This window comes from Salmo salar, chromosome ssa20, assembly GCF_905237065.1.
Source record: "Salmo salar chromosome ssa20, Ssal_v3.1, whole genome shotgun sequence".
Lineage (NCBI taxonomy): Eukaryota > Metazoa > Chordata > Actinopteri > Salmoniformes > Salmonidae > Salmo > Salmo salar.
The window spans coordinates 44,925,353-45,048,680 of record NC_059461.1 but is presented as its reverse complement, the minus strand read 5'-3'; the positions used below and the strand labels follow the sequence as shown (position 1 = coordinate 45,048,680).

At 41.5% G+C, this 123,328-nt stretch overlaps 3 protein-coding genes across 3 annotated transcripts; 2 read left to right on the top strand and 1 right to left on the bottom strand.

The window, feature by feature from the left end:
* Positions 1–2,974: 2,974 nt before the first annotated feature.
* spcs2 (signal peptidase complex subunit 2) lies at positions 2,975–8,723 on the top strand. The gene is made up of 5 exons (NM_001141370.1): positions 2,975–3,039; positions 7,357–7,440; positions 7,556–7,716; positions 8,080–8,214; positions 8,356–8,723. Exons 1-5 carry the CDS (start codon positions 3,001–3,003, stop codon positions 8,540–8,542), a joined length of 606 nt encoding a protein of 201 aa, NP_001134842.1. The 5' UTR covers positions 2,975–3,000; the 3' UTR covers positions 8,543–8,723.
* Positions 8,724–29,331: 20,608 nt separating this feature from the next.
* On the bottom strand, positions 29,332–30,606 carry defbl3 (defensin, beta-like 3). The gene is made up of 3 exons (XM_045704202.1): positions 30,509–30,606; positions 30,273–30,406; positions 29,332–29,998 (listed from the first exon to the last, which is right to left on the bottom strand). Exons 1-3 carry the CDS (start codon positions 30,560–30,562, stop codon positions 29,977–29,979), a joined length of 210 nt encoding a protein of 69 aa, XP_045560158.1. The 5' UTR covers positions 30,563–30,606; the 3' UTR covers positions 29,332–29,976.
* Positions 30,607–41,493: 10,887 nt separating this feature from the next.
* On the top strand, positions 41,494–75,026 carry abcg1 (ATP-binding cassette, sub-family G (WHITE), member 1). The gene is made up of 15 exons (XM_014161979.2): positions 41,494–42,263; positions 44,705–44,948; positions 59,109–59,226; positions 59,693–59,825; positions 61,002–61,052; positions 61,644–61,789; positions 65,846–65,969; positions 66,436–66,550; positions 66,846–66,991; positions 67,176–67,277; positions 67,703–67,871; positions 68,053–68,153; positions 68,900–69,058; positions 69,651–69,769; positions 72,358–75,026. Exons 1-15 carry the CDS (start codon positions 42,201–42,203, stop codon positions 72,584–72,586), a joined length of 2,019 nt encoding a protein of 672 aa, XP_014017454.1. The 5' UTR covers positions 41,494–42,200; the 3' UTR covers positions 72,587–75,026.
* The last annotated feature ends 48,302 nt before the right edge of the window (positions 75,027–123,328 follow it).

Genomic DNA, 123,328 nt, shown 5'->3' with positions numbered 1-123,328 from the left:
TATTTACATTTTGTAGTCAGTTTTGACACTAGAATGTATGTTTCTGACTCATATTGATGCCACATAGGCTGTTTAAAACCAGATAAGTTGGTTCTAAGGGGCAGTTGACCTTTACTCCATCCCAAACTACAGAGGTTTGGATAAGTCGAATGCACAATTAGAATGAACGTGGGTGCACAGGGCTTTAGAACAAAGATGGCGCCGACAGAGATGGTCGCCTCGCTTCCAGTCCTTAGGAAACTATACAGTATTTAGTTTTTTTATGTATTATTTCTTACATTGTTATCCCAGAAAATCTTAAGTGTTATTACATACAGCCGGGAAGAACTATTGGATATAAAATCGACGTCAACTTACCAACATTACGACCATAAGTGAGACTTTCCCAAAGTGGATCCTTTGTTTGGACCACCACCCAGGACATTGGATCTAATCCCAGAGCCCAAAACAACGTTGCCGCAGAAGAGGTATACAGAGTCCTCCTGGTCAGATTTCGAAGACGTGCACACCACCCGCTGCTTCCGAGTATATTACTCGCCAATGTCCAGTCTCTAGACAACAAGGTGGATGAAATTAGGGCAAGGGTTGCCTTCCAGAGAGACATCAGAGATTGTAACATTCTCTGTTTCACGGAAACATGGCTGTCTAAGGATATGTTGTCGGAGTCTGTTCAGCCACCGGGTTTCTTCATGCTTTGCGCCGACAGAAATAAACATCTCTCTGGGAAGAAGAAGGGCGGAGGTGTATGCTTCATGATTAACAATTCATGGTGTAATCATAACAACATACAGGAACTCAAGTTCTTCTGTTCACCTGACCTAGAATTCCTAACAACCAAATGCCGATCATGTTATCTCCCAAGAGAATTCAGCTGACTCTGTGATAGAGTTTATAAGGAAGTGCATTGGAGACGTTGTACCCACTGTGACTATTAAAACCTACCCTAACCAGAAACCGTGGATAGATGGCGGAATTTGTGCAAAACTGAAAGCACGAACCACCACATTTAACCATGGAAAGATTACAGGGAATATGGCCGAATATAAACAGTGTAGTTATTCCTTCCGCAAGGCAATCAAACAAGCGAAATATCGGTATAGGGAGTGGCAATTATGGACTACAAAACGACAACCAGCCACGTCACAGACACCGACGTCTTGCTTCCAGACAAACTAAATACCTTCTTTGCCCGCTTTGAGGATAATACAGTGCCACTGATGCGGCCTGCTACCAAGGACTGTGGGCCCCCCTCTCCTTCTCCGTGGCCGACGTGAGTAAGACATTTAAACGTGTTAACCCTTGCAGGGCTGCTGGCCCAGACGGCATCCCTAGCGGCATCCTCAGAGCATGCGCAGACCAGCTGGCTGGTGTGTTTACAGACATATTCAACCAATCCCTATCCCAGTCAGTCTGATTACTTGTTAGATATTACTGTACTGTCGGAACTAGAAGCACAAGCATTTCGTTACACTCGCATTAACATCTGCTAACCATGTGTATGTGACCTATAACATTTTATTTATGGCATATGGTTCATGGCCGGGAGGCAGCCTGGTTACAAAACAGATGCAATCACTTTTAAACCAGTGCAAACTCAGCCCACTCGGTACTGGTTCCCATTAGATGGGCAAGCGCCAAAGTCAAAACAAGGCAACAGTAAACATGACGTCCCCCACAAATGATGCAGCAGATATAACAATTATTTTCCGCCGCGCTGTGTGTAATGGGCCGAGCTTATAGGTCCTTATGGGAAACATGTTGCTCATGAGGAGATGCATATATGTAAAAACATATACGACTGTAGCTCAAACGGTACAGGAGATATGCTTGCTCAAAGTTTAGAATTTCAGTTGATTACTATAGCGCCCCCCTTGGGCCAACCATTCCACTCATCTGCTCCAGTCATGACCACAAGCCCGTTTTCCCCAATTAAGTTGCCACCAACCTCCTATGATACATACATGCATACATACCTACATACTAGGACAGAGAAAGATCCATAGTCCCCCCTCAATTACATCATGAAAACTAAAAATGAGCTTTTTGGTCTTAATTTAAGGTTAGGGTTAGGCATAAGTTTATCAGTGTGGTTAGGGTTAGGTTTCAAATCAGATATTAAGAAGATCAATTGTAGAAATGGGCGGGGTTTATGACTTTGCCGCTTGCCCTGTTAGTTGACGACCCTATGCGAGCTAAAATAAGGGGATTCGATTAGTCTGGCCCGGGCGCCTGGGTATGCGAGTTTTGCATTGGTTGACAGTGATTGTATTTGTTTGGCATCCGGGCTGCCTCCCGGGCGCGAGCCAGGCGCCCCGTTCAAAGCCCACGGCGAAGTAGGCTCAAACAAAAGTGACGTAATTAAGCACGTGGAGTTATGACGTGGATTCTGTGTTTTCCCATACAAAAGTGATTGCTTTTGATAAAAAATGTTGACATATATTTTATGGAAAGAGATATTGTATGTTTCTGGTTGATGCACCATGCTGCCTTGTTCACAACATGACCGAGCAGCGCGGGCCGTGTTCAGGTTCCCTGTAGTTCAGCATAATCGAATTCGCCCATTGAAACGTCATTCTTTGTTGTAACCGTTTGTTTTAAGCATCCATCAACTGCTAATAATATTAGGTACATTTCATATTCACAAATGCAAATGGTATAATTAAAAAACCTAACTTTTTCACTTTATAAATGAATTGAAACAATATGGCACTACTTTAACTAAAATGAAAAACAAAAAGGCGATTCAAACTTGTTGTATTATTAATGAATATTATTTGTTTGTTTAGGATTCCTGGCAATGTAAATAGTTTGTATGTATGCTTGTTTGCATATGACTATTCCTCTTTTTGTTTGTTGATAATTGTTAATAAAAAATAAATGAGAGTCCAGACGACTTCCGTATACGTACATCGTTCCCAGTTAATTTGGTTGGCTGCAAAAATTACGATTTTAGCCAATCATATTGTCCCAGGTCACACACCAAATGTACAGGAAGGAAAGATGGCAGCCAGAAATGGGAAAAATGGTCTACTTGAGAAAGTAAGAATTATTTTACACCGTCATTTATAAGACACAGGGATCGGTAATTAAACCTGTCGTGCTTGGGTCTTTTTCAATAGTTGGCCGCCTAGCCGATATTATATTACTCCACGGCAATGGAGTATCCATGGAGCATGTGTATCAGACAGACCCTTCATTTTGAGCTTAAGCTAACAGTAGTTTTTAGCAAGCTTCTGTAATTTTATACGGCTAGAATGAAATAAAGGAATTGGCTATGCAAATAACGTGGGCTTTAGTGGTAACGTTATTTGTATTTTGTAATTTCAAGAGGAACGCAGATCTTCTTTGAAGTGAGGGAAGCTGTTTGACCAGCTAGCTAACTTGGCTAAGTTATGGCTAGCCTAGCATGCTAGCTAATATTCTTCCTGGTTGTTGTTGGCTAGTCCGATGTTAACACTACGCGCTAGATACACTAACGTTATATATCCAAAAGTATGTAGACATCCCTTCAAATTAGTGGATTCGGCTATTTCAGCCACACCCGTTACTGACAGGTGTATAAAATCGAGCACACAGCCATGCAATCTCCATAGACAAAAATAGGCAGAAGCATGGCCCTACTGAAGAACTCCGTGACATTCAACGTGGCACCGTCACTTTTCCAACAAGTCAGTTCATAACATTTCTACCCTGCTAGAGTTGTCCCGAACAACTGTAAGTGCTGTTATTGTGAACTGGAAACGTCTAGGAGCAAAAACGGCTCAGCTGTGAAGTGGTAGGCCACACAAGCTCACAGAAATTGACTGCTGGGTGCTGTAGCGTGTAAAAGTATTCGGTTGCAACACTCACTACCGAGTTCCAAACTGCCTTTGGAAGCAATGTCAGCACAAGAACTGTTTATCGGGAGCTTCATGAAATTGGTTAACATGACTGAGCAGTCGCACACAAGCCTAAGATCACCATGCGCAATATCAAAAGACGGCTGGAGTGGCAAGAATCTTTGGAGTGATGAATCACACTTCACCATCTGGCAGTCCGACAGACAAGCTAAAATACTTTAAAGTACTACTTAAATATTTTTTGGGGGGTATCTGTACTTTTCTATTAATATTTTTGACAACTTTTACTTTTACTTCACTACATTCCTAAAGAAAATAATGTACTTTTTGCTACATACATTTTACCTGACACCCAAAAGTACTCGTTACATTTTGAATGCTTAGCAGGACAGGAAAATGCTCCAATTCACGCACTTATCAAGACATGGTCATCCCTTCTGCCTCTGATCTGACGGACTCACCAAAGACAAATCCATATTTTGTAAATGATGTCTGAGGGTTTATGTGTGCCCATGGCTATCCATACATTTTAAAAACAAGAAAATGGTGCCTTCTGCTTTCCTTAAAATAAGGAATTTTAAATGATTTATACTAGGGATGCATGATATATCGGTGAACATATCGGAATCGGTCGTTATTAGCTAAAAATGCCAACATCGGTATTGGCCCGATGTCTAGTTTAACACCGATGTTAAAAACCGATGTCAAAGCTACCGTGCATACCTATATTACGTAGGTACATGACGTAATAACGGCATGTAAAATTTTGCGCTACACTTTCAACAAAGCGTTCCTAACCTAGCCCGGTCGAGCAGTCATTTGAAAGAGTAAGACATTATAGTAAGACAAGTAAAAGGCGAAATCCATTAAAGCCAAGATAATGGAATTCATTGCCCTTGTCATTCAACCGTTCTCTGTCGTGGGTGATGTTGGCTTTCGCCGACTGGTCGAGCACCGGTACACACTACCAAGTGTGCTATTTTTCAGATGTTGCCCTACCGGAGTTACACAGTAATAGCATCACTGCTATTAGCTTCACGACATGCATACTATGGAATGCCGTTTGGGTCTTTGTGTGTCAAAAAAGATACAGTAACACTGCCAAAGCTGTACAAAAAAGTCTGCAAACAAACACCGGCCACAAATGATGTTTACAATACAGAGTTGGTAATAAAGAATAATTTGTTTGATCGCAACTTCTGCTGTAGCTAGCTTTAGCTTGGTACCTAGCTAGCACCAATACAACCAGCCTGAAAACAATGACCAGTAGAAACTGCAGTCATTTATATTATTGTTAGCAATGAGTTAGGAATCCTTGTAAGTATTAGCTAGGTTGCCACTTGTTGTTCGCTTCTGACCCACTGGGAATGTGATGAAAGAAATCAAAGCTGAAATAAATAATTCTCTCTACTATTATTCTGACTTTTCACATTCTTAAAATAAAGTGGTGATCCTAACTGACCTACGACAGGGAATTTTTATTAGGATTAAATGTCAGGAATTGTGAACAACTGAGTTTAAATGTATTTGGTTAAGGTGTACGTGAACTTCCGACTTCAACTGTATGTTTTATTTTTTTATATTTTTGATTTGTTTAATCTTAAAGCTTGGGGGGGCCAAAGAAAACAGTTGGGGAACCCTGCTGTACTGTCTTTAGTTATCCTATTTAGCTAGCCTGCCTAAGCATGCTGCAGAGTTGTCTGACAATCATGTGCTGAGTTCTTGAAAGTAGATAAGGCGTACTTTCACAAACTGTCTCATTCCTGCTCTCTCATAGCTGTGTACATTCCTCTCATGCGGTCTGTGTGTATCTAACCTAATATAGCAGGCATAAAAGTGTATCCATCTCAGTTCAAGCTGGGAATAAAGGCGCAATGGATTTTGGTCATTGTAGTTAATTCATTGAGTATTTGCTTCCTTCAGCCCAGCATCCCACACAGTTCTTGACTTGATTTCTCTCTAGAGAAATGACTGTTTGGCTCACAAAAAAAAGTACTAAATTGAGTTCAAGTAATTGAACAGATATTGGTCAATTACTTGTTTAATAACCGGAAACAACAGAATGTAGTTTAATCGCTCAGCACTACAGGAAAGTGTAATTACATCAACTTTTCCAAGCGCTGGTAGTGCCTTCTATCACCTGAAGCATGCTCACAAGATAAAAATACATGCACCAGATACTTGCTGAGCTCGTGCGTGTGTTTATATGGTTCTGCGCATGCTTCAGGTGATATAAGTCTGAACGTACTACCAGTGCTTTGAAAAGTTTATGTAATTATACTTTCCTGTGGATATATTGTCTCACATTTCTAAATATAAATTGTATTGAACATTCTGGCTTGTATAGGTCGTGAGAGAACTTTCCTGTTTTAAACGCTGATTTCTGCCCGACGTAGAATTCAATGCAATTTAACGTCGGGTTTGCAGGCAACTGCTTTTATAATGTATGACCAAAGATAAATTATCTAAATATTTTGTAATAATTCGTTTTGATTATCAAACTGCCATTTTAGGCCTGGATGAATTAATGTCGGTGTACAGAAATGCAGAAATCAGCATTTAAAACAGGAAAGTTCTCTCACGACCTATACAAGCCAGAATGTTCAATACAGTTTATATTTAGAAATGTGAGACAATATATCCACAGGAAAGTATAATTACATAAACTTTTCAAAGCACTGGTAGTGTGTTCAGATTTATATCACCTGAAGCCTAGCTACATTTAAAGTTTAAAGCAGTGTTCACATTGGCAGTGTGAAGTGACTTAAATTTTATTTATTTGCATATCCGATTCAAATCGGTTCTTTTTCCTGCATTCTGAACAGCCAAAAAGCACATGGAATCGGATATTTCAAGCCACCTTCGTAGGTGGTTTTAAAGTCTGATACAAATCTGATTCCTGGCCATGTGACTTGTCTGAATGGTCAAATCTGATTTCTTTGCTCAAGTGTTTTTTTTAGACTGTTATTGGCATATCTTGTTGTTGCTAGCTACTCTGTTGACAGTTTTTCAGGAATGTGTGGTAGCTAACTAGCTTGTTAATTGTTTACAAACAAATTAGTGAACGTGCTAGGAAGTTTTGCAAGTTGGATCATCTTATATCCTTTGTGGCTTTAAAAGTGTTCTTACCTTATGATTTTGAACATTCAAAGCAACTAAGAAACATCCATGGCAGGCATTGTCACCTTAGCTTAGCTACATAACTTCTGAGTGATAGAAAGCACGAGCACCACCAGAAATCAGTTTACACAACTGCACACACACACCCCTCGTTACTATGACAACTAGCATAGCCTCGTCAGCAAATGACTGCTGTCTGAACACACACACACACATCCGATATGGTCACTCGTAACTTGCTGTTTGGACAGTCAGTAGTCCAAAATGGATTTGAGCATTAAAGGCCTGCAATGTGAACAAGGCTTAATTGTAATCTGCAATAGGAGTTTGGTACAGGAGGAAACTCTGTCAAGAACTGTGTTACTCATTCTATTGACCATTTGTCATTTGCTTTCAGTGGAGGATTGATGAGAAACCTGTGAAGATTGACAAATGGGATGGTGCAGCTGTCAAGAATTCTCTTGATGATGCAGCGAAGAAGGTTTGCATACAGTACATTGAGGGGGAAAAAATGTTTCAACATTCTCTTGTATGTTAAAGTGTATGGTTTTGATATTTTACATATGTTTTGATCGTATTTTTCCAACATTCATCAGGTCCTCTTGGAGAAGTATGGTTATGCAGAGAACTTCAATCTCGTAGATGGACGTCTCCTTATTTGCACAATCTCCTGCCTCTTCGCCATCGTAGCTTTAATTTGGGACTTCCTTTATCCATTCCCTGAGTCCAAGCCAGTCCTGGCAATCTGTGTCATATCATATCCTTTTAATGGAAAAATAATGAAATTACTGCTTTGTCACAATAACAGACATGTATGAAGATGGCATGATTGCCTATAGTTTGAGGTAATTTAGTACTACAACCTAGCATGCCTTATTGCTTTTATAAAAATAATTCCAACTGTGGATATTGCTTTAAAGTCCTCTACAGTTGTATTTCTTTTTTAGATTAACAGACTGATGCTGATAACATGTTTTTGATAGGCTATTATTACTCACCCAAAATCTTGTATAGCCCAAATTGACATTCTCACGGCTTAGTAACTTAATTGTCCTTCCAAAAATGTTCATTATTGGATTCTGGCATTTATATATCCAAGTTTTCCCTAACTGATCCATACGTATTTCATAATGATGGGCATTCTAACCTTATACACCTCCTACCAAGAAAAGAACATCTTCCTTGTTTCTGTCCAGAAGGACCCCGCTGGCATGGACCCTGACCACACTTGGCAGCTTTCATCTAGTCTGAAAAGGTATTTTTTTTTCATGGTCTACTTTTTGTGCAGTTTTTTGGTAGTAAGACATTTTCTGAGAGATGAAGCCTGGTAATGTTTTTAATTTATCTTGACTTTGAAAAGTCCTGCCTAGCAAATTGTGACTTCTACTCTCTGCAGGTTTGATGACCAGTACACACTAAGAGTGTCCTTCACAGATGGGAAGTCCAAACACACGCGGGTGCAAGAGATCACGAAGTCTGTGGGGGCTTTCTTTGACGGGAACGGAACACTGGTCATGGACCAGTTTGAAAAGTGTGTGTCAAAACTCCATGATACCTTGGCCACTGAAAAGAAGACAAAATAATAATGATCAGACATAGCCTTCTTTACAATGCTGCACCACACTGGCAGAAACCGCAGTAGAGCACACTGGTATTGTATGGTCCTGGGTGCATTTGAATTAGTTATTGGTTGTTATAAAAGTCTGCACGCCAGCATTCGTTGTCCATTGTTTAATTTGTCCAATAAATGTTGACTTGTTGTGCATAATTTTTTTTTCTTCCTATGTTTACCTTGATACAAGTCTCATCTAGACATTGCTTTTAAGAACCCCTAAGACAACTCAAAACAAAGATGAATCAAATATTTCTTGCACCACTCAAGTTATCTTCACCATTGAATGGTCGTTCTAAATGAAGAGATCGGTCCTTTTTTTTTTTTTTTACTTCTCTTCCCCACATTTTATGCTGCCTTACATAATGCGTGCAGTGAATGACCAGATCATTTTTGTTGGAAATTATGTCAAATACGTATATTTTTTTTGCCCTGAAAGCCTTATTCAATGTAACTAGTGTATTTTAAAAGCTTTGCAATTCTACATGTATTTTTCTGTTTATGGATTTTGTTACTACAGTATGTAGTTACCATAAGGCTTTAAAGGGCAAATGAAACGATCTGAAAAGGGACTGTATCCACACATTTACTAGTGTCATCACCATTCCTCTCTTCAGTACATGGTTTGTTGGAAGTATTTCTTTAAAGTTGGAATCCGTTTTGGTGAAACTGCCACGTCCTTCTGCGATATTACAACAACAAATATGTTACTTAGAAAAATGTTTTTTTTCCACCTCCAGATATTGGAACATCATTGCAGGCAGTGAAGAACCGCAGAGTATGTACTGCGATTTTATTTGTATATAACAGCGCCACTGGTATATATGATCAGTGGCGCTGTTTCATCTTTTGCGGCTCTCAGCTTTAAAGCAGGGGTAATTGTTTTGATGTACATGTTTTGTCAACGATTTGGAAACAAAATAGTATTGATCAGTTATCCTCACTTAGGAGTGCATGACCATTGGTTTTCAATTTCCAGTCTCACAGAATATTGAATACACAAGCACATTTTTTTTGTTGACTTATATTGGTAAAGTTTCCTGGATGCAGTTTATTTCTCTGTAGTATGACTTTAAAAGTGAGTGGTACAGAGACATTGACGTTTTTGTCTGTAGATTTTTGGCTTTAGCAACCTTATTGTACGTGCCTGTTCTTCATATAAGTTTAAAATAAAGTTAGAAAGCATTTTTACACTGTCTACTTATTTGGTCTGTGTCTCAATGAATAGAAGTGCTGATCGGGGCCTGTATCCACACAGTGTCTCAGAGTAGAAAAGTGGTCCTAGGTGCTGGCAAGAGTGGGGGGGGAAAAGTATTTGATCCCTGCTCATTTTGTACGTTTGCCCACTGACAAAGAAATGATCAGTCTATAATTTTAATGGTAGGTTTATTTGAACAGTGAGAGACAGAATAACAACAAAAAAATCCAGAAAAACGCATGTCAAAAATGTTATAAATTGATTTGCATTTTAATGAGGGAAATACGTATTTGACCCCCCCTCAATCAGATTTCTGGTTCCCCGGTGTCTTTTATACAGGTAACGAGCTGAGATTTGGAGCACACTCTTAAAGGGAGTGCTCCTAATCTCAGCTTGTTACCTATATAAAAGACACCTGTCCACAGAAGCAATCAATCAATCAGATTCCAAACTCTCCACCATGGCCAAGACCAAAGAGCTCTCCAAGGATGTCAGGGACAAGATTGTAGACCTACACAAGGCTGGAATGGGCTACAAGACCATCGCCAAGCAGCTTGGTGAGAAGGTGACAACAGTTGGTGCGATTATTCACAAATGGAAGAAACACAAAAGAACTGTCAATCTCCCTTGGCCTGGGGCTCCTTGCAAGATCTCACCTCGTGGAGTTGCAACGATCATGAGAACGGTGAGGAATCAGACCAGAACTACACGGGAGGATCTTGTCAATGATCTCAAGGCAGCTGGGACCATAGTCACCAAGAAAACAATTGGTAACACACTACGCCGTGAAGGACTGAAATCCTGCAGCGCCCGCAAGGTCCCCCTGCTCAAGAAAGCACATATACATGCCCATCTGAAGTTTGCCAAAGAACATCTGAATGATTCAGAGGTCAACTGGGTGAAAGTGTTGAGACCAAAATGGAGCTCTTTGGCATCAACTCAACTCGCTGTGTTTGGAGGAGGAGGAATGCTGCCTATGACTCCAAGAACACCATCCCCACCGTCAAACATGGAGGTGGAAACATTATGCTTTGGGGGTGTTTTTCTGCTAAGGGGACAGGACAACTTCACCGCATCAAAGGGACGATGGACGGGGCCATGTACCGTCAAATCTTGGGTGAGAACCTCCTTCCCTCAGCCAGGGCATTGAAAATTGGTCGTGGATGGGTATTCCAGCATGACAATGACCCAAAACACACGGCCAAGGCAACAAAGGAGTGGCTCAAGAAGAAGCACATTAAGGTCCTGGAGTGGCCTAGCCAGTCTCCAGACCTTAATCCCATAAAATATCTGTGGAGGGAGCTGAAGGTTCGAGTTGCCAAATGTCAGCCTCGAAACCTTAATGACTTGGAGAAGATCTGCAAAGAGGAGTGGGACAAAATCCCTCCTGAGATGTGTGCAAACCTGGTGGCCAACTACAAGAAACGTCTGACCTCTGTGATTGCCAACAAGGGTTTTGCCACCAAGTACTAAGTCATGTTTTGCAGAGGGGGTCAAATACTCATTTCCTTCATTAAAATGCAAATCAATTTATAACATTTTTGACATGTTTTTCTGGATTTTTTTGTTGTTATGCTGTCTCTCACTGTTCAAATAAACCTACCATTAAAATTATAGACCGATCATTTCTCCGTCAGTGGGCAAATGTACAAAATCAGCAGGGGATCAAATACTTTTTTCCCACACTGAATGTGTATGCATGAAGCCTCATAAATCGAGTCCCACCTTGTCGACATATGAGACCTCATGAGCTGTCCTAAACAGTTAAGAGTTACCAGCAGGTGACTCGATATAGAAAAAGGCACAGACAGGCAATTGCTTTGGAGTTGTTGAAAGAATGTTTTGATATTTCTATATGATCAACCCATCTAGACCCACATGCAACAGTATCTCTTGTGCTTTTGACAATGATTTCACCTGAGGCCTAATTTAGGAGAGACCGGGACATGTTGTCACACTTTTCACTGAAGTGTAGATTTCTCAGCATTGGTATATCTATTAAGACCAATCTAAATATTGATGAATAGATCAAAGTCTTGCCAAAAAATGTGCACTTTCACTTTTCTCAAAACTTATTGCAAAATTAAGTTATTACTGATAAACACTGAGCAGTTTTGACAACTTGCCCCGTAGCGGGTATGGGGCAAGCTGTCACAATGTTATCTGTGTTGTTAGTGCCAACAGTTGAAGCATTATTCATCACTTGATGAATAAGTAAGACTATTCTCAAAAAAGCTAACTAAATGATTGCAAGTATATCTAATTTTACTGCTTATTGGTGATAATTACACTTTGTTGTGCTAAGTCCTTATAAATGAACTAAACATGATAATAAATAACGAATGTTCGCCTAAAAATACAAATCTAACTGCCTGTAGCTCAGGACCTGAAGCAAGGATATGCATATTCTTGATACCATTTGAAAGGAAACACTTTGAAGTTTGTGGAAATGTAAAATGAATGTAGGAGAATATAACACATTACATCTGGTAAAAGATAATACAAAGAAAAAAACATGATTTTCTTTGTACCATCATCTTAGAAATGCAAGAGAAAGGCCATAATGAATTATTCCAGTCCCGGTGCAATTTCTATTTTGGCCACTAGATGGCAGCAGTGTATGTGAAAAGTTTTAGACTGATCCAATGAACCATTACATATCTGTTCAAAATGTTGTATCAAGACTGGCCAAATGTGCCTAATTGGTTTATTAATACATTTTCAAGTTTATAATTGTGCACTCTCCTCAAACAATAGCATGGCATTCTTTCACTGTAATAGCTACTATAAATTGGACAGTGCAGTTAGATTAACAAGAATTTAAGCTTTCTGCCCATATCAGATATGTCTATGTCCTGGGAAATGTTTTTGTTACTTACAATCTCATGCGAATCACATTAGCCTACGTTAGTTTAACCGTCCCGCGGGAGGGACACTGCTTGGAGTAACCCAAAATTGTAAACTGTCATGGTCAAAACATATTGATGCAGTAGTAGCTAAGATAGGGAGAAGTCTGTCTATAAGAAAACGATGCTCTGCCTTCTTAACAACACTATCAACAAGGCAGGTCCTACAGGCCCTAGTTTTGTCGCACCTTGACTACTGTTCAGTCATGTGGTCAGGTGCCACAAAAAAGGACTTATTAATATTAGATCTCTGTGTACATCCAAGGGCCAGCCGTGCTGCCCTGTTCTGAGCCAATTGCAATTTTCCTAATATGCATGTCAATCTCTCCTGGCTGACAGTGGAGAGATTGACTTCATCACTACTTTTATTTATGAGAGATATTGACAAGTTGAATGCACCAAGCTGTCTGTCTAAACTACTAGCACACAGCTCGGACACCCATGCATACCCCACAAGACATGCCACAAGAGGTATCTTCACAGTCCCCAAGTCCAGAACAGACTATGGGAGGCACACAGTACCACGCCAGGACTGCGGAGTCAATCACCACCTTCCGTAGACACCTGAAACCCCACCTCTTTAAGGAATACCTGGGATAGGATATAGTAATCCTTCTAACCCCCCCCCCAAAAAAAGATATAGATGTACTATTGTAAAGTGGTTGTTCCACTGGATATCATAAGGTGAATGCACCAATTTGTAAGTCGCTCTGGATAAGAGCGTCTGCTAAATGACGTAACTGTAAATGTACATAGAGCCATGACTATGTCGTGTCTTTGGGGCACCATTAAACTGAAGACATGTTTATCAATTAACTCCCTGTAATTATTATCACGCGATTAAACTGATTAATCGTTTAATTGTAATTAACTAGGAGATCGGGGCACCAAGGAAAATATTCAGATTACAAAGTTATAATTTTCCTAATATTATAACATTATATATTATATTATATATTAGTATAGTATATTATATTATATTATAGTATAGGCCGATTATCTTCTGGTTTAAATGGTGTATTTTACCTCGTGTCCAGTCTCATTCCAAACGTCGTAAATTGTTCTATCTGCACGAATCCAGCCTTTACTAAAGTCATCCATACATCAATTGTCTTAAAATAATTTATTTACTAAACTAAGTAATTCACAGAAAGCATACAAACAGTAATTATCGTCACAAAGAATTGGTAGAGTAATGTGCCCTAGTGGGCTAAACAGGCATGGCTGGTGTCTTGTTAAACAAAGGGTCATAAAGGGCAGCTGAGGAGGCACACAGAGTTCATTAATATTAACAATTGATATGCTAAGCCTTTGCACATGAACGCTCACTCATTCGGGAACAATTGCAATCAATATATATTTACGCTCAGTGTGTCGTCGGGATCCTTGTTGGAGAGTCGTTCTGTTGGAGAGTTTTCTCTCTCTCTCTCTCTCTCTCTCTCTCTCTCTCTCTCTCTCTCTCTTTCACTCTCGGTTAGAATGGATCTTTCAAAGCAACATTCATTAATGTCGTTTTAGAATGGATGTTTCGTTGGTCTTCGCGTTCAATTATATAATTTACTTAGCTGCAGACTAATAATTAATATCAAAGACTTGTTCTTATTCTGTCGGTCTCGATAGTCTAAAAGTTTAACCACGTGGTATAGGTAACTTTCAGTAGAGGAATTGGGTGGTCAAACCTTGGCTCTCTCTTCTGAGGTAAGCTGGTCTGGAGAAAGTAAATCAGGGTGGGGTTTTATACGTGAACATAGAACAGGCTTGTCACATGATGCCTGGTCCTGTCTGTGTCCATGGGGGCGTGCCGATGCTTTGAACAGAAATACATTCTATCACATTAACATCAGTACATGGCATCTCAACGTATTCCAAATAGCTTTATCCTTATTAATACATTTTATACAACCATTTGGATGCAAGTCCCATAGCTGAGGCTATTATATAAACAGTTTTATGGTAATATGGCTATATTGTCTCTTCTGAGTATCCCAAAATTGTACCAAGCTGACCAGTTCGTAGCTGGATTCTTCACCAATCTTTTATACCTTCTCCAGAACATAAATGTCGTTCGGTTCCCCAATTCTGTGAGTTGGAAGAATTTCCTGTCTCTCTATGAAACCCCTCTATGAAACCCCTCTGTGTCTACCTCCCCCCAACCCCTCTGGGTGGGGGGAGGTAGGTTGGGGGATGGTGCAAGGGGGAGGGGGTCAACGGTCCTCCCTGTACTCAAAGAGGGCAACGTCATGACAACTACATGGAACTCTATTCCACATAGAGTAACTGATGCAAGCAGCAAAATTAGATTTAAAAAACAGATTAAAAAAACACGTTATGGAACAGCGGGGACTGTGAAGCAACACAAACATTGGCGCACACACACACACACACACACACACACACACACACACACACACACACACACACACACACACACACACTCACACGATAACACACATACTGCTGCTTTGGCAGCAGCTAATGTGGATCCATAATAAATACAAAATACAAATACAAAACAAACATAAAGATACCAATAACCAAATACAATTTAGTCCAATCAATGTAGCTAAATATCATGTGGCTGTCCATGGTACTTATTTCTGTCTTTGTGTGTGTGCGCAAGTTTAAAAAAAAGTTGACTCAACCTACTTTTAGACTAGTTGAATGCCATCCTCATCTTTTTCATGTTGGCAAAATGGTCTATTGCTCTGTCATACAGTACGCATTTAGTTTGTGTTGTCATAATCTACCTAGCTAAAATGCTTGCTAGCTAGAAAAACATCCGTGCTTGGGCAACAATGGACCAGCTAAGTTTGCTAGCTACACTGAACCAAAATATAAACACAACATGTAAAGTGCTGGTCCAATGTTTCATGAGCTGAAATAAAAGATCCCAGAAATGTTCCATATGCACAAAAACGTATTTCTCTAAAATGTTGTGCACAAATTTGTTTACATCCCTGTTAGTGAGAATTGTATCCTTTGTCAAGATAATCCATCCGCCTGATAGGTGTGGCATATCAAGAAGCTGATTAAACAGCATGATCATTACACAGGTGCATCTTGTGCTGGGTACAATAAAAGGCCACTCTAAAATGTGCAGTTTTGTCACACAACACAATGCCACAAATGTCTCAAGTTTTGAGGGAGCGTGCAAATGGCATGCTGATTGCAGGAATGTCCACCAGAGCTGTTTCCAGAAAACGTAATGTCATTTTAGAGAATTTGTCAGTATGTCCAACAGGCCTCACAACCGCAGACCATGTGTAAACACGCCAGCCAGGACCTCCACATCTGGCTTCTTCACCTTTGGGATTGTCAGAGGAGTATTTATCGTCAGAGGAGTATTTATGTCTGTAATAAATGTGAAATACATAGATTAGGGCCTAATTAATTTTTTTCAATTGACTGATTTCCTTATATGAACTGTAACTCAGTAAAATCTTTGAAATTGTTGCATGTGGCATTTATATATATATTTTCAGCCTACTAGACTACATCTAGGCTACATATTGAACTTATGAGCTACAGATACTGAGACAGAGGGGCGCTGTTTCCCTCGCTCTGATGATTTCTCCGGTGAGATTCAGCCACTTGCAAATTGAAGGAAAATTATGAAAACCCAAAGAGATGAAAGAGAAATGATTTTATAATAAAAAAAAAAATGTATTGGTCAAATATTTGGGGAAGCCTTTTTTCCCTTGGCATCCATGAATACATGCCACTGGAGCAAAGTCATTGTAGCCTATTATTTTACTTCCCCTAGCTGTGAGAACCATAGCATGAGCATGGGCTGACCTTGTATTGCTGTAGCACAGCCGCATAGCCTTACAGCAGCCTATCAAATGTTGCACCGTGTCCATTACAATGTAGAGAAATGTGTCTCTAGTCCAAACCATTCAATAGTTACAGTAGGCTATTCATATAACCAGAGCTTCATCTTACTCTTTCTATTTCTATGGTGGATTCGCGGCTGCAATTTATGGAACATGCAAAAACTTTGGAGATAACAATAGATGGCAAAGTCAAAGATGCTGGTTTTCCCCTATCAATCCGTGGTGAAGTTGTCCATAAATGCTTATGGAAAATCCAGCTCCAGAACCAGTCATAGCCTAGCCAGCTGGCTAATCTTTTGAATACGGTGTAGCAACAACAGATAACATTAGCTAGCTATGCAGATAAGATTAGCATGCTTGATAGCTACAATGACATCTGTCAGTACTCTACTTGTTGTTATTTCTCCACTCCCCGTAGAAATCGCCACAACGTTCCCAACCCCAATTTCTGAATAGGTATTAGCAGCCTGCGTCATTCTTTGGAAGTGGAACCTAAATGAGAATTTCCACTATAGGACAGGAATTATTTTGAAATAGGGGCGGCATTGCCCTCTGGGGGTGGCATTTAAAGATAAAATCCTACAATTCTACACATTTTGCAATGACTTATGCCATGTTAATTTGATATCTGAGTGAGAATGACAAAATCAATTGGGGCCCCCTAGAGGTCAAGGCCCATGACTGACATAACAAGAGAAAAACTACTGATGCACAACCACATTTTGAAATTGCACCTGGTGTATTTTATGAATCGTGCTCTCAATAGTTGAGACACCGACTGAATTCCTAAAAATAAAATATATACAGTACCAGTCAAAAGTTTGGACACACCTACTCATTGAAGGGTTTTTCTTTTTTTAAAGTATTTTCTACATTGTACAATAATAGTGAAGACATCAAAACTATGAAATAACACATATGGAATCATGTAGTAGCCCAAAAAGTGTTAAAACTTCTTTCAGGCTAGGGTCTATTTTTCTCCACTTCCTGTCTGACTGACGTGCCCAAAGTAAACTGCCTGTTACTCAGGCCCAGAAGCCTGGATATGCATATAATCGGTACCAATGGATAGAAAACACTTTGAATTTTATAGAAATGTTAAAATAATGTATGAGACTTTAACACAATAGATATGGTAGGGTAAAATCCAAAGAAAAACTAACCAGAATTTTTTTTTTGAGAGCCCATGCTCTTCCAATGGAATGTATAGGGTCATATCCAAATCCAGCTCCCAGATTGCAATTCCTATGGCTTCCACTAGATGTCAACAGTCTTTGTTCAAGGTTTCAGGCTTGTTTCTTCCCAAATGAGGAAGAATTTAGAGTTTTAGTACTGGGAGTCAGAGTTGGAAATCAGTCTGAGTGCACTTGAAGAAAAGGACGCGCACAATTCTGCATGTTGTAGCTGGGACCCTTTGGATTGCAAATCAGAGGAAGATTTTCAAAAATTAAGTTAATATTTAATCGCTATTTGTGATTTTATGAAGCTTTTACTGGTTGAAAAATATTTCGATGTGGGACGCCGTCCTCGAACAATCACATGACATGCTTTCACTGTAAAGCCTATTGTAAATCGGACAACACAGTTAGATGAACAAGACTTTAAGCTTTTAACCGATATAAGACACTTGTATATACCTAAATGTTTAATGTACATCATTTTTATGATTATTTATTTTAATTGCGCGCCCTCCAATTTCACCAGAAGTTGTCGACAGGTGTCCCGATGGCGGGACGCCTAGGCCTAAGAAGATTTAAACAAATCAAAATATATTTTAGATAATTCAAAGTAGTCATCCTTTGCCTTGATGACAGCTTTGCACACTCTTGGCATTCTCTCAACCAGTTTCATGAGGAATGCTTTTCCAACAGTTTTGAAGTAGTTCCCACATATGCTGAGCACTTGTTGGCTGCTTTTCCTTCACTCTGTGGTCCAACTCATCCCAAACCATCTCAATTGGGTTGAGGTCAGGTGATTGTGGAACCCAGGTCATCTGATGCAGCACTCCATCACTCTCTTTCCTGGTCAAATAGCCCTTACACAGCCTGAAGGTGTGTTTTGGGTCATTGTCCTGTTGAAAAACAAATGATAGTCCCATTAAACGCAAACCAGATTGGATGGTGTATCGCTGCAGAATACTGTGGTAGCCATAATATATAATGTATATTGCTTGTGTTTCTTGGCCCAAGCAAGTCTCTTCTTCTTACTAGTGTCCTTTAGTAGTGGTTTCTTTGCAGCAATTTGACCATGAAGGGCTGATTCACACAGTCTCCTCTGAAAAGTTGATGTTGAGATGTGTCCGTTACTTGAACTCTGTGAAGCATTTATTTGGGCTACAATCTGATGCTGGTAACTCTAATGAACTTATCCTCTGCAGCAGAGGTAACTCTGGCTTTTCCTAAACTGTGGTGGTCCTCATGAGAGCCAGTTTCATCACAGCGCTTGATGGTTTTTGCGACTGCAATTGAAGAAACTTTCAAAGTTCTTGAAATTTTCCGGATTGACTGACCTTCATGTCTTAAAGTAGTGATGGACTGTCTTTTCTCTTTGCTTATTTGAGCTGTTCTTGCCATAATATGGACTTGGTCTTTTACCAAATAGGGCTATCTTCTGTATACCACCCCTACCTTGTCACAACACAAGTGATTGGCTCAAATGCATTAAGAGGGAAAGAAATTCCACAAATTAACTTTTAACAAGGCACACCTGTTAATTGAAATGCATTCCAGGTGACTATCTCATAAAACTGTTTGAGAGAATGCCAAGAGCACGCAAAGCTGTCATCAAGGCAAAGGGTGGCTCCTTTCAAGAATCTAAAATATATTTTCATTTGTTTAGCACTTTTTTGGTTGCTATCATGATTCCCTATGTGTTATTTCATAGTTTTGATGTCTTCACTATTATTCTACAATGTAGAAAATAGTAAAAATGCTTATATCAATTATGCCTGGAGCCGGCCATGCGTTGAATTGATGTCTGTGCCCAGTAGGTCTTTCCTTAAGTAGGCTATACAGGACAGTTGTATTTTTTATTTGTTATCCATTTGTTGCTGATTAGTATGCTGTTGTATCAAAAATGTATTTTGCAATCTGCAATGTTTGAATTTCCAACTTTAATTACTGAACAAGTTATTACATTATTGCCACCAGCCAGCAGTGTAATTGGCAGCCTTGCAACACATAGCTTCATGAAATGTTAGGCTTAACATGAAAAAAGGACGACCAAATAAGCCTACCAATAAACTTTTATGCATTAGCTAAAGCAAAGTTATAGGCTACATGCCCTGGCACCACAGGAAAGCGAATGATTGATTCGATAGGCAGCCGCATTGACGCATCGCAATTTCAGCACCATGGACTGCGATCGGTAGTCTATGTAAGGGATAATCAACGAGGGCCTATGCGCTTCTTGTGTTGGAAGAACAAGACTTTGTTCTTTATCAATGACACGAGTATATTCGCTATCACTCTAACATGCTGACTACACTGGTCGCGTCATAATATCATACAGTGGGGAGAACAAGTATTTGATACACTGCTGATTTTGCAGGTTTTTCTACTTACAAAGCTTGTAGAGGTCTGTAATTGTTATCATAGGTACACTTCAACTGTGAGAGACGGAATCTAAAACAAAAATCCAGAAAATCACATTGTATGATTTTTAAGTAATTAATTTGCATTTTATTGCATGACATAAGTATTTGATACATCAGATAAGCAGAACTTAATATTTGGTACAGAAACCTTTGTTTGCAATTACAGAGATCATACGTTTCCTGTAGTTCTTGACCAGGTTTGCACACACTGCAGCAGGGATTTTTGCACACTCCTCCATACAGACCTTCAGGTTTCGGGGCTGTCGCTGGGCAATACGGACTTTCAGCTCCCTCCAAAGATTTTCTATTGGGTTCAGGTCTGGAGACTGGTTAGGCCACTCCAGGACCTTGAGATGCTTCTTACGGAGCCACTCCTTAGTTGCCCTGGCTGTGTGTTTTGGGTCGTTGTCATGCTGGAAGACCCAGCCAAGACCCATCTTCAATGCTCTTACTGAGGGAAGGAAGTTGTTGGCCAAGATCTCGCGATACATGGCCCCATCCATCCTCCCCTCAATACGGTGCAGTCGTCCTGTCCCCTTTGCAGAAAGGCATCCCCAAAGAATGATGTTTCCACCTCCATGCTTCACGGTTGGGATTGTGTTCTTGGGGTTGTACTCATCCTTCTTCTTTCTCCAAACACAGCGAGTGGAGTTTAGACCAAAAAGCTCTATTTTTGTCTCATCAGACCACATGACCTTCTCCCATTCCTTCTCTGGATCATCCAGATGGTCATTGGCAAACTTCAGACGGGCCTGGACATGCGTGGCTTGAGCAGGGGGACCTTGCGTGCGCTGCAGGATTTTAATCCATGACGGCGTAGTGTGTTACTAATGGTTTTCTTTGAGACTGTGGTCCCAGCTCTCTTCAGGTCATTGACCAAGTCCTGCCGTGTAGTTCTGGGCTGATCTCTCACCTTCCTCATGATCATTGATGCCCCACGAGGTGAGATCTTGCATGGAGCCCCAGACTGAGGGTGATTGACTGTCATCTTGAACTTCTTCCGTTTTCTAATAATTGCGCCAACAGTTGTTGCCTTCTCACCAAGCAGCTTGCCTATTGTCCTGTAGCCCATCCCAGCCTTGTGCAGGTCTACAATTTTATCCCTGATGTCCTTTCACAGCTCTCTGGTCTTGGCCATTGTGGAGAGGTTGGAGTCTGTTTGATTGAGTGTGTGGACAGGTGTCTTTTATACAGGTAACGAGTTCAAACAGGTGCAGTTATTACAGGTAATGAGTGGAGAACAGGAGGGCTCCTTAAAGAAAAACTAACAGGTCTGTGAGAGCCAGAATTCTTACTGGTTGGTAGGTGATCAAATACTTATGTCATGCAATAAAATGCAAATTAATTACTTAAAAATCATACAATGTGATTTTCTGGATTTTTGTTTTAGATTCCATCTCTCACAGTTGAAGTGTTCCTATGATAAAAATTACAGACCTCTACATGCTTTGTAAGTAGGAAAACCTGCAAAATCGGCAGTGTATCAAATACTTGTTCTCCCCACTGTACATGCTATTCAATCATTGCACCCACACTGGTCGCGCACACCAACAAACGTCTGCGTTGCCAGGCGCTAAAATAGAAGTTGGTTCCATTTGTGACGCAGAACGGGCTGCAAGTCCTGCCTCTCCCATCTCCTCATTGGTTTTTAGAAGCATATACGAACGTGCCATCTTCTCATTGTTTTTTAGGAACATATACCCACGTGGATGTTTAAAAGATGAACTGAGGTCGGTTGTGGTAATGCACCTTATTATGAAAGTTAGTTGCCAATCGGCATATAAAGTCCAAAGAAGAAAGAGAAGCCTGGAAGGAGGAGAGATGACTAGAAACGATTTGGTTGTCCGTTTTATGTGTGGATTAATTGTCGGTAGTAGAGGACCTTGTGCATTTCAGGTAAAATAACAACTCAATGATTATATCCTAGGACAAATTAGCTAGCAACAGCAAGCTAGCTAGCTAGATTGCCATAAATGTTTAATGCTTTTCGACCTGTCCCCAAAATTAATATAATTAGTTCAGAGTTTGCTTTGATATTTCAACCTGCGTGTCGTGATCACATATGGTGTGGGGGGACAAAATCAATTTGCGCACGATGGCGCATGCGGACGTCCGGTTTGGGCATGGTGTAACATTCCCACTTTCCTGAGCTCGGATAAGTACGGTGGCCCTTCAGGAGCACAATATAGTAAGTCAAAAGACCCACACAACAAACTCATAGGAGCTAAATAACAAACATAACCCCCACCCCCAAAGTCTATGTATGAAAAATACTATAACAGTCTTGAAAACACCCAGGGTGTGCATGAGCCCTGACAGGTCTGGGCTCAGGGGTAGCCAGAGCTGACTGTTGTTCAGGAGGCTGGGCAGGTGGCATAGCAACAGAAAAGTCCTGCCTGACCACTGGAGCAGTGGCCACGTTTGGTATGTTCACAGGAGCAGAAAACCTGTGTAGACAGCTGGGGTGCCAACGAGATCCATCTGCCAGATGAAATGTCACTGGAACCAGTTGAACACTGACCTGACTTGGAGAGAACCAGTTTGTTGGCCCGATGAGGTCGACGGGCTCTAACCCAGTCAGACACATCGATGATTGATGGCTGAGCTCTGTGCTTCTTGTCGAACCTCTGCTTCATTTCATGCTGATGCTTCCGCACTGAAGACCCAGCTGGTGAGCGAGGTAGCAGTGCCCTTGGTGGGTGAAGCAGTGCCCTTGGTGAAGGGCAGCACAAGCTCACGCCCCAACATGAGTGAGGTGGGGGAGACTCCTGTAGTGGAGTGACAAACTGCGTGGTAGTGGAGAAGGTGCTGGGAGAGTGCAGTCCCCAGAGAGCAACCTTCGGCCATGTGCGCGCAGTCATTTTTTAAGGACTGATTCAATCTTTCCTACCCCCCATGTTAGCCAGCGGGTGATAGAAAGCAGTACGGATGTGGGTAACACCTTTGGCTGCGAGGAAAGAGGTGAAGTGGTTTGACAGAAACTGGGGTCCATTGTCCATGTTAACGGCCGAGGCAGGCCCCAGTGAGCGAAGACCTGATCCAGAAAATTGACTATGGTTTCCGCTGTGCCTGTGCCCATTGAAATGGCTTTGGGCCATTTCGAGTGAAGATCATACAGCACAATGAGGAACCTTTGATAGTGTGGAACGTTGTGTAGCTCCCCACAGACGTCGAGCTGTAGGTGCACTCAAGGTCCAAATGGCCAGTCCAGGGAATGTAGAGGGGGAGGAGCAGGTGAGCCAGTCTTTCCAATGATGAGGCATGACGTGCGGGACCTGACGAGATCTTCAAGGTTACGATCTATGCCAGGCCACCACACCATGTCACGATACCTCTGTTTCAGTTTGATGATGCTGAGATGACCTTTAATGGGACATGGGGAGGCCATCCTTTCCTGAAGTACTCAATGAGTGTGCCAAATGATGATTCTGCAATCAATGTGTCCTCGAGTTCGTGCAGGGACACAGTGTTCTGTAGAGGAGAGTAGACAAGATGCACCAACTCCTCTTCATCATCTGTCACCATCTGAGTAGATGAGCTTTGTGTGTTGACGGAGCGGGACAGGAAGTCTGCTACAACATTGTCAGTTCTGGAGGGAGCTGTACTTGGAAATCGTACTGTTGTAAGCAATCTGACCACCTATGGAGACGGAGAGACCTGTGTCTCCTGTCAGTGGTGGACATCAGAGCTATCAGGGCTTGATGGTCTGTTCTGAGGGTGAAGAAGCGACCATAAAGGTAGAGATGCAAGCCCAGATAAACGCCCAGATGCAAGCGAGAGCCTCACGTTCCCCTACTGAGTACTTTTGCTCTGTCGGACTGATAGCGCGAGAGGCCATCATGCAGCTGAGACAGGACTGGCCCCATAACCACTGCTGAGGCGTCGCAAGTCATCAGCGTGGGGCAGTTCAAGTGGAAATGAGCCAGGGTTGGAGACGTGGTGAACAGACGTTTTAGCTCCTCGATCGCTGCCTGAGTCCAATTTCAAGGAGCATCCTGCTGTAGAAGCTGTCACAGCAGCGACATGATGAACAAGTATTCTGGTAGAAATCACATGTAGTAGGCGGTCATACCTAGGAATGATGCCAACCGTGAAGCTGATGTAGGGGCGGCACTTTGAGGATGGCATCCACATTTAACTGCAGCGGAGAGATGCCCTGGGATGACACCCAGGACCCCTCAAAGTCTATGGCTGATGGTGGTTAAGGAGATGGCGGTTGAGGCTGGTGAACACCTGTCGTAGACGCTCATCATGAGCGGCAACGTCTGACCCATGCACCACAAACAATACAGTCCAGTGTGAGTGATGAAGGCCGTTAAGTTCCTGCTCTCCGGATGAGGTCGAGCTTGGAGAAGATATGGGAGCCATGGAAGTGTGTTGTGAGCTCCTCCATTGTGGGTAGTGGATATTTGTCAGGCAACACTGCTTTGTTGGCTGCTCACATGTCAACGCAGGTTCTGATGCCCCCTGATTTCTTCTGAACGATCACCAAGTTCGACACCCAGGGAGGCATCGATGGGTTCGATTAGATCCTTAGCCACGAGACGTTGGAGATCCCCCTCGACGCCTTTGCGGAGGGCCAGGAAAATCCGACGCGGCGGTTGAATTACAGGAGGAACCTTGGGGTCAAAGAGTGGTTTGTGTGTGAATGCAGTCAGACATCCCAAACCACTGAACAGCTCTGGATACTGTTGATACAATGGAGAAGACACATGAAGTATCTTGGCCCCACTGTTGTGCTGTAGAGAGAATCCATGACTGACAAAAAGGTCCAGGCCCATGATGTTTGTACCCTGGCATGTGACGTGAAACGGGAAAGAGTCTAAGGCCTTGGAACCATAACGTACTGGGAGTTGGAGAAGGCCAAGGCTATCTACCTCGCTCTGACCGTAGCCACAGAGTGTGGTGGACGGAGGCTGCAGCGGTACGTGCAGGAAGAACTGGTTGTATGTTGTGGCATTTAGCAAAGACACCTTGGCACTGATGTCAAGGAGAGTGGGAATGCAGCTCTCTTCCAGGTGGAGGGCACATAGTAAAGTTCACTGATTGGGGCCCCACTGTATGGATCACTGCCTGTGTGTTGTGGCTGTCGTAGGCACGTGGTTACACTGATGCGTTGGCGGATGTGGAACGGCACCACTTTGCAAAATGGTTCAACTTTTGACAACGTCTGCATGTCTTGTCCTTGGCTGGGTAATCTGGAGCCCTTGAAGCATGATGGGTAGATCCACCATTTCCACAGCGCTTCTGCTGGAACCCTTGGTGAGGCCGTGCTAGCTGTATTGCGATGGTTGAGTCTGTGTCACACACTTCATAGCTAGTATGTAGCTACTGCACTGACTGCTCCCTAATGCTAGCACTTGTTGTGGGTTAAGCTTGTATTTCACCTATTTTAGCAGCACATTCAGTGGCCGATTCAATTTGTAGAGCAAACGTGAGTGAAGTAGCAAGGGTTAAATTAGCATCTTCAATTTAACAGTCTTTCTTGTACCCGGGGGTTGGACATTTTTTCAATCAGCTGATCTCTTATCAGTTCGTCTTGTATTGCTACAAAATTACATGACCGTGCTAGAGCTTTCAAATCAGCTATAAACTGGCTAGCTGACTCATCAGCTCGCTGACATAGTTGTTTGAACAGAAGCTGTCTCAGTAGAACGTTTTCAGATTTAAAAAACATTCTGTTAAGAGCTGCTATTGTTTCTTTGTATGCTGCGCCCCTCCTCTCCGAGGCAGTGTAGGAATATAGCATGTTTCCTGGTGTCGGCAACAGTATCCAGTCCTATAGCTAGCAGGTACGTTTCAAACAAGCCTTTCCATTGCTCCTAGGGAATGACAGGATCCCAAATGAATTTTGTGGGTTCTGCTGTTCTCTTCCAATTCTGGAAAAACAAACTACAACAAAACAAATCATTTGTCCCAAAGACAATTCAGATAAATCACATTAAAGAAATATCAGGCAGCAGCATCAATTGAAAACAATGCTAATCTTGTGTAGCTCCCTCCAGTAACCACGAGCACAACCGTTCCTTGATGTTTAACTGGCGCCTTTATTCTGTAGTTTTAGTCAGAATTATCACCTTCCGTGAGAACTATAAAGTAAATGAAAATACAGTTAAGCACACTCTTACAACTTGTCTTACAAGTGACTTATTAGCTTGATATAACTCTGAAATGCTTCATACAGAAAACAGTTTAGCCGGAGCTATAACAGTATCAGATTAAACACATGATTAAAGGAAAAATACCTCATTGGCTGCTTATTACAGATGGGAGGAAATCAAAAACTTCACATTTATTATTCCTGGCATGAATTCACCCTTCATCCTTAATTATTATAATGTTACCATCCTAACATACACACTGCAACCTTTACGAACTACACCCTAAAACATGAAAATTTAGCTAACACAGCGCGGGATTGCCTTCACTCCAAAGGTGTGTTGCTACGATAATAATCCCCGTTACAACAGTTCTTAGCCACGTAGTTCCGCTTGTTTTATCATTTCCCCTGCATAGCGAACACGTAAACAATTCATACAAAAAACAACGACATAGACTTACGGGTTAATTGTCAGTTATATCTTGTGTGGACTTCCAATACAAGTGGCTCCTGCTTATATAGACCTTAAATAATCTAAGGATAATAATTACATTATCTATCTAAATTGGTACAGTATTAAGAATTCTGTAGGGTCATGCCTCTCTCCACACCCCCTAAAAACCATCACAGGGTTTGGACCTCATGGGCCTCTGTGTGGGGATCTTCCAGAGATGTTATTGTGGGCTGTGTTTGAAAGCTTTACTAGCTGTCAAATCCTTGCTTCCTCCATACTCATCTCCTCAATTCCACTCACAGTGCATTGGCGGACAGGAACCGATGTTCCTCCCTCGGAACGCTTCCTCCAATGAGCTTTGAGAGGAATTGAGAAAATAAGGACGGAGGAAGCAAGGATTTGACCGCTAGTAATGTTTTCAGACACAGCTGTGATGTCAGAGGCAAAACCCATGCAAACAGATTTGTGAGGGTTTACTCCATTGTAGTAGTGTCACGCTGTGCTGACTGAATAGCAGAGGTATGGCGAGATAACCTAGACAATGCAGCAGGCAGCTATATTTACGAATGGCAATCCACGAATGGCTTTACATTTACATTTACATTTAAGTCATTTAGCAGACGCTCCCTCTCCCATACCAGAATGCATTGTGTTTTTCATTCAGGCCATGTAGAACAGGAGCAAATTATGTTCACCAGACCTGGGTTCAAATACTATTCAAAATATTTCAAATACTTTGAGTGTTTGCTTTAACCTGCACTTTTGGGAGATCTCCATTGGGTCCATTGCAACAGACAAGCTTAATGAAGCACATCTAAAGTAAAGTACCAGTCAAAAGTTTGGACACACCTACTCATTGAAGGGTTTTTCTTCATTTTTACTATTTTCTACATTGTAGAATAATAGTGAAGACATCACAACTATGAAATAACACATAGGGAATCATGTAGTAACCAAAATATATTTTCTATTTCAGATTCTTCAAAGTAGCCACCCTTTGCCTTGATGACAGCTTTTCACACTCTTGTCATTCGCACAACCAGCTTTATGAGGTAGTCACCTGGAATGCATTTCAATTAACAGGTGTGCCTTGTTAAAAGTTCATTTGTGGAATTTCTTTCCTTCTTAATGCATTTGAGCCAATCACTTGTGCTGTGACAAGGTAGGGGTGCTATTTGATGAAACTGGCTCTCATCAAGACCGCAATAGGAAAGGAAAAGCCAGAGTTACCTCTACTGCAGATGATAAGTTCATTAGTTAACTGGACCTCACATTGTAGCCCAAATAAATGCTTCCCAGAGTTCAAGTAACAGACACATCTCAACATCAACTTTTCAGAGGAGACTGCAGGAATCAGGCCTTCATGGTCGAATTGCTGCAAAGAAACCACTACTTAAGACACCAATAAGAAGAAGAGACTTGCTTGGGCCAAGAAACACGATCAATGGACATTAGACCGGTGGAAATCTGTCCTTTGGCCTGATGAGTCCAAATTTGAGATTTTTGGTTCCAACCGCCGTGTCTTTGTGAGACGCAGAGTAGGTGAACGGATGATCTCCTTATGTGTGTTTCCCACCGTGAAGCATGGAGGAGCAGGTGTGATCCCTCCGTGAAGCATGGTGGAGGAGATGGGATGATGTGGAGGTGCTTTTCTGGTGACACTGTCACTGATTTATTTAGAATTCAAGACACACTTAACCAGCATGGCTTCCACAGCATTCTGCATCGATATGACATCCCATCTGGATTGCTCTTAGTGGGACTATCATTTGTTTTTCAACAGGACAATGACCCAAAACATACCTTCAGGCTGTGTAAGACTATTTGACCAAGGAGTGCAATGGAGTGCTGCATCAGATGACCTGGCCTCCACAATCACCCAACCTCAACCCACTTGAGATGGTTTGGGATGAGTTGGAGCGCAGAGTGAAATAAAAGCAGCCAACAAGTGCTCAGCATATGTGGGAACTCCTTCAAAACTGTTGGAAAAGCAGTTGGCTGGTTGAGAGAATGCCAAGAGTGTACAAAACTGTCATCAAAGCAAAGGGTGGCTACTTTGAAGAATCTCAAATCTAAAATATATTTTGATTTGTTTAACACTTTTTTGGTTACTACATGATTCCATATGTGTTATTTCATAGTTTTGATGTCTTCACTATTATTCTACAATGAAGAAAATAGTCCAAATAAAGACAAACCCATGAATGAGTAGGTGTGTCCATACTTTTGAAGGGTACTGTATGTGAAATTATTTCAAATAGTATTTGAACCCGTCTGACCAGACCCTCTATTTTTCTGATTCAAAACTGCCTGGCTTTGCTGCAAGTGCAGGAATAGCTGTCTTATCCTCAGCATAACCCCCAGCTGCATATTTTTTGCACTGAAGATAGAAAAACCAATATATTCTGTGTTTATATTTATATGAGGAAAGCTACTTAATGTACAGTAGTGCTCATCCTTTTTACTAAAGTAATCCTGTGTTACTGTACTGTTACACTACCAAGTTGAAAAGAATATAGAGCCCAACAATTGTTGCATCAGTGTTTTCATTTGTCCTTATGACAATTCTTGCTCAGCAGCTGCATCATGTATTTGTATTTCCACAACACAACAACCTGAAGTTTTCTGTTACAATGAAATTATATTACAATCACACTATGAAACAAACTGTATGAACAGTAAAAAATATTTTATTGTATTTGAACTAATACAGTTAGATAATGAATGGAATACAATTAATCAGATGTATTGTCACAAATATAAGAGTTCACAAGGAAAAAGCTTCCAACATTTTCTTCACACCAGTAATATCTATGAACAACAACTTTTATTTTAATCGTATGCATAGTGCTAACAGACAGAACTTGGGTAAGTGAATTGTCATTGTCCTGGAACTTCACAATGCCGGGCATGGCGTGACAACCATAAAACTAGGGGGGCCAGTACAAAAACAAACAAACAAAAAAATGCATGAAATGAAATGTATGCATTCACTACTGTAAGCCGCTCTGGATAAGAGCGTCTGCTAAATGACTAAAATGTAAAATGTAGAGCTGCTTTGACTTCTCTAATCCAATTAAAGCCAATACTAAGCAGAGACGCATTACATGTTCATACTGAATGCGTGCTTGCCTCAACAGAGACTAGTCCCTTGTTAGGAAGCACTAATGCACTATTTTGATATGAAACGGGATCCTCATAGCAGTTAAAGTATAGGTTAATATTCCTAGTTCCCAAATGCATTCTGATAAAAAAAAGGTCACAGAATTTGGCTCCAGATTGTTTATGTTGATCTCCTGCAGTCATGTATCATGTCAGGTTAGAAACGCAAAGCACAGCATCTGCATAGGAATAATGAGTGGTTCGAGTCACATGTTATACATTAATTTTCAATCCTTTAATATGATGCTTTATCCATTTTATGGTATTATTCCAGACCTGGGTTAAATATATTTATGAAATACTTGAGGTGTGCTTGATTTGGCTCAACTGGTACTATGGAACCAATGGAGTAGTCCCAAAGGTGCAAACTCCTAAATCAAACACACCAAGTTTTTGAAAATATTTTTGAAATATGCTTGATATAGGTCTGCATCATGACACACACTATAGTACCTTAATCTGCGTGGGCAGCCATGGTAGCCAACCATGTACTCCTGGGCATAGCAGTACTTGCGGCAAGCCCCTCTGTAGCCACAGGTCCAGCCCTGAACCTTTGTGTCATCAGCTGTAAGAAAAATAGAACAAAACTTGACTGGGATGAATGAATGAAAGTACCCCTTTATGACCAACATATTGAGTTCTTGTCTTGTGAGTAATGCCACTCTGTTAATCTTGAAGTATACAATAACTTGCACTGCTGTCAGCAGCAGCAGAACTACCATGACCAAACCCAGTCTCCTCATTTTGTTTCTTCAATAAACTCCTGACTCCTCAGGCACTGTGCCTGCCTCTGTTGTGGCTGTTATATACAGAATTTCACCCCCCAAGGGGGAGGAGTTGTGGGAGTTTACGGAATCAACAATAATCACCAATAACACTCAGCGAGAGAGAGCCGGGCCCACTGACATCTGGGGGGAGGGGGGGTGAAGTACGTGACCTGGCCTAACCCTTCCACTGTTGCATGTACTCTGAGCAGTGGAGCTGGGACAAATAGTGTCAAGGGCATCCAGTAACCATTTCCTGCAGTCAAATGACCTAGTGGCCTCATGGGTGGAATGTTATTAATAAAAATGTTTTCTTTATTTTACACTGAAAATCCGGTGTTTCAATACTGAACAAAAATATAAACGCAACATGCAACAATTTCAACCATTTTACTGAGTTACAGTTCATAGGAAACCAGTCAATTGAAATAAATAAATTAGTCCCTAATCTATGGATTTCACATGGTTGGGCAGGGGCCCAGCCATGGGTGGGCCTGGAAGGGCATAGGCCCACCCACTGGGAAGCCAGGCCCTGCCAATCAGAATGAGTTTTTCCCCCAAAAAGGCTTTATTACAGACAGAAATACTCCTCGGTTTTATCAGCTGTCTGGGTGGCTGGTCTCAGACGATCCCGACAGGTGAAGAAGCCAGATGTGGAGGTCCTGGGCTTGCATGGCTACACGTGGTCTGCAGTTTTGAGACTGGTTGGACGAAATGCTCACCAACAGGGATGTAAATAAATGTGTGCGCAACATTTCTGGGTTATTTGATTTCAGCTCATGAAACATGGGACCAGCACCTTACATGTTGCGTTTATATTTTTGTTCAGCAGGAAGGATCAACACTGCAAATATTGACTCTTTGCATCAACTTCATGTAATTGTCAATAAAAGCCTTTGACACTTGAAATGCTGAAATGCTTGTAATTATACTTCAGTATTCCATAGTAACATCTGACAAAAATATCTGAAGACACTGAAGCAGCAAACGTTGTGAAAATTAATATTTGTGTCGTTCTCAAAACTTTTGGCCACGACTGTACTTGTGTTGTTGTTCTCCGGTGGCTAGCTAGCTAGCTAAAACGGTCCCTTTTCTAAAATTAGCCACGGATGGAGATAGGGATTTGGACTTGTGGTTTTACTTAATTCTCTGTACTTGCCAATGATTATAATGGGGATTCTGATCCAACCATTAATTCATACATTGTTGTGCCCCTAGCCTGAGAGGATGCTCAATATGTACAGTAGCTAGATGTAGAAGGCGTGCACTGTATGAAAAATACAAGCGTGTACTGTATGACAGAATGATAGACCGTTACTGGTATCTGGTGCTGTGAATCATTATGTTAGTGCAAACATTAAATTAAAGAAATACACACAATTTTTATTATCTGTCTAGGGCCTGAATTCAATCAGAACAAGTGTTAACCGGTGATAGCAGACACACGCATAGTGGATGTTTTGGCGGTGTCGGAGGTGGAACTGTGTTGGAGTGGTGAAATCAGTGAGCAGCTGCTCTTGTGATCAATATCAGAAAGCCATCCTCTTTTTCATTCTTAATTTTCTTCATCATCTTGAATGAGAGTGAGACTTGAGACCTGACAAAAGACACAGGCTACAATGGCTGTGAAGAGGAGGACCTAAAGACTGTGTTATCAATTTGATCAAGACTGCTGTGATCAATCTAACTTGTACTGTAGGCTATTTTGTGATCAAGGATTTTTGTTTTCCCTGATAAAATTAAATCACTATACCAAATAGGGAAAAATTATACAGGGTTAGTTTTGTCTTTTGTAGATCCTGTGTTTGCTGATGATTACTCCACCTCTTTTTCTGTTGTTAAACATTTGAGCCAAAATACCTGATTAGCTTTAATTTGCTTTCATTAGCTTCATGTCGACTAGCTTGCAAAACCCATATTTGGATATGGCGCGTAAGTGAAAAAGATAGAATTGGGACTATTAATATTTAGTATAAATCCTGGTGGTCCTTCATTCTATCACCAGTTCTTAAATGATGGTTTCACGTTCATATCTGAGAGTCACTGCAGATTTCAACATTACGATAAACATATCTGTGGAGAACTATACACAGCCTTGTCAGCAGAAATGTAGTATTCACGACCCATCCCAGGCAGCAGTAGCAACAGCATCAGCAGCAGAGGCACATGACTGGCTCCCTCTGCCACATGCACAGCACCCCAGTGAGGGGTAGAGCACTGCTACAAAATAGGCTACTGCATTGCCTTTTACAACTATATTAGCAGCCTACACATCCCTGACATTGTGGTTTCTCCTAATATTTGACTTAGATTTTTCATTTAGAATTCAAATCTACATACAGGGGGTACCGGTACTGAGTCAACGTGTGGGGGTACAGGTTAGTCGAGGTAATTTGTACATGTAGGTGGGGTAAAGTGACAATGCATAGATAATAAACAGCGAGTAGCAGAGGTGTAAAAAGAAAATGGGGGGGGGTGTCAATGTATTAATCAATGTGGCATGTGGCCATTTGATTAATTGTTCAATAGTCTTATGGCTTGGGGGTAGAAGCTGTTAAGGAGCCTTTTGGACCTAGACTTGGCGCTCCGTTACTGCTTGAGAGAACAAGCAGAGAGAACAATCTACGACTTGGGTGACTGGAGTCTTTTATCATTTTTTGGGCCTTCCATTTTTTGTGTTAGCAAAACGGTCCTGTAGTGTGGCATCCACGTCATCTGACCACTTCCGTATTGAGCGAGGCACTGGTACTTCCTGCTTTAGTTTTTGCTTGTAAACAGGAATCAGGAGGTTGGAATTATGGTCAGATTTGCCAAATGGAGGGCGAGGGAGAGCCTTGTATGCATCTTTGTGTGTGGAGTAAAGGTGGTATAGAGTTTTTTTCCTGTTGTTGCACTTGTTACATGCTGGTAGAAATGAGTTAAAACAGATTTAAGTTTGTGTGCGTTAAAGTCCCCGGTCACTAGGAGCGCCGCTTCTGGATGAGCATTTTCTTGCTTGCTTATGGCCTTATACAGCACGTTGAGTGTGGTCTTAGTGCCAGCATCGGTTTGTGGTGGTAAATAAACAGCTATGAAAATATAGATGAAAGCTCTTGGTAGATAGTGTGGTCTACAGCTTATCATGAGGTACTCTACCTCAAGGAAGTCTAGAGGTATTGCTCGCCTAATATTAGACATAGCACACCAGCTGTTATTGACAAATAGACACACACAACACCACCCCTCGTCTTACCAGACGTAGCTCTTCAGTCCTGCCGATGCACGGAAAACCCAGCCAACTGTATATTATCCGTGTTGTCGTTCAGCCACGACTCGTGAAACATAAGATATTACAGTTTTTAATGTCCCGTTGGTGGGATAGTCTCTAATGGAGATCCTCCAGTTTATTCTCCAGTGATTGCACATTAGCCAATAGAACGGATGGTAGAGACAGGTTACCCACTTGCCGACCAATTCTCACAAGGCACCTCGATCTCCGCCCCCTGTTTTTCCGTCTTTTCTTCATGTGAATGACGTTACATTACACAGGTGCACCTTGTGCTGGGAACAATAAAAGACCACTCTAAAATGTGCAGTTGTGTCGCATAACACAATGCCACAGTTTTTTCAAGTTGAGGGAGCTTGCAATTGACATGCTTACAGCAGGAATGTCCACCAGAGCTGATGCCAGAGAATTGAATGTTAATTTCTCTACCATAAGCCGCCTCCAACATCGTTTTAGAGAATTTGGCAGTAAGTCCAACCGCAGACCACGTGTAACCACACCAGCCCAGGACCTCCATATCCGGCTTCTTCACCTGTGGGATCATCTGAGACCAGCCACCCGGACAGCTGATGGAACTAAGGACTATTTCCGTCTGTAATATAGCCCTTTTGTTGGGGAAAAACTTATTCTGACTGGCAAGGCCTTGCTCCCCAGTGGGTGGGCCAGTCTCCCAAGTGGGTGGGCATATGCCCTCACAGGCCCACCCACGGCTGTGCCCCTGCCCAGTCATGGGAAATCCAAAGATTAAGGCCTATTTCATTTATTTCAATTTACTGTTTTCCTTATATTTATGTTTTATTTTTATGAACCTTTATTTAACTAGGCAAGTTAGTTAAGAACAAATTCTTATTTACAATGACGGCCTACCAAAAGGCAAAAGGCCTCTTGCGGGGACGGGTGCATGGGATTTACAATAAAGAATTAATACAATATAAATATAGGACAAAACACACATCACAACAAGAGTCAACACTACATAAAGAGAGACATAAGACAACAACATAGCAAGGCAGCAACACATGACAACACAGCATGGCAGCAACACAACATAACAACAACATGGTAGCAGCACAACATGGTAGCAGCACAAAACATGGTACAAACATTATTGGGCACAGATAACAGCACAAAAGGGCAAAAAGGTAGAGACAGCAATACATCAGACAAAGCAGCCACAACTGTTAGTAAGAGTGTCCATGATTGAGTCTTTGAATGAAGAGATTGAGATAAAACTGTCCAGTTTGAGTGTTTGTTGCAGCTTGTTCCAGTTGCTAGCTACAGCGAACTGAAAAGAGGAGCGACCCAGGGATGTGTGTGCTTTGGGGACCTTTAACAGAATGTGACTGGCAGCACGGGTGTTGTATGTGGAGGATGAGGGCTGCAGTAGATATCTCAGATAGGGGGGAGTAAGGCCTAAGAGGGTTTTACAAATAAGCATCAACCAGTGGGTCTTGCGACCGGGTATACAGAGATGACCAGTTTACAGAGGAGTATAGAGTGCAGTGATGTGTCCTATAAGGAGCCTTGGTGGCGAATCTGATGGCCGAATGGTAAAGAACATCTAGCTGAACTGTAACTAGTTTAAATTGTTGCATGTTGTGTTTAGATTTTTGTTTAGTATAGTTGCAGTCCCTGGTATAAATATTCATGAACACTAGGCAAACATGACTGATGCGATGGTTGTTTGCACAACTATCCACAAGAGGGAGTGTTAAGATTACTGTCCTCAAATCTAAACCTGTTGACTGACCTGGGAGCCCTGTTCCCCATAATAACAAATAACATTTTTGTCCATGAAAAATATATTCTATAGCCTACAACAAGAGAACACAAGATGAATGTTGCCTATAATTTTAGGGTTATCCTTTCCTATGTGATATTTCATGGGAATATCATCAAAACTATAATTGATATGTTTTTAGAACAATTTCCCTTCCCCATCTTATGCAGTTATCACATTTTCCTTAGTAGCTGAGGAATGTTCAACTCTGTTCTTTTGAGACAGAGTTTAGTAGGCCTGTTGATTGGTTGAGGGATTTGATAGCAACAACATTGAGTGGCCATCTGTTGATTGGCCTACCCCACTGTGCAGTTTGTTCCACTTTGGTTCAAAGTAATTTCATTCAAATGACGTGGTAACAACGTTTATTCAACCAGTGTGCGCCCAGTGGGTAGACCTACTTGTAAAAATGGCAATTCTGAAAACGCTTACCTGTAGCCTAACTATGTATTTCCTGTAGGGTACCAGGGGGTAACTAGCCCCCTGGGGTAATTTTAATTCCAGGTTGTAAGGCAACAAAATAGGAAAAATGCCAAGAGAGGTGAATGCTTTCGCAAGCCACTGTATCTATAATTAAATATACAAGCAGAAAAGCCTTAAGATAAGTAATCCACTTGTTTAGAGAGAAAAATGTAGATAATTTTTGAGTAAAGTAGTAATATGTTGAATGAGTATGTTGGGGGCAACTCGCCCCCCTACTAATGGGTAACTGGCCCCTGGGGGATAGTTACCCCTTTATGGTTATGAATGTGTTTCTACCTGTCACTTAGACACTGACTAGCTCAGTTAGCGCTAGTTTATGCTGACTTGCTAGCTAGCAACTTCACTAGCAGTAAATGCTAGCCAGTTAGCTAGTTAGCATAAGCTGCTAGGAGTGCTAGCTAGCAACCTTACTACCAGATCGTCTGAGGTAAAATATACAAAAATATAACGTAACTTAATTGCAGTTGTAAATGATTCCACTAGTGACTGATTGCTTTACAGTTAATGTGACTTTATAGCCTTTTAAATATTTTACACAGCATTTTATGTCATATAGCTAGATAGCTAGGTTTTTAAGAGAGCTTTTCAATTGGCATCTCTCCCCCTGTTTTCAGTCACAGGTGGTGACTGGATTAGGTGTGAGCAATGCATGAGGTGGGCTCATGGGTTGTGCTCCAATTTTACTGGGGATAGATTTATCTGTGACCTATGTACAAATTAGAGTTGTGCAATAGCAGAGCATAAGAGAGTTGCCACATCAATGTTACATTGAGTTAATTATTTAGTTATTGTTATGAAATGTTATATTCCAATGTTATTTAATGTTATTTGTTATATTCCATTCCAATATTATATTCCAATGAATATGTTTTTTTTTTTAATTAAAAACAACTATTGAAAATCTTTTGCTCCTGAATGTAATTTTAAAGACTGCTGGGACTTAAATTTTTGCTGAGATTTAAAATTGGCTACCATCCGGTTACTCAACCCTGCAACTTAGAGGCTGCTGCCCTATATACATAGACATCTGATCACTGGTCGCTTTAATAATGGAACACTAGTCACTTTAATAATGTTTAAATACTGCTTTTCTCATTTTATATGTATATACTGTATTCTATTCTACTGTATTTTAGTCAATGCCACTTCGACATTGCTCGTCCTAATATTTATATATTTCTTCATTATTTTATTTTACTTTTAGATTTGTGCGTATTGTTAGATATTACTGCACTGTTGGAGCTAGGAACACAAGCATTTCGCTACACCCGCAATAACATCTGCTAAATATGTGTATGTGACCAATACAATTTGATTTGGATTTGATTTAGTCAAATAATATTTAGTGCAATTGTAAATAATGGATTGTATGGAAAAGGAACAACAAAGAAAGAACAAAGAAAATTAATGTTCAGGTGAGCTAAACAGAGGTACTGAATGATTAGTGGAATCTGTGTGGCTAGCTGGACAGGTAGGATGACTGACAGTGAAGGTGAACAGGTGGTCACAGGTCAGGTGACAGAGGAAGGGATGAAACTGAGGCAGGAATTCCTTTAACCATAAAGTGGTATATTTACTGCTTTGTCTGTGCTGCGTAACAAAGGAAACTGGATACATGTTATTCTATCAAATTCAGAATCACAAAGATCAAATCATAACAATCATTCATTATTAACATAATTAGGTAATTCAGCAATTCAGTTCAATAAGAAGTCAATAGGAATCATCCTTGAGTCATTTAGGCTCGTAACTATTCATCATAATCAAGAGAAGAATAATACAAATAATTGTCACGCCCTGACCATAGAGAGCCTTTTATTCTCTATGTTGGTTAGGTCGGGGTGTGACTAGGGTGGGTAATCTAGGTTGTTTTATTTCTATGTTGGCCTGGTATGGTTCCCAATCAGAGGCATCCGTTTATCGTTGTCTCTGATTGGGGATCATATTTAGGCAGCCATTTCCCCACTCTGTTTTGTGGGATCTTGTTTTGTATAGTTGCCTGTGAGCACTCCAGAATGTCACGTTTCGTTTGTTCTTTATTGTTTTGTTTGTGCAGAAGTTTCACTTTATAATAAAGATGTGGAACGCTTCTTACGATGACCGTGACAGAAGTTCCCACCACAACAGGACCAAGCAGCGTGCCCAGGAGGAAAGAGTATCCTGGACTTGGGAGGAGATTTTGGATGGGAAGGGATCCTGGACTTGGGAGGAAATCCTGGCAGGACAGGATCGCCTTCCTTGGCGGCAGACGCAAGGAGAGAAGGGAGGACAGCGACGACGCTGGGGTTCGCGACCACAAGGAAAGCCCAAAGGACAGCCCCCCCAAAAAATGTTGGGGGGGGGCACACGGGGTGGTCGGCGGAGCCAAGGAGCGAACCAGAGCCAATCTGGGTGAAGAGGAAGAAATTGGAGGAGAGTGAACTGAGAGAGTCAGAGACCGTCAGTGAGTTGATAGAGAAATTGGAGGAGAGAGAAATGAGAGAGTTGTTTTATTGGTGTATGATGCACGACATTCGCCCTAAGGAGCGTGTTATCTGTTTGATGCCACCTGAGTCAGCTCTCCGTACTCGTCCTGAGAAGAGTGCTAGCAGTCTGGTAAAAACTGTGCCAGCTCCACGCACCAGGTCTCCAGTACGCCTTCACAGCCCAGTACGTCCTGTGCCAGCTCCCCGCACTCGCCGTGCGAAATGTGTCATCGTTCCGGTACCATTTGTGCCGGCTCTACGCACCAAGTCTCCAGTATGCCTCCACAGCCCAGTACGTCCTGTGCCAGCTCCTCGCACTTGCCCTGAAGAGCGTGTCACCAGTCTGGTGCAACCTGTACCGGTCCCACGCATCAGGCCTCCAGTGTGCCCCCCCCAGTCAGGCATGTCCTGTGCCTGCTCCTCGCACTCGCCCTGAAAAGCGTGTCACCAGTCCAGTGCAACCTGTGCCGGTCCCACGCATCAGGCCTCCAGTGCGCCTCCCCAGTCCGGCATGTCCTGTGCCTGCTCCCCGCACTCGCCCTGAAGTGCGTGTCACCAGTCCGGTGCCACCTGTACCGGCTCCACGCACTAGGCCTCCAGTGCGCATCAACAGTCCAGAGCTTCCGGCGACGGTCCCCAGTCCGGAGCTTCCGGCCACGGTCCACAATCCGGAACCTCCTGCGACGGTCCACAGTCCGAAACCTCCTGCAACGGTCCACAGTCCGAAACCTCCTGCGAAGGTCCACAGTCCGAAACCTCCTGCGACGGTCCACAGTCCGAAACCTCCTGCGACGGTCCACAGTCCGGAATCTCCTGCGACGGTCCACAGTCCGGAATCTCCTACGACAGTCCACAGGCCGGAGCCCTCCTTTGCGCCGATGCCCAGTCCAGGCACGGCGTCCAGTCCAGCTCCAAGGCCGGAGCCTTCCTCTGCGCCGGTGCCCAGTCCAGGCATGGCATCCAGTCCAGCTCCAAGGCCGGAGCCTTCCTCTGTGCCGGTGCCCAGTCCGGGCACGGCTTCCAGTCCAGCTCCAAGGGCGGAGCCTTCCTCTGCACTGGTGCCCAGTCCAGGCACGGCGTCCAGTCCCGCTCCAAGGCCGGAGCCTTCCTCTGCGCCGATGTCCAGGCACGGCGTCCAGTCCCGCTCCAGGGCCTTCCTTTGTGCCGGTGCCCAGTCCAGGCACGGCGGCCAACTCAGCTCCATGGCCGGAGCCTTCTGCGGCGCCGGTGCCCAGTCCAGGAACGACGTTCAGCCCGGCGCCATGGCTGGATCCGGGGTCTGGACGGGGGTTACGACCTGCACCGGAGCCGCCACCAACGCTAGATGCCTACCCGGACCCTCCCCTATTGAGTCAGGTTTTGCGGCCGGAGTCCGCACCTTTGGGGGGGGCCATAGAGAGCCTTTTATTCTCTATGTTGGCCTGGTATGGTTCCCAATCAGAGGCAGCCATTTATCGTTGTATCTGATTGGGGATCATATTTAGGCAGCCATTTCCCCACTGTGTTTTGCGGGATCTTGTTTTGTTTTTGTGTAGTTGCCTGTGAGCACTCCAGAATGTCACATTTCGTTTGTTCTTTATTGTTTTGTTTGTGCAGAAGTTTCACTTTATAATAAAGATGTGGAACGCTACGTACGCTGCGCCTTGGTCCAGTTCTTACGACAACCGTGACAATAATTCAATCAGTGATCGATCATTCAATCTATAATCCCCATCAGTTTGATATCAGAATTGATCAGTTCAGCAAACAATTACGTTAAATATTTCAACCTTTCAAGTTTGTCTTCATATGTACATGTAATTTCATTACATATTAACCATATATCAATAGCATAATTGGCCTGTGATGATCTGTAGGGCTGTGATCATTGACCATTTACATTACACAATAAATTTGAAGTGTGCACTCCAAGCCGCGCTTCGCGGTAATAACTATAAACAATATAACTGATGGCCCGCTCTCCCGATCGTAACAGATAGTTCAGATGAAAAGGTAACAGGTTTGGTGGACTTTTGTGGATTCATGGACGCACAGAACTTCTGGATTAGACGGAGTTAAGGAAGAGAAAGCAGTGAGATCGGGCGATGGCGATTTCCTCCTTTTAATGAGTTGAGATCTGTCGGACATTTCCACCTGACCTAATTAAAGCGCCCCTGGCCCAGCTGAGCAAGTGGCCATGAATTAAAGAATTATTCCACCAACTCCATGGGCCTTTTCTACAGGTACTTTACATCAAATCTACTCATAGTGCGGATATTAATGGTGACATATGCAACACCATTTCCCCCCAATATTTTATATAAATAATTAAAATAAGACAGCTTTTAAGTATTACTTACTAAATAATTTCTAAATAAAACTGATGAAATGGATTTGAACACACTTGTGTGAAACCCTATGCCATAATCTTCTACCAGGGTAACTGGCACCCCCGTTTTTAGAAACAACATTTCATGAAATAACAAAAAAAGTGAAAACTGTGGCCATTTATTTCCCTTAGTAGTTTATGCCTAAGCATGACCTTCATCCACATACCAATGTTTTTCTCCAAATGTAGCTTTTTTTGTGTCAGCAATTAGACACTGTTCTTAGGGGGGACTAGTTACCCCCTAGTACCCTACAACTGCCGTCCTTCTACTGGGTGCTAAAATTCATACTTTTAATAAAAACGTGTGTGTAATACAACCACCGAGTTTTTTACATGTTGTGTTGCTCCACTGGAGACACAGCAGCCTTGACATAGCCTACAACATAAACTGAGATTAATGGTGCTTTCCAGATAACTAGGAACTCGGATATAACCGGGGTCATGTCATGACATCGGTGATCTTCAGGTCGGAAAGTCTGAGCTAGGAAGATTCCCGAGTTTCCGACTTTGAATGACTGTTTTAAACGATTTTTTCCCAGTCTGAGCTAGTTTTTCCCCCAGAGTTGTCTTGAACGCAATGAAGTCGGAGATTTATCCAGTTACAAGTTGTTTTGAACAGAGCATCAATTGGCACAAACCTATTTGCGCTGAGTTGAGAAACACAAATGAGGGAAAAGTCGGTGGTTGTACTCGATACAAGTTTTAAAAAAATGTTTAAAGTTAGAATTTCATCACCCCGCGGAAGGACCGCAGGCTGCCGCAGTTGTACAGGACAAACATAGGTACAGGTAAAGCGTTTTCAGAATTGAAATGTTTACAAGTATCGACTGATGGTGACTCAGTGTTGTTGCTATCAATTCTCAACTCCGCCTCCGTATAAAATAACGGAATTGAGTTTGGTAGCTTATAATACGTTTTGTATTGTAGACCTACACCGTGACCGGCAAGCTGTAGATGACATGCGTATTGTGCAATTCCACAAACATTAACCTGGAGAGAGGCGATCATTTTTGTGCTGGTCCGGTGTGTGACGTCACATTTTAAACACGGTGGCTGGTTGTGCGCTTGTAAACAATAGGCTACTGATTTCGTTCTGGGCACAGCGCAGGCAAGACACGCGGGAGAGAACATAACTAGGAAGAGTGAAAACCTTTTTTTAGGTGCTCAGCGCATTCCAAGCGGCGAATGAACAGATTTGTGCAGGTTTTTAAGTGGAATATTTTTGTCCATTTATTGGATCCATTTTTGGAGGGGAAATGGCATGCCTTATGGCAGCATTTTCTGTGAATAACGCCACTGTCACTAACTCCATCCTAATGGTAAGAAAACGCTCTTATTCATTAAAAATGAAAATGTGATTGTGTCAATGTATTGTGATAATATTGATGGTATTTTCTTTAATTACATCTTTTTTTATCATTTTATTTAACCTTTATTTAACCAGGCAAGTTGTTAAGAAAAAATGCATATTTACAATGACGGCCTGGCAAGTTGTGCATTTCTTTAAATTAACATGTCTGATCAGCATTTTGCTATCAGTTCTTCTTGTTCATCATAATGTCCAACACTGTTCATCATAATAGGCAGCCTAGATGAGAATATGAACTGTAATATCCCCTCTCCAAATGATTGAAATGCATTATGATCAGCGGTGTAAAGTACTTAAGTAAAAATACTTTAAAGTGTTACTTCAGTAGTTTTTGCTGTATCTGTACTTTACTATTTCGATTTTTTGACAACTTTTACTTTTACTACCTTCCTAAAGAAAGTTATGTACTTCTTACTCCATACATTTTCACTGACACCCAAAAGTACTCGTTACATTTTGAATGCTTAGCAGGACAGAAATGAACCATTTCACGCACTTATCAAGAGAACATCCCTGGTCATCTCTACCCGCATCTGATCTGGCGACTCACTAAACACAATGCTTTGTTTTCTAAGTGATGTCTGAGTGTTGGAGAGTGCCCCTGCCTATCCGTAAATAAATAAAAAACACGAACAATTGTGCCATCTGGTTTGCTTAATATAAGGAATTTGAAATGATTTATACTTTTACATTTGATACATTTTTGCAATTACATTTAGTTTTGATACTTAAGTATATTTAAAACCAAATACTTTTAGACTTTTACTTAAGTAGTATGTTACTGGGTGACTTTCACTTTATTTATTGAGTCATTTCCTATTTACTTTTACTCAAGTATGACAATTGGGTACTTTTCCCACCACTGATTATGATTGTATTAATACTATGTGGGAAATACTTTAATAGATGTTTTGCGTTTTCAAATCATGATAATTACAATAACGATAACAATATTTGCTAATTATTAGGCAACATGACTATATCAATCTGCAAGTTTTTCATTTAGTCAGTTTTGCTTAACCTGATGGCCATAAATGTTGTTAAAAACAACCCAATTTGGGTCATTTGGTAACCCATCACTGGGTAAATATTGGATAAAACACATGCTGGGTTATTTTGACCCAGCCAGTTGGGTATCTTTCACTTTCATGCTGGGTTGACGTAGCATCTGTGTATTTTTTTATGTAATCCCTAAGTTATTTTCAGGAGGTGTGGCTTTCAGATAGAACTTATTAATGGCAACCCGTGAGAGTAAATGTCATTCCTGTTCACCATGTTAAGCTTAAATAAAATGTTTTCTTAAAATATTTATCATTTTACAAATTATTTTAGAATTTAGGATTATTTATTACATATTATAATAAAGTGGTATCTATCCCAACTGTGATTTGTATAGGCTTTTAGGGAACTCATACACTTCTGTAAGCCTCATGGAATACCAAAAACCCCTACTAAACTATGTATAGGACATATTTTAATAACCCAGCACCAATAACCCAGCATCAACAACCTAACTGTGCTCTTTTTAAAGAAAACAATCCAACTATGTGACCCAACGCCTGCAACCTGGCAGTTGGGTCAACCAAACAACCCAGCATTTTTTTGTGAATGAACCATAGATTCAAATGACTGCCATCTTTCTTCAATAATCAATTTTTTATTACTCAAATGTGTATATGTAGTTAACACATACCGTGTAGTTCATCAGTATTATTGCATGGCTGTTGTTTTTCTTTGTGCTCAGAGTAAGCTTTGTCCGATAGTAACCTCGGCACTCTGCCTATAGATAGAAACAGATTAGGCGACTCTGCAGTAGCCTACAGTAGACTATGCCAATATGCACTTTGCCTAAATCATATTCTGAAAGGGAAATTATCAGAAATGTACATGCATATGTACATCCCATATCAAGGAATTGTGTTATAAGATATCTTTATTGTATTCAAGTTTGACTGTTGTCTACAATCTGGGATATTTTCAGTGGTCAAATTACAATTATTGACCTTGATTCTTGAAGAATAGAAATGCCTCTCAGGCTCAGCACAACTGTCTTGGTCTATCATAAGCCAAAATATTTTTTTTTTTACTCCATTGTTTAAGAATATCAAGATTGGAAATGAACAATGTATAGCATCATGTTTCAAACATATCATTTGGATGTCATGGATTGACATTCCTTGCATCACAAGCATTGTCTATGAATTTTAGAAGGGTTACATTTTCTTAGTCTCATCTCTCAACTTTTTATATCAAAACAAGTGGCGAGGCTGCCGTTTTTCAATTCCCAGTTTTAATGGTGTAACCTACCCCACTTTGTTTGCAAATTTTTTGATAATTCAATCATTTTATACTCCAAACCACCTGTTGTACCTCTCTCTCCATCACCACCAGAACACCAATGGGCCTCCTGATCTGATGCTGGACCCCAGGACTGTATGTGTATCTCTTGATGAAGTGGTATCCAATCATGTGAGCAGTCAACATACTCCATTATTAAATGGGCATCTCAAGAAAGTGGAGAACAGTCTAACTGAAGCCCAACGTTTTTCCTACCTGCCACATCGACCAGCAGTAAACATTGAATTCAAAGATGTCAGCTACTCAGTTCCAGAGGGACCATGGTGGAGAAAGAAAGGTGGGTGCATTATAGGCCTTTCTCAGGAATCTTATTTTTCAAATCAAATCACATTTTATTTGTCACATGTTTTGTAAACAACAGGTGTAGACTAACAGTAAAATGCTTATGGGCCCTTCCCAACAATGCAGAGAGAAAAATAGATAGAAAGTAACACGAGGTATAACTACAGTTTCCCACAATAAGTTGGGTGAATTTTGGCCCATTCCTCCTGACAGAGCTGGTGCAACTGAGTCAGGTTAGTTGGCCTCCTTGGTCGCACATGCTTTTTCAGTTCTGCCCACACATTTTCTATGGGATTGAGGTCAGGGCTTTGTGATGGCCACTCCAATACCTTGACTTTGTTGTCCTTTTTGCCACAACTTTGCCACAACTTTGGAAGTACGCTTGGAGTCATTGTCCATTTGGAAGACCCATTTGCGACCAAGCTTGTAATCCGTGATAGTTTGCAAACCCTGCCATATTCGACGAACTTCAGAGCCAGCGTAGTATGATTCGATCTTAGTCCTGTATTGATGTCTTGCCTGTTTGATGGCTCGCCCGAGATTGTAGCAGTATTTTCTATAAGCGTCCGGATTAGTGTCCTGCTCCTTGAAAACGGCAGCTCTAGCTTTTAGCTCAGTGTGGATGTTGCTTGTGTTTGGGATATGTACGTACGGTCACTGTGGGGATGATGACATCGATGCACTTAATGAAGCGTGTGACTGATGTGGTAATGTTATCGGATGATTCACAGAACATATTCCAGTCTGTGCTAGCGAAACAGTCCTGTAGCTTAGCAGCCGTTTCATCTGACCACTTGCGCTCAATATGGATCACTGGTACTTCCTGTTTGAGTTTTTGCTTGTAAGCAGGAAGAAGGAGGATAGCGTTATGGTCAGATTTTCCAAAGGGAGGGCGAGGGAGAGCCTTGTATGCTTTTCTGTGTGTGGAGTAAAGGTGATCAAGAGTTTATCACCTCTAGTTTCAAAGTTGACATGCTGGTAAAAATTTGGTCAAATGGATTTCAGTTTCCCTACATTCCCTGCACCAGTTTATTTGAATATTAAGTCAATCAAAAGTAGGTCAATTGTTACAATTCTGTACTTACATTTGGGGAGGCAGGTAGCCTAGTGCTTAGAGTGTTGGGCCAGTAACCGAAAGGTTGCTGGATCGAATCCCCAAGCTGACAAGGTAGAAATCTGTCATTCTGCAAGCCAGTTAACCCATGGTGTTATGGGTTGGGTTAAATGCAGAAGACACATTTCAGTTGAATACAGTACATTCAGTTGGACAACTGACTAGGTATCCCCTTTCCAACAGAAAGTGTAATTATTTTCCTCTGCATGTAGGGTACTACAGAAAACTGCAGCCTAGTGAAATTCTACATACCGCTTGCTCTTCAAATTTTGCTGGCAAAAATGTTTATTAAATTAGACATAATGATTGCTTTGTCTGGTGGATTATCATAAATAAATGCAGATTTGCATATTTGTAGGCAAAAATAGCTGCTAGTTAGTTTTTATTTAGCATGGATCTTATTTTGCGGTTCAGTGAAGCTTGTACTAGTGTTCAGATAACACATACTGTAAGCTCCAGTTAGGGACCTCAAATCACCTTTTAGAGAAATCAGCTGCCTGACAACACTCCGATCCCACTGAGTATTTTAAGAATCACCTACCATCATAAAAGTCTGATTTGATGTTGAGAGTGATGGAAGGCTATTGCTTCAAAGATGTGCCATCAAACACATTACTGTAAACAAAGTAAGATATTACTTGTTAGCCTTTTGAATAGGCACATCATTACTCCCTCTGGGTAAGTGATTGCTCTCCCACAAGACCAGAGCGAGAGAGTTGTTAGCGAGGTTGCTTTACGTTTGGGATTGGGTGCTGGTGGTAGTGTTTCTGTGAATCTGTATTGACGGAACTGCACAGCTGGCTAGTTACTCTGGCATGTCTTCACTGGAGGGGCCCTCCTCCCATCACAGCAAAGCACTGTTGTCTTCATTAGCACTCTCCATCTGGATGTTCATTGCCATGCAGACCTGCGCCTTCTGTCTGGCTGTTCATCTGTCTCCTTCTCAAAGCGTAGACTAGATCAGAGAAACATACAGACAACATTAAGATATAGAAGTGCAGAGAATACAAACATGTGATCTAATCATTAAAAGGCAGCCTACAGTTAGACGCACATGTATTACATTTCTTTTTTTTATAAACACATCAACAATGAGCATGGAGGAAAGGTAGGTCATCTAAATTGAATGGATGTTTGATTTAGATAATGGGAACTTCTGTCTGACCTTGTGGACTTGACCGGATGCTGTTGTCCCAGCCAGGCTTTAGGTCTGGGCAACATTACAGCCTGTATTGTTCCTGGTTGACTGAAATGGAAACCGGGCCGTCGAGCTGTCCTACAAATCTTGGTAATACATACAATAAGGAAACTGAGAAAACTCTGTAGCAAGTCATCTGCAGCCGCAACTAAGAGAGTCTGAGCTGCTCTCAGCCGGTTACTATCGGTCAGCAAACTACAGTAACCCAGATGCAGTGGGGGTGGGGCTGATGATAACACAGCAGGATGCCATGGGCTTTGCACTCACAAAGATACAAACTAAAAAGGATGCCGCTTGAGCTGCCTTTCATCTCTTAAAAGAGCAACGATTAGTGGGTTTTTTGCATTAACACATATGTCTAATGCTTCAATTCTTAATTGACCGATGGAGCTGGTTGCATCATAAAATTCACTAATAATAATAAACCTATAACGTTAATTTTAGATGTCAAATCGACCTCAACCACATTTCAATTCATTACGCCACTTTATTTACTGTAGAACACACATTTATTTGCATAGCTAGTTGTGATGATGGCTTAAAGGGACATTACACATTTTCAACCTTTAATATTCATGATCTCCAGCACTACTCCAACGTCAACAATGTTGATCAACCAGTGGGCCTCCCTGTGGCTCAGTTGGTAGAGCATGGTGTTTGCAACGCCAACATGGTGTGTGCAATGCCAGGGTTGTGGGTTCGATTCCCACGGGGGGCCAGTACAAAAAAAAAATGCATGAAATGAAATGTATGTATTCACTACTGTAAGTCGCTCTGGATAAGAGCGTTTACTAAAATGTAAATGTACAGTATGGGATTTTAACCAATTAGTAGCCAATGACTACTCACAATTGGTTAAAATCACATGATTCACACCAGATGGTGCCATTGGAAAAAATGATCTTGCTCTGTCTTTTTTACTACAAAACATAGACCTTTAAATATCCCTTTAACTAGACTCAGACCTACAGTTTAGTGCATTGATGTGACCTGACCTTGTCTTTTCTGACTGACCATCTGTCTGACTGAGAGGATGACGAGGCATGGGTATCACCCTGGAAATCCATTAGATGACGTGTCAGTTAGTGCTTTAAAGACCTGATGCATTTCACCTAGGCTGAACCCTCCAGACATACAGACATTCGGTTACTCTGCCGTTTACACCAAATAGTATTGGTGGTGACGAAAGTGTGTGTGCTTGCTTACATGCATGTCTGTGAGCGAGCGAGCGAGCATGACTAAATGTTTTGCTCCCCGTTTTTAAAGCGCATCAGAGGACTAATATTCAAGGGATTAGGCCACTGTAAGCTTTTGTTTGTTGGCATGGCTCTATATAGCTTTTTTAGAAATGTTTGTGTAAGGAGTCTGCTCTCTCGTGTTTAATAGACTTCACACAACTGAGTCACATACTCTTTTAATGTCAGCTTTGGTTGAAAAGAAAAACAGCTCTGCCCTGGTTATAATCTCGATCTTTCAGGACGATCTTTCAAGATCCGTCAGGATCATGGGAAAGATTTATAACAGGGTAGTACAACTGAGTCACTGTCACGAAGGGATGTCAGCATCTACAATATGTCTGTCAGAGCATGGGCACCTGCGCAGGGAACCCTGGGAGTTGAATTACTCTCAGATTTGTGCCACTGAGGATCCCTGTGATATCCTGGTGACTTTAGCAAGGTGTTCAGATCTACATTTAGATGTATTTATTTTATTTAACCTTTATTTAACTAGGCAAGTCAGTTAAGAACAAATTCTTATTTACAATGACGGCCTACCAAAAGGCAAAAGGCCTTCTGCGGGCACGGGGGCCTGGGATTAAAAATAAATAATAAATACAATATATATATATATATATAGGACAAAACACACATCACGACAAGAGAGAGAACACAACACTACATAAAAAGAGACCTAAGACAACAACATAGCAAGGCAGCAACACATGACACAGCATGGTAGCAACACAACAAAACAACAACATGGTAGCAACACATTTACATTTACATTTAAGTCATTTAGCAGACGCTCTTATCCAGAACACAACATGGTACTGTACAGTAGCAGTACAAAACATGGTACAAATATTATTGGGCACAGACAACAGCACAAAGGGCAATAAGGTAGAGACAACAATACATCACACAAAGCAGCCACAACTGTCAGTAAGAGTGTCCATGATTGAGTCTTTGAATGAAGAGATTGAGATAAAACTGTCCAGTTGAGTGTTTGTTGCATCTCTTTCCAGTCGCTAGCTGCAGCGAACTGAAAAGAGGAGCGACCCAGGGATGTGTGTGCTTTGGGGACCTTTAACAGAATGTGACTGGCAGAACGGGTGTTGTATGTGGAGGATGAAGGCTGCAGTAGACATCTCAGATAGGGGGGAGTGAGGCCTAAGAGGGTTTTATAAATAAGCATCAACCAGTGGGTCTTGCGACGTATAGAGTGTAGTGATGTGTCCTATAAGGAGCATTGGTGGCAAATCTGATGGCCGAATGGTAAAGAACATCTAGCTGCTCGAGAGCACCCTTACCTTCCCATATATAAATTATGTTTCCATAATCTAGCATGGGTAGGATGGTCATCTGAATCAGGGTTAGTTTGGCAGCTGGGGTGAAAGAGGAGCAATTACGATAGAAGAAACCAAGTCTAGATTTATCTATAGCCTGCAGCTTTGATATGTGCTGAGAGAAGGACAGTGCACCATCTAGCCATACTCCCAAGTACTTGTATGAGGTGACTACCTCAAGCTCTAAACCCTCAGAGGTAGTAATAACACCTGTGGGAGGAGGGACATTCCTCTTACCAAACTACCTTTGTTTTGGAGATGTTCAGAACAAGGTTAAGGGTAGAGAAAGCTTGTTGGACACTAAGAAAGTTTTATTGTAGAGCATTTAACACAAACTCCGGGGAGGGGCCAGCTGAGTATAAGACTGTATCATCTGCCTATAAATGGATGAGAGAGCGCCCTACTGCCTGAGCTATGTTGTTGATGTAAATTGAGAAGAGCGTGGGGCCTAGGATCGAGCCTTGGGGTACTCCCTTGGTGACAGTCAGTGGCTGAGACAGCAGATTTTCTGACTTTATAGACGGCACTCTTTGAGAGAGGTTGTTAGCAAACCAGGCCAAAGACCCCTCAGAGACACCAATACTCCTTAGCCGGCCCACAAGAATGGAATGGTCTACCGTAGCAAAAGCTTTGGCCAAGTCAATAAAAATAGCAGCACAATATTGCTTAGAATCAAGGGCAATGGTGACATCATTGAGGACCCTTAAGGTTGCAGTGACACATCCATAACCTGAGCGGAAACCAGATTGCATACCCGAGAGAATACTATATCAAGAAAGCCAGTCAGTTGATTATTGACACGTTTTTCCAACACTTTAGATAAACAGGGCAAAATAGAAATAGGCCTATAACATTTAGGATCAGCTTGATCTCCCCCTTTAAATAATGGACGAACCGTGGCTGCCTTCCAAGCAATGGGAACCTCCCCGGAAAGGAGAGACAGGTAAAACATGTTGGAGATAGGCTTGGCGATGATAGGGGCAGCAACCTTAAAGATGAATGTAAAATGAATACCTTCTTATAGCACTCGGGCAGTGAGAGAAAGAGAGATGGTGTCTTTAAACTCGCACTTGTCTTTTCTAACTAGCACTGATTTTGTAGATTTTCTGGAGAAGGTTTTTGGCTGTTGTGCTGAGCTGCTCTTCTTCCAGTGTATTCTATCATCCATGACTGGAGACCCAGTTGAGTAGACACATCACACAATGATGTCCTGTGACTTAAGCAGTGCAGCAGTCTCCCCTTGATGGCCCATATTCTCAAAGTCTCTCAGAGTATGAGTAGACTACCGATCTAGAATCAGTTTTGCCTTTCAGATCACAATGAATAGGACAGGGGGGACATGATCCAACTACCCCATTCGGGAAGTATTCACACCCCTTGACCTTTTCCACATTGTGTTATGTTACGGCCTAAAATGGATTAAATAGTCCCCCCCCCCATCAATCTACACACAATACCCTATAATGACAAAGCAAAAACCGTTTTTTTGATTTTTTTGCAAATTTATAAAGAATAAAAGCTGAAATCACATGTACATAATTGTTCAGACCCCATCGGGTTCAAGTCCGGGCTCTGGCTGGGCCACTGAAGGGCATTCAGAGATTTGTCCTGAAGCCACTCCTGCTCTGTCTTGGCTAAATGCTTAGGGTCATTGTCCTGTTGGAAGGTGAACTTTCGCTCCAGTCTGAGGTTCTGAGCTCTTTGGAGCAGGTTTTCATCAAGGATCTGTCTGTACTTTGCTCCGTTCATCTTTTCCTTGATCCTGACAAGTCTCCCAGTCCCTGTTGCTAAAAAACATCCCCACAGCATGATGCTGCCACCACCATGCTTCACCGTAGGGATGGTGCCGGGTTTCCTTCCGATGTGACGCTTGGCATTCAGGCCAAACAGTTCAATCTTGGTTTCATCAGACCAGAGAATCTAGTTTGTCATGGTCTGAGAGTCCTTTCGGTGCCTTTTGGCAAACTCCAAGCAGGCTGTCATGTGCTTTTTACTGATTAGTGGCTTCCGTCTGGCCACTCTACCATAAAGGCCTGATTGGTGGAGTGCTGAAGAGAGTGTTGGGCTTCTGGAAGGTTCTCTCATCTCCAAAGTGGAGCTCTGTCAGAGTGACCTTCTGGTTCTTGGTCACCTCCCTGACCAAGGCCCTTCTCCACCGATTGCTCAGTTTGGCCGAGCGGCCAGCTCTAGAAAGAGTCTTGGTGGTTCCAAAGTTCTTCCATTTAAGAATGATGGAGGCCACTGTGTTCTAGGGGACCTTCAATGCTGGAGAAATGTTTTGGTACCGTTCCCCAGATCTGTGCCTTGACAGGGTTGTGTCTTGGAGTTCTACGGACAATTCCTTTGACCTCATGGCTTGGTTTTTGCTCTGACATGCACTGTCAACTGTGGGACCTTATATAGACAGGTGTGTGCCTTTCCAAATCATGTCCAATCAATTTAATTTAGCACAAGTGGACTCCAATCAAGTTGTAGAATCATCTCAAGGATGATCGATGGAAACAGGATGCATCTGAGATCAATTTCGAGTCTCATAGCAAAGGGTCTGAATACTTATGTAGATAAGCTATTTCTGTTTTTTATTTTTAATGCATTTGCAAAAATGTCTAAACCTGTTTTTGCTTTGTCATTATGGGGTATTTTGTTTAGATTGCTGAGTATTTTTATTTTTTAAATCCATATTAGAGTATGGCTGTAACGTAACAAAATGTGGAAAAAGTCGAGGGGTCTGAATTTCCGAAGGCACTGCATAATAGAAATCAAGCAATATCTACAGGTGAAAATGTAACATGATGCATTTTTTATTTTTTTATTTTTTTATTTTTTGTGGACTGCTCTTTTAAGAGTGTACTAAAATTAAGGAATGTGGCTTTAAGTGCATTATTCATTTATGTTTGGCTTGGAGCAGTGGTGCTTTGCAGCAGATCTAAAACATTTAATTACAGTCTATAGTTTTGACAGACTGTTACCCTGCGATAGGCATGTTCTTGGGTGGGAGCCTGCACGAGAGGTATCAGACGTTGTTACACATAGCTGAGGCGTGTGCTAGATATAGCTGAGGTGATCTACTAGAGGGCTACATAAAACAAAAACACATGCAAAAAGACTCTTTCAACAGCCACAGTGGGAGTCTAACTGACAGTATGTAACAGTCTGGCCGGATGATATATGGGAAAACTCTGTTTACTTTTTTGCTGTATTGGAACTGTTTCGTTGCTGTCAGGCAATGCATTGGAGAAAATGCATGCCACTATAGTGGCATTTCTATTTTAAATCCTGAAATATAACATATTTAATCGTGGAATGTTTTCATTTATGTTTTCAATTAGGTAGATTTGACAGAACAGAAAAAGAAACACGCATCTATTGATGGAAAACGGCAGTGATGTTTTTTAGGCGTGTGTTCATTAGGAACCAAACGGATTGAAAAACATTTAGCTATGGTGTGCACTAATGAGTACACCCCAAGATATAATCATTCATCAGACGAAACATGGAACAGATCAGATTAAAGTAAAATATGAAGAGAACCATGACTGGTCTGGCATCAAAATAACTCACTCAGCACCAACATGTACTGTGGGCCTGCATTTGCAGTGGTCCAGCCCCTGAAGTGACTATTTACACTGTATGCAAGGATTTCCTTTGTGTTGTCTTAGGCATGCTGCATTATCTCTCCAACTTCCATTGTCTCACACCTTTGGGTACATTTACATTACATTTAAGTCATTTAGCAGATGCTCTTATCCAGAGCGACTTACAAATTGGTGCATTCACCTTATGATATCCAGTGGAACAACCACTTTACAATAGTGCATCTAAATGTTTTAGGGGGGGGGGGGTAGAAGGATTACTTTATCCTATCCTAGGTATTCCTTAAAGAGGGTAGCAGAGGTTCTGTTGTGATAACATCCTGTAGGTCTGATATCTGATTGGTGGTTAACTTTACTGTAATACGATTGGTCAACAACTCAGATTTTCAATCAATCAATCAAATGTATTTATAAAGCCCTTCTTACATCAGCTGATATATCAAAGTGCTGTACAGAAACCCAGCCTAAAACCCCAAACAGCAAGCAATGCAGGTGTAGAAGCACGGTGGCTAGGTAAAACTCCCTAGATAGGACAGAACCTAGGAAGAAACCTAGAGAGGAACCAGGCTATGAGGGGTGGCCAGTCCTCTTCTGACTGTGCCGGGTGGAGATTATAACAGAACATGGCCAAGATGTTCAAATGTTCATAGATGACCAGCAGGGTCAAATAATAATAATAATCTTTAATGCAACAATTGTCACGGCTGTCGTAGGAATGAGCGGACCAAAGTGCAGCGTGTGTGTCGTTCCACATTTTTATTTATATTGTGAAATTATGCAATTCATAAATACACTGAATAGAAAAAACAACAAACCGTGATGCAGAGATGAACACAGACACAACTAAAAAATATTCACCCACAAAACCCAGGTGGAAAAACCCCTACTTAAGTATGATCTCCAATTAGAGACAACAAGGACCAGCTGCCTCTAATTGGAGATCATCCCAAACAAAACCAACAGAAATACAAAACTAGAACATAGAAATACAAAACATAGAAAAACACCCCCTGTCACGCCCTGACCTACTCTACCATAGAAAATAACATCTTACTATGGTCAGGACGTGACAGTACCCCCCCCCCCAAAGGTGCGGACTCCGACCACACCTAGACAAAACAACAACAACCCCCCCCCCCCCCAAAAAAAACAAAGAGAAAATAAAAAAGGGAGGGCTGGGTGGGTGGGTGGGTAACTTGTCTATGGCAGCTCTGGTGCAGTACCCAGAACCTTATCATCCAGCGGATCCTCCCACAGAGGAGGCGGCTCCGGTTCGGGGCGTAACCCCCGCTCCGCCCGCTGATCCCTCTGCTTCAGTACCACCGGACTGTGGATCGTCATCGGAGGAACCGGACTGTAGATCATCGCTGGAGGTTCCGGGCTGCAGGCCGTCTCAGGGGGTTCCGGGCTGCAGGCCGGCTCAGGAGGTTCCGGGCTGCAGGCCGGCTCAGGAGGTTCTGGGCTGCAGGCCGGCTCAGGAGGTTCCGGGCTGGGAACTGTCGCCGGAAGCTCTGGACTGGGAACTGTCGCCGGAAGATCTGGACTGGGAATGCGCACTGGAGGCCTGATGCATGGAGCCGGTACAGGTGGCACCAAACTGGTGACACGCATTTCAGGGCGAACGCGAGGAGCAGGCACAGGACGTACCGGGCTGTTGAGACATACTGGAGACCTGGTGTGTATAGCCGGTATCAATTGTTCTGAAACTTCCACACACTTCTCAGGACGAGTACGGGGAGCTGACTCAGGTGGCACCAAACTGACAACATGTTCCTTTGGGAAAAACTCGCGCATCCTCCACCAACTCAACAACTCTCCCGTTTCTCTCAACTCCAAATTCTCCCTCTTCTCCCGGATTGGCTCTGGTTCACTCCTCGGCTCCGCCGACTGCTCCATGTGCCCCCCCCCCATTTTTTTTTATTGGGGTTTCTGTAGCCTTCCTTCCCGAGTTTGTAGCTGTCCCTCCTTCACTGCTTCCTCCTGCTTCCCTGGCAGGCTCTTTTCTCCTGCCACTATTTTATCCCAAGCCCTGGATATACTCCTCCTGATCTCCTCATAAGACCAGGATGCCATTACCTCCTGGGTACACTGCTTGGTCCTGTGTTGGTGGGTGATTCTGTCACGGCTGTCGTAGGAATGAGCGGACCAAAGTGCAGCGTGTGTGTCGTTCCACATTTTTATTTATACTGTGAAACTATGCAATACATAAATACACTGAATAGAAAAAAAACAACAAACCGTGACGCAGAGATGAACACAGACACAACTCAAAAATAATCACCCACAAAACACAGGTGGAGAAACCCCTACTTAAGTATGATCTCCAATTAGAGACAACGAGGACCAGCTGCCTCTAATTGGAGATCATCCCAAACAAAACCAACATAGAAATACAAAACTAGAACATGAACATAGAAATACAAAACATAGAAAAACACCCCCTGTCACGCCCTGACCTACTCTACCATATAAAATAACATCTTACTATGGTCAGGACGTGACAAGAATAGTCTTGCTGTAATATTGCTCAATTATCTTCATTGACATATAATATGCATATAATAAATACTACCCCACTACACAGGAACATCCACGCTAAACTAGAATCGGTTCAGTTAATTTGCCACATTGTTTAGGAACACTTGTTGACCCACTTCTACATCCTACTGTCACTTTGACTTTTGTCCTAACTATCTTGATCTGCTACTACATGTATGCATTTAATGTTTTGTTATGACTAACACATACCTTTGGTAACAAACAACATTTTCTACATTATCGAAGGTAAAGACCACTTCGGAGTGCTGTGGAAAAGCAAAGAACTAAAAAGGAACTGTAGATTGTGTTTATTGAGTAGGCCTAACTTAGCAATTGCTGTACGGTCAATTAAAAGAAATCCAAAAGTTTAATTGACTTTTAATCAAATCCTGGCTGACCGTTTCTTGCTCTTGAAATATCATGGCTCTAAGTTAGTGGAATGACTCTTTTGGCATTAAGTCTCGGGCTAGTCCAATTTCGACAATCACGGAGTGAACATTGGGTGTTTGTGCCTTATAAGTTGAACAGCGGAGGGAGACACTCGGGTGCTCATCCTCCTTGGCTGCTCTAGATCTCCGCCCAGGCATTAGTGTCTTTTGCAGGAATAGAAGGGGAGGGGAGGCCCTCCTCTGTCATCCTTCAGCATCCCAAACACATACAAATACTGGTAGTACAGCCACAGCAGGTGTCACTATGCCCACCACATGGTTTCTCTTTTAAGCCCCTTCTCAATCCTCCCTCCCTCCCTCTCGTTCCCTCCCTCTCGATCACCTCTCTTGCTCCCTCACTACCTCCTCTCTTCTTGCAGCTGCTCACTGATACAGATGGACATGCATTTTAGACCATCTTTCATTTCCCCCACACACATCTGAAATATATTTTTCGACCATACAGGTCAGTTGGAAAGCACTCAATGCAACTTTATTGCATTTATATGATCATTTACTTATCTGAACATAAAGGGTATTAAGATAAGTGCAATCCACTTATTTAGCTGCCAACTCATTCCAACCCTAAAATCCATTTACCCAAATTGTTCAACTCGTATTAAATGGATAATAAATACTTGTTATCCTCTTCCAAAGCTCAGATTTTATGCAGAGTGTGATTTTGACTTTTCTGTGTAGCCTACTTTGTCATTATTTTGCCAAAGGGCAAGTACATTGGTCTTTCAGTGAATGCACCCAATCCAATGAACTGTGATTAATCCTATTGTTTACATGTGCTGATTGGGTGTAATACAAGTCTTTGCCAAATTTGGTTACCTGCCTTATTTTTACCAGGTTTGTTTGATTCTGAGTGTCACGGCTGTGATAAGGAGCAGACCGAGATGCAGCGTTTTCGTTCCACATATTTATTATAACCGTGAAACGGGATGCAATACAAAAATACTTAAACTAACCAGAAAACAAACCGTGACGCAGAGAGGGAAAAAACACACTACTCAAAATATAGTCACCCACAAACAATATGCAGAAACACCCCTACTAAATATGACCTCCAATTAGAGGCAACGAGGACCAGCTCCCTCCAATTGAATGTCAACCCAATCTACCATAGAAAATAACAACTTATACTGTATATGTCAGGGCGTGACACTGAGGGACTTACATAAGCATACAATTTCTGTCCAATACAATGCATATATGGACACCGACAACTATGACGTTCCATGTTGTCATGCTTTGGACTCAAATAATTGAATGGAATTGATTTTGTAAATACATGATGATTTGTTTACCTCCAGCTCAGGTTTTTCTCCCTTTCAGACTAGGATAAATTGATGGAACTTGAATTTCTTTCTCACGTTTGTTCAGTTTTCTTGCTGTAACATGCTGACAATTGTCACAACTCATTCAATGTTAGCCTCCTGAGCTAAAGACTAGGCATTAGCTTTAGTCTCAGACAAAAGGTTACTCATCACATGAGTATAGTGTCACAAGGTTTGCATAACGTTTCACTTGTCTGTTGAAGGATGTAGTTACCATTTATAGTGGGATTCAACACCAACTAGACATATAACATACTTCAAGCTCAAAGATGTGTTTTTTGTTTAGCAATTTATTTTCCTTCTTCCCGATCCACATCCTAGTGCATTTCTTTCATCACTCAATGCTTCACCCCCCTCACCAAAAACAAATCCGTGAAATGAACAAGTTATGAACATGCCCTTCCTGAACCAGTCAATTACTGTCTGTGCATGGCTTACACACTGTGTCCTCACAAGGGAGAGGTTACTAAAGTGCATCCTCTCCTAGCAGGGAACTACGTTCCATTAAAAGAGGACAGAAAAGGTTGGAGGTATTTGTGTATCGCTCTGAAGGATTATACCAGAAAATCCAATTAAACTGGCAGCCACTGCAATCAACTGGATTAGTGTTCAGATGGCCGTGTCCATTAGATAAATAGCAGGTTACTATAGGCCATTTCACTGGCTTTCTGCATGCTTATGGCTAGGCAATTATTTAATTTCCATTTTATTTACAGTGTTATCACATACGATAGATTAAGAGTGAGACAGTGAGACACTCTAGTACTGAGACCTTGGACCCTGGGTTGCACATTTCTGTTCTAGCCCAGCTCTAACACACCGGATCCAAATCATCAAGGTCATGAATCGGGTGTGCTAGTTCTGAGCTAGAACAACAGTGTGTTCACCGTTTACACGAATGTGCTGTTCAAACAGAATAGATAAACGGCTCATTTTAAAATGTGAACGAATTCTACAATGTACAACAATAACTTTATTTATAAAGCATATTTTAATGAATGCAGCTCAAAGTGCTTCACAATAAGCACCCCAAAAAACAGGGTGTGTTGATTTGAATCACACCATGGGCATGTTTGGGTGGGAACCCGGCTAATACAAGCTTGTTCTGGGGTCTGAAAGGTGAGCATGAGGAGATTTTAAATGTAATAGACACCCAACCAGATGGGTGCATTCACTCAGAAAACACAATAAAATCCAAATATCCCCTTTTAACCCGAAACACAAAGAGGGTTTTATCCGAGGAGGAGAGAATGCATGGTTTGGACATTTAAGCAGGTTTAAGCAGATACTGTGTGAAGCTTAAAGCCTGAAGTGCCATTGTGAGGCTGATGGAGGGTTTTATATGGTTCTGCTTTCTTTTGTACCCGGCTCTTAGGTTACAAGACCCTGCTGAAAGGGATCTCTGGGAAATTCACCAGCTGCGGCCTGGTGGCCATCATGGGTCCCTCAGGAGCTGGGAAATCTACCCTGATGAATATTCTGGCCGGCTACAGGTGAGCCACAGGCCCGACACTTAACAACCAAGAGGTGTACAAGGAAACTGATAGACGATTAACTTCTACTAACAAGAATCACGCCACACCTACAGTTCTGGGCATTAAAAAGTTGTCATTACATAAAGCCTTGCTGCAGCTTGCTGTTACCTTGCTGTGACTCTCGCAGGGTGACGCCAAGCGCCAAGTTAATTCGCAATCATTTAACAATGACCCAAGTCATGAAATACATTTTTGAGAATGATTACTGTATGTATTTTTGTATATATTCCATTTGTATTGTATGTGTATGTTTTCATGCTTTAAACTGTTTTAAACTTTGGAAATATGTGTTGTTCATGTTTACATGAATGTCTTAGCTCTTTTCTATTGTTTCAATTGTTCATTTCTCTTTTAAACCCAGAAATAAATCAATTCTATCATATGAATCAAATGCGTAACCCAGGTATGGCTTTGCCCTCTGTAGAGAGACAGGGATGAAGGGGGAGATCTTGATCAATGGGCAGCCTCGTGACCTGCGCTCTTTCAGGAAGGTCTCGTGCTACATCATGCAGGACGACATGCTTCTGCCTCACCTCACAGTACAGGAAGCCATGATGGTAATTAAAAAAATTATATATTTAACCTTTATTTATCCAGGAAGTCCCATTGAGGTCAGAAGACCTCTTTTACAAAGGAGACCTGGCCAGAGGGCAGGTCAATAGATCAAACACATTGCAGTGCATACACAATGGAAATGATTGCTTCTGGAAGTAAACCATAGGTTCATTTAAAAAAAATTATTTCACCTTTATTTAACCAGGTGGGCCAGTTGAGAACAAGTTCTCATTTACAACTGCGACCTGGCCAAGATAAAGCAAAGCAGTGCGACACAAACAACAACACAGAGTTACTCATGGGATAAACAATCGTACAGTCAATAACACAATAGAAAACTCTGTATACAGTGTGTGCAAATGAAGTAAGGAGGTAAGGCAATAAAGAGGCCAATTGTGGCGAAGTAATTACAATTTAGCAATTTACACTGGGGTGATATGTGCAGATGAGGATGTGCAAGTAGAAATACTGGTGTGCAAAAGAGCAGAAAAACATATGGGGATGAGTTGTTGCTGTGGGGGGTGCAGAGCTGTTGGCCGGGGTTGGAGTAGCCAGGTGGAAAGCATGGCCAGCCGCAGAGAAATGCTTATTGAAATTCTCAATTATCGTGGATTTATCAGTGGTGACAGTGTTTCCTAGTCTCAGTGCAGTGGGCAGCTGGGAGGAGGTACTCTTATTCTCCATGGACTTTACAGTGTCCCAAAACATTTTGGAATTAGTGCTGCAGGATGCAAATTTCTGTTTGAAAAAGCTAGCCTTTGCTTTCCTAACTGACTGTGTGCGTTGGTTCCTGACTTCCCTGAAAAGTTGCATATCGCAGGGACTATTCGAAGCTAGTGCAGTACGCCACAGGGTGTTTTTGTGCTGGTCAAGGGCAGTCAAGTCTGGAGTGGAGTTAAACTGGTGAAACGTTTATAAAGCTCCAAATACAATGTATTAGAGCAGTCAGAATTCATTATTCCACATGATGTCTGTTCTACATAATGCATTTATATGTGACATGGTGCCCTTCTAAACTGGGGCTTTCTTCACATTGATAAGATACATATTCTTCTCTCTACATGGTTGCTTCTGAGACATGAAAGATTCTATGCACGTAGGTGTCGTTTCTCTTCTTTGGGACGCAGCCTTTGGGACGCAGCCGTAGTGTGAACTAAATCTTACTCTCTCTCTGCTAGGTGTCTGCTAATCTGAAGCTCCAGGAAAAGGATGAGGGCAAGAGAGACATGGTGAGAGAGTTGCATGGGAACGGCTTCAGAATCTTCCCTCACCTTAATCTCCTACATGTTCCCTGACCCTCGAACTGGAAATTAGGACCAGTTACTATTTCAGCCCTGGAGTGTTGCCACTAGTGCAGTCAGTACTGGCTTTAAACAGGCTGGAATGGATGTAAAGTGATATCATGAGGGTGGCTGGGAAGGAGTGTGTGTAGATGTTGCTACTAACCACTGATGCAGGGTCAGATATGATTTCCTCCCCATTATGCTTAAAAGGATACTTCGGGATTTTGCCAATGAAGCCCTTTATCTACATCCCCAGAGGTAGATGAACTAGTGGATACTATTTGTATGTCTCTGTGTCCAGTATGAAGGAAGTTAGAGGTAGTTTCACTAGCCAATGCTAACTCGCGTTAGCACAATGACTAGCAGTCTCTGGGTATCTGCTAGCATGCTAGTAGTTACCTATAGACTCCCAGTCATTGCGCTAACTTTAGTTAGCATTGACCCTAGATCTGTGATTAATGTAGACTTATACGTCACGTTGCCGAGAGGGAGGGATGTGGTTATAGGTGTTTGTAATCCTCCTGTGTTTGTTTTTAGGTGAGGGAGATCCTGACGGCCCTGGGCCTGCTTGAATGTGCGAAAACCCGAACGTCACATCTATCAGGGGGGCAGAGGAAAAGGCTGGCCATCGCCCTGGAGCTTGTCAACAACCCTCCCGTCATGTTTTTTGACGAACCCACCAGGTCAGAAGCTCCCATTGCACATCGTATAGAACACATGCATGTGTGTCAGTGGCAAGTCCTGACGTGACAATGGATTATAACGTGCCACTGTCTAAGCACACTGTATAGTGTGTAGTAACCTATATATCATCTCTCCCAGTTGGCTTCTGGTTAGGAAAGACTTGAGTCTCACCAGGGGACACAAATGAGTCCCAAAGTCCTTAATGACCAAAAAAGCAGCCATTTGTCTCCCTTTGGTTTACATTTGTACCATCTGTAGGGATTAGCCTACTCCTGAAGCTCACACACACAATTTTGTCATTGCTCTACACAAAATATTCCATAATGTCAAAGTGAAAAGAAAATTCTGCATTTTTTAAATTGATAAAAATTCAATAACAATTCCATAACAAAAAAATGTCCTAAATTAGTTTAGAAGTAAAAAATTATTCTGACTACCCCTTTGTCTGTCCCCCATACATACAACATCTGTAAGGTCTGGCGCCGACAGAGATGGCTGCCTCGCTTTGCGTTCTCATATTCTTATTCATTCCTTTACACTTGTTTGTATAAGGTAGTTGTTGTGAAATTGTTAGATTACTTGTTAGATATTACTGCATGGTCAGAACTAGAAGCACAAGCATTTCACTACACTCGCATTAACATCTGCTAACCATGTGTAGGTGACCAATAACATTTGATTTGAGGTCCCTCAGTCAAGTATTGCATTTCAAGCACAGATTCATCTACAAAGACCAGGGAGCTTTTCGAAAGCCTCATAAAGAAGGGCTGTGATTGGTAGATGGGTGTAACGCTTGGACGTCGTGGGTGTGGAGTCAGGCGCAGAGGCAGAAAAATGTTTGGTACAATATATATATTTAATAAGTACCACAAAAGAGGAAAAAATGCCCAAACACAACAGGGCGTAACAAATCCAAAGTCCAACACAAAACACAACACGAACACAGTGAAAACACGTAACAAACCCGCACACAGAACAGGTGGAGAGGCGGGCTTAAATAATATCACTAATTAACTAACAGAACACAGGTGCAACTAATAAAGACATGACTAACAGAAAAACTAAAATGGGGATCGATGGCAGCTAGTAGGCCTGTGACGACGACCGCCGAGCGCCACCCGAACAGGGAGAGGAACTACCCTCGGCAGTAGTCGTGACAATGGGTAACAATAACAAATCAGACATTGAATATACTGTATCTTTAAGCATGGTCAAGTTAATAATTATGTTGTGGTTGGTGTTAAACCACCCAGACACATCATAGATGCAGTTATCCTTCTGAACTGAGCTGCAGGACAGGAAGGAAACTGCTTAGGGATGTCACCATGAGGCCATTGGTGATTTTAAAACAGCTACAGAGTTCAATGGCTGTGATAGAAGAAAACTGAGGATGGATCGGCAGGTAGCCTAGTGGTTAGAGTGTTGGGCCAGTAACCGAACAGTTGCTAGCTCGAATCCCCGAGCTGACAAGGTAAACATCTGTTGTTCTGTCCCTGAACAAGGCAGTTAACCCACTGTTCCTAGGCCGTCATTGTAAATAAGAATGTGTTCTTAACTGACTTGCCTAGTGAAATAAAGGTTAAATAATTTAAAAAACAACAACATTGTACTGATTCTACAATAATGACATAAATGACAGAGTGAAAAGAAGAATACAAATATACAGAATAAAAATATTCCAAAACATGCATATGTATGCAAAAAGGCACTAAAGTATTATTTCCAAGGAATACATTTGTTGGTCTAAATGCAAAGCCTTATGTTTGGGGCCATCACAACACATCACTGAGTAGCTGCCTCTTTATTTTCCAGCATGGTGGTGGCTGCAACATGGTGTGGGTATGCTTGACATTGGCAAAGACTGGGGGAGTTTCTCAGGAGGAAAATAAACTGGATGGAGCTAAGCACAGGCAAAATCCTAGAGGAAAACCTGCTTCAGTCTGCTTTACACCAGACACTGAGAGAGGATTTCACCTTTCAGCAGGACAATAACCTACAACACAAAGCAAAATCTACACTGGAGTTGCTTACCAGGAAGATGATGAATGTTCCTGAGTGGCCAAGTTACAGTTTTTACTTAAATATGCTTAGAAATCTATGGCAAGACTTGAAAATTGCTGTCTAGCCATGATCCCCAACACACTGACAAAGCTTGAAGAATTTTGAAAAGTGTAATGGGCAAATATTGCACAATACAGGTGTGTAAAGCTCTTATGAGACTTACCCAAGAAGACATTAGAGTATTTTGTGTAGATCGTTGATAAAAAAGAAAAGACAATGCACCCATTCTAAGCCTTGTCTAAGCCGGGGGATGGGGGAAGGGTTCTACTAAACTATATGGAATTGTTTTAAGAAGGTCATACCAAGGATACTTTCGCTATTTCATTTGGAATTTTAAGACCCCTTGAGGTATGATGGAGGCCACTATGTTCTTGGGGACCTACAATGCTGCAGAATTATTTTGGTAACCTTCCCCAGATCTGTGCTTCGACACAATCCTGTCTCAGAACTCTATGGACAATTCCTTCAACCTCATGGCTTGGTTTTTGCTCTGACATGCACTATCAACTGTGGGATCTTATATAGACAGGTGTGTGCCTTTCCAAATCATGTCCAATCAATTGAATCAAGTTGTAGAAACATCTCAAGGATGATCAATGGAAACAGGATGCACCTGAGCTCAATTTCGAGTCTCATAACAAAGGGTCTGAATACTTATGTAAATGAGGTATTTCAATTTTTTTATTTAATCCATTTTAGAATAAGGCTGTAACGTAACAAAATGTGGAAAAAGTCAAGGGGTCTGAATACTTTCCGAATGCACTGTACTTCCAATACATTTTTTCAACGTCCTAGAGCAACAACCATCATGTGCGTGTTCGTGAGAGTCTCATCTTTCCAAAGAGGCGTCATAATACTTAAGATTTTGTGAGAAGACCGATTTTCGGGATGTCTCATGGTCTGACAAACACTGCTCTAGCTCTGTCACCTTTAACCGCAAGTGCGACATTACGGTGGATTGAGACACATCGAATGCAGCAAAAAAAAGATAACTCTAGCTTAATCTGATGGATTTTTATCGACTCTAGGGGGTTGAATCCATTTTAATCCCACTTTGTAACACAACAAAATGTAAAGAAATCCAAAGGGGGTTGTAGATTTTCTATAGGCACTGTAAATATTCCAAGCATCTGAAAGGGTATCTTCTAAAGTCAAACTGACAACATATGGGACTGAGATAGGGCAGATGGAAATTCCCTGACAAATACAATCAATAAACAGTAGAGTACTGTAGAGCTACCACATTTGCTAACCTTACCATAAACGTTCTCAAGTGCTCTTGTTATTTAAGGCTCAATGTCGTTTTTAGGGTCCATTGTCCACTGTTATTAGAGATAGAGATGTGTCTGAAACAGGATTTGGGTTCATTTGAATTGCCAGCCAATTCATGTAGTAAACTGAAATTCCAATTCAATGTTTGAGAAAATATTTTATTTTCAATGACTTCTCAATAAATCAAAAAGAAGAAACTATTTATTTCAAAATGTTCACATTCCTGCCTGAATTGACTGACTTCAATTTGAATTGACCCTGGTCTAAAACTGGAATGATGTCATAGTTTTTGAGAGCAGCAGCGTGTAGCATCTCTTAAGGGGATTTACTCCTGATGCCCAATTCTGTCTCTCAGTCACCTCTGACTGCTTAACTGCACTGTGATACACACTCAATCCAAAGAGTCTTCTCACCTGGTCAAAATCACTGACATGATTCATATCAGTGTCCAGTGATAGGCCATTAGATCAGATACAACAACATGTGTGCAGAAAAAACACATCATGTTAACTTCAGTAGCTAACGTTAGTGTTTGTTTCTTTGTCATATAGTGCAAGTTTAAGCAATGTGCTGGAGTCCTTCTACCAGTTCACATCACTAGTTTGCTTCTCCTCTGTGCTGATGATCTAAGATGTTACTTTAGGTGTGCAAAAGCAAATCTATTCTTTGCTTTGACATTGTCCCCTATATGCGAACCCTGGCCGCTATACCCTGTTTTGCAGTGGCCTGGACAGTTCCTCCTGCTTCCAGGTGTTGTCTCTGCTGAAGGCCCTAGCCCAAGGTGGCCGCACCGTCATCTGCACCATCCACCAGCCCAGCGCCAAGCTCTTTGAGCTCTTCAACAAGGTCAGCCTCCAACCTGGCCTTCTGTTAGCCTGAGTTCCAGATCTGTTTGAGTTGACTTACCAACTCCTACGTCATTGGCGTGACAGGATAAAGAGATCTGGGACTCAGGCTAGCCTAATGCATGGGAATCTATGAAAGGCACAATTATACCAAAGGATCACAGTTGGAAATGAGATATGTAGCTAGCTAGACATGTGGCACAATACTTATGCATGGTCCCCATACAAATAAACAAATCAACAGGCTAATGTAGTTGTTTAACAAAGTAAAAACAAACTGTGTGTGCTTGGTATATACAGTACCTAGTGTGACTAACCTAAAAGAGAGGAACTACAGGGTCGTCTTTACTTGTTGCTTTGCCCCTAATGTCAATGATTCCAATGCTACTTTGATAACTAAATGAATGGTCTGCTAAATTAATGTACTGTATCCTGATTGCTTCGTGCCCCTGTGTTTCCCTCCCTAGCTGTATGTCCTTAGTCAGGGCCAGTGTATCTACAGAGGGAATGTACCTAACCTGGTCCCCTATCTTAGAGAGCTGGGGCTCAACTGCCCAACGTACCACAACCCTGCAGACTTTGGTGAGAAACTCTTACCAGTTTAATGAGAAACAAGTAAAATGTGTTGTCATCATTGTTATAATAACCTTATTTACACATGCATATCAGTGTATTCAGGAATCTGCCTTATTTTCTTAGAATAACTGTCCCAGGAAGTTATTTTAGTATACTTTGGTATAAAGCGTTCTAGAAACTATTCTTTCTATTAGTTCAACTGAAAATACATTTTCTCAGAATAGCTTTTACAGATGGTTCCTCATGCAATAATCCCTGGGCTTTTTGTGACATTCGTACCTCTCTCTCCATTTGATCCCAGTGATGGAGGTGGCGTCTGGGGAGTACGGAGATCAGACGGCTCGTCTGGTGAAGGCCGTGCAGGAGGGGAAATGTGAGCAGGTCTACAAGACAGACATGAACGATGGACCCCTCAACCCCTTCCTGTGGCACAAATCTTCTGAGGAGGTAAAGGGGGGATTAGTGTATTACTACAGCTCTCAATGGGTTGAAATGAAGAATCTCACGGAAGTTCTCTTTTCAGAGTCAAAGTATTTCATTTCAATGTTTCAGGATTTATGTTGAGAAGTCTTAGCACTTCAGGTTGTTCAGTCTCTGTTTTTCTCTCTCTGTCGCTCTCCAATCCTTTCAGGACTCCTCTTCCAGTGAGGGCTGCCACAGTTTCTCAGCCAGTTGTCTGACTCAGTTCTGCATCCTGTTCAAAAGGACGTTTCAAAGCATTATTAGAGATACGGTAAGACAGACTGCCACCTACTGTTTCATTTTTATACTGCAACAGCTTCCTTTTTAAAATAGCCAAATGTCATGTAATGAACCCAAAACACTTTAATAAGATTCAAAAGCATATGAAAAGGATAAGAGGAAAAAACTGAGTTCAACAAATTGGGATGTCATAACACAAACAAAAAATAGATCTATTCATACCATACTTTGCATAACCATTCCATTTTCCCTCCTCCTCTCTGCCCTCCTTCCTCTTCCTCTGAAACAAATGTATTTTATAAAGCCAAATGTATTTTTACATCAGCAGTTGTCACAATGTGCTTTACATATACCCAGCATAAAACCCCAAAGAGCAAGCAATGCAGATGCAGAAGCACAATGGATAGGAAAATATAAACACTACATTTTTTCTCTTCTCCTGTTCTGGTCCTACAGGTGCTGACTCACCTAAGAATCTCCTCTCACATTGGAATTGGGATTCTGATTGGCCTGCTCTACCTGGGCATCGGCAACGACGCCAAGAAAGTGCTCAGCAACTCTGGCTTCCTCTTCTTCTCCATGCTCTTCCTCATGTTTGCTGCTCTAATGCCTACTGTTCTTACCTGTGAGAATTCTCTGCTCTTCTTACTGACAGGCATCTGCGTGCATTGATTTAGTGCATGAATTTACAATAGTCGTAAGCCATTGCATACAGTATGTTAGGAGTAGACTGTGCTGAGATTTACCTTGGCTCTGATTACCTAAATGAGATTACTATGGCGCTGTTTTCTCTGTCTCTAATGCAGTCCCTTTAGAGATGGGAGTTTTCCTAAGAGAGCACTTGAACTACTGGTACAGTCTGAAGGCTTACTATCTGGCCAAGACTATGGCAGACCTCCCCTTCCAGGTAATTACAAATATCACATAGAACTCTGGAGGGTCATTTTTAGTAGTTTTGTGTCCCAAAAAATGTGTAAGATGGTATTTCATCAAAACGTAAAAAACAAGAGAAAAAAACAAAAAAACATTATGATTCTATTATTCACTGAAAAGAGAAAAGGTATTGATTGTAACCGAAGAAACCTGTTATGGGAGCTCAAAGTGGCTTTAGCATCAAAGCAATTCTGTCCGTCAGATTTGGACAAATCCCACAATAACATTACATAAGGAGGCTTTACGCGTCACCAGACATCGCCCTGTGCTCTAAATTAAAAGTGACAAAGGTTTACTGCATGTTTTCATTTATTGTATTGAATTTGTATTGTATTGCATCTAATTTGGCTTTTTTCAACAATTCAAAATGATTATTTCAAAGAACAAATAGCTTGGCCTTCATTCTCCACATGAAGAAAAGTGTTTTAGTTTGATGTTTTATTGATACTCAATGTGTTTTCCATGGTGAGATATTGTTGGCTGAACATGTGGAACGTAAGGTGGCCGTATCACAATCTTAGATAACAACAGCCCTTCAGCAAGGCACTTAACCACCTACACGACCCTGGGGTGCTGCACTGACACTATCCTTACAATCTGTCAATGTGTGATTGGGCTTGTGTGGAACCGTACGTGCGTGTGCATGCAAGAAAAGCTGACAGGACAAATGTATGTGTCCACAAACGGACAATCAAGTATTTGTCTTATTTTGCTTCACAGATAGTGTTCCCAGTCGCCTACTGCAGCATCGTCTACTGGATGACGTCCCAGCCGCCTGACGCTGTGCGTTTCATACTTTTCTTGGCCCTGGGAGTCCTCACCTCTCTTGTGGCTCAGTCTCTGGGCCTGCTGATAGGAGCGGCTTCCACCTCGCTACAGGTACGTCCTCCATTCACTCAATACTAACACGCAATAATAACTGCTACACCTATTGTTTGCCGCTTAAGATTTGCAAATAAACTCTATTGTGACCATTCCGGCTGAGTATTGATATTATTAGCTAATTACAGCTGAGTATTGATATTATTAGCGAATTACGACTGAGTATTGATATTATTTGCTCATAAAAATAAAAAATAAATGGTGCTTGGGGCTGGTCCAAGGGTAGTGCCGCCCCGTACCACATATGCCCCTAGAGGCAGCGATTCAATCCCCTGTTCCACCTTTCACTCTCTCTGCTGTATTCCTCTCTTCTGTCCCCCATCTAAATGTATAACTTGTATCTGTAAATACAACTTTTTAAAATTAAACAAATATTTATACATATTTTTAACTGTATTTCCTGGCACAATCACACCAACCACATTGTATTTACACGGTACCCACCTGTAGTATATGAATATAATTATATGTTTCTCAGAGTGGTACCCAATTGTATTCTAAGCAGACAGTATAAACTGCAGTATGTATATGTAACATGGTTACAGTCAGTCACGTCCTGCCTCTGATGTTGCACTTGTCCATGTCTCAGGTTGCCACGTTTGTAGGTCCGGTGACTGCCATACCCGTACTGCTTTTCTCTGGCTTCTTCGTCAGTTTCGACACAATTCCGTGGTATCTTCAGTGGATGTCATACATTTCATATGTCAGGTAAATCGTTTTTCAGATACTTTTTCCAGAGCATGTGACCTGCCCCTAATACTGAGAAAGTGGCATGTATTCAGCACTTGAACAGTAGGGGAAAGTGGGGTATGTTGAGCCAAAGGGTTAATTGAGCCACCCCTTGTTTCTAGGAAACCATACACAAAATGAATCATGTGACCAAATATTTAAGAAGTGGTAATTATTTCATGAAGTCTGTGACAGAAGAAACCATATGGAAAAAGTGATAAGCAAGTTATGTCCAAAAAAACAGATTTTCACAAAGTCAAATGAATTTGTGTTATAGATTTCATGATGCTTGTATCTAAACCAAAGTACATTGTTTTATACATCAGTTGAGGTCTCTAAGCTACAATATGAGGTCCTAAACCTAGCATGAAAGTGCATCCTTGTAACTGTGTGGGCTAATATAGTCAAAATGTCAGTTTAACGCATAATATGCATAGTGTGTCATGCATATGAATTCAAGAGTGCATTTTTATTGTTACAGAGCAGACATCATCATGCGCCGTGTATACAAATGTAAAACAAGCCGGGGTCTAGTCCCCATTGAGGTTCTTGACAGAGCAGCCAAGGAAGTGAGAAAAGTGAAGTCCGCTCAAGCAGCAGCAAGGGATGAAAAAAAAATAGACTTAATGACACTGAAGCGATACATTGAAAAGAAACCACAAAAAAACGGACATGCATCTGTGCGAAAGAGAAGCTATGATAGAGGAGCAGAGGCACACAAGGTCTTATCGGATGACATGGAGTCTGAGCTTGCTAAACATATCAAGAATCTCGTGAACCAGTTTCATGGGCTTAGTAGCCTTAGTAGCCTCAGACAACTTGCCTACAAAATTGGCACATAGAAGCAACATCCCTTTCTCAGACAACTGGTCAAGAAATGGAAGGGAACAGAGAAATCCACTGTATATCTGAATGTAGGCATACATTTAAGATATACAGTATACCACACCCCCATTCCATGAATTCAACTTTGACCTACCAGCACCCTCACCCATAGGACACCATCACCCACTTACCACAAGGCGGCTCAACTTACCCTGACCCTATGCACAACTTAAAAACGTTTTAGCCCCTTTCTCCCCAATTTTGTGATATCCAAATTGGTAGTTATATACTTGTCCCATCGCTGCAACTCTCATACGGACTCGGGAGAGGCAAGGTCGAGAGCCATGCGTCCTCCAAAACACGACCCCGCCAAAAGGCACTGCTTCTTGACATACTGCTCGCTTAACCCGAAAGCCAGCCGCCCCAATGTGTCAGAGGAAACACCGTACAGCTGGCGACCGGAGTCAGCTTGCATGCGCCCGGCCGCCACAAGGAGTCGCTAGAGCGCAATGGGACAAGGACATCCCAGCTGGCTAAACCCTAACCTAACGCGGACGGCACTGGGCCAATTGTGCGCTTCCTCATGGGTCTCCCGGTCGCGGATGGCTACAACACAGCCCGGGATCGAACCTGAATCGGTAGCTTGCATGCGATGCAGTGCCTTAGACCGCTGCGACACTCGGGAGGCCCACCCTATGCTTAACTTACCCCATACCAGGGGTAAGTTGTGCCAAGTGACCACCTTTTTTGGACAAGCTATGTTTTCAAAACTGTTATGTTTACATGAATTCTGATATTTCCAGGGATACACAACATCCTGAAATATATGTAGATATCTTTCTTAGAAAGAGTTATATATATACTGAACAAAAAATATAAACACGCAACATGCAACAATTTCAAAGATTTTACTGAGTTACAGTTCATATGAGGAAATCAGTCAATTAAAATGTATTCATTAGGTCCTAATCTATGGATTTCACGTGACTGTTGGTCACAGATACCTTTAAAAAAAAAATGGGCCTCACAATGGGCCTCAGGATCACGTCACGGTATTTCTGTGCATTCAAATTGCCATTGTGTTTGTTGTCCGTAGCTTATGTCTGCCCATACAGTACCATAACCCCACTGCCACCATGGGGCACTCTGTTCACAACGTTGGCATCAGCAAACCGCTCGGCCCACACAACGCCGTACACATGGTCTGCTGTTGTGAGGCCAGTTGGACATACTGTCAAATTCTCTAAAATGAAATTGGAGGCAACTTATGGTACAGAAATGTATTTTAAATTATCTAGCAACAGCTCTGGTGGACATTTCCGCAGTCAGCATGCCAATTGCACGCTCCCTCAACTTGAGACATATGTGGCATTGTTGTGTGACAAAACCGCACATTTTAGAGTGGTCTTTTATAGTCCCAGGCACAAAGTGCACCTGTGTAATGATCATGCTGTTTAAATCAGCTTCTTGATATGCCACACCATTCAGGTTGATGGATTATCTTAATACATTTGTGCACAACATTTTAGAGAAATGAGATTTTTGTGCATAGGGAACATTTCTGGGATCTTTTATTTAAAGCTCATGAAACATGGGACCAACACTTTACACGTTGCATTTATATTTTTGTTCAGTGTATTTCCATTGACGTAATGATGCTGAATGTAAAAAATGGCTCAACTTACCCCACTACTCTTCATCCTCTTTAATAGCACCATAAAGCAGTTCCTATTATTTTGTAGGTATGGCTTTGAAGGTGTCATCCTCTCCATCTATGGCCTGGACCGGGAGGACCTCCACTGCAACAAGGATGAAACATGCCACTTCCAGAAGTCGGAGGCCATCTTGAAAGAGCTTGATGTGGAAGATGCCAAACTGTACCTTGACTTCATAGTGCTCGGCATGTTCTTTGTGAGCCTCCGCCTCCTCGCATACTTTGTGCTGCGCTATAAGATCAGTGCAGAGAGGTAGACTGGAGAGTGGGGGTAGGAAGAAGAAGGCCCAGATCGCATGAACGCTGGAATACCGCTTCTGGAGACCTCCAGGCAGTGGCCAGAAACACTCCATGCACACCAAACTCTTGGCCAAAGACTACAGAATATAGACACCAGTTGTGTGAGAGTGTGCATGCTGTATGAATCTACTTTGCTTAGACAAACAAAGATGGCAGAGAGGAGCTCAGTGCCTCAGCCCGTGGCTGATTCCCAATATTACAAGACCATTCTTGTTTAAAAACCAAAAAGATTGGCTTTTTGAAGGCAAGGCTCCTGGCACAGTAGGAATCTAGATGTAATCGCCTTGTGCAGTATTTCTTTGTCCAAGAGAACCAACTAAGTAATGTAGGAATTTGTTGTTGATAGGCTCTTGTCTAGTCTGTAGTTTCCAGACTGGTTTGTATGACCACTGTGTGAAACCAATTAAATGAAATAGCTTGGTGGAAGGACAATGAGAAGACAAGGCCACACTTAAACTGGAGCTGGTTTCCTCCAATGTGTGTTTATTATATAGGACTGCCAGTCAAATGGGGCTCTAATCCAGGACCCTCAGTAAATAAAGGGACATGTACAACATTGCTTGTTGCTAATATGGGATAAAGCAATCACATACATACATTCTGACCATGTGAGAGACTGTACAGTACCAGTATATAGTTTATCTGGGGGTGAGTATCCTGGAAGCAAACTTGGCATGTAAACGCTCGACAACCCAGCCTCTCAGGCACAAGTGAGTAACATCTGTGCTCTAACAAACTAATTAATCAAATGAAGCACGTGCTATGAGTTGCGTGGGCGTGCTTCCGGGTTTTTGAGAGAAACAAAGTATCACGTTAGCACCCCAGGTCAGGGGTCTGTGGTTGGGATTATAGGGCTCGAGTCGTTGCAGGAAGATATGGGGGATTTTAATTCGGATGTGACTGTGGTAGGCTTAACATGACAGGCCAGAATCCTAACCTGAGATCTGAGGACGTAACGTGAACGCCAAGTTAAGCATTACATTATCTCAATCATTACCAACACAGCTTAGTTTTAAATGGCATGGAGGATAGTCACACAGTCAGTCATGTAAAAGAGAATTGAGAGTGAAGAGGATTTTTCACTAGTTAATCCTCTGTCACAAAATAAAATCATAACGAGACATTTTCACTGCAGGAATTATGGGTACAGTAGCTGGTGGTGGCACAAAAGGGCTGGATTTTGGCACCTGTCTGGCCAATCAGAACATGCTCCATGGCTAAATATGTGGTTGCTTTACAGTCTTTTATGTTTTGCGTTGTCATCAACACCAATTTGAATGTTAGTCCGCTATAGCCTAGTTTGTTAAATAGCCTACAGAAACAAAATAACTAAAATGTAGGCCTACCCATCTTTGCTAAATATACTGAACATGTTGGCAGTCCACATTGCTCTATGTAATTGCATTTGTTCAATATGGAAATATTATTAAACATAGCATTCACACTGATATAGGGGCTAGGCCTACTGTAAATGTCATTATGGCTGCGCCATGGACATGCCAAACGTTGTCAATAAGCAAGATATAATTCACTATTGATGAGGCCTAAAAAGAGGGAATCATTCTAATCAAATTCTAATCTGAAGAAAAAGTTGTTTGAAGTAGGCTATGTCTAAATACAGTTAGGCACCATAATTACTCCCTGTGGGCATATAATATTACAGCATAGACGCTGGACAAAGATCCAATATAAAGAGAATGTCCACTCACCATTATACTACTCCCAAATATGTTTTCTAAACATAATGGAACCATCTTACAGATCGCATTCACAAGTCTCCAGAAATAGCAGACGCTCCTAAATTCCATTGCATGCGAGATGAACGTTCTCATCGTAAAGCGTGGTGAAACATTTTAAAATGTTTTATTTTTATTAAATGAAACGTTAAAACAAGCAATCAGGTTTTTTTTTTTTAACAACTTTAGTTCTAAATAGCTTGGGGTCAGAAGCATGATATCATAAAAAAAAACGGACAGGAACCAGCCTTCGTTATAGCGACAGTATATAGGCCTAGGTTAAAGGAACACTTATCTTCCTCTATCGTTTTTTTACAACAAAACATAGGAACTCACCATTTTCACATGTTGATGTTGGGGTGATGATGAATATGAAGTTGGAAAAAATGTGGTGTTTCCCTTTAAGGGTAGCCTACAGGATGGCTTGGTTTGTAATCATATGAAACGGAAAACAGGCAATTGTTACAGGAAAATAACTTCTAAAGGGTCACAAGCATCATCTCATCTCTCGTTTCATGATGGGCATATGGACACAAGTAGCATGCGTGGAGGGGTTTTTACACACATACATACACATATATATATGTGTGTATTGTGTAGGCCTAAGTTATTTTAGCCAGCTCCCGTTTTGGACGTGCGTAAATATATATATATATATATATATATATATATATATATATATATATATATATATATACACATACATACATACATACATACATACATACATACATAAAAAGGGGAAGTCCACTTACTCTTTTTCTGCTCCCAAACTTACATTTTTTATTAAGCTTTGTTGGTTAAGATTTATTTCAAAGCGGTCTCACTAGCCAAACCCTTTATTGTTAGGCTTGGCTACTTGGTGAACGCATTTGGCAGGAGAAAACAACTGCCTTCATTGAGAGGAAGGGAGGATTATGCACAGTTTTTAATCAAATGAAACCAAAAGAGAAAACATATCCTCTCTTCTTCCATGAGTATAAGGGTCACAGGTTGCGCTTCCGCTCACAAAATCCTTGCCATTACCAACCGCGTTACCGCAAAGACCGGCTTTTCATTGGTCTTAAATCTCCCGATATGTGCTGCATGAAATTGTCACTTTTGAGCTTGTTTTCAAGGGCACGCCTAAAATATTGACACAGCGCAAGCGAGCTGATATTACACTGATGCGTTGCTGAACCTGGCACATGGGGTGGAAAACGCCAAAGCGACCGTTTTTACATGCTGACTTTGTGCGTTTGGCACTTGTGCCGCCGTAGCTCCAGCCGAAAATAGAGCCCTGAGCTTCTTCTCTTTTGATAGGTTTGCTCCCTGTGAAAAGGAAATGATATGACCTCATGGCATCTTGTCAATATACATGGCTTTCATTTGTTTACCATAGTGAGAGGAACATGCACTGGCCACATGTGTAAACTTCAAGAGTATTGGAATGAATATCAAAGTGAATGCATTAAAGGGATAGTTCACCCAAATTACAAAATTACACTGATTTTCTTACCCTGTAAGTTAAGACAGCAATCCATACTTTGGTTTTGTTTATCTGGCCACTGTCTCCAAATGCTAATTTTTTAGCATTCGTGTCATAATTACGATATGTCGTTAGGGGGAACTATCCCTTTAAGTTGTGAAATAGGAATTAAAATGATGTACAGGTTGCATAACATGACAGCAGAACTGCATGAAACAAATTAAACTGCTTAATCTCTTTAGTGGTTTACTTATATGGCCTGAAAAATATCCTTTTCTATTTTTTTTATTAAATATCAGACTATTTCATACTGCCTTTGACGACCTAATATTATATTCTTATCATCTGTAAGGTTCTACAGACAACAGGGTTGGGGTCAATTTATTATTGAATTGGAATTTGAGTTAACTTCCCGAATTGACCGACTTCAATTCGAATTGACCGACTTCAGTTCGAATTGACCCCAACCCTGACAGACAAACACTCCGCTGGACATAGTCATGGTTACAACACACCATCCATATGCATTAAAGCAAATGGAACCAGCTGCACATTGGAACTAATGCTGTTGATTCAATTGCACTTCAATATTGATTATCAAGCCATTATTCAATTCCATAATTACTTCACATCAAGAATCATGTACCTTTTCTGAAAAGTGTTGGCCTAGAAAGTATGATGAAGTTCTCAACTTTAAAACAATTTTACACACTTTACATAATGTGATACTGCAAATATCAATGCAAAACCTTTGTAAAACATGATAATATGCTCTTGTAGACTGGTAGGTTTTTGTCATTACTTTATGTTGCAATATTTCACACACAGAGGTTGAAACTATAATAAAACACTGCAGAGGAAATGTTGCATGTTACATTATTTCAAAGCTATGTTTTAATGGCAGTGTTATGAACATGTTTTCAGTACATAGGATATTATTATTAAATATGTTAATTCGGCTTGCTGGGGATGAGGAGGCTTTAAAAGACAAACCTTACTGACGTTCTGATGTCATTGGAACAGCGTTTTATCAAGAATGTGGGGCATTACCAAATAATTTTTTGTACATTGGTTTGTTTTTCCAATTGTTTAGCTTTTCCTCCTTTGAATCCTCTTTATATCTACACAATACACTGAAGATGCAGAACATTAAGAATACCTACCTAATATTGAGTTGCACCTCCTCCCTTTCTTCCTCAGAACAGCCTCAATTTGTCGGGCCATGGACCAGGTGTCGAAAGTGTTCCGCAGGGATGCTGACCCATGTTGACTCTAATGCTTCCCACAGTTGTCAAGTTGTCTGGATGTCCTTTGGGTGGTGGAGCATTCTTGACACACTCAGGAAATTGTTCAGCGTTAAAAACAGTTCTTGACACAAACCAGTGTGCCTGGCACCTTCTACCATATCAAGTTCAAAGGCACTTAAGTATTTGGTCTTGCCAATTCACCCTCTGAATGGCACACATACACAATCCAAGTCTCAAATGTATCAAAGCTTAAAATTCCTTCTTTAACCTGTCTCCTCCCCTTCATCTACATTGATAGAAGTGGATTGAACAAGTGACATCAATAAGGGATCATAGCTTTCACCTGGTCAGTCTGTGTCATGGAAAGAGCAGGTGTCCTTAATGTTTTGTATACTCAGTGTAGATTACCTCATGGTAAACTGCAGACCCTTTTATCTACCAAAATAATCTACATCCCGCTCCATAATGTTTTGTAGGTCGATTCTTGCATCAAACTAAAGCTGTATTTGAATAATGTTTTATTTTCAAGTGTTGAGATATTCAGTTTATAGCTCATATTTTCTGTAACGTGAAAACTGTTACATACTGACATTGTAGATGAATGAAATTAATAAAGTTGCAATATTTTTCACATGGCCTGTCTTGATTAGTCTATTTTTATCCCCACATAATTGTATTGGGTACTAGGGGTGGGTTATAGGTTTCACACACTCAAACACAAACATGACTGATCAACATGCCAGACAAAAAACATCCAGGACAAATGTAACCTGATAGGCACACATTTCTCTGTTGATGACATCTAAACAATGATAAAGTAACCTTTCTCATGCTTTTATTATTTTGAAGTTCATTGAATGCCAACCATTTCAATTCATGACATTTTTTTTCAGCACCCTTTAAGCATGCTTGCACTTATCTTTCTCTGAGAACTTAAAATTCTCATTGATGTGAGCAGGCGGTTTCTCCAACAGGAAGATGATGTCTACCTACCTCGCTCATTAGTAGTAATTCAAAGGGTAAACAATCCAAAGACAGTATTTTTACATTTCTGAACAATATTTCAGTTTTTTATGCCCCATGGGATCCTTCTTATTCATCAGTAAATATAATCCAACCACTGTCTAAACAGGGCACTTCCTCTTTTGTCAAGAGGAAGAGAACTATAACAGAAAAGTACATTTCAAACATATGATTGCTTGTAGATTGAGTACACTTTGTTTGGGATCTTTTGATAGGTGATTGTATGGTTTCAAAGTAGCATGGTATAGATAACAGTACACATGATAAAGTCTATATGGCAGGGAATAGAAAACAAAGGTTGTTGATGTGTATGGCTGCATTTCAGATACATTTTTAACATTTGAATGTTGCAGTAGTAGGACCTACAGTAGAAGGAAATGTTTTCTGTCTGGTGCTTTAGAGTTTGAGCAAGAGAGAGAGAGAGAAGAACTCTGGGTTTTCAGTGAATTTATGTAAATCACGAGGCTCATTTGAATTTCCTGCAGCACAGGAATATTCTCTGCAACAACAGTGATCAAATTAGGATAGGATCTGTACTTGGTCCCACTTTGTACAATCATCAAACTCAAGGATCGCTCAGTGATGTGTAGGACACCCATTGATGTACCACAACATATCACCAGATGGCAGAGTTATCAAACTAATCAGTTTGCCCACAATACGGACCCCAAACTGGCCACCAGACGCAACCATTTTTCTATGTAGTTTGGCTTCGTGGAGTTTGCAATTTAAACCAAAGCATCAAACATCTGCTCAGCAACGCAGATGCTCGCGAGCAGTGTGGTTAAAATGACTTATTAACATATACTGGTTAAATTATTTTGCAATGCTATCACAACCAACGTTGCCGGTTTGGGGTCCGTGTAGGATATCATGTGAACCAAAAGGCATGTAAACTATGATTTCTGTATGCTCTTGATAGCTGTTATAGTTGCTCTTCCAGGTGAAGTACAGTTGGACTATGTGTGCCCATGCTCCCTTATCAGAGCTCCTTAGCCTGTTGTATGAATTACTCGTTATTTTTGTCAATGTAGAAACTGTCAACCATACATGCAGCACTTTATTACATGGAACCCTCCTAGTCAGTATATGAAGTGTTGTGTACATTTCATTTCAAGTTACTATATCCAAGAGTGAGATTAAAATCTCTCTTGGGGTCCAAGATATATGGAGGACAAAACCTGCCATAATTAGAAATAAATTCATAAATAAATGCACACATAAATAGATAAATACATGAATAAATAAACGCGCATATAAATATGTACATAAAAAAAATACACACATAACTTTATTTCATTTTATATATTTTTTCTTCATTTATTTATTTCTGTATTCTTCCTCCAATATGATAATGAGGGGGTGTCAAGCAAACGTATGTTGGTGGTATCTAACACAAAAGTGGTTAATCAATGCAGCAGTGTGTTGCTCGATTGCATGTGCTGAGGGTGCGTTCAGTGCGACATAAGTGTTCAAGTGTTTCACATTAGCACCTCCCAAACAATAATGTATACTGCTCAAAAAAATAAAGGGAACACTTAAACAACACATCCTAGATCTGAATGAAAGAAATAATCTTATTAAATACTTTTTTCTTTACATAGTTGAATGTGCTGACAACAAAATCACACAAAAAGAATCAATGGAAATCCAATTTATCAACCCATGGAGGTCTGGATTTGGAGTCACACTCAAAATTAAAGTGGAAAACCACACTACAGGCTGATCCAACTTTGATGTAATGTCCTTAAAACAAGTCAAAATGAGGCTCAGTAGTGTGTGTGGCCTCCACGTGCCTGTATGACCTCCCTACAACGCCTGGGCATGCTCCTGATGAGGTGGCGGATGGTCTCCTGAGGGATCTCCTCCCAGACCTGGACTAAAGCATCCGCCAACTCCTGGACAGTCTGTGGTGCAACGTGGCGTTGGTGGATGGAGCGAGACATGATGTCCCAGATGTGCTCAATTGGATTCAGGTCTGGGGAACGGGCGGGCCAGTCCATAGCATCAATGCCTTCCTCTTGCAGGAACTGCTGACACACTCCAGCCACATGAGGTCTAGCATTGTCTTGCATTAGGAGGAACCCAGGGCCAACCGCACCAGCATATGGTCTCACAAGGGGTCTGAGGATCTCATCTCGGTACCTAATGGCAGTCAGGCTACCTCTGGCTAGCACATGGAGGGCTGTGCGGACCCCCGAAGAAATGCCACCCCACACCATGACTGACCCACCGCCAAACCGGTCATGCTGGAGGATGTTGCAGGCAGCAGAACGTTCTCCACGGCATCTCCAGACTCTGTCACGTGCTCAGTGTGAACCTGCTTTCATCTGTGAAGAGCACAGGGCGCCAGTGGCGAATTTGCCAATCTTGGTGTTCTCTGGCAAATGCCAAACGTCCTGCACGGTGTTGGGCTGTAAGCACAACCCCCACCTGTGGACGTCGGGCCCTCATACCACCCTCATGGAGTCTGTTTCTGACCGTTTGAGCAGACACATGCACATTTGTGGCCTGCTGGAGGTCATTATGCAGGGCTCTGGCAGTGCTTCTCCTGCTCCTCCTTGCACAAAGGCGGAGGTAGCGGTCCTGCTGCTGGGTTGTTGCCCTCCTACGGCCTTCTCCACATCTCCTGATGTACTGGCCTGTCTCCTGGTAGCGCCTCCATGCTCTGGACACTACGCTGACAGACACAGCAAACCTTCTTGCCACAGCTCGTATTGATGTGTCATCCTGGATGAGCTGCACTACCTGAGCCACTTGTGTGGGTTGTAGACTCCGTCTCATGCTACCATTAGAGTGAAAGCACCGCCAGCATTCAAAAGTGACCAAAACATCAGCCAGGAATCATAGGAACTGAGAAGTGGTCTGTGGTCCCACCTGCAGAACCATTCCTTTATTGGGGGTGTCTTGCTAATTGCCTATAATGTCCACCTGTTGTCTAGTCCATTTGCACAACAGCATGTGAAATTTATTGTCAATCAGTGTTGCTTCCTAAGTGGACAGTTTGATTTCACAGAAGTGTGATTGACTTGGAGTTACATTGTGTTGTTTAAGTGTTCCCTTTATTTTTTTGAGCAGTGTATCAATATCATATATGTCACTTTTTTTTAATTCAACATTGGAAATTGGAGATAAAATTGATTATGTGCTGCTGTGCTGCACACGCACCATAAAAACACACAAAAATATAAAATAGAACATTACAATAAGGCACCGGACTACAGCTGTATAGTTTTGCACCTTAAAGAAGAAGGAGTCGACCGGGATTGGTGAGAAGAATGTCGAGTTGGCCAGAAAAGCATGGTAAGCTAACATTACTGAGGGAGTGTCACACTAGCTAGCTTGGCTACATCTGATGAAGTTGAGTTGGCTAGCTAGCTGGCTGCATTTTACAGACAGAATCTGTTTTACACAGAATCTGTCAGATGTAAAGCAAGTAGGATCGTGGCATGTGTCAGAAGCAATGCATGTTAACGAGATAAGTTAGTTAGAGCACATTAGCTAGCTAGCTAACTTTTTGACATATATTCACATTTTGACATGACCCAGACTTGGTATCATATTGACAGACATTCCTCACTTTTGATTAGAGCAATTAATTTAAAGTCATTGTTGCAGTGGTTGTCCAGTTCCAGTGGCTGTCCAGTTCCAGTGGCTGTCCAGTCCTAGCACTCCAGTAGTCCCATACCCCTTCAAATATTCAACCTCCAGCTGGATACCCCCTCTAGCACCAGGGTCAGTACACTCTCAAATTTTGTTTTTTGCCATCATTGTAAGCCTGCCACACACACACTATACGATACATTTATTAAACATAAGAATGAGTGTGAGTTTTTGTCACAACGCGGCTCGTGGGAAGTGACAAAGTGCTCTTATAGGACCAGGGCACAAATAATAATAGTCAAAAATGTTGCTCTTTATTTAGCCGTCTTACATATAAAACCTTATTTGTTCATCAAAAATTGTGAATAACTCACCACAGGTTAATGAGAAGGGTGTGCATGAATGGCTGCACATAACTCTGCAATGTTGGGTTATATTGGAGAGAGTCTCAGTCTTAAATCCTTTTCCACACACAGTCTGTGCCTGTATTTAGTTTTCATGACAGTGAGGGCCGAGAATCCTCTCTCACATTGTTACGTGGTTGCAAAGGGCATCAGTGTCTTAACAACGCGATTTGCCAAGGCAAGAAACTCAGCGGAACCGTATCCAGAAATCTGGCAGTGGCTTCTGATTAAATTACATTTTCACAAATCTGCTTGTTGCAATTTTGATGAGGCTCTCTTGTTCAGAATGGACTGGAGGCAGGGCATGAAAGAGATAACGGATCCAGTTGTTTGTGTCGTCCGTTTCGGGAAAGTACCTGCCTAATTGCGCACCCAGCTCACTCAGGTGCTTCGCTATATCACATTTGACATTGTCCGTAAGCTTGAGTTCATTTGTACACAAAAAATCATGCAGTGATGGAAAGACCTATGTGTTGTCCTTGTTAAAGCAGACAGAAAAGAGCTCCAACTTCTTAATCATAGCCTCAATTTCGTCCCGCACATTGAATATAGTTGTGGACAGTCCCTGTAAATCAAATCAAATTTATTTGTCACATACACATGGTTAGCAGATGTTAATGCGAGTGTAGTGAAATGCTTGTGCTTCTACATTTATATTTAAGTCATTTAGCAGATGCTCTTATCCAGAGCGACTTATAGTAGTGAATGCATACATTTCATACATTTTTTATTTATTTATTTTTCGTAATGGCCCCCCGTGGGAATCGAACCCACAACCCTGGCGTTGCAAACACCATGCTCTACCAACTGAGCCACATGCAGTAAGTTCCGACCATGCAGTAATATCTAACAAGTAATCTACCAATTCCACAACAACTACCTTGTACACACAAGTGTAAAGGAAGGAATACGAATATGTACATAAAAATATATAAATGAGTGATGGCCGAACGGCGTAGGCAAGATGTAATAGATGGTATGGAGTACAGTATATACATATGAGATGAGTATTGTAGGGTATGAAAACATATAAAGCGGCATTGTTTAAGGTGGCTAGTGATACATTACATCAGGATGGCATAGAGTACAGTATGTACATATGAGATGAGTAATGTAGGTTATGAAAACATTATATAAAGTGGCATTGTTTAAAGTGGCTAGTGATACATCTAATACATCAAGAAGGAAAGATGCAGTAGATGGTATAGCGTACAGTATATACATATGAGATGAATAATGTAGGTTATGAAAACATTATATAAAGTGGCATTGTCTTACATCTAGATGTTCCGCTAGCGGAACGCCTCACCAATATCCAATGGTAGAGCGTGGCGCGAATTACAAATACCTCAAAAATGCAAAAACTTCAATTTTTCAAACATATGACTATTTTACACCATTTTAAAGACAAGACTCTCCTTTATCTAACCACATTGTCTGATTTCAAAAAGGCTTTACAATGAAAGCAAAACATTAGATTATGTCAGGAGAGTACCCAGCCAGAAATAATCACGCAACCATTTTTCAAGCTAGCATATAATGTCACAAAAAACAAAACCACAGCTAAATGCAGCACTAACCTTTGATGATCTTCATCAGTCAACCAGCGTTTTTGTTCTCAGCTCCTGCTTTTTCCAGTCTTTGCTTTTTCGCGCCCTCCTAGTTTTGACCCTTGCCTGTCCTGACTCTGAGCCCGCCTGCCTGCCCACTCTGCCTGCCCCTGACCCTGCCTGCCGTCTGGTACCGTGGCCCCACCTCTGGTTTACTGACCCCTGCCTGCCTTGACCTGTCTATTGCCTGCCCCTGTTGGAATATTTAACCATTGTCTATTCGATGTGTCTGCATCTGGGTCTTACCTTGATTTCTGATAGATTTCAATCAACAAAGAGGTAAGAATATGTATGCTATAAGAATATGTTAAAGGCTACTTGTATTGGGTGCAGATGACTGAACTGCTCACTTTTGTGTCTGTGTCTGCAGGTATACTGACGAGGAGGCATACAAAGGTATGTTATGCAGATCTCATGTACAGTGGGGGAAAAAAGTATTTGATCACCTGCTGATTTTGTACGTTTGCCCACTTACAAAGAAATGATCAGTCTATAATTTTAATGGTAGGTTTATTTGAACAGTGAGAGACAGAATAACAACAAAAACATCCAGAAAAACGCATGTCAAAAATGTTATAAAATTATTTGCATTTTAATGAGGGAAATAAGTATTTGACCCCTCTGCAAAACATGACTTAGTACTTGGTGGCAAAACCCTTGTTGGCAATCACAGAGGTCAGACGTTTCTTGTAGTTGGCCACCAGGTTTGCACACATCTCAGGAGGGATTTTGTCCCACTCCTCTTTGCAGATCTTCTCCAAGTCATTAAGGTTTCGAGGCTGAGGTTTGGCATCTCGAACCTTCAGCTCCCTCCACAGATTTTCTATGGGATTAAGATCTGGAGACTGGCTAGGCCACTCCAGGACCTTAATGTGCTTCTTCTTGAGCCACTCCTTTGTTGCCTTGGCCGTGCGTTTTGGGTCATTGTCATGCTGGAATACCCATCCACGACCCATTTTCAATGCCCTGGCTGAGGAAAGGAGGTTCTCACCCAAGATTTGACGGTACATGGCCCTGTCCATTGTCCCTTTGATGCGGTGAAGTTGTCCTGTCCCCTTAGGAGAAAAACACCCCCAAAGCATAATGTTTCCACCTCCATGTTTGACGGTGGAGATGGGGTTCTTGGGGTCATAGGCAGCATTCCTCCTCCTCCAAACACGGCGAGTTGAGTTGATGTCAAAGAGCTCCATTTTGGTCTCATCTGACCACAACACTTTCACCAGTTGTCCTCTGAGTCATTCAGATGTTCATTGGCAAACTTCAGACGGGCATGTATATGTGCTTTCTTGAGCAGGGGGACCTTGCGGGCGCTGCAGGATTTCAGTCCTTCATGGCGTAGTGTGCGCACCAAATGTTGTCACCTTCTCACCAAGCTGCTTGGCGATGGTCTTTTAGCCCATTCCAGCCTTGTGTAGGTCTACAATCTTGTCCCTGACATCCTTGGAGAGCTCTTTGGTCTTGGCCATGGTGGAGAGTTTGGAATCTGATTGATTGATTGCTTCTGTGGACAGCTGTTTTTTTTACAGGTAACCAGCTGCTCCCTTTAAGAGTGTGCTCCTAATCTCAGCTTGTTACCTGTATAAAAGACACCTGGGAGCCAGAAATCTTTCTGATTGAGAGGGGGTCAAATACTTATTTCCCTCATTAAAATGCAAATCAATTTATAACATTTCTGACATGCGTTTTTCTGGATATTTTTGTTGTTATTCTGTATCTCACTGTTCAAATAAACCTACCATTAAAATTATAGACTGATCCTTTCTTTGTCAGTGGGCAAACGTACAACATCAGCAGGGGATCAAATACTTTTTCCCCCCACTGTACCATCCTCCTCCTGTACCTCTTCAAAGATAATCCCATAGGCCTCTACATTATGAACAAGGTATGTGTATGAAAACCATTATCAAAACAGTTGTTTTCATTCACGTTTACCATAAAAACAAAGGTATGAGTACTGTTGTGTGTATGTTTTTTGCTAAATATCTGTATAATGAAAATATTTTGGTTTCACAGACTTCACCCTCCCTACACCTCTGAATATAAAAGGAAGCCTTTTTGATTACCAAAATCATGCTTGCTATGGATACAGAGTACATCAATACATTAGCATCAACATGCCAGAGGATATACCCATTGAACTTGGGGCTCTAGATTTTTTTTGTCTGTTTTGCCACTGAAATCATAATAAACACTGACAACTAAAATATTGTGTTATTGTTATTACAAATAATAATGGGGGGGGGGTAGTTAAAATGTTTACCCCAAAAGGTTATTCAAACGGTTCCTAAGACGTTATAGGGGTTCAGTTTCAATTTGAAGAACCCCTAAAGGCTACTCCTGAAACTTTTCTTTTTAGAGTGCATTACAACTGCAGTTACTGCACTTTTACTACAGTTTCAAAACTGCATATTTTTTTGTAATGATTGAAGTGCAAAGACACACTCAAGAAACACCCACATCAAACCACACCCCCAAGACAACTCTCATTTGCCAGTCATGGCCACGAGAATTTCTTAATGAGCATTGATGGAAAAACAATGTACAATCATGAAGTGCAGTCACCCTTTAAGGCTAGGGCTGAAATCAAGGTTTTACTGTTAACCTACAAAGCATTGCATGAACTTGCTCCTACTTATCACTCTGATTTGGTCCTGCCGTACATACCTACACGTACGCTACGGTCACAAGATGCAGGCCTCCTTATTGTTCCTAGAATTTCTAAGCAAACAGCTGGAGGCAGGGCTTTCTCCGATAGAGCTTATTTTTCTGGAAAGGTCTACCGATCCATGTGAGAGATGCATACTCGGTCTCATCCTACACATTTTGCCATTACTTACAGTTGAAGTCAATCCTTATCCCAGTCTGTTGTCCCCACATGCTTCAAGAGGGCCACCATTGTTCCTGTTCCCAAGAAAGCTAAGGTAACTGAGCTAAATGACTACCGCCCTGTAGCACTCACTTCTGTCATCATGAAGTGCTTTGAGAGACAAGTCAAGGATCATATCACCTCCACCCTACCTGACACCCTAGACCCACTCCAATTTGCTTACCGACCCAATAGGTCCACAGACGATGCAATCGCCATCACACTGCACACTGCCCTAACCCATCTGGACAAGAGGAATACCTATGTAAGAATGCTGTTCATCGATTACAGCTCAGCATTTAACACCATAGTACCCTCCAAACTCGTCATTAAGCTCGAGACCCTGGCTCTCGACCCCGCCCTGTGCAACTGGGTCCTGGACTTCCTGACGGGCCGCCCCCAGGTGGTGAGGGTAGGTAACAACATCTCCACCCCGCTGATCCTCAACACTGGGTCCCCACAAGGGTGCGTTCTCAGCCCTCTTCTGTACTCCCTGTTCACCCACGACTGCCTGGCCATGCACGCATCCAACTCAATCATCAAGTTTGCAGACGACACTACAGTGGTAGGCTTGATTACCAACAACGACGAGGAGGTGAGGGCCCTCGGAGTGTGGTGTCAGGAAAATAACCTCGCACTCAATGTCAACAAAACAAAAGAGATGATCGTGGACTTCAGGAAACAGCAGAGGGAGCAGCCCCCTATCTACATTGACGGGACAGTAGTGGAGAGGGTGGAGAGTTTTAAGTTCCTCGGCGTACACATCACGGACAAACTGAAATGGTCCACCCACACAGACAGCGTGGTGAAGAAGGCGCAGCAGCGCCTTTTCAACCTCAGGAGGCTGAAGAAATTCGGCTTGTCACCAAAAACACTCACAAACTTTTACAGATGCACAATCGAGAGCATCCTGTCGGGCTGTATCACCACCTGGTACGGCAGCTGCTCCGCCCATAACTGGAAGGCTCTCCAGAGGGTAGTGAGGTCTGCACAACGCATCACCGGGTGCAAACTACCTGCCCTCCAGGACACCTACACCACCTGATGTCACAGGAAGGCCAAAAAGATCATCAAGGACAGCAACCACCCGAGCCACTGCCTGTTCACCCCGCTAACATCTAGAAGGTGAGGTCAGTACAGGTGCATCAAAGCTGGAACCGAGAGACTGAAAAACAGCTTCTATCTCAAGGCCATCAGACTGTTAAACAGCCATCACTAACATTGAGTGGCTGCTGCCAACATCCTGACTCAACTCAAGCCACTTTAATAATGGGAAAATTGATGTAATCAATTTATCACTTGCCACTTTATATTATTTATATTAGATAATGTTTACAGTATATGTATATACTGTACGCTATAAGATCTACTGCATCTTGCCATCTTGATGTATTAGATGTATCACTAGCCACTTTAAACAATGCCACTTTATATAATGTTTTCATAACCTACATTACTCATCTCATATGTACATACTGTACTCTATGCCATCCTGATGTAATGTATCACTAGCCACCTTAAACAATGCCGCTTTATATGTTTTCATACCCTACAATACTCATCTCATATGTATATACTGTACTCCATACCATCTATTACATCTTGCCTACGCCGTTCGGCCATCACTCATTTATATATTTTTATGTACATATTCGTATTCATTCCTTTACACTTGTGTGTACAAGGTAGTTGTTGTGGAATTGGTAGATTACTTGTTAGATATTATTGCATGGTCGGAACTAGAAGCACAAGCATTTCACTACACTTGCATTAACACCTGCTAACCATGTGTATGTGACAAATAAATTTGATTTGATTTGAAGTCGGAAGTTTACATACACTTAGGTTGGAGTCATTAAAACTAGTTTTTCAACCACTCCACAAATTTCTTGTTAACAAACTATAGTTTTGGCAAGTCGGTTAGGACATCTACTTAGTGCATGACACAAGTAATTCTTTCAACAATTGTTTACAGACAGATTATTTCACTTCCAATTCACTGTATCACAACTCCAGTGGGTCAGAAGTTTACATACACTAAGTTGACTGTGCCTTTAAACAGCTTGGAAAATTCCAGAAAACGATGTCATGGCTTTAGAAGCTTCTGATAGGCTAATTGACATCATTTGAGTCAATTGGAGGTGTACCTGTGGATGTATTGCAAGGCCTACCTTCAAACTCAATTCCTCTTTGCTTGACATCATGGGAAAAACGAAAGAAATCAGCCAAGACCTCAGAAATCAGCCAAGACCTCAGTCTGGTTCATCCTTGGGAGCAATTTCTAAACGCCTGAAGGTACCACGTTCATCTGTACAAATGATAGTACGCAAGTATAAACACCATGGGACCACGCAGCCGTCATACCGCTCAGGAAGGAGACGCGTTCTGTCTCCTAGAGATGAACGTGCTTTGGTCCGAAAGGAGGAAAAAGGGGGAGACTTGCAAGCCGAAGAACATCATCCCAACCGTGAAGCACGGGGGTGGCAGCATCATGTTGTGGTGGTGCTTTGCTGCAGGAGGGACTGGTGCACTTCACAAAATAGATGGCATCATGAGGCAGGAAAATTATGTGGATATATTGAAGCAACATCTCAAGACATCAGTCAGGAAGTTACAGCTTGGTCACAAATGTGTCTTCCAAATGGACAATGACCCCAAGCACACTTCCAAAGTTGTGGTACAATCAGAGGTATATTTCTTGGGGTCATCTCTGATATTAGTGTATTTTTCACTGAGCCCTTGGTAAAGTGTGTGAAGGAACACACCCTGTACCAGCTTCTTGTCATAGTCAAACTCATCACCACTCTGCTGTGATGTGAACTGTACACGCTGTTTAAGCCCCATTAACCTGTATGCAAACTGCTGAGGCATTTCCCTGTCCTGCTCTATAGTGTTACTCAGCTCCTGAAAGAGCTCTGTGCTACTTTTATCTCTGAGAGGAGACCTAAAGAAGCGTTTCAGCTCCGCTACAGTAAGACCCTCTTTGTTCGTCAACATGTCCCTCAAAGTACCTGGCTTGATTACTCTTAGAACATTTCTGACTACCTCTTACTCAGGATATTCATCTCGGAGACCCTCATCAATTTGTTTGCATATACGACTGTGAGTAAAATCAGAAACATAATCAGAGATTTGTCCACCATGTATCTTAAATGATCTACGGGGAAACAGTGCTGCTACATCAGTAACCCAGATGCCTGTTCTGAAACCAGGGGTGCTGCATGTGCTGACCCATTGCTCACAGTGTCTTTGGTTGTTGATATGTTGTTGGTCTTGGTCGGTGTAGTGTCATTGTCTGTGACTGATAATAGTTCAAGTTGATCACACAGGTGAAGTAGGCAGGACAAGCCCCCATCCTCCATCTTCAGTATCTCCTCACCCTTGATGTAGTCAATGATGTAATCAAAAGTTCTGGTTCATTGGACTCAGACGCCTCTGGAATGTCTCTTTCACTCTCGGGGTCTAGTGCCACTGCTAGTGTGTGCAGCTGGCTTCCATTCGTTGATGATAACTGTTTATGAAGATCCCAAATAATCTTGCGACACTTATATTAATTTATAATATAAATTATAATTAATTATTATATAATTCATTTTATATTAATTAAGAGAAATACATAAACAAATTGGTTAAAAAATAATAATAAAGGGGTGTCTGTTTTTTGTGACTGTTTTCAACCCATTACACTATTATAGCTATAAACACAATGTTTGATAAGGTAATTGTGAGGATAATATTTACTGAGTGACATTACCCTTACAAAAGTGTACTATGGTACAACAATGGTACTTTCATTCATGGTACTACTATGGTACTTCACTTATACCATAGTATAGTCTGAATCATGAAATGTACCAGGGTTTTAGCTTTGAAGTATGATGGACTGCCATTGTACCTAAATATTACAATGGTATTGCATCATTTATACCATGGTAGATGTAGATCATGGAAATACCATGGTTTTAACCTACATTCTACCACAGTAATGTACAATTATGATAAACGGTACCAATATGGATCACATAATTATGCGTTACCACTGCGCAATGGCAGTATAATGGATTACATAAATAAACCCCCCAAGGTCAGAAGAGGTTGGTTGGTATTATATTGACGAATTTATATACCAGTATGGGCAAGTTTCTGATAAAGTCAGAGGCAGGCTACAATTGTTGGGCCTATTTTGTCTGTAACAGCAAAGAAAAAGAGAAACAGCTGCTGTGAAAAAGGGGTAATACTTTCTGTATTAATAATACAGTTTTTTGCTTATGTTTGGATTCCATGTGTGGCCAACCTGAAATGTGGGAGAATGTAAGATATATGGTAGCCTAATCTTTAGTATTTTGTAATCATTTACAGTATTTATAGCAGGGGCGAAAATCTGATATCAACTTTCGAGGGGACAATTACATTAAATTTTCTCAAGAGCAATTCCTGAGGGGGACACCAAAAGTAGTGCTGTAACACAGCCTACATTGTAATATGGTAAATGGATATTGAGGAACCAAAGAAATAAGGTGTTTGCCGTACTCCTAACTACCGGTACCCAAAACTACACAACTAATCACAACAGCAATACCATTGCCTTTAACAAATCTTAGTTCAGTCACCAGTTTAAGTTGAGAGTGGGGGTATCCATGGCATTTTCCAATTATGTTCCTATTTTACAAGTCAAAAAAATTGAGAACCTTTCATAATGTTGCCAAAGACTCAACAAACTTACCTGAGACTCCCTGTCTCTGCCAGTCTGTCCCTGCATATCTGTCCCCAACTCTGCTGTCTGTGTGCCATCTGTTGCCTGCTCTGCCTAATGACATCATTGTGAAACATTTCCAATAGAATTTCATTTCTTTCTTATGAACATTTTATCAACTAGTCTTTGAGATATTAGGCTACTAGGGTTCTTACTTTGCGTTTTGGTGTACTGAAAAATACTCTGATATCCGTCTTTTATTTTTCTGCCATTTTTCTACCTGGCTGGCTGGCTACACACACACACAGGTTATTTACAGTAGGAGATGGGCTTCTATCATCTTATCTTTTATCATTCCATTTGGGCTTCGATCTAAAAGGTAGCTAGCAAATGTGAAACGGATTAAAATGACAAGAGTTGACAGCTGTATGAGTTCACCATTTACACAACATATGCTGCAACCTTTTGTAACTTTAATAGTTTGTTTCATATTGGCTGGCTTCCAACAATAGCTGAATTTGCAAAGCTAGCGAGCACCAATTCCGTTTCAGTGGTGTTTGCTATAATCTTTGCTACCCGGGTTAAATAAAGGTGAAATAAAATAAATAAATAAAAGTTCCCTTGTGACAATTTAGCTTTTGTAACGCGACCATTAAATATATTTAAGACAATGGTAGAAGAGAGTGTAGTTCTGTTCCGTTTGGACTTCAGTTTATCGCTAACCTTATCACAGGGACTTTGAAGCACTAATTTACATCATCTGCATGCTGATCTTGGAATAAATTGACGATAGCAAAGATTCCATCTTTGACGAGGCCACATAAATGGAATAGGTACTAGCTAGCTTAATAGTTAATATTTGCACGCTAGCTCTGCATATTCAGCTAGTGTGTGTGCGCGATTGACTGGATTAACCTCACGTCAGTTACGTTCATTGAGTGCCTTTCAGACAGTAGATACGACCCCTCTGTTACCTTGCCAACTAAGGAACTGGCAGTGGATCAAACCATTGTGAGGCAAAGGGTGGGGGGGGTCGCAATCTTTTGAAACTTAAAAACGCGCTATTAAGTCTCTATAATCAGCACAATTGCTTTCATTGCGTATTATTAATATTATTTAAATTACATAGTTATGTTTCAGTGATATATTGGGGGGGACAAATCATATTTTCCCCAGGATGGGGGGGTCGTGTCCCCCCCGTCCCCCCCGGGATTTCCGCCGCTGATTTATAGTCAAGTGGTGTTACGCTTGTTTCGGCCCACAGAGGAAGCCGCTCGCTCTGGTAGTTGCTTCACGCTCTCTCACTCTCGTGCTAACCTGCCTATTTAAAAATATATATATATTTAACTAGGCAAGTCAGTTAAGAACAAATTCTTATTTACAATGAAGGCCTACACCGGCCAAACCCTGGGCCAATTGTGTGCCGCCCGATGAGACTCCCAATCACGGCCAGTTGTGATGCTGCCTGGATTCATACCAGGGTGTCTGTAGTGACGCCTCTAGCACAGAGATGCAGTGCATTAGACCGCAGCACCACTCGGGAGCCAGGCAGTGAGTCAGTTGAACTAGAGAGCCAACAGGAAAGAGAAGCACCAGATAAACTAAATATTTTAAACTTTATCATTGTGAGAGTTATAAAGCATAGGATATGAAACACCAAGTTAAGCGGAGTGTGATGTTTTTATAGTTTAATTAAGGAATAAAAGTATTTTAGCATAATGTCGGCTAAAATTAGCTCCCGTCAAGCTACCTTATCGTAGTCATGGCGACAGAACCAATGAACACACAGAGTGTAAACAAAGGGAAACATTGTAACTTACTGTTTTTAGGGATACAGTGGTTTCTGATGTATTCAGACCCCTTCACCTTTTCCACATTTTGATATGTTATAGCCTTATTCTAAAATTGATTAAATTAACAGTTTTCAACATTAATCTACACACAATACTCCATAATGACAAAGCAAAAACTGTTTTTTAGAATGTTTGCAAAACAATTAAATAAATAAATGAAATATTACATTTACATAAGTATTCATCATGCTCTGGGGATGTTTTTCAGAGGCAGGGACTGGGAGACTAGTCAGGATCGAGGGAAAGATGAACGGGGCAAAATACAGAGAGATCCTTTACAAAACCCTGCTCCAGAACGCTCAGGACCTCAGACTGGGGCAAAGATTCACCTTCCAACAGGACAATGACCCTAAGCGCACAGCCAAGACAACGCAGGAGTGGCTTCGGGACAAGTCTCTGAATGTCAGCCAGAGCCCAGACTTGAACCCAATCGAACATGTCTGGGGAGACCTGAAAATAGCTGTGCAGCAACGCTCCCCATCTAACCTGACAGAGCTTGAGAGGATCTGCAGAGACGAATGGGATTACTCCCCATACACAGGTGTGCCAAGCTTGTAGCGTCATACCCATGAAGACACAAGGCTGTAATCACTGGCAAAGGTGCTTCAACAAGGGGGGCAGGTAGCCTAGTGGTGAGAGCGTTGGGCCAGAAACCAAAAGGTTGGTGGATCGAATCACGCTGACAAGGTAAAAAAATCTGTCATTCTGCCCCTGAACAAGGCAGGTAACCTGCTGTTCCTAGGCCGTCATTGTAAATAACAATTTGTTCTTAACTGACTTGCCTAGGTAAATAAAGGTAAAAGCAAAGGGTAATTATGTAAATGAGATGTCAGTTGTTTCTTTTATATACATTTGCAAAATTGTCTAAAAACCTGTTTTTACTTTGTCATTATGGGGTATTGTGTGTAGATTGATGAGTAAAAACATGATTTAATCAATTTTAGAACAACAGGGTACGCTACACTACTAAACCATGTGTGTTGTTTTTTTCACTATGAGCTAAAGGGCTCAAGAGGGTACTAGGCCTACTCTTTGCCATTGCAGAGCGAGTAGTCAATGTTGCATTATGTGAGTACCATAAATTACTACGTTTTTGGTTACTTTACCTGAACAACGGTGGGACACAGATCATCATAATACATTATTAACAACTACCATGCTTTCATGTTTGCCTACATGCTGCTAGTACAAAACCACTATATTAAAAAAATTATTCTACCATGGTTAATTTTTGGACCATGGTAGTTTGTACAATGAAAAAAAGATAATGTTTTTCTGGTTACTACCATGGTAGTAATAGTAATTCAAATGCAGTCAATAAGGCAACATAGCAGGTGGCATGACTAGGGCAGCGCTAGCTAACTATCTAGAATCCACGTGGATGTGACAGACCTAATGTGATTCCAAGGCAGCCTGGATATTACTAGCTTGATTTATAACTATGCTGTTTTGTCTAACGCTAGTTTAGTTTTAGCAAAGATTTTTATAAGTTAACCAAGATAGACCACAGCCTGTCCTTGAGGAGTCATATATTCCAATTAGGAATGAGAGGAATGATTAGGTGCCCATGATGGAATGAGGCCAGGTTGGGAATTTAGCCATGATACCAAGGTGAACACCCCTACTCTTACAATATGCGCCGTGGAATTTTGATTGACCACAGAGAGTCAGGACACCCATTTTAACGGATAAAAAAAAAAAAAAAAATTGGCCCGCAGCTGAATCTAGTTGATGATCCCTGGCCTGTACAGTAGTTTACATCAGGATGCACTACCCTTCACTTCTGTAAGGGGTTCTTTATCTTGTCATTCTTACTCTGATACAGCACTTGTTGATTGTTTTTTAAAAGCAGGACAGAAATTAAGCAAATTCTTATTTACAATTGATGGCCTGGCAAGAGGCAAAAGGCCTCCTGTGGGGACGGTGGCTGGGATAAGAAAATCAAAAAAACTATGTAAGACAAAACGGACAACACAGAAAGAAGACAGTGGCAACAGCAAAAATACAACATTAAACAAACAGTGGATGTGTTTGCGTGCACGCATGTCTGGTGTGTGTGAAGTAAAACAACATGCTTCCTTACGTAAGGCAATGCAAACTAGTGACAGGACAGGTCAAAGAGAGCTCTTGGCAGAAGTTACAGTCACAGCAAACAGTATATCTGACATCACTCCTAATATTGGTTTGACATAACTCACAATGTTAGTGGCTCTGTAAATAGTGTACATGATGTTGTGAGCATCTTATAGAATTCTGGAGTTGGTATATTATACTACATGTACATAAAGCTTTTATAAAACACTGTCTAATTTAGAATGTTGGTCAATTTTGTCAGACAAGGCAGCTTTACTGAGTAATAGGCTAATCATAACTGTATAACGTTTGCAGAAACTTTTTTCACTAACATTTCATTTTGTAACAAGTCGTATGTATAGTTGTGATTGAATAGAAAATATCATACAACTGCTAGGTCTCCTGAAGTGCACATGTAGAGCTAGCTAGAGCACATATTATTTAGTCCTCAGTAAGTTACATCCATTAGCTGCATACACAAAATGACCTTTCATGCTTTGTGGTCACTGTGGTGCATGCAGATTTCCCCCTCCCCCATTAGTGGTGGTGCAAAAGCAGATTTTCCCCACCCCAACTAGTCGCAGCAATGCAGATCCTCAGAATATTCAAAAGCTTCTCAGGCTCATGCTTGTGATGACGTCGCTGCTTGCGCTCATGCTCGCACTGCTCTGTTACTAGTGCCTAGGTGGGGTAGTCTCAATAAAACTGGAACTAGCAAGATGGATGCAACCACAAAACAGCATGTGCAAACTTGAGTAGATTACGTTGAAAACAACGGTCAGACGTCTTGGATGCTGTCTCCAGTTCTTTATACCTCAGTGGGTGTATGTGACAATATGTAGGTGAATTTGTATGCCAGTCATATCAGTGCACTGTCACAACTGTTGGCTGTTTTCAAGATGTTTATCCAGAATGGGCCTGTCAAGCCAAATATTGTCCACTTGCCAAAATTTGTCCACCCCTGCGTCACAATGTGATCGATTAGTTGTTAGCATCCGTTGCTATATCAACGGTGTGATGAGCTTATACTTTGAATTTTGGATCAAAGCCAAAATGATGTTATTTTGATCCCTGCTATGTAAACAAAGCTGATTTCTGCCACAATTTCGCTGCTAAAACAATTTTTGTTTAGCTAATAAGATGAAAACGTTACTTCAATCTATTTTTGACTACCTTGTTAACATTTCAACACTAAAATCAATGTTCTAAACGTTTTTATGATTCGAAATACATAGCAAAGAAAACGTGCAAAGTACACAATAACTTACCTTTCACATCACAAAGTGAGCTGTAGCTATTATCACTTCATTCATGTGAAAATCATTTCGATTCATACAGTGGCTCGTCTGGCTGGCATGTTTTTATTTTGAGCTCATTCTACACTAAAGTATGCTATTAGTCCTATTATGATTATTTTTTCCTATCTCCCTTCCTCCACCACAAGGCATAAGCATACCTCAGTACTACAGTAGTTCACTTGTGGTTGAATATAATGCAGGCCACAACAGGCAGTTGAATAATGTTGAACTCACAAATACCAAAAAGGGATTTACAACAATTAATTAATTAAATGAACACCCTGTGAAAACTGACCTGGCAATATTTAAGATTGAAATATGAAAATGTTTGTGGAACAGGTGTGTCATGAACTTGTTTATTTGATTTAATATACCCAGTTATAGACTGAAATACATGCCTCGGGTGGTTCTGCCAGTCACTTTCCCTCGACAGGCAGCCAGTCTCGGAAAGGGTAAACTGAAGAGGGAGACTGCAAAGTCCAGGCACAGCTGATCTCTTCGCTCTTGGAGTGTTTGCAGCGCTAGTGTGTCCAGGATGATATGGCAAGCCCAGTTTCTTATCAGATTATATTAAACAACATGATAATAACAGTAGCTTTAGATAATGTAATGAAAAGTGGGATCTTGGAGGGTGGGTTGTCATGGAGGACATCAGGTGGAGTCTGAGGAAGGGATACGGTAGGCTTTTTGGAGCATGGCAGAACCCCTAGAAAAAGGGTAAAGGGAAGGAGATAGAAGGATGCAGAAATCAATGACACAGGTTACAGGTAGATTAGTGGCACATTCAGATAGAAATCTGTTACGTAGAACAAACATTTCTCTCTGACATGTAGAACATCCCAGTCCTTGGAGGATGTAGTACACTCACATACGCTGGGCTACAATAGCTCCATCTTGCCCTCTGATAGGACAGGTAGAATTGTCACCATATTGCTTACACCTATCCAACCTGCATACGTTTATTTGCCTTTGATTATTCACGTCTTCTCTCTTCGCCTCCTTGGAGGATTGCAGGAGAATATCTGAGGTTCCGAGCAAGACATTTTTTCTACTAAGCAATATGGAATTGTTTTCAGAAGTTCATACCAAGGATCATTAGCTATTTGAAGTATAAAAAAATATATATATCCCAAAATTATTTGCTGAATTTTTTGGGGGGGCCTTACTACTATTAGCCCATACAAATGCATTAAATAGCAGATTCACTACATGGAACAACAGATAGTCCACCCCAAAAAATCGAAATTAAGTTTGTTCTGAAGTGTCTGTCCTATATCTGAGAGATACAAGAAAGATCAGTTTTTTAACAACATTTTTAACATAATTTTTTTTAACATGTATTTAAGAATGATGGAGGCCACTGTGTTTTTGGGGACCTTCAATGCTGCAGATTTTTTTTGCGCTCAACGGACAATTCCTTTGGCCTCATGGCTTGGTTTTGGCTCTGAAATGCATTGTCAACTTTGGGAGCTTATGTAGACAGGTGTGTGCTTTTCCAAATCATGTCCAATCAATTGAATTTACCCCAGGTGGACTCCAATCAAGTTGTAGAAACATCTCAAGGATGATCAATAGAAACAGGATGCACCTTAGCTCAATTTCAAGTCTCATAGCAGAGGGTCTGAATACTTATGTAAATAAGGTATTTCTGTTCGTTTTTTTTCATAAATCTGCAAACTGTTTTCGCTTTTTTATTATGGGGTATTGTGTGTAGATTGATGATTTTTTATTTATTTAATCAATTTTAGAATGCAGCTGGAATGTAACAAACTGTGAAAAAAGTCAAGGGGTCTGAATACTTTAAATGGCACTGTAAATGTTGGTTGTTTTGCTCTAGGACACCCGCAGGTCTTACAAGACTTGTCAGTACTACTTGAAAAAATGAATGGTGGTATGTATGGAGACTGTTGAGTGGAAAATAAGGGGTTAAAACCTGTTGAGGACAGACGTTCTGTTAGCGGAACGCCTAGCCAACATCCAATGGAACAGCATGGCACGAAATACAAAACCTCAAAAATCTAATAATTTAAATTTCTCAAACATACGACTATTTTACACCATTTAAAGATACACTTCTCCTTAATCAAACCACATTGTCCGATTTCAAAAAGGCTTTACAGCGAAAGCAAAACATTAGATTATGTTAGGAGAGTACATAGACAAAAATAATCACACAGCTATTTTCCAAGCAAGGATATATGTCACAAAAACCCAAAACACAGCTAAATGAAGCACTAACCTTTGACGATCTTCATCAGATGACACTCCTAGGACATCATGTTACACAATACATGTATGTTTTGTTCAATAAAGTTCATATTTATATCCAAAAACAGCATTTTACATTGGCGCGTGATGTTCAGAAAATGTATTCCCACCAAAAACTTCTGGTGAATTTACAAAAATACTCATCATAAACGTTGACAAAATACATAACAATTATTTTAAGAATTATAGATACAGTACTCCTTTATGCAACCGCTGTGTCAGATTTTAAAATAGCTTTACGGAGAAAGCACATTTTTCAATATTCTGAGTATATAGCTCGCCATCACAGCAAGCTATACAGACACCCGCCAAGTTCGGGGTCACCTAAACTCAGAATTAGTATTATAAATATTCTCTTACCTTTGCTGATCTTCATCAGAATGCACTCCCAGGACTGCTACTTCCACAATAAATGTTGTTTTTGTTTGAAATAATCCATATTGTCATGACGTTGGCCTCTTTTGGTACAATTTTGTGATACTCAGAAGAGACAATATAGCCATATTACCATAAAACTGTTTATATAATAGACTCAGTTTAAGACTTGCCTCATATGGGTGTATGGAATGTATTAATAAGGATAAAGCTTTTGTAAGACATTGAGATGCTATGTACTGATGTAATGTGATAGAATTGTATTTCTGTAACCAAATCTAACTCAGTCATAGGCACGCCCCAGGGACATATACAGGACCAGGCATCATTTGACCAGCCTGTTCGATGGGCACTATAAAACACTCCCTGATTTACATTTCTCCAGACCAGGCCTACACTCTAGGGCCAGAGGTTTGACCATCCAAGTCCTCTACTGAAAGTGAACCATACCACGTGGTTAACTTTTAGACTATTGATACCGACAGAATAAGAACAAGTCTTTGATATTAATTATTAGTCTGCAGCTAAGTAAATTATATCATCGAACGCGAAGACCAACGAAACAACCATTCTATGACGACATTAATGAATGTCGCTCTGAAAGATCCATTCTAACCGAGAGAGAGAGAGAGAGAACGCGGACAAAACTCCCCAACAGAACTACTCTCCAACAAGAATCAGAACGACACACTGAGCGTAAATATATATATTGATTGCAATTGTTCACCAATGAGTGAGCCTTCAATTGTCAATTGTTAATGAACTCTGTGTAAACTTCTCAGCTGACCATTTATGACCCATTGTTCAACAGGCCGACCAGCCTGTTTAGCCCACAAGGGCACATTCCGATACCAATCCTTTGTTGACGATAATTACTGTTTGTATGTTTTTCTGTTAATTACTTAGTGTAGTAAATATATGATTTTAAGACAATTGATGTATGGATGATTTTAGTAAAGACTGGGTTCGTGCAGATACAACAATTTACGACGTTTTGGAATGAGACTGGACTAGAGGTAAATACACCATTTGAACTAGAAGATAATCGACCTATACTATAATAGAATAGAATATTATAGTACAGGAAAGTTATATTAGGAAAATTATAGCTTTGTAATCTGAATATTCTCCTTGGTGCCCCGATCTCCTAGTTAATTACAATTAAACGATTAATCAGTTTAATCGCGTGATAATAATTACAGGGAGCTAATTGATAAACATATCTTCCGTTTAATGGTACCCCCAAAGACACGACAATATTTATGTCCAAATACCTCAGTTTTGTTCATGCGTTCAGGTCACTATCCAAAGGCATACCGCGCGAGCGCAATTCGAGACACAAAAAGTCTAAATGTTCCATTACCATACTTAGAAGCATGACAAACGTTGTTTAAAATCAATCTTTATGGTTTTTTTAACGTAAAATTGCGATAATATTCCAACCGGACAACAGCGTATTCATTCAAGGAGAAAAAGAAGGAACAGCGTGCTCGTGGGACCGCGCTTATTCAATCTCTTTGTCCCCAGGCAGTCCACTCAGTGACTGAGCTCCTATTATCTGCCCAGTGACAGGAGAATGCTGAAACAACTTTCTGAAGGCGTTTGACAGCCAATGGAAGCCTTAGGAAGTGCAACATGACCCCACAGATACTGTACTTTCGAAAGGGACTAGAAAGAAGAACTACAATTCTCAGATCCTCCACTTCCTGGTTGAATTTTTCTCAGGTTTTTGCCTGCCATATGAGTTCTGTTATACTCACAGACACCATTCAAACAGTTTTAGAAACTTCAGAGTGTTTTCTATCCAAACCTACTAATAATATGCATATTCTAGTTTCTGGGCAAGAGTAGTAGCCAGTTTAATTTGGGTACGTTTTTCATCCGACGGTGAAAATACTGCCCCCTATCCTTAACAGGTTTTAAATGGAAGAAGTTTGGAACCCCCAAGACTCTTCCTAGAGCTGGCCGCCCGTCGGAACTGAGCAATCGGGGGAGAAGGGCCTTGGTCAGGGAGGTGACAAAGGACCCGTTGCTATTTTCTTGAGTTTTCTCATGTCAATTAACTTGTGACATTCCTTAATTACTCATTACACTAATAAAGTCCCATTTAATCAACAAATACAGTAGTCAGTTTAAAAAAGGTTAAGGGTACAGGACTGTGTATATATCAGGCTGTGTTGGCAAAATCACTACATATCCCATCGAGCCAAGCGGGGAGAGGCTGCCCGTTGTCACAGTTCTAAGACCAGGCAGAAACTTCCAGCTAACCCTACGCCAATGACGCCGGTGGATTTCAAACTGAACTTGGATCGCGTTAAGTAGCAATGATATAATTTGAGACATCTGTCGTGTCAGACAGTGGTCGCGAACTAGTCATGACAATTCAAAAAAACAATAAATCATTTTCAAGTTTCTTTCCAGCTAATTTCTTAGTTACATGGTTGTATAACTAGGAAATGAGTTTGGAAGTTAAGGGTGCAGTAATTATGAAGTTTGGCAATGAGGACGAAATTTAGCATAGTTCAGCTAGTTTAGCCAGGGAAAACTGGGGAAACAAGCTCGGGTCAGGATATTCAGTGCCTTCAGAAAGTATTCACACGCCTTGACTTTTTACACATGTTATTGTATTTCAGCCTGAATTTAAAATGGTTAATATAGAGATCTTTTTGTCACTGGCCTACACACAATATTCCATAATGTCAAAGTGGAGTCATGTTTTTTCGATTTATTTATGTTTTATTTCAAATGAAAAGCTGAACTGTCTTGAGTCTATAAATATTCAACCCCGAAATGTGCTTAACAAGCAGCGGTGTAAAGTACTTAAGTAAAAATACTTTAAAGTACTGCTTCAAATCAAACTTTATTTATCACATGCGCCGAATACAACATGTATACAACAACCGAATATAACATGTACCTTCCCGTGAAATTATTACTTACTTGTCCTTAACCAACAACGCAGTTCAAGAAAGAGTAAGAAAATATTTATCAAATAAACTAAAGTTAAAAAGAAGTGTCAATGTAAATAATCTGGTGGCCATTTGATTAATTGTTCAGCAGTCTTATGGCTTGGGGGTAGAAGCTGTTAAGGAGCTTTTTGGTCCTACACTTGGCACTCAGGAACCACTTTCCTTGCGGTAGCAGAGAAAACAGTCTATGACTTGGAAGACTGGAGTCTTTAAGAAATGTTTGGGCTTTCCTCTGACATCGCCTAGTATATTGGTCCTGGATGGCAGGAAGGTTGGCCCCAGTGATGTACTGAGCCATACGCACTACCCTCTGTAAGTGCCTTACGGTCAGATGCGGGCCACTTACCATACCAGGCGGTGATGCAACCGGTCAGGATGCTCTCGATGGTGCAGCTGTAGAACATTTTGACGATCTAAGGATCCATGCCAAATCTTTTCAGCCTCCTGAGGTGTTATCGTGCCCTCTTCATGACTGTCTTGGTGTGTTTGGACCACGATAGTTTGTTGGTGATGTGGACACCAAGGAACTTGAAACTCTGGACCCGCTCCACTGCAGCCCCGTCAATGTTAATGGCGGCCTGTCCGGCCCGCCTTTTCCTGTAGTCCACGATCAGCTCCTTTGTCTTGCTCACATTGAGGGAGAGGTTGTTGTCCTGGCACCACACTGCCAGGTCTCAGCCTATAGGAGGTCAGTCTCATCGTTGTTGGTGATCATGCCTACCACTGTTGTGTCGTAAGAAAACTTAATGATGGTGTTGGAGATGTGTTTGGCCACGCAGTCATGGGTGAACAGGGAGTACAGGAGGGGACCAAGCACACACCCCTGAGGGGCCCTAGTGTTGAGGATCAGCGTAGCATACGTGTTGTTGCATACCCTTACAACCTGGGACGGTCCGTCAGGATGTCCAGGATCCAGTTGCAGAGGGAGGTGTTTAGTCCCAGGGTTCTTAGCTTAGTGACGAGCCTTGTGGGCACTATGGTATTGAACGCTGAGCTGTAGTCAATGAACAGCATTCTCACATAGGTGTTCCTTTTGTCCAGGTGGGAAAGGACAGTGTGGAGTGCAATTGAGATTGCGTCATCTGTGGATCTGTTCTGGCGGTATGCGAATTAGAGTGGGTCTATGGTATCTGGGAGGATGTTGTTGATGTGAGTCATGACCAGCCTTTCAAAGCACTTCATGGCTATGATGTGAGTGCTATGGGGCGGTAATCATTTAGGCAGGTCACCTTCATTTCCTTGGGCACAGGTACAGTTGTGGCCAAAAGTTTTGAGAATGACACAAATATTAATTTCCACAAAGTTTGCTGCTTCAGTGTCTTTAGATATTTTTGTCAGATGTTACTATGGAATACTGAAGTATAATTACAAGCATTTCATAAGTGTCAAATGCTTTTATTGACAATTACATGAAGTTGATGCAAAGAGTCAATATTTGCAGTGTTGACCCTTCTTTTTCAAGACCTCTGCAATCCGCCCTGGCGTGCTGTCAATTTCTTGTCAACTTCTGGGCCACATCCTGACTTATCGCAGCCCATTCTTGCATAATCAATGCTTGGAGTTTGTCAGAATTTGTGGGGTTTTGTTTGTCCACTCGCCTCTTGAGGATTGACCGCAAGTTCTCAATGGGATTAAGGTGTGGGGAGTTTCCTGGCCATGGACCCAAAATATCAATGTTTTGTTCCCCGAGCGAGTTAGTTATCAGTTTTGCCTTATGGGCAAGATGCTCCGTCATGCTGGAAAAAGTATTGTTCACCATCAAACTGTTCCTGGATGGTTGGGAGAAGTTGCTCTCGGAGGATGTGTTGGTGGCGTTCTTTATTCATGGCTGTGTTCTTAGGCAGAATTGTGAGTGAGCCCACTCCCTTGGCTGAGAAGCAACCCCACACATGAATGGTCTCAGGATGCTTTACTGTTGGGCATGACACAAGACTGATGGTAGCACTCACCTTGTCTTCTCCGGACAAGCTTTTTTTCTGGATGCCCCAAACAATCGGAAAGGGGATTCATGACTTTACCCCAGTCCAATCCCTGTACCTTTTGCAGAATATCAGTCTGTCCCTGATGTTTTTCCTGGAGAGAAGTGGCTTCATTGCTGCCCTTCTTGACACCAGGCCATCCTCCAAATGTCTGCGCCTCACTGTGCGTGCAGATGCACTCACACCTGCCTGCTGCCATTCCTGAGCAAGCTCTGTACGGGTGGTGCCCCAATCCCGCAGCTGAATCAACTTTAGGAGACGGTCCTGGCGCTTGCTGGACTTTCTTGGGCACCCTGAAGCCTTCTTCACAACAATTGAACCGCTCTCCTTGAAGTTCTTGATGATCTGATAAATAGTTGATTTTGGTGCAATCTTACTGGCAGCAATATCCTTGCCTGTGAAGCCCTGTTTGTGCAAAGCAATGGTGACGGTACGTGTTTCCTTGCAGGTAACCACGGTTGACAGAGGAAGAACAATTGAAGCTTCCAGTCTGTTATTCGAACTCAATCAGCATGACAGAGTGATCTCCAGCCTTGTCCTCATCAACACTCACACCTGTGTTCATGAGAGAATCACTGACATGATGTCAGCTGGTCCTTTTGTGTCAGGGCTGAAATGCAGTGGAAATGTTTTTTGGGGGATTCAGTGCATGGCAAAGAGGGACTTTGCAATTAATTGCAATTCATCTGATCACTCTTCATAACATTCTGGAGTATATGCAAATTGCCATCATACAAACTGAGGCAGCAGACTTTGTGAAAATTAATAATTGTGTCATTCTCAAAACTTTTGGCCACGACTGTACTCTGGTGGTCTCCTTGAAACATGTAGGTATTATAGAATCGGTCAGGGAGAGGTTGAAAATGTCAGTGAAGACACTTGTCAGTTGGTCCGTGCATGCTTTGAGTACACGTCCTGGTAATCCGTCTGGCCCCATGGCTTTGTGAATGTTGACCTGTTAAACAGTCTTTCTCACATCGGCTGCCGAGAGAGTTATCACACAGTCGTACAGAACAGCTGGTGCTCTCATGCATGCTTCAGTGTTGCTTGCCTCGAAGCGAGCATAAAAGGCATTTAGCTTGTCTGGTTGGCTCGCGTCACTGGGCAGCTCGCAGCTGGGTTTTCCTTTGTAGTCCATAATAGTTGTCAAGCCATGCCACATCCAACAAGCTTCAGAGCCAGTGTAGTAGGATTCAATCTTAATCCTGTATTGACGCTTTGCTTGTTTGATGGTTCGGGATTCTTATAAGCGTCCGGATTAGTGTCCTGCGCCTTGAAAGCGGCACCTCTAGCCTTTAGCTCGATGCGGATGTTGCCTGTAATCCATGGCTTCTGGTTGAGATATGTACATACGGTCACTGTGGGGACGAAGTCGTCAATGCACTTATTGATGATGCCGATGACTGGGGTGGTATACTCCTCAATGCCATTTGATGAATCCCGGAACATATTCCAGTCTGTGCTAGTAAAACAGTCCTGTAGCATAGAATCCGCGTCATCTGACCACTTCTGTATTGAGTCACTGGTACTTCCTGCTTTAGTTTTTGCTCATTTTGCGCCCCTACCCCTGGCTATCAGTAAACAATTTTCAACAAGAAAATTGTGCCGTCTGGTTTGCTTATTATAAACAATTTGAAATGTATACTTATTTTTATTCTATTTAAAACCAAATACCTTTAGACTTTTAGTCAAGTAGTATTTTAATGAGTGACTTTCACTTCTACTTGAGTCATTTTCTATTAAGGTACCTTTACTTTTACTCAAGTATTACAATTGCATACTTTTTCCACTACTGAGTAAATGAGATATACAGTATCTCACAAAAGTGAGTACACCCCTCACATTTTTGTAAATATTTGAGTATATCTTTTCATGTGACAACACTGAAGAAATGACACGTTGCTACAATTTAAAGTAGTGAGTATACAGCTTGTATAACAGTGCAAATTTGCTGTCCCCTCAAAATAACACAACACACAGCCATTTATGTCTAAACCGCTGGCAACAAAAGTGAATACACCCCTAAGTGAAAATGTCCAAATTGGGCCCAATTAGCCATTTTCCCTCTCCGATGTCATGTGACTCGTAAGTGTTACAAGGTCTCAGGTGTGAATGGGGAGCAGGTGTGTTAAATTTGGTGTCATCGCTCTCACACTCCCTCATACTGACTGGTCACTGGAAGTTCAACATGGCACCTCATGGCAAAGAACTCTCTGAGGATCTGAAAAAAAGAATTGTTGCTCTACATAAAGATGACCTGGGCTATAAGAAGATTGCCAAGACCCTGAAACTGAGCTGCAGCACAGTGGCCAAGACCATACAGTGGTTTAACAGGACAGGTTCCACTCAAAACAGGCCTTGCCATGGTCAACCAAAGAAGTTGAGTGCACGTGCTCAGCGTCACATCCAAAGGTTGTCTTTGGGAAATAGACGTATGAGTGCTGCCAGCATTGCTGCAGAGGTTGAAGGGGTGGGGTGTCAGCCTGTCAGTGCTCAGACCATACGCCGCACATTTCATCAAATTGGTCTGCATGGCTGTCGTCCCAGAAGGAAGCCTCTTCTAAAGATGATGCACAAGAAAGCCCGCAAACAGTTTGCTGAAGACAAGCAGACTAAGGACATGGATTACTGGAACCATGTCCTGTGGTCTGATGAGACCAAGATTAACTTATTTGGTTCAGATGGTGTCAAGCGTGTGTGGCGGCAACCAGGTGAGGAGTACAAAGACAAGTTGTCTTGCCTACAGTCAAGCATGGTGGTGGGAGTGTCATGGTCTGGAGCTGCATGAGTGCTGACGGCACTGGGGAGCTACAGTTCATTAAGAGAACCATGAATGCCAACGTACTGTGACATACTGAAGCAGAGCATGATCCCCTCCCTTCGGAGACTGGGCCGCAGGGCAGTATTCCAACATGATAACGACCCCAAACACACCTCCAAGACGACCACTGCCTTGCTAAAGAAGCTGAGGGTAAAGGTGATGGACTGGCCAAGCATGTCTCCAGACCTAAACCCTATTGAGCATCTGTGGGGCATCCTCAAATGGAAGGTGGAGGAGTGCAAGGTCTCTAACATCCACCAGCTCCGTGATGTCGTCATGGAGGAGTGGAAGAGGACTCCAGTTGCAACCTATGAAACTCTGGTGAACTCCATGCCCAAGAGGGTTAAGGCAGTGCTGGAAAATGATGGTGGCCACACAAAATATTGACACTTTGGGCCCAATTTTGATATTTTCACTAAGGGGTGTACTCACTTTTGTTGCCAGTGGTTTAGACATTAATGGCTGTGTGTTGTGTTATTTTGAGGGGACAGAAAATTTACACTGTTATACACTCACTACTTTACATTATAGCAAAGTGTCATTTCTTCAGTGTTGTCACATGAAAAGATATACTCAAATATTTACATTTTTTGTGAGATACTGTATCTGTAACAACAAAATGTGGAATAATTCAAGGGGTCTGAATGCTTTCTGAAGGTACCATATTTACATATCTACCTCAACAACTTCTTACCCCTGCACATCGACTCGGGACTGGTACCCCGTGTATATAAGTTATAATTACTCATTGTGTATTTATTCCTTCTGTTATTAATTTTCAATTTTTTCCACGTTCTTATTTTAAACATTTCCCAGACTATTTCAAATGTTTTTCTCTGTGCATTGTTGGTAAGGGTCCATATGTGAGCATTTCACTGTTAGTCTACACTCGTTGTTTACAAAGCATGTCACAAATATAATTTTATGTATTTTTTCTCCCACCACCTTTAGGACCTTTAGGAAGTTCACCTCAGAGGAGCTGAAACATGAGCATACACTGCCTGTTCGACTGCAAAAGCAGGACACCTCTCGATGCTGTATTTTTGCAGGATTCTGTGCATGTTCAAATAAATGTTTACCTGTCCAAATTATTCGATCAGCTGCATAAAAATGCAGCTTTTTTTTTAACTTACTGCAGAAATGAGGGTGGACCCGAATGACGTGCTCGCCCCACTATTTATTGTTTCTGTAGTGAGGATTCACCATCTTCAGAGAATGATTTTGTAATTTATTTTCAGAAGCTCAAAAAGCTGTAGTAACAGTATGCAAATCTGGGGGCCAAGTGAACAACTCTGTCACCGATGCAATTCAGTTCCCAACGTTCACCAAAAAGAGCCATTCAAAAAGAGTGTGAATCCAAAATAAGTGCTTCTCATCCACTCCCTCGCGCTCTCCTTACCTAGATCCCAACCTCTCTTGCTCTAGCCTTCCTTTTCTCTATTTCACCTTCCTTCTCTCGCTTCTCCCTTTAATTTTTGATTTACATTTATTTAAACAGCGAACCCCATTGAGACCAAGGCCTCTTTTAAAGGGGAGGCCTGCACACAATCATACAAATTCACAATATTTACAATTAAAAACATTCAATATTTTCAATTTAAGGAAAGTAACTTGCAGAACCCTATCATGAAAGACAAACACATTCCTCAGTAAAAAATGTATCAACCAGCCACCTGAACTGCCCTAGCGGCACCAAAACATTCAACCTTAGAGCGTTCTGAATATCATTCCACAAGTAAGGTGCAAAGAAACTAAATGCAGGGATCGAAGGGATCTCTAGTGACATGTATGTGCAATTTAAAAATTAAGTAAGGAAGTTTGCACAAGAGGGCTTTATTAGCAAAAAGAGAGCAGTATCTACAGTACAAGACTTAACAGAGGGCCAGCCAGTGGAGGCTCCTCAGAGGAGGAAGGGGAGGACCATCCTCCTCAGTGAATTACATACATATTTACATTGTTAAACATTTAAAAAGTTAACCTCTTTAGATAAAACTATACTAAATATAATCACGTCACCAAATAACTGATTAAAACACTATTTTGCAAAGAAAGTCTACAGTAAACCTCAACAGTACTCCGTAGGGTAGCACCATGGTGTACCCGGAGGACAGCTAGCTTCCGTCCTCCTCTGGGTACATTGACTTCAATACAAAACCTAGGAGACATGGTTCTCACCCCCTTCCATAGACTTACACAGTAATTATGACAGGCTGGAAGACGCCCTCCAGCCTATCAAAGTTCTTGCAGCATGAACTGATATGTTGTCCACCCAATCAAAGGATCAGAGAATGAATCTAGTACTGAAAGCATAAACTACAGCTAGCTAGCACTGCAGTGGTATAAAATGTGGTGAATAGTTGACTGAAAGAGAGAGAAAGACAATAGATGAAAGGTTTTGAACAAATTCATTTCTTCCAAAATGAAGGAGAAGCAAGAGAGAGTTAGAGAGAGAGAGTCATTATTTTTTCAACACGACACTGGAATTCTTCCAAGTCAAGGTAAACTTTTGGTATTACTCATTTATTGCCACCGGGTGCCGCCTGTGTAACTGCTTACTGACTGTACATTCATGTTACTGTATGATTGTAGTGGGTTTACTAACGCTTTAGTGATATTAGCTACGCTGACTATGACGTTATTTTAGCTAATATAGTGACAACGATGTAGGCTGTGTGCAGTGGTTTGGCTTGGAAAGGTATTTTTGCCTGGTCACATACAGCTGATGTGTTGGGCATTGAATTCCACAAGCGAAGGGAAGAGGTGAGAGTAGGAGAGCGCATAGATGCGAGAAGGAATACAACGTGGCTTCTATGAAAGTGAACTGTGTTTACGTGTGAAGCAAGCGGAAACCAACGGGGATAAACATACCTGAATTTGTCCAATAGAAGCTCTCGTTTGCAACTGTTGGACTAGTGATTACACCCTATATCAGCTAGATGCATGAAAGAGTGTGCAAGGCGGTACTGAATGTTGGTGTCTGTTCATGTATCACTATCTGTCACCTCAAATTTGTCTCTCGACCTGTGTGCACCTACGTTGTAAACATCCATTCATAGGCTAGGTTGTAGATGTGTGTAGGGAAAATTTGAGTATCATGTAGTAGCCTAAAACTATTGCTCTTACACTGAACTGGGTGAATGGAATATGAATGAGAGTCATCCAATATGCTGTAATAGAAATAAGGCCATGCTCATGAAAAAAATGTGTCCTCCCTCATCTTGAACAGCACTGACCGCCACTGGGGCCAGCCTACATTCTGATACAGAATGAAGTGATGTGTACTGAACCTATCCGCCGCAATAAAGCATAGTGCGCTATGATGAGCTGTGTCCAATGGTTTCAATACAGTCCAGTGACTTCAAAACGACTGAATGATTTTTTGTATTTATTTAAAAAATTATAATAATCATCATGTCTCATCACTGCAACTCCCCAATGTGCTCGGGAGGCGAAGATCGAGTCATGAGTCCTCCGAAACATGACCCGCCAAGCCGCGCTTCTTAACACCCGCCTGCTTAACCCGGAAGCCAGACGCACCAATGAGTGAGGAAACACCGTTCACCCTACGACTGAGGTCAGCCTGCAGGTACCCAGCCCGCCACAAGGAGTCGCTAGAGCGCGATGAGCCAAGTAAAACCCGGCCAAACCCTCACTAACCCTCACTAACTAATTGTGCGCAGCCAATGGGACTCCCAATCACGGGCCGTTTATACAGCACAGGATTGAACCCGGGTGCAGTGCCTTAGACCGCTGTGCCACTCGGGAGACCTTAATTAGATTTTCTTACCCATATACATGGATGAACTCTTCTCCCTCTCTGTCACGAATGCCATTGTTGACCTTAGTTTAAAGATGTAATCTGGAGACAGGTGTTTTATACAACAGCCTTTTGTGTGTTCTCTTTTCGACCCCCTCCGCATATTTGGAATCAAAATTTGCAAGCCAGAATTTTCTCCATCTCCTTAGCAACCGTACTCTGCTTCCACCGGGCATTCCACTGATTTCAAAAACTCGGTCCTCAAGGAAGTGGAGAGCATTAACAACACTTTTACAATTCTTTGTGACATCTTTCAAAAAAGCTGCGTTAGAAAGGATTACCTACACATCCTGACCAGCTCATGTTAAAGACAAAAGCATGCTACATGGCAGACCAATCCAAACTCATCTCTCGGCATGTCCAACCCATCCATTATCTCAGCCTATCATGGCTAGCGGGAAGATTCCAGTCTTTTTCCTTGCTAAATCAACTAGGCTCATAATTCAAGAATTTGTTATATTTACATATGGCATACAAGTTTGTTATTAAGGTAAATAAAATGTAATGTTCCAGAAGGCATTTCTGCTATAAAATGCATTTTGATATAAAATAAATGTATATGTTCAAATGCCTCTCCTGTGAAGTAATGATGCACCTAGCACGACATGCGCCTAGTTTCACGAAACGAGTCACATATGTATAAATCATCCGATACATGTTTAAGCTATTTGTAAAATAACATATACTTAGTGTTGCGTACATTAAGTACCAATTTAAGTTCAACAAAGGATTTCTGTAAAGCAAAAACAGTGCCTGGTCAACGGAAGGGGCAACAAAATACACAAGTATCGTCCACATACAATTGGCTGTTAGAATTTCTTATAGACAAACCAATATTGTTTATATAGATAGTAAAAATTACATGGCCCAAAATTGACTCTTGGGGGACACCTTTAGTAATATCAAGGAAACCTGACTTAACGCCATCAGAAGAAACACATTGTGTCCTGTCTTTCAAGTAGTTTTCAAACCAAATGCAGGCTGCCTGACCCAGGCCAATTTCAGACAGTATGCAAATTAATAATGAATAGTCAAAGGTGTCAAAAGCCTTCGACAGGTCTATAATGCTGCCTTTTTTCAATGCAATTTCCAATGTCATTTAACACCAAAGAAGCAGCAGATTTGGTGCTTTGACCTGGCCTGAAACCAGACTGATAGACACTTTGAAGCTGACAAAATCTAAGCTGAGTGTTGTTTAAAGAGTCAAAGATGTTCGCTAGGCAAGACAGTTTAGAGAACGGGCGATAATTATTCATATCAGAGGGGTCACCACATTTGTGGGGAGGGAGCACATGGGCAGGCTTCCATATCCTAGGGGTAGCACCCGAGATAATTGTCTGGTTTAAAATGTGTCAATAATTCCACAATTACGGGAAAAGAAAGGTGCAGCAAGAAAGGATCAAGCAAGTCAACCCCAGTGGATTTTCTTTCCATCAATGACAGATTCACTAACTCACTTCTTGCAAATAAAAGGCCTGCAGAGATAAAATGTTGATTCATCTGTTTGGAATCCCTAATACATGTAATAGGACAGTGATCACTGAGGTCATTAGAAAAGACACCACTGGACAAGTTCTTGTGGGAGCTATTTGTCAGAAATAGGTCAATAAGTGAGGAGTTTGCTGGATTTTTTTTACGTTAACCCATGTGGGTTTTGAAATCAGTTGAGTCAGGTTAAAGTCAAGACAAATATTCTTGAAATGGTCTGAGGCCAACTGAGCCACAGCCTTCCCTGTGGCTCAGTTGGTAGAGCATGGTCTGTGCAACGCCAGGGTTGTGGGTTCGATTCCCACGGGGGGCCAGTACAAAAAAAAAAAAATGCATGAAATCAAAATGAAATGTATGTATTCACTACTGTAAGTCGCTCTGGATAAGAGCGTCTGCTAAATGACTAAAATGTAAAAATGTAAAATGTAAACCAATCTAAGTAAAGAAATCCCCCAAGACGACTAATTCAGTTGACAGAAAAGGTTTTAAATACTCAGAAATAGCGTGGATCTTCTCCAGCAGTTCACAGAGAGCCTCCACACTGTCTTCCTTCATCTTTGCATCCACACTCTCCTTAACTCTCTCAATCTCCCTCTACATCTGTCCTCCAGCCCTTTTGCTCCAATTAATATGTGAAGGTTGAGGTGGGGTGCTGATTTGAGAAATATCAGGTTAGGTACTTGGAAGCAAAATATATTATCCTATGAACAATACTAAAGATCTATTCTGTTTGGTCCAGTTTAGTTTAGTCTGGACCAATGGTAAAAATAAATGGTTCTTCAGTTCAGAACATGTTTATTTTTGTCCACTTGTCATTAGCTTGTGATATCATGACATGGACCTTGTCCCCTGTTGTTCTATAAGAAGTCCTCCTCACAAGTGCAGTAAATTCCTGTATTGGTGTTGGTACAGAGAAAGAATGTTGTTTCCATGTATTTACATGTCCTGTTCTCTATTCCCCAGGGCTCTTGACCTCAGCGAAGCCCTAAGGCCACTTAAGTGAGGCTGCAGACATGATGTCTCCTGTATAACAGGGTCTATCCTCCTACTGATGTGTACTCTGGTTAGCTTCAATTAATAAGGAGATAGCATGGAGCATATCTAATGCTGCCTTCACAGCTCTACACTCCTGCCTCGTCCTCTGGAGATGAAGGAGACCTTTAAACGACCAAATGCTCTCTTGGATGAGGAAGAGGCAGATACTATCTTTAATCTTACCTGACTGATGCGTGAATGGATACAAGCCATAGATACAGTATACATAAATAAGTGATTTTTAAGTTAGAATAAATAGTACTTTATTAGTCCATCTCTTATGAGATGGAAATTCTTCTTCTGCTCTGCTCCCACAACACGTACATGATGGTATGAAATGTACTGTATGTTATGAATATGTTTGAGTTCAACACAAACACATTCTTTCTTCTGAGGACATTCCAACATTTTGGCTACAGAAGCCAAACAGTTTGAAAATAGCTTCAAAACATGTGTACACATAAAGCGGCCATTTGAGAAACAGTCCTAATGAAACATCCATACTAGGTGTATGAAAACCCAGGTTTTTAGCTGTACGGTCTTAGATACATTACACGAAGAGGATCGTGGGCCAAACTTTGTGTTCGTTTTCCATTTCAAAACTTGATAGAGACTGATTTCCATAATGTAACAGAACCTATGAAAGCTTGCGATGTCTATTTGGTGTACTTTTCCCAAACTATACTTAAAAAAGACAAGCCTCTGTCTTGATAAGGTACCAACAAGCTGGAATGCCTCAGAGGATAAACCCACTGGGCACACACTGGTTGAATCAATGTTGTTTCCATGTCATTTCAACGAAATTATGTTGAACTAATGTGAAATAGGTGTTGAATTGATGTCTCTGCCCTTCAGCCCACTGTAAGGCTATAACATTCTGATGATGTCACATATTGCAATACAATTATTTGTATCTTCTCTAATAGCAAGGTAACAGTCTCGAAGGAAGCACTTTACTTTCCTGAGTTGTAAATACACTTACAGGGGTTGGCATTTCTACCCGAAAAGAGATGCAGGCTTTCATTCTATACATTTTTTGAAAACGATTGATTATGCGAAAAATTGGATGTGTTACTGCTTGGCTGAAACAAAAGCTTTCACTCACACTGGCCCTCTCCAGGTAAGATTGCCCACCCCTAGTTAAGTGTGACATTTTCACAGATCTTCCTATACAATAGGGAATAGACTATTTATTATGACAAAGATGTAAATATTTCTGTAAACTGTTGAGCCTATGATCCTTTTTACCCTCCTAGAAGATAAGCGCATTCCGTAAAGGGCAATAGAATTGATAGGGCGCAATGTAATTGTTGCTCCGGTACCCCAGGCACATGTATGTCATGTTCCAGAATTGATGTTTCATAAATCACCTCTGTTACCCACTAGCTTATGAGCTCAGTCTGTCAGCTCGCAATCTGTCGCTCCAGCTTTTCATTAGACAGGATGGCAACAGTATGTCAAGGAGGAACCAGCAGTGGAGCTGTCATTACTGAGACCATGAACGCACATCTGGCAGTCGTGTTGCTTTTGGAGAAATAGTGCCTGTTGTCTTGTTAAATAGAGGGCATCTGTTGTCGACACCAGAGCTTTGCTCACGGAAACGGAAATTAAACTAAGATGGATTTCCTTTGCCACCACAGACTTTCCTTTTCTGTCCCATTTATTGAGTCACTGTGTAATATATATGTTAATTTATTTAATTCATCCCTTCAGGGTAATTTCTCCTCCCTGTGCATGTTTAGGTATTATAGAGCTGTGTGTATGCTTGGCAGAATTCGTTTTTTTGGGAGGAGGGATTTTAGGCAACTGTAGTGCTTCTCAGTGTTACATGTAATTACAGGTAATGTGGCAGTGATGTGTAAAAAAAATGACCAATTTCAGCAGCATGGCTTGGCCTGATTATGCAGTGATGTTTTACTCACTCAACAGACGCTGCTGAGTTGGATATCGCTTCAAACAAAAAAGCTAGCTAACAAGCTGTAGCCAGTCTCCCTGGAGAAACCAAACTATTTTCCGGTGATATCAGCACGGAGAGGATGCAGACGCATTTTTTCTATTCCTCTTTTCTTTATTCATTTTTTGGGGGGAAATCATGTCTTTTTCTATTCCAAGGCGTCATATGGAAGTCTCTGTGTGTAAAGCAGTACCTTGGAGATTTGCTGAGTACATTTTCAAAGGTATGTTTTGAGTCGCGTCTCGGTAGGGAATGCAAAGTTATATATGGAGCTGCAACTCCATGCTTTAGTAATACATCATGAACTTGGAAAAAATAAGAAAAAAACTCCCTCAAAAGTAATGGACATCAAAATGTTTTTGGATATGTACATTATTCAACCCCTGTAGAAAACAAATCACATCACCACCTCCCCTATCTCTTTATCTACAGTGCCATCAGTAAGGATTCATATCCCTTGACTTATTCCACATTTGGTTGTGTTACAGCCTGAATTCAAAATAGATTAAATAGATTATTTTTCTCACCCATCTACACACAATACCGCATAACGACAAAGTGAAAACATGTTTTTAGAAATGTTTGCAAATATATTGAAAATGAAATAAAGAAATATCTCATTTACATAAGTGTTCACACACCTTTGCTATGACACTCCAAATTGAGCTCAGGTGTATCCAATTTCCTTTGATAATCCTTGAGTCCACCTGTGGCCAATTTAATTGTTTGGACATGTTTTAGAAAGAAACACACCTGTCTATATAAGGGTCCATAGTTGACAGTGCATGTCAGAGCAGAAACTATACCATGACGTCCAAGGAACTGTCCGTAGATCTTCAAGATATAATTCTGATGAGGCATATATCTGGGGAAGGGTATAAAACTATTTCTAGAGTGTTGAAAGTTTCCAAGAGCACAGTGGTCTCCATCATTGGAAAATGGAAAAAATATGGAACTACCCAGACTCTGCCTAGAGCTGGCCATCCGACCAAACTGAGCAACTGGGCAAGAAGGCCCTTGGTCAGGGAGGTGACCAAGAACCCAATGACCACTCTGACAGAACTACAGAGTTCCTTGGTTGAGATGGGAGAACCTGCCATAAGGACAACCGTCTCTACAGCACTTCATCAATCTGGACATTATGGGAGAGTGGCCAGACGGAAGCCATACCTGAGAAAAAGGCACAAGACAGCAAGCCTGAAGTTTGCAAAAAGGCACATGAAAGACAGATCACAAGACATGCTTTGCTTTCGGCCTGAATACAAATCATGTCTGTAGAAAACCAGGCACAGCCTATCACCCGTCTAACACCATCCCTACCGTGATGCAGCATCATGCTATGGGGATACTTTTCAGCGAAAATGAATGTGCGATTGTTAACGATAGCGGGAACAATGAATGGAGCCAAATACAGGCCAATCCTTGATGAGAACCTGCTTCAGAGTACAAATGACCTTAGACTGGGGCGATTATGTGCATTCCAACAGGACAATGACCCCAAGCATACAGCCAAAGCAACACTGGAATGGCTTCAGAAAAAGTCAAACGCCCAGCCAATGCTCAGACTTGAATCCCATTGAAAATCTGTGGAAAGACTTGAAATTGCTGTTCACCGCCATTCCAAATCTAACTTAACAGAGCTAGATAAAAGGAAGAAGAATGGGAGCAAAATCCCAAATCCAGATATGCAAAGCTGTAATAGCCAACAAAGGCCCTTCTACAAAGTAATGTCTCAGGGGTGTGAATACTTAGTTTAAGTCAGAAGTTTACATCCACCTTAGCCAAATACATAAATACAATACATTAAACTCAGCTTTTCACAATTCCTGACATTTAATCCTAGTAAAAATTCCCTGTCTTAGGTCAGTTAGGATCACCACTTTATTTTAAGCATGTGAAATGTCAGAATAATAGTAGAGAGAATGATTTATTTCAGCTTTGATTTCTTTCATCACATTCCCAGTGGGTCAGAAGTTTACATACACTCAATTAGTATTTGGTAGCATTGCCTTTAAATTGTTTAACTTGGGTCAAATGTTTCGTGTAGCCTTCCACAAATGTTCTATAGGATTGAGGTCTGGGCTTTGTGATGGCCACTCCAATACCTTGACTTTGTTGTCCTTAAGCCATTTTGCCACAACTTTGGAAGTATGCTTGGGGTCATGTCCATTTGGAAGACCCATTTGCGACCAAGCTTTAACTTCCTGACTGATGTCTTGAGATGTTGCTTCAATATATCCACATAATTTTCCTGCCTCATGATGCCATCTATTTTGTGAAGTGCACCAGTCCCTCCTGCAGGAAAGCACCCCCACAACATAATGCTGCTTCACTGTTAGGATGGTGTTCTTCGGCTTGCAAGCCTCCCCCTTTCTCCTCCAAACATAACGATGGTCATTATGGCCAAACAGTTCTATTTTTGTTTCATCAGACCAGAGGACATTTCTCCAAAAAGTACGATCTTTGTCCCCATGTGCAGTTGCAAACCGTAGTCTGGCTTTTTTACGGCGGTTTTGGAGCAGTGGCTTCTTCCTTGCTGAGCGGCCTTTCAGTTTATGTCGATATAGGACTCGTTTTACTGTGTATATAGATTATTTTGTACTTGTTTGCTCCAGAATCTTCACAAGGTCCTTTGTTCTGGGATTGATTTGCACTTTTCACACCAAAGCTAGTTCATCTCTAGGTGACATAACGCGTCTCCTTCCTGAGCATTATGACGGCTGCGTGGTCCCATGGTATTTATACTTGCGTACTATTGTTTGTACAGATGAAAGTGGTACCTTCATGTGTTTAGAAATTGCTCCCAAGGATGAACCAGAATGGGGAGATCTACAATTTCTTCTTCTGAGGTCTTGGCTGATTTCTTTTGATTTTCCCATGATGTCAAGCAAAGAGGCACTGAGTTTGAAATACATCCACAGGTACACCTCCAACTGACTCAAATGATGTCAGTTAGCCTATCAGAAGCTTCTAAAGCCATGACAACATTTTCTGGAATTTTCCAAGCTGTTTAAAGGCACAGTCAACTTAGTGTATGTAAACTTCTGACCCACTGGAATTGTGATACAGTTAATTATAAGTGTAATAATCTGTCTGTAAACAATTGTTGGACAAATTACTATCGTCATGCACTAAGTAGATGTCCTAACCGACTTGCCAAAACAATAGTTTGTTAACAAGAAATTTGTGGAGTGGTTGAAAAAAACGAGTTTTAAATGACTCCAACCTAAGTGTATGTAAGCTTCCGACTTCAACTGTATGTATACTGAACAAACATGTTAAGTGTTGGTCTCCTGTTTCATGAGCTGAAATAAAAGATCCCCAAAATGCATACGCACAAAAATGTGTTTACATCCCTGTTAGTGAGCATTTCTGCAAGATAATCCATACACCTGACAGGTGTGACATATAAAGAAGCTGATTAAACAGCATAATCATTACACAGGTGCACCTTGTGCTGAGGGCAATAAACGGCCACTGTAAAATGTGTAATTTTGTCACATAGCACAATGCCAAATAGGTCTCAAGTTTTCAGGGAGCGTGCAATTGGCATGCTGATTACAAGACTGCTGATTACAATATCCACCAGAATTGTTTCAAGCAAATCGAATTTTAATTTCTCTACCATAAGCCCCCTCCAATGTTGTTTTAGAGAATTTGATATTATGTCCAATGGGCCTCACAACCACAGACCTCGTGTAACCATGCCAGACCAGGACCTCCACATCTGGCTTCGTCCCCTGTGACCAGCCACTTGGACAGCTGATGAAACTTTGGGTTTGCACAACCAAAGAATTTCTGCACAAACTGTCAGATACCGTTTCAGGGAAGCTCATCTGCATGTTCGTCGTCCTCATTTGGGTCTTGACCTAACTGCAGTTCAACGTCGTAACTGACTTCAGTGGGAAAATGCTCACCTTCAATAGCCACTGGCATGCTGGAGAAATGTGCCATTTATGGATGAATCCCGGTTTCAATTGTTGACGGCGTGCATGGCGTTGTGTGGACAAGCGGTTTGCTGATGTCAAAGTTGTCAACAGAGTGCCCCATGGTGGCGGGGGGCTTATGGTATGGGCAGGGATAAGCTACAAACAATGAACACAATTGCATTTTATTGATGGCAATTTGAATGCACAGAGATACCGTAACGAGAGCCCCATTGTCTTGCCATTCATCCGCCGCCATCACCTCATGTTTCAGCATGTACACAATTTTCGGAAGCTGAAAATGTCCCAGATCTTCCATGGCTTGCATACTCACAAGACATGTCACCCATTGAGCACGTTTGGGATGCTCTGGATCGACGTGTACCTTTTCCTTAAAATATCCTATACCTTCGCACAGCCATTGAAGAGGTGTGGGACAACATTCCACAGGCCACAATCAACAGCCTGATCAACTTTATGCAAAGGAGATGTCACACTGCATGAGGCAAATGGTGGTCACACAAGATACTGACTTTTTTTCTGTGACCAACAGATGCATATCTGTATTCCCAGATGTGAAATCCATAGATTAGGGCCTAATTAATTCATTTCAATTGACTGATTTCCTTATATGAACTGTAACTAATTAAAATCTTTGAAATTGTTGCATGTTGCGTTTATTTTTCTTCAGTGTAAATGAGAGTTCTGTATTTAATTTTCAATAAATGTGCTAATATTTTCACTTTGTCATTATGGAGTATTGTGTGTAGATGGGTGAGGTTTTTATTTATTAAATACATTTTGATATCAGGCTGTAACACAACCAAATGTAGAATAAGTCAAAGGGTATGAATACAATCTGAACGCACTGTATATCCTCCCCTACCAAGACAGATGTACTGGTCCTTAGTGACATACATTTATGCATGCACCACATCCGTTTTCTGTTTGTAACTCTACTCCAGAAACAGTTGAAAAAGTTGTACAGTAGAAAGTAGAAATGTAATGTTTTCCCAGGTGCACCGTGACTCTCTCTCTCTGTGTGTGTGTGTGTGTGTGTGTGTGTGTGTGTGTGTGTGTGTGTGTGTGTGTGTGTGTGTGTGTGTGTGTGTGTGTGTGTGTGTGTGTGTGTGTGTGTGTGTGTGTGTGTGTGTGTGTGTGTGTGTGTGTGAACACGTCTGGGCACCCAATGAGACTGTGTTGCTAAGGAGATGGCTCAAGAACTCCAGTGTCAGACATGTCTCACAGCAGGGCGAATTTACTGTAGCAGGCGTCAGGAAGGATAATGGTGTTTTGAACTAAACCAAAGGCATTAGCTGGGTGGATGTTTTTGGTAGCTTAGCTACAGTAACGGGATTGCTTTGGAAAGGCCATTTTTTCCAGGTGAGGAAACATCTGGTTTTCAACTCTTAAGGCGCTTTCACATATCTTTGTATGATCCGGATCCTACAGCGTTTGGTACCCTGATCCAAGCTATAAAGCATGTGTGAAACGCATACGAAACCTGGCTGAAATTAATCCTGGACCTGCGTGAGTAGAGGGTCCAAGATCCAGGACCAGGGTACCAGATATTGTGACGCAGCAACGTGAGTCGCATGGAATATTTTGCACGTTGTAAACAAGCTAGCTTGCTAACGTCATGTGGAATGTGCGTCTCGCAGATCGCATCCTGAAACGGTTATTTTCAGGACTTGTGAAAGCAAAACAAATTTTTTGTAATTCTCACAAACGCTCAAGAATTTCATATGTGAAAACGTCGTTAGAAAAAAATATTTAGCTGTCCTCATGGGAAAACCCTTTGAATAACTTTTTCGGGTTACTACATGGAACCCAAAAGAGATCTTCACAGGGTTCTCTTATGGGAACAGCTGAAAAACCCTTTTAGGTTCTAGATAGAGCCTTTTTTTCTAAGAGTGTACTGTACCTGGCCTTGAGTGAGTTCTAGCATCTTGTTAAACAGGACATTGCCACAGGAAACACTACAGAATTATCTCCCTCTCGGAAACCATCTGCTGGCAGAGAATAAAGTAGCTCTCTGTCATTCCAGATGAACATGTTACGCGTCTGTGAAATGTACCAAACCACAGCATCCAGAAGACAAGGGGTTTGTGTCTGGACAGAAAGGTCTTGATTGAATTGATGAACACAATTGGTAAACACAAAATATGTTCCTTTGTTTAGGTCATCAATTTAATGATGTAAGGTTGTGGGTTATCTGACAGTCTATTATGCTGATGTATAGGGTTGGAAGTGGAGTACATTATTGTACATGCCATTGCCCCTTTGGGTGGAATTTCATATTGAGGTATGGCTTTTTGGAGGATAGGGCTGATCCTATACAGTATTTCATAGGCATTAGTGCTGGGTACTGAGCTGACTGCATGGCCCTACATTTGAATCAATTCCCTGACTCATGCAAGAGAGAAAGAGAAGAACAATGTGATTGTGTGTGGGGGCATAGTTACAATTAAACTAGATCTGTTTAATGCACCTAATTGTCATTGTCGTGTGTGTAGGTGGCAGGGAAGTCAGGCGCAGGAGAAACCAACTTGGTGTAACTGGAGTAGTTTAATTTATATAAAACAAACTCCAAGAAACCAACGTACATAAAAATAAACATGGGTAAACTAACCCGTCGCACACCTATACAAAATACACGAACACATAACCACAAACAATCTCCGACAAGGACATGAGGGGAAACAGAGGGTGTAGGAAGACAAGACAAAACCAATGGAAAATGAAAAATGGATCAATGATGGCTAGAAGACCGGTGACGTCGACCACCGAGCACCACCCGAACAAGGAGGGGCATCGACTTCGGCAGAAGTCGTGAACCCTAATATTTCATTCTTTTTTTAATGTTTAATGCACCTAATGTTGGATGCTTAATAACAGCACAGATATTGGCAGACTAGCAGTGAAAAATTGCGAACAGACAGATGTGAGAAGATAATTCAATATTAAAAAAAGTTATAATGTCCTCATCTAGCAAAATGCACAATAGTACACAATATCAGACGAAGTCCCAGATAAAAAACTTCAACTGATAGGCAAAGGATATGTAAGGGATAAACGCCAAAGTACGGTACATTATCTTGGAAATAATGGACGACACAGCGGGACGAGGGTGAGCCAAGTTTATTTCTAAGGTAATGTACAGAACGGAGGCGTTTATCCCACCTATACCAAAGTTGCCAAAGAAAACAATATGAAAGCATACATTTACCGGTAGAAATACACATTCTTCATTGATATTTCCATTTTTATAAGAACATTTAAAACAAGACAATGGCGCCGGAGGAGATGGCTGCAGTTTTACGGTCTCCTAACCAATTGTGCTATTGTGTGTTTTTTCACATTATTTGTAACTTATTTTGTACATAATGTTTCTGCCACCGTCTCTTATGACCGAAAAGAGCTTCTAGATACTGTATCAGGACAGCGATTACTCACCTCGTATTGGACGAAGATTTTTTCTTTATTAATGAGTCGGACACTAAGGATTTACTTCAGACACCCGACAAGGCCAACATCCCTGTCATTGGCAAGAGAAAGAGACAGAGATATTGGGGACATTGTTCGGGGTGCCTTGTAAGGATTCGATGTCGAGTGGGTAATCTGCCTCTACCATCAGTCCTATTAGCCAACGTACAATCATTGGTTAACAAAATAGATGCGCTACGATCACGAATATCCTACCAACGGGACATTAAAAATGGTAATATCTTATGTTTCACTGAGTCGTGGCTGAACGAAGACATGAATAACATACAGCTGGCGGAGATTATTGTACGCTGCATCGGAAAGATAGAACAGCTGCCTTCGGTAAGACAAGGGGTGGCAGTCTGTGTATATTTGTAAACAACAGCTGGTGCACAAAATCTAATATTATGGAAGTCTCTAAGTTTTGCTCGCCTGAGTTAGAGTATCTCATGATATGCTGTAGACAACACTATTTACCAAGAGAGTTTTCATCTATATTTTTTGTAGCTGTCTATTCAACACCACAAACCGATGCTGGCACTAAAACCGCACTCAATGAGCTGTATAAGGCCATAAGAAAACAGGAAAACGCTCATCCAGAGGTGGCGCTCCTAGTGGCTGGGGACTTTAATGCAGGGAAACTTAAATTCGTTGTACTTCATTTCAACCAGTTAAATGTGCAACCAGAGGAAAAAAAACTCTAGACC

What these genes read in the sequence shown, in the direction of transcription:
- spcs2 (NM_001141370.1), top strand. Translation starts at nt 3,001, where the DNA reads ATGGCAGCCAGAAATGGGAAAAATGGTCTACTTGAGAAA. An exon ending in TTGATGATGCAGCGAAGAAG is followed by an intron (nt 7,441 to 7,555) that starts GTTTGCATACAG and finishes AACATTCATCAG; the next exon opens with GTCCTCTTGGAGAAGTATGG. An exon ending in CTGGCAATCTGTGTCATATC is followed by an intron (nt 7,717 to 8,079) that starts ATATCCTTTTAA and finishes ACTGATCCATAC; the next exon opens with GTATTTCATAATGATGGGCA.
- abcg1 (XM_014161979.2), top strand. Translation starts at nt 42,201, where the DNA reads ATGGCATGCCTTATGGCAGCATTTTCTGTGAATAACGCCACTGTCACT. An exon ending in CAGTACAGGAAGCCATGATG is followed by an intron (nt 59,826 to 61,001) that starts GTAATTAAAAAA and finishes TCTCTCTGCTAG; the next exon opens with GTGTCTGCTAATCTGAAGCT. An exon ending in TTTTTTGACGAACCCACCAG is followed by an intron (nt 61,790 to 65,845) that starts GTCAGAAGCTCC and finishes CCTGTTTTGCAG; the next exon opens with TGGCCTGGACAGTTCCTCCT.
- defbl3 (XM_045704202.1), bottom strand. Translation starts at nt 30,562, where the DNA reads ATGAGGAGACTGGGTTTGGTCATGGTAGTTCTGCTGCTGCTGACAGCA. An exon ending in TGCTGCTGACAGCAGTGCAA is followed by an intron (nt 30,407 to 30,508) that starts GTTATTGTATAC and finishes ATCCCAGTCAAG; the next exon opens with TTTTGTTCTATTTTTCTTAC. An exon ending in GGCTGCCCACGCAGATTAAG is followed by an intron (nt 29,999 to 30,272) that starts GTACTATAGTGT and finishes ATTCCTATGCAG; the next exon opens with ATGCTGTGCTTTGCGTTTCT.